This window comes from Ornithodoros turicata, chromosome 6, assembly GCF_037126465.1.
Source record: "Ornithodoros turicata isolate Travis chromosome 6, ASM3712646v1, whole genome shotgun sequence".
Taxonomy (NCBI): domain Eukaryota; kingdom Metazoa; phylum Arthropoda; class Arachnida; order Ixodida; family Argasidae; genus Ornithodoros; species Ornithodoros turicata.
In genome coordinates, this window is record NC_088206.1 from 50,367,287 (window position 1) to 50,511,465 (window position 144,179).

At 45.1% G+C, this 144,179-nt stretch overlaps 3 protein-coding genes and 2 long non-coding RNA genes across 8 annotated transcripts; 3 read left to right on the forward strand and 2 right to left on the reverse strand.

Annotated features, from left to right (window-relative positions):
• Positions 1-1,446: 1,446 nt before the first annotated feature.
• LOC135398615 (uncharacterized) lies at positions 1,447-6,699 on the forward strand. Its single transcript, XM_064630001.1, has one exon. The coding sequence runs from the start codon at positions 1,447-1,449 to the stop codon at positions 6,697-6,699; it is 5,253 nt and encodes a 1,750-aa protein (XP_064486071.1).
• Positions 6,700-34,306: 27,607 nt separating this feature from the next.
• On the reverse strand, positions 34,307-66,653 carry LOC135396662 (uridine diphosphate glucose pyrophosphatase NUDT14-like). 2 transcript variants are annotated; one of them, XM_064627751.1, is made up of 5 exons: positions 66,318-66,651; positions 62,355-62,398; positions 61,697-61,761; positions 61,414-61,630; positions 34,307-35,957 (listed from the first exon to the last, which is right to left on the reverse strand). In XM_064627751.1, exons 1-5 carry the CDS (start codon positions 66,396-66,398, stop codon positions 35,711-35,713), a joined length of 654 nt encoding a protein of 217 aa, XP_064483821.1. In that variant the 5' UTR covers positions 66,399-66,651; the 3' UTR covers positions 34,307-35,710. The 2 variants fall into 2 exon arrangements, with proteins under 2 accessions (XP_064483821.1, XP_064483822.1); XM_064627752.1 differs by lacking the exon at positions 62,355-62,398 and having other exon boundaries at positions 66,318-66,653.
• Positions 66,654-68,421: 1,768 nt separating this feature from the next.
• LOC135396663 (uncharacterized) lies at positions 68,422-82,123 on the forward strand. Of its 3 annotated transcripts, none has more exons than XR_010423492.1 (4): positions 68,422-68,516; positions 68,616-68,683; positions 79,661-80,583; positions 81,730-82,123. It is a non-coding gene; the product is annotated as an uncharacterized LOC135396663 (long non-coding RNA). The 3 variants fall into 3 exon arrangements; XR_010423493.1 differs by lacking the exon at positions 68,422-68,516 and adding an exon at positions 68,539-68,553; XR_010423491.1 differs by lacking the exons at positions 68,422-68,516; positions 68,616-68,683 and having other exon boundaries at positions 79,033-80,583.
• LOC135396664 (uncharacterized) lies at positions 77,140-80,053 on the reverse strand. Its single transcript, XR_010423494.1, has 3 exons — positions 79,723-80,053; positions 79,506-79,621; positions 77,140-79,078 (listed from the first exon to the last, which is right to left on the reverse strand). It is a non-coding gene; the product is annotated as an uncharacterized LOC135396664 (long non-coding RNA).
• Positions 82,124-99,174: 17,051 nt separating the features above from the next.
• LOC135396665 (uncharacterized) lies at positions 99,175-111,819 on the forward strand. Its single transcript, XM_064627754.1, has 7 exons — positions 99,175-99,453; positions 99,561-99,720; positions 99,852-100,178; positions 100,292-100,684; positions 105,681-105,994; positions 107,393-108,091; positions 109,775-111,819. Exons 2-7 carry the CDS (start codon positions 99,576-99,578, stop codon positions 110,153-110,155), a joined length of 2,259 nt encoding a protein of 752 aa, XP_064483824.1. The 5' UTR covers positions 99,175-99,453; positions 99,561-99,575; the 3' UTR covers positions 110,156-111,819.
• Positions 111,820-144,179: the final 32,360 nt, after the last annotated feature.

The following is a 144,179-nucleotide window of genomic DNA, read 5'->3' on the forward strand; positions in this document are numbered from 1 at the left end:
AGAAACCGCACATCCTTTGTCAATCTATGGGGTGGGGAAACCCTCTCTCTTTTTCACATTCTTTCCTCCAAAGGGAAATATTCTTAGGACCGGTGTACAGAGGTGAAATTTTTTATTGATCAACTATCGCAAATAGGCATTGGAATTATTCCATTCTCAAGAACACAATAAGAATTCTATCAACAAACAACAGCACGCAAAAAATCTAAGAATAGACTTTTATGTCAGTGCAAACTGGTTTTAGAGAAACATTATCTAAGCAAACGAGAAATATTATCGGTGCAAACAATACTCAATCAAAACGAGAAACGTTGCACTTAATGTATTTCAGATCTGACACAACTATTATGCATATATTATTGTCAACTTACAAAATATCAATCGAGTGAATATCTGAAGCAAAGAGAGAAAGTCAAATTTATTCAATACTCATTCAAAAATGATAATCAAATTTAATTACATCATTTTATGATAACTTTGCAACAGTAATTTCTACACGCAGAAGCCACAAACAAACAACTCATCTGAAATGCAAATTAATGGAAAAGTTTGCTACAGCAAAAATCAACGCACACAACTTAAAAATACTTTCCCAACTAGTAGAATATTTTTTTAAATATCAATCGAGCGATCATCTGAAGTAAACTGAAAGGCGTAATTACTTTAGGCAAACACTTTCTGAACAAGCAGGGCGATACATCACAGGAACACGTCTTTTTCATTAAGAACTCACTAGGAAAAAAAGAAAAAAGAAAAGAAGAGTGAGAGAGGGAAGCTGAGCTCCCATACACCTTTATCAAGGTTACGCCCGCAGGGAGTAGGGGGATCCTACAATTGTCGTGGTGAAAGTCATAAACTGACTCCAACAACTCACGCTGGGAATTGAGGGCACGCATTTTTCTTACTCGTCACATCATTTTGTAAAGGGGCTTTCATAATTCTCACGACAGGTGGATATTAATAATATTCTAAACACGATAACATAATAAATTTTCAATAAATAAAATGAGCACCGATATGATTTAATTAAGTGTCGAGGCGCATTACAAAACAGAACAGAAATTTGCTATACATTGAAGAGATGGACGGATTTTGTACTCGTTACCATAGGTCATGGGAGGACTTGATAAAAAGCTGCTTCAAAAAAGAAGAGTTGCAAAATGATTCTATTATCACTGTTAGAAATGTTTTGTTCTCTTTTTGGTGACTGCCTGGGGGATGACAAAGAAGTGGAGGTTGAGAGAGAAAAAGGACGAAGTTGTGTGTGAGATATTTTTTATTATGTTTTTGTTTTGTTTGGAATAAACAGCTATGAACGTGTCGTTCCATCTGCGCATCGAGTCTCTCCTTTTCGACTCTGCTATATAAATTTGGTGCCGAAACCCGGGAAGGGTTAACGTCAACGACCGATCAACGAGAAAGGGAGTGAAAGAGAGATATCCAGAGATGGACCGACTGAAACGGAAACGCGGAACGATTCGAACGGCAGCTACGAAGCTCATGGATGAGATACAGCAACTGCTGCAAAGGCCCGTTTCATCGGACTGCAGAGGTGAGCTTCAAGAGAAACTTGACCTGCTAGCAGTTAAGGAAGATGCACTAGAGCAGCTAAATAGCTCGATTGAAGAATTGACTTTGGATGACGCTGCGTTTGATGACGAGCTGGCAGGTTCGCAGACCTATCAGGATCGGATATGCATCACAAGATCACGAGCTACACAAAGACTAAACGCAGGAGGTAACGAAGGGTCGCCTCGCACGACTGCAGTAAGACAAGGCGGAAGGGGCAATGGAGGTGCAGAAGACTTAACGGAGAGTAGACGAGGAACCTCAGTGAAGCTCCCGAAACTGGAGATTCCAAAGTTCAGTGGTGATCTCAGGGAATGGGGAAGCTTTTGGGATCAATTCGATTCCACTATTAACAGCAATCCCTCGATTTCGAAGGTTGATAAATTCAAGCATTTGAAGAGCTACCTTATAGAGAAGGCAGCCACAGCTGTGAGTGGACTATCACTAACCGCAGAAAACTACGATGTCGCTTTGACGCTTCTGAAGGAGAGATTCAATCGAAGAAACCTCATAATCGATGAGCATATGTCACGACTACTGAATTTACCTAAAGTTGGTGACTCCGGACAAGCAAGAAAGCTTCGCGAACTGTATGACGAGGTTACGACAGGAGTCAGGTCACTGGAGGCTTTAAATGTCCCACAAACCTCTTACGGTGTGTTACTTCTGTCTGCACTGCGAAAAGCGATTCCGAACGATCTCAACCTCGAGTATGACAGGAAGCACATTGACGGCGATGAAGACATCAAATCATACTTAGAAATCCTGAGAATCGAAGTGGCGAGCCGCGAGAGGCTGCAGCATGTTGGACCGTCAGGCTTTGAAGGTCGCAGGCCTCCCCTAGATAAGCAACGACATCCGAAGAATACTCCTTCAGGACTCGCTCTTATGGTCAGTGCAGAACTACCGACTTGTGTTTTCTGCGGATCGAACCACCACAACCTGGAACTCTGTACAAAACCTCTGTCTATTCAAGAAAAGAAAGAAAAGCTGAAATTAGAAAGACGATGCTTCCGCTGCGGCAAAAAGTACCACCGATCCAGAGAATGTAGGAATGCTTCGCGACTCAGGTGCGTGAGATGTGGAGGGAGACATCTCACAGTCATGTGTGATCCAGTGGGCATCCAAGAGCAAGTATCTCCGGTGGCCAGTACGACACTGGCTTCATCTACAGGTTCGCGCTGCTCTGGTTTAGCCAACGGTACCGTCCTCCTTCAGACAGCACGGGTTTGGGTTGAAAGCGAGACCAGGCGTCAACTTGTTCGTGTGCTTCTAGATAGTGGAAGTCAGCGGTCATTTATTAGGAGGTCACTTTCGGAGAAGCTCAAGTGTCAGTTACTAGGGGAGGAACAGCTTACACTTCATACGTTCGGGACTGACTTAGCATCGCAAATGAAATGTCGCCGTGTTCAAGTCTGGCTTCGTAGCCAGTACAACAGAAATGAAGTTCCCATCGAGGCCTTAGAGATGCCAGACATTTGCAACGACGTCATGGAAGGCCCGAATAGCGACTTAGTCTCCGGTCTTCGACTGAACGGAATGCTTGTTGCTGACGTTTCCCCTTTCGACTACAATTGCGAAGATGGCATTGGAATGCTCATAGGAGGGGACTTCTTTTGGAAGGTCGTTACAGGAGAGACGAAGCACATCAGCGAGAGCCTTGTAGCAGTCAACACAAGATTCGGTTGGACGTTCCTAGGACCTTCTCATACGAGCCCAGCAACGATATGCTCAAACGTTGGAGTTATGCGGGTAACAGTAGAAATGCATGACCCCGATCTGTCAAAGGAGGTGAAGAAGTTTTGGGAGCTAGAACATCTCGGCATTCAACATAGCGACATCACAGTCGACGATGACGCAGTTCTCCAGGAGTTCAGATCAACTGTGAAAGAGGTGAATGGGAGGTATCAAGTCAGGCTACCGTGGAAGGCCTCCAGATCAAGCTTACCTTCCAACGAGAGCGTTGCAAAGGACAGACTCCGTTCGTTAACGAAGAAGCTGCTAAAGAATGATCAGATCATGTTCGAGTATGACAAAGCGATCCGACAGTACATGAGAGAGGGGCACGCGGAGCAAGTCGACCTATCAAGGCCAAGTGACGGCGTCACTTATTATATGCCGCACCGTGCAGTCTTGAAGCAAGAGAGACAGAGCACGAAGATAAGGATCGTCTTTGATGCGTCTTCAAGCGCAAGCGGGTTCCCTTCACTTAACGACGTACTCGACAAGGGGCCAAATTTGAACCCTGAGTTGCTGGCTATGCTTATCAGATTCCGGAAGAGCAGTATAGGACTCGCTGCTGACATCGAGAAAGCATTTCTTCAAATTTGTTTGGACGAAACTGATCGTGATGCTTTCAGATTCCTGTGGTATGATACACGGCCCAAACGCAACGAACCTCTGCCAGGAATCGAAGTTTGGAGGATGACCAGAGTCCCTTTCGGAGCAGCATCGAGCCCCTTTCTTATGGCAGCGACACTTCGTCTCCATTTTGAAAGGATGTCCGCATATTACCCTTCTCTAACACAGGTACTCGGTGAAAGCTTCTATGTGGACGACCTTGTGACGAGTGTGGCTACACCACCTGAAGCCGAACGTCTCTTCAGCGAGGCAAACGAAATACTAACGTCGGCTGGGATGAACTTAAGGAAGTGGACAACGAATTCATCATCTCTGCAGGAAGTATTCAAAGATAGCAAGGAAGACCCGCTTCGTGCGGCCAACCAGCAACGAACGGTTAAAGTTCTTGGACTCTGTTGGGACACGAAGGAAGATACTCTTCAGGTTTCTACGGAGTCCCTTCAGCCATTTTTACTATTGACGAGAGATACAAAACGGTCATTGCTGCAAGCAACTGCGAGGATATTTGATCCATTCGGCTTTCTTGCTCCGTTCACTATCAAGGCAAAGATCATCTTCCAGCAGGCGTGGGAGCAAGGCGTCAGGTGGGATGATCCATTGCCGGATGAAATTTCTGTTGAATGGTCACGGTGGATCAATGCGGTGCCTGACATACCCAAAATAAGCGTACCGAGAGCTCTGATGCCCGAAGAATCGACATCAGTGTTGTCCGTACACTGCTTCTCTGATGCAAGCATTCGTGCTTACGGAGCCGTCGTATACCTTCGTACCGAAAGCAACGACGGCGACATTGTCGTGAAGATGGTAGCGGCCAAATCGAGAGTCGCCCCTTTGAAGCGCGTTACACTACCGCGATTAGAGCTCCTAGGTGCGCTATTGGGGGCACGATTGACAACGTACGTGGTTCGGGCGCTTCACCTGGAAGAGGAGGTCACGTGTTTCTGGAGCGATTCCAGTATCGTTCTCCATTGGATAAAAGGAAGTGCCAGTCGTTGGAAACCTTTTGTAGCGAACCGAGTGACAGAAATTCAGACTCTTTGTGACCCTTCAAGATGGCGCTTCTGCCCTGGACATGAGAACCCCGCAGATCTTACAACGCGTGGAGTGCAACCGGAACGACTGATCATCGACGAATTCTGGTGGCGAGGGCCCAAATGGTTATCTTCTAGCGATGAAACGTGGCCAGTACTCGAACAGAGAGCTCCGGAACCTTCCACAGATGCAGTCGAGGGAGAGATGAAAGGAGTATTACACTGTCTCGCGGCAGCTGAGGCAGTTGCACCGCCGTTGTTCCACATCAGGGACTTCAACACTCTGGTAAGAGTACTTCGGCTAACAGCATGGATCAAGCGATTTGCAGTGAACTGCAGAAGTACGGAAGCAAAGCGACGGGGACACCTCACTACAACAGAACTGAATGAGGCGGAGAATTACTGGATTCGACAAGTTCAGCGTGAAAGCTTCCCAAAAGAGGTTGACATCATCTCAAGACATGCCGGAAAAATTAGCGAGGCATCGCCCCTATATAATTTAGCTCCCTACTTGGACAGCAACGGCATCCTACGCCTACGTGGAAGACTGCAAGAGAGCGACGGAAGTACAGCACAAAAACACCCAATTATATTGCCAAAAATACATGACTTCACGAAGAAACTAATCGTACAGGAACATAAACGTCTCCTTCATTCAGGTGTGCGCGACACACTGGTCCAGCTGCGGGAACATTATTGGATTATTAAAGGGAGACAAGTTGTAAAGAACGTGCTTCATCAGTGTATGACATGTCGAAGATGGCGAGCGAAGCCAGCAGAGGAACCCACTGCGCCACTTCCGAAGGACAGGGTGACAAAGGACCATCCTTTTGCTGTGGTGGGCATAGACTTCGCAGGACCTCTGTACTACAAAGGCATACCAAGCGACAGCAAGGCCTACATAGTGTTGTTCACTTGTGCGGTAACGAGGGCAGTTCATCTGGAAATCATCACCGACTTAACTACTCCCACTTTTCTATTAGCGTTTCGGAGATTTACAGCAAGAAGGGGAGTGTGCCATACGATATACTCAGACAACGCCCTCACATTTAAACGAGCGTCAAAAGACCTCAAGAGGTTATGGACTTCACTGCGGAGTGAAGAGGCAGTAAACTACTTCTCCCAGATCCACCTACACTGGAAGTTCATAGTAGAAAGATTATGGTGGGGCGGTTTCTGGGAGGGGATGGTGCGATCTGTGAAGACTGCTCTGCGGAAGGCTCTCGGAAGAAGCACTCTGACCCTAGACGAACTTACCACTCTTTTAACTGAGGTTGAAGCGACAATTAATTCCAGACCTATCACTTACACTTACTCGGAGTTAAACGAGCCAGAGCCCCTTACACCTTCCCATTTTCTGGTCGGGAAAAGGCTCACAAGGTTGCCACCCAATTCTCCTGCAACTGACTTCCCTTCCTCAGAACGACGTCAGTTACAAAGGATATTGCGGTATCGTGAAATTCTGTTGGACCGGTTCTGGCGGAGATGGCAACACGAATACCTACATGAAGTGAGGACTGCGCACTGGCAACGCTCTTCAACATCTAGTGCTCTTCAAGTCGACGATCTGGTCCTACTAAAAGAAGATAAAGCACCACGAAGTCTATGGAAAATATGTCGTGTGGTGAAGACGTTTCCCGGAAGGGACGGACGTGTGCGATCGTGCTTGATTCAGCGCCCTCAAGGGGGAACAGTTAGGCGTGCAGTTCAGAACCTATTTCCTTTAGAAGTCAGTTAAAACAATGGGAGCACCCATTGCGGGGGAGGATGTTAGAAATGTTTTGTTCTCTTTTTGGTGACTGCCTGGGGGATGACAAAGAAGTGGAGGTTGAGAGAGAAAAAGGACGAAGTTGTGTGTGAGATATTTTTTATTATGTTTTTGTTTTGTTTGGAATAAACAGCTATGAACGTGTCGTTCCATCTGCGCATCGAGTCTCTCCTTTTCGACTCTGCTATAATCACAGCATTTCAATACGTCCTAGACATGGTCGTATTTGGAGATTTGGTGCAAATTATGGAATTCAAGCTGCAAGAACTTGTATGCCGAATCTACAATAGTTATAAAAATATTTGCACGTCAACATCTGAAGGACCACTGGGATTGATGGTGGAGTTTTTGAGGATTGCTAACGAAGAATTGAAATACACTAGACCAAATGTAATTGTAGTCATCGCAATGGGCGTTGCATTAATCAAGAAAGCAATCAGATCAAATTATCATATACAAGCAGTCTATATCGCCCGATTCATTACGGATTTGTTGAAATTACACCTAATGGTTGAAATGGAAAGTACGTAAAAAAACTTATCACTGGATATATTCAACTAGAGCCTCTACACATTTATTTTCTTCTATCAGTTCTTGCAATGATGTCGAATGAACAGAAGTTCAATATTGTCGTGCAAGGTCTGATGTATCATCACTTATTGAGACTCAACAAACATATCAATTGCGATGGACCATCGGACGATTTTCATCTAATACTCTCTTGTACGCCATTCAAGAATCTTCGTACAAAGAAAGGAAACATCAATAAGAGACTGTGCAAGTTCGTCGCGACAAAGTGCAAGTTGTTGAAGCAATACAAACACGGCGACAACATATCGCCCGCGTTAATCAACGCTGGATTCAAGCGCCCAATAATCAGAATTAACTATTTGATGGCTTCGGAATTTATCAATCAAGACAACAAACAAAAGCTTTAGTGTTTAGAATGGAATTGTAATTTATGGAAATAAACAAGTGTATAATTGAAATAATAATTGTAATATTCGTCATCAATGTAATGTATTCTACACATCTCAACAAAAACAGTTTATGATTACATTGAAGATTGCTAAGGAGACGTTTATTCCACACTACGAGGGTGGTTCCATAAGTTTCCGGCCCGACCAACTTTTAATAGTCATAGAGACGAAACAAGCGTATCACTTTTCGACATAGTCACCCTTAACTTCGATGCACTTTTGACACCTTTCAGAATTAACTATTTGATGGCTTCGGAATTTATCAATCAAGACAACAAACAAAAACTTTAGTGTTTAGAATAGAATTGTAAGTTATGGAAATAAACAAGTGTATAATTGGAATAATAATTGTAATATTCGTCATCAATGTAATGTATTTACTATCCGCGACATGGAGAATTCACATTACGTTATAGAGTATATAGAAAATACCAATACATTCAATTAAATTCTCTTTCATCGTGAAAGAGTTCTTAAAACTTTCGCGTATCAAAGTGAGCCAGCTAAAGGTGTGAAATTGCACTTTCTACAACTCAGTTCGTACATTGCGGCACCAGTTCAAATTTTAATTAAACACTTACTGATGTGTGATAATCTCCACTGCTCCGGAATGTGATCTGATAAATTTTAGCAATTAATGTACAAACAAATATCTTGTATGCAATGTGTGACTATATAGACAGCTTTTTAATCTATATCTTTAAAAAATTGTAAGCAAGAGAGAGAGAGTATACCCTTTCCATTTGTAGTGCCTCATATGCCACAACATAATGAATAGACTCATAGTTTTTCAGTATGGCTAATGAAAACCTCGGGTACAACTCTGTGAATTGGATCTACGTTTATGTGTGCGGCTTTGGTTAAGTTTGCAAAAGGAATATTTAAGTTATTATTATTACATATCTTCCATTGTGTTTATGCATAGTGCTCATCTTCATTGTATAGTGGTTAAACATTTCTGATGACAGTTGTGTGATTCGATTCTCCCAAAAAGTTACTGGAACTGTGTGCCATATGTTATGATGATTAGAATTGTAGACTCCGCCTGCGCATCATGCTTGTCCATCACTTGCATCGCGTCATTTGATAATAGATTCCTTTCAATAGATATTGGCAACTGTCCAACCGTTTGAGAAATGTATACACTGTGCAATTTAATTCATAAAATATGCCTTCGCAAAATATTAGTGATCCTCTTTTGTAAACAAAGATTGATGTAACGTGCCTCTAAATTTCAGTTAGCGATTCTTCTACAATTCTATCCTTCGGATGTCGGTGTTGTATAGAGTGTGGTCGTTTAAAATCTATTTGATTGCCAGCGCTGATTCCACACGAGGATCCTTGTACATACTAGGGTTGTTCCATAAGTTTCCGGTCCGAGGTAGAAAATGCGCGCGAATTTGAAAATGCGATTAAGGACGCGTGGCACCATCTGTTGGAGGGCCGGAGCACCACGCTCAACCCTCTCCATGCTTTTGTCAGTTGGAGAGCGGCATTTCAAACAGCCAGGGTGCACTCTTCAGTTAAAATGGAAAAAATCGAGTACCGCGCTGTGATAAAATTCTTGACAAAAGAGGAACTTTCGCCTAAAGAAACTAGAGCGCGACTGGACAACGTGTACAGGGAAGCCTCTCCGTCGTACACAACGGTAAAAGACTGGGCTAAGCAGTTTCGACTGGGGCGAGAGTCCATTGAAGATGATCCACGCGATGGTCGTCCAGTGGAAGTGGTGACACAAGAAAATTTGTCTCTTGTCGAGGAGGAAGTGCTGAGCGACAGGCGTCTGAAGGTGAACGAAATCTCAGAAAGGCTAGGTCTTTCCAAAACAACCGTTTTTCGCATCATCGGCGAGGGCCATCACATGAAAAAGGTCAGTGCGAGATGGGTGCCACGACTTCTCTCGTCAGTCCAAAAGTAACGATGCGTCGTCTGTGCCAAAGAGCTTTTGGAGCTCTGTCAAGAGAACGATGAAGAAAAATTGAAGTCAATTGTCACAGGGGATGAGACTATGGTGCTCTACTATGATCCCCTTTCAAAAAAGGAGTCGATGGAATGGCGCAAACCAGGAGAAGCACACCCAAGAAAAACCAAAGTCACACAATCCACAAAGAAAATCATGGCAACAATATTTTGGGATTGTCATGGGATCCTCCTCATCGACTTCAAAGAGAGGAACACCACAGTGAATGTGACTTATTATGCTTCACTCCTGCACCGACTGCGAGACGCCACCAAGGAAAAGAGGCGCGGCAGGTTGAGTCGAGGTGTCCAGTTGCTCCAGGACAATGTCCCTGTCCACACGGCTTCTGTTGCCAAGGCTGCACTGAAAGAGTGCGGCTTCGAAGAAATCCACCACCCACCCTACAGTCCAGACTTGGCACCGAGTGACTACTTCCTGTTCTCAAACTTAAAGAGGGATCTCAGAGGACGGAGATTTCAAAACGACAGTGAGGTGCACGAGGCAGTTTCCAGCATTTTGCGGACAAAACTTCGGACTATTTTTTCTAGGGTATAAGAATGCTGGTTGAAAGGTGTCAAAAGTGCATCGAAGTTAAGGGTGACTATGTCGAAAAGTGATACACTTGTTTCGTCTCTATGACTATTAAAAGTTGGTCAGGCCGGAAACTTATGGAACCACCCTCGTAGTGTGGAATAAACGTCTCCTTAGCAATCTTCAATGTAATCATAAACTGTTTTCGTTGCGATGTGTAGAATACATTACATTGATGACGAATATTACAATTATTATTTCAATTATACACTTGTTTATTTCCATAATTACAATTCTATTCTAAACACTAAAGTTTTTGTTTGTTGTCTTGATTGATAAATTCCGAAGCCATCAAATAGTTAATTCTGATTATTGGGCGCTTGAATCCAGCATTGATTAACGCGGGCGATATGTTGTCGCAGTGTTTGTATTGCTTCAACAACTTGCACTTTGTCGCGACGAACTTGCACGACCTCTTATTGATGTTTCCTTCCTTTGTACGAAGATTCTTGAATGGCGTACAAGAGAGTATTAGATGAAAATCGTCCGATGGTCCATCGCAATTGATATGTTTGTTGTGATGATACATCAGACCTTGCACGACAATATTGAACTTCTGTTCATTCGACATCATTGCAAGAACTGATAGAAGCAAATAAATGTGTAGATGCTCTAGTGGAATATATCCCGTGATAAGTTTTTTTACGTACTTTCCATTTCAACCATTAGGTGTAATTTCAACAAATCCGTAATGAATCGGGCGATATAGACTGCTTGTATATGATAATTTGATCTGATTGCTTTCTTGATTAATGCAACGCCCATTGCGATGATTACAATTACATTTGGTCTAGTGTATTTCAATTCTTCGTTAGCAATCCTCAAAAACTCCACCATCAATCCCAGTGGTCCTTCAGATGTTGACGTGCAAATATTTTTATAACCATTGTAGATTCGGCATACAAGATCTTGCACCTTGAATTCCATAATTTGCACCAAATCTCCAAATACGACCATGTCTAGGACGTATTGAAATGCTGTGATAATAGAATCATTTTGCAACTCTTCTTTTTCGAAGCAGCTTTTTATCACGCCCTTCCATGACCTATGGTAACGAGTACAAAATCCGTCCACCTCTTCAACGTATAACAAATGTTTGCTCTGTTTTGTAATGTGCCTCGACACTTAATTAAATCATATCGGTCTCATTTTATTTATTGAAAATTTATTATGTTATCGTGTTTAGAATATTATTAATATCCACTTGTCACGAGAATTATGAAAGCCCATTTACAAAATGATGTGGCGAGTAAGAAAAATGCGTGCCCTCAATTCCCAGCTTGAGTTGTTGGAGTCAGTTTATGACTTTCACCACGACAATTGTAGGATCCCCCTACTTCTTGCGGGCGTAACCTTGATAAAGGTGTATGGGAGCTCAGCTTCCCTCTCTCACTCTTCTTTTCTTTTTTTTTGCTAGTGGGTTCTGAATGAAAACGACGTGTTCCTGTGATGTATCGCCCCGCTTGTTCAGAAAGTGTTTGCCTAAAGTAATTACTCCTTTGAGTTTGCTTCAGATGATCGCTCGATTGATATTTAAAAAAATATTCTACTAGTTGGGAAAGTATTTTTAAGTTGTGTGCATTGATTTTTGCTGTAGCAAACTTTTCCATTAATTTGCATTTCAGATGAGTTGTTTGTTTGTGGCTTCTGCGTGTAGAAATTACTATTGCAAAGTTATCATAAAATGATGTAATTAAATTTGATTCTCATTTTTGAATGAGTATTGAATAAATTTGACTTTCTCTCTTTGCTTCAGATATTCACTCGATTGATATTTTGTAAGTTGACAATAATATATGCATAATAGTTGTGTCAGATCTGAAATACATTAAGTGCAACGTTTCTCGTTTTGATTGAGTATTGTTTGCACCGATAATATTTCTCGTTTGCTTAGATAATGTTTCTCTAAAACCAGTTTGCACTGACATAAAAGTCTATTCTTAGATTTTTTTGCGTGCTGTTGTTTGTTGATAGAATTCTTATTGTGTTCTTGAGAATCCAATAATTCCAATGCCTATTTGCGATAGTTGATCAATAAAAAATTTCGCCTCTGTACACCGGTCCTAAGAATATTTCCCTTTGGAGGAAAGAATGTGAAAAAGTGAGAGGGTTTCCCCACCCCATAGATTGACAAAGGATGTGCGGTTTCTTTGCTTTTGGGCTGTATAGAGGGAGGGAGAGAGAGTGACCCCCACCGGGCTCAAGTAGCAAAGATTGGCTGTATGGATACCTCTGTCATGGTAATGTTTATAGTGCCTGAGTAGGACGAAAATTGTATATTGTTCGACTAGATTAGGTCGCAAGGATGATTTCATCATAGTTCAAAAGATAGATTACTTCCATTTCAATTTATTAAATTTGTAATGTTTGATTGATTGTTTCAATACTATTTTCCTGTGTTGTTTACACATTGGCAGATGCGCCGTTCAGAGTGTTTCTCTGCTATTCAGTGTTAAGTGCGTGCATGTTCCTCGTTTTAGATTGTTTTTCAATTATTTATCCTTTGTGTACCTCTTGTTTGGATTGTGCATTGTTTTGGCTCTCTATTAGCTGTTGATCGTGTTTCTCATTATTTCCTTGCATGTGTGCTATTCACGTCATAATAAATTGCATAATTGTGTCATGTTGGAATATTCAACTTAGCTTTCCATATTCTGTATTGCGTTCCTTCTGTTTTTTTTATGAATTTTTCTCTCAAGTTAGCTTTCCCAAAGATAGATTATTTCCATTTCAATTTATTAAATTTGTAATGTTTGATTGTCTGTTTCAATATTATTTTCCTGTGTTGTTTACACGTTGGCAGATGCGCCGTTCAGAGTGTTTCTCTGCTATTCAGTGTTAAGTGCGTGCGTGTTCCTCGTTTTAGATTGTTTTTCAATTATTTATCCTTTGTGTACCTCTTGTTTGGATTGTGCATTGTTTTGGCTCTCTATTAGCTGTTGATCGTGTTTCTCATTATTTCCTTGCATGTGTGCTATTCACGTCATAATAAATTGCATAATTGTGTCATGTTGGAATATTCAACTTAGCTTTCCATATTCTGTATTGCTTTCCTTCTGTTTTTTTTTATGAATTTTTCTCTCAACTTAGCTTTCCCAAAGATAGATTATTTCCATTTCAATTTATTAAATTCGTAATGTTTCTTGTTTGATAGCTTGTTTCGATATTATTTTCCTGCATGTGTCTGTTCTTTACACATTGGCAGATGCGCCGTTTAGAGTGTTTCTCTGCTATTCAGTGTTAAGTGTGTGCATGTTTCTCGTTTTGATAGATTGTTTTTCAATTATTTATCCTTTGTGTACCTCTTGTTTACGTGTTGAATGGTGCATTGTTTTGGTTCTCTATTAGCTGTTGATCGTGTTTCTCATTATTTCCTTGCATGTGTGCTACTCACGTCATAATAAATTGCATAATTGTGTCGTGTTGGAATATTCAACTTAGCTTCCCATATTCTTTATTATGTATATTGTGTTCCTTCTGCATCCTTTTTTTGGATGAATTTTTCTCTCAACTTAGCTTCCCATATTCTTTATTATGTGTATTGTGTTTCTTCTGTTTCATGTTTTTTGGCTGGGTTTTTCGCCTTCACACACAGCTACAAGATAATTCCTGCCACTATTTGGCTTTACTAGCATGTAAACCATCCACCACACAGCTGTTGTAACTGGAAAAAATTATGAAAGAAGTCGGCCCAGGGCAAAAATCGCGAATGAAGTCGGCCCAGGTGTGACGGTATCATCGCCTGGCTGGGATGACAGTGTGCATGTCCCTACTTTCATGTAAACCACTCACGCGCCACCTGAAAAAGAATGCGAACGAAGTCGGCCCAGGCTGAAAAATAGCCAAAGAAGTCAGCCCAGGGTGTACAACCATAAGTGTACGCTCAGCTCTTCAGCCCGCTAGTAACCACACGGACAGCCCCTCACCTGCGCGCCACCCACCGCGCGCTGAAAAAAGTAAAAAATCGCTAGAGAAGTCGGCCCAGGCGGAAAAATCGCCAGAGAAGTCGGCCCAGGGCGCACCGAGCCCGTCGGCCTGCTGGTAAGCACCCGGACAGCCCCTCACCTGCGCGCCACCCACCGCGCGCTGGAAAAAAAATCCCTAGAGAAGTCAGCCCAGCCATTGTTCTTGAAGTTACATACATCTATCAGAACTTTGTAATTAAAACTCCACTATGGTGCTCACGTATAATAATGTAGGACTTTTTATAATAAAACTTGTAATTTTGATTGTAATCATATTGATCAAAAATATCTTCTTTGATTAAATGTGCTATCCCTTCTGGTTAATCGAAAACGCGTGATTACCACTAATAAAAAATATTGTGTATGATGTGTTATACTCCTTCAATGCTATTGCATCATGCCTGTAATAAGTATAATCGTTGTTACGTGTATTGTGTTTCTTCTGCATCAGGTTTTTTGGCTGTGTTTTTCTCCTTCACACAGAGTCATAACATAATTCCTGACACTAATGACTTTAATAAATATATTTTCACTTGTACTTTTTGTGTATGACCCTTCTTTGCATCTTATAAGCGCGCGGACAACCCTCACGCGCCGATCGCGGGAAAAAATACGCGCAGGACTCAGGGCAGGGCCCAGGGGGGGTGCCGTAGTTTCTCATCCCCACTTACGCCCACCCTATACATACTACTGGCGTGGCCCCGCTGGTCGCTGACGGCCGGTGATGACAAAGTGGCGGTCCAGATTACGTCCCCACGTGGCCAGGACAGATGTTCATGAATAAAGGTATACGGATCAGCAGGCGTGTTACCAAAGACAAGATATAGATGATTATTAAGGTTTTAGGTTGGTAAAGGGCCGAATTAAAGAGTTCATAGATGTTAATACGTCGACGCTGGCCGATGAACTCCCGTGGCCTCTCTCGCGCCCATCGCTTTTGTGGATAGACGATGCCACGATGAAGACGACGATTGGTCGGTGGCAGTGATGATGATGATGATGATGATGCTCACACGACCTCCACGTTGAAGAATGAACTGTCCTCAGAAGCAGGGCTGGGCAAGATACTTCAAAAAATACTTCATATCTTCGATGCCGATACTCGATACCCTCAAAAATTGTATTTCCGATACCGATACAAGATACAGAACCGAAATTGACTTTCGATAGATACTCGGTACTGTATTGTCGATACTTCGATACTGAAATCCCGAATATAATACAGCTGGTGTTATGATTAGCGAAGTATATATTACTGAAATCACAATATAATAAAGCTGGTGTTATGATTCGCGAAGTTTACATCACTGAAATAACAATATAATAAAGCTGGTAATATGATTAGGGAAGTAAAAACATTTATTCGTTATTTCTAGAGCCTTTAGTGTATTTTTATAGCGCACTTTTTCTGACAGGGCTTGAACGTATCTGACCGCACGGATTTAATGAAGCTGCACTATCTAAGCAGCTAGTCTTGTTACAACTTCAGACTGAAGCCATGGGTACGTTGAAACGATCGCATCAATAAGCAGCCTAGCAAAAAACAATTCTTTAAGACAATGTTCTTCGTGCGTACCGGTCTGTGAGCACTTGACTATACATACGAATAATCCTGAAACTTTTTTTCTGCTGCTTTTATCGTTTGGTACTGCAGTACTTACCCGGTAGCCTCTGACTTTGCCTCTGACTTGATTTTCTTAGTTGGCCGTTGTGAATTGTGAGCTGTAGAACGGGTTACAGTGCTCAAGCTAAGCCGGCGGTTATTCTTTCCGCATGGCAGACGCGGAATCCATACTTCAAGTCAAGTGGACGTGCTCTTGCGCACTGAGGAGGGTGACATCGGGCAGCGCAGTTCCAGAAGCCGTGAGGTTGGTCCTGTGTAAGGCGTTTTCGGCGCGCCCGCCGTAGAAAGAGATGGAAGGGATTCTTCTGGAACCAACTAGAAGCCGCGCGCCCACGAGCGCGTCCCAGGGCAGGGCCGAGGGCCTCCTCTCAGGGCGACCTTGACGATGGAGCGCGCGCGCGGACGTAAGCTTCGAACGAATTTATGGTCGACATGTCTACGCCGCTGCGGCCTGGCTTGTACTACCGCCTGAGCGAGCGCCGCCGACCCTAAGTCTCACAACAGCCTCAATATTTGCGTCTTTTTTTAGTATCGAGTATCGTTAAAACACACGATACACTAAAAATGTATTTTCGATACCGATACTCCGATACTCTTATTTTTGGCACGCGACACCTAATACCGATACACAAAATGTATCGAAAGATTGTATCGAAGATACATGTATCTGCGATACTGCCCACCACTGATGATTGGACAATGGAAATTTGAATTCTGAACGCGCAGAAGCGGACGTACGACTACAGACGACAGCAACAGCTCCTATGAAAACGCGTAGAATGATGATGATAATCAACTTTAGAAAGAAGCATCTCCTGTGGGACATTCACTGCTTGTACAAAAATGCTAAGGTAAGGTGAAGTACAAAGTACAGCAGAAATTGAGGAAGCAATAACCGGCCCGGTGAGTAGCGCCACCGCAGAATTGCACGGCATCCTAAAAGCTCTGCGGCACATTGGCAGCTCTCCCGCGAACAAATGTGTCGTCTGTACAGACTCCAAGGTAGCCGTGGAAACCATCAGAAAACAGAACCCCGACGACCTGCTCGTGTACAATATTGCAAAAGCCTTCACCTCTACTGCAAGAAACGGACACACAGTCTCTCTGCAGTGGGTTCCTTCACACTGCGGAATGCCAGGAAATGAAAACCAAGCAGTCTACCAGCAAAACCAAGTTGTCTAAAATCCCTTTTTCCGAGTCAGATGCGAAGAGGCCACTCAGAAAATCCACAAGTAGAAGATCAAACAGGTCATGGAAACATGTCCAGCGGGAGTCCGATTACATGACCCACATCACCACGACTCACAAACAGTCATCCCACACGACAAGGGCCGAAGCCTCGAGATAGCTATTCACCGGATCCGTCTTGGTGCTTTATAGTAGAGCACTGCACGGGCACGGGCTTACCCGAAAGCCCGGCCTGGCCCGGGCTTTGCGTTTTTTATGCGGGCTTGGGCCGGGCTCGGGTTTCAGCCACCGGGCCCGGGCCGGGTACGGGCTCGACAACGGCGACCATGGTCGGGCATGTACGCGAACATATCTGGCGAGACTGGACAGCTGAATTTTAATGTCTTTTTTTTTTTTTTCATTGGGTGTGGTGTATCATGGTATTCTCATATGAGAACTATACTTTATTATATGTGATCATGCTTATTTCGTGTAATGGGTCTGGATTTCACACGTGCACTCACTCATATTTGGGGACGTTTGGTGTGGTGGGCGCGCTGAGCAAGCCCGGCACGAGGGCCAGTTAGGTTAGGTGCTGGGACATATTTCGTTCCCGTGAGAGTCCTGTACGAGGGTCAGTTAGGTTAGGCGTTCTCACAGATTTCATTCGCGTGAGAGTCCGGCGCGAGGGTCAGTTAGGTTAGGTGTTCTGGCATATTTCGTTCGCGTAGGAGTTCGAGACGGGGGAATAACACCGGTGCATGCGCAATAGAGCGGAAATGAGTCTCTCTTGATCCGCAAGGTACATGGATATCGCCCACGCGCCACTGCGGGCTGCCTCCAAGCAAGCAAGCAAGCAAGCAAGCAAGCACCAAGCACAAAGCGGCTTGCCCGCAGAGAAGCACAGCCTGTAAAACACAGAGCGTACATCCTCACTCTCCACCAATTAGCTGCGTCCTTTTCCTCGCTGCTCTTTCAATACATGGATTTGAAGGGAGACCAGAGCAGAGACCAGAGCATAGCGCACGTCAAAAGAACCCCAGGTGGTCCAAATTATCCGCATTCCTACCCTGCGGCATGTGCAACATGTGACCACACTGCGCAGACAAACTTTACGTGTAACATCACAGTACCACAGTACAATTTGTGCTTTTTAGTAAATCTAAATACGCCTCCGAGCCTCGAGAACACATAGAGCTGAGGCGGGCTGGGACCGGACCCGAGCATGGGAACAGTCGGGTACGGGCTGGGCCCGGGCCGGCGGAGTCGGGCTCGGACCGGGCTGGAAATCTATAGAAGACGTCGGGCCCGGGGCGGGCCGTAGCAGCCGGGCCTGGGCCGGGCACGGGCCTGAAAATTAGGCCCGTGCAGTGCTCTACTTTATATACACCGCGACGACGAAGCACAGATTAGGCATTGTGGCCTCGAACCTCTGGAGCAGATGCAAGGTGCCAGAGGACATACTTAACGTTGTAATGGAGTGCCCAGGCTACGAGCCAGCAAGAGCAAGACTGAAGCAATCCCTTCAAGCCCTCGATCAAAGGCCTTTCTCCTTTTGTAAAGTAGTGGGGAGATGGCCTACACATCCCAGTAAACCAGAAATATCCTAGGTACGTCCCACAAAGGTCGCACACGTCGCACATATCCACCACGTCTATGCGATGTTACTTGTACGTCCACAATGTGACTTCGAAAAGTGTCTTACTTTGTATATCCCTGGGACATCTGGTAGATGTAAAAAGAATAGAGCAATCGCGCGTTATTTTTCGGAGACATCTACGACACGTGACCGTTAGTGGCATGACGTAAGCAAACGGGGAAAATTTTGGGGTTTATTACGTTATTTACCAAGTAATCACACTATAGGCGGTAGCTTGAGTTAAAAACACGATAGCTGCTAGGATGGGGTGTCAGGAACGTTCGCAGGTATAAGCTGACATGGTTTGCAGACTCACAAATTAACTGTAAAGACGTTGTCACCGTTGCAAATGTGATACGCCACGCTACACTTGACGGACGTACTCCAAGAGTTTGTATTTCAGTATATGCTCGCTCTGGTATCTCTTGAAATCCGCGTACGCGGTGGAGGGGCCAAAAAGGGAGCACATTTGTTAACCTGTGGTCTGCATTGATCTTGGATTGTGGCCGAAAGGTCACAGTGCACCCCTCCACAAGCGGGGTGTGCTACCAAAGGTAGATGCCTTTTTGTTTAATTACTGTGTGCAGCATCTATTTGCTACAGCAATCAATCAATCAACTATCAATTTGAAATTGATTCAACGCAAAAATAGCATAAATTTTAAAATATCCCCTGAACATCCAAATATCCAAAATAGATGTCTATGCGACGGTTCTGGGATGTGAAAACAGTAGGAATTTGGCAGTCGCATGGATGTACTTTCTACGTAAACGGGCTCTCTGTGAAGCTCCCATGGATATCCTAACATCCAATTTGCGATATCGCCAGGATGTACCTGGGATATATATGGTTTACTGGGATGACTAAGAAGTTAAAGCTCTAGTAGTAGTAGTAGTAGAAGTAGCTGCGTTTTGGAGCTTGGTGACGCCCGAGTTTGGGGTCTGCTGCTCCATTTCTTTTAGTTGAGGAGTATGTTCCTCTTCTTCGCTTGTATGTCGGCTGGGGGGAGGGGGTTAGCTGGATTAGGTAGCTTGTTGATTATTACATTTATAGATCGCAGGAGGATCGTCCTTTGCACTTTGGATCTATCTGCTGATTGTCAACATGCGGAGTTTCTTCTTCAGTGGACCTGTCCTAATATTTCTGCACGATTTGCGTTTCTTTGAGGAAGTCACACAGCACAGTGAGTGCAATTTTTCGGTCTGAGCTTGTATTCCAATTGCCCATTATCTTGGCAAAGGTGAGAGGCGTGTGACTAAGCTTTCTTAGTTCCTTGTCTAATTGTTCACGTTCTTTGGAGAACTTCTTGCACTGAGTGATGACATGGTGGGTGGTATCGGGAAGCATACACGTTGAGCAGTCAGGAGTCTGCGTTGCCCTGCTTGAAGAGGACTGAGTTGGTTGGCACGACTCCGAGACGTATGCGGTGAATCAATGTGGTGTATTCCCGTTTTATGTTGACAGGTATGGAATACTTGAGCTCTGGATCAATGTGTTTGATGTAATCTTCTGATCGCAGTGTTTTCAGCCAGAGTTTCTTCGTGTATACTTTAGTTTTGCTGTTGAGCAGGTTTACTGCATCTCCTTTAGTGAACGGGATAGGTGATCGTTTCTGGTGAGACAGGGCCTCTTTTGCCAACTTGTCAGCTAGTTCATTTCCGTCGATACCACAGTGAGCTGGTACCCATTGTAGTTTGACATGGTGTCCTCTTTCGATTACATCTGAGTGATCAGTGTGAATCTTGTAGTGGAGCAAATTTGTCATGTCCGGTAGACATAGTCCCTGTAGAGCAGCTTTGGAGTCACTACAAATAATCCAGGAGCCGATTTCGCATGTCTTGATATAGGCGAGAGCTTTCAATATTCCATGCAGTTCTGCTGCTGTCGATGATGTCGTATGTGACAGCTTGTAGCTTTTTGAAATGTCTTCTCCATAAACTGCGCTGGTTGAGCCGAGTGCCGTAGTAGAACCATCCGTAAAAACCTTCTTTGCTGACGGGTGGGCTTCTTCCAGATAGCTCAGTGCAAGTTGCTTTAGCGCCACGGGTGGGAGGTCAGCTTTCCTTTTAATACCTGGGATTTCAGTCCTGATGGCCATGGTCGGCAGAAGCCACGGTGCCTTTTCACGAGTATAAGGGTACGTTTTCTGCATTTTTGAAGAAACTTGTGTATAACTCCAAGGTGCCGATGCAATGCAGATTTTTTGCGATCCTGTATTTTTTTAACCAAGTGGTGCTGAGTGTGCCTGGTGATGATTCGGATCAGATGGCGTCGGGTTTCTCTTTGCCGATGTGCTTCGAGTGGAGGTTCTTTTGCCTCGACAAGTACCAACTGTGACCGCACTGTTTTCGGAACTCCGAGGACTATTCTTGCACTGCGAGCGTAGATAGCTTCTAGGGTGTGTTCCTGCTTCGCGGAGAGGTTCTGTGTGACGGGGAGGCTGTAGTGTATACTTTGCCTGATCAAAGAATTATGCAAAGCTGCCGATGTTTGCGTGTTTCCCCAACGGTAGCCTCCGAGATATTTCATTAAGTTCATGTAAGCGTTGCATTTGTTGTTCAGGCGCTTAACCTCGTTTGTCCAGGACATCATTCTGTTAATGTGAACACCGAGGAATCTGTGTGTAGTGACTCGCTTGATGGGTTCTCCTTGCAAGGTAAGCTTGATGTTGCCGCGACGCTTGCGGGTGAAAGGGAGATATACAGTTTTTTTCAGTAGACACGTCCATGCCTCGTTCTTCAAAGAAATGTGAGACCGCTTCTATGGCGTACTGTAACCGGCGTCTAAGGGGCTCTGACTGCCTACCACATGCCCAGAGGCAGATGTCATCAGCATAGACAGTACAGTGAACCTTAGGCGGTAGTAACGCTATGACAGATGCCATTAGGATATTGAAAAGTGTGGGGCTAAGAACGCCCCCTTGTGGGACCCCTTGTCCAATAGTGTGGTAGGGCGACTCACCGTCTGCTGTTTTCATGAAGATGCTGCGATTGCATAGTAGATCTCTGATCCAGATGTATAGTCTTCCGCTTATTCCGAAGTATCTGAGGGTGTCTAATATGAGAGTATGTGAGGCAGTGTCAAAGGCACTATTAATATCAAAGAAGACTGCAACTGTGATATTGCTGTTCGCCTTGTTATGCTCCACTGCACTCACTAAGTCCATGATACAATCCATTGTGCACCTGCCTCGCCGGAATCCCGCAAATTCTTCAGGTAGAATTTTTTCCTTCTCTATGAACCATTGTAAACGGGCAAGTACCATTCTCTCCATAACTTTAAGCAGGCAACTAGTAAGGCTTATTGCTCTGTATGAGTTTAAGGCTGCTGGATTTTTTCCGGGCTTAAGAATAGGTATCACTATTGCTGTCTTCCATATCGGAGGTATCTGACCAGTGGCCCAGCTTTCGTTGTACAGCTTGATCAGAGCTTGAGTTCCGCTCGGGCCAAGATTGGCAATACAGTCGTAGGTGATGCCATCAGGCCCAGGTGATGATTTCTTTGAATTGGCTAATTTAATGGCTTGTAAGAGTTCTGTGCGGGTGAAGTCCGAGTCAAGATCTCTGTTCCCGTGATTGGAGGCCAGGTTCAGCCTGACTGTAGCTTCCCTCTTTGACTGCTGGTGTATCAGCCCCCTGGAGGACTCAGAAGGTGCAGTATTACTCTTAGAAAGTCACTAGCGATTTCCTTTTCCGTCCGGCTTTCCTTTAGGCTGATTGCTCTGAAAGGGGATATTTGCCTGGGCAAGGATTTCAGACTTTTCACTATTTGCCAGAGCCGGGTAGTTGTGTTCGATGGCGTCATAGCTGAGCACGTAGATCTCCACTTTAGTATGGAAAGGTGTTTCAAGTGCTTCTGTATGCGGGCTTTAAGAGCTACGGCTTCTCTCCAATGACTTACATCCCCTGATCTCCTATACCCAGGGATTTCCCTACACCCCCCCCCCAGGGGGGGGGTGTACACGCTCCCTGGATTTTTGCAACACCCCCCCCCCCCTGAAATTGCTCAGGTGACCCAACCCAGCTCGACCATGTAGTGAGTCCGGCGCAGCGAATTACATCCTGTACTGTCAAGCTTGGGCTGTATGACCACAGTCATGCAGATGATCGTACCATGCATTTGTCCAAAATCATTTGAAAGTAACTGTCAAATACATATATTGCGCACATATACGAGCAAAAATGCGTGCGGGCACGCACACTCAATGTGGATCATCAAGAACCATTTGCGCCCAACTCAGTCAAGCGAGCTGTTCTGCTTTTTTTCGTCTAAGGTTTCCTCCGTTGGTTGCTAGGTTCTCATTGAGTTCGTGAGACAGGGTGCTAGTCTTTTTCCTTTGTCGGTCATGCAATTATGCATTATGTTAAAATGCCCTTCATAATGAATCTGTATTCTAATGTACCGTGTTCTAACGTAATAACATGTACAAATAAAACGGGAAAGTTGTGCAGATGTCACCATTGTGCCACAATTCCTTCTGTGTCTAAGAAAACTTCTGTAAGTGGAATTTTCACCAAGCATACCCCCCCCCCCTTGAAAGGTCGGCACCCCCCCAGCAGTGAATTTCTGGGGAAATCACTGCCTATACCTGCGTTCAGCACGGCGCCTTTCTGCCCGTAGCTGTTCAAATTTGGCGTCAATACTTGTATAACTTGTTGGGATGTTTACCCTCTTCGTGGTCGCTTTGATGTTGTTTTGGATTGTTGTAGTAAACTCCTCTGCTGTTTGAGTCCCAGGCAGTGAGGATGTGTTCTGCTGCCGGAACACTTTCCAGTTGGTGAGTGAAACAGTTCTCCTTGTCTTCACTATGTCCTTCACGTCGCTATGTACAATGAACAATGGTATGTGATCACTGCCTCTTGTGTCGCAGTATCAGTACACCAGGTGAGGTGTTGCACAATATCCAGACTGCACAGTGTTAAATCCAGCACACTTCCATATGAGGGACCACGGATATATGTTGCTGATCCATCATTGAGTATACAAAGGTTGTGCTTACGGATTAGGAGTTCCACCTCTCGGCCCCGCTTGGTTAGCTTGGCACCTCCCCAGAGGGGCGAGTGAGCATTAAAGTCGCCACACACTATAAACGGCTTCTGAAGACTGGCCAATAGGCTGTCGAGGGAGTTGACTTGGAACGTGGAAGATGGCGGGATGTACACATTTGCTACAGTGTAGCTAACCTTCCTGATCTTGATCTTGCATATAATATATTCTATGTCCTTTTGGCAGTAACCTTGTATTTTGCTGCTCGATAATGTCCGATGTACTGCCAGTGCTGCCCGGGATACTCTCGCAGAAGAGTGATACAGTTCATATTGCGAGATGCGAAATGTTGTGTCTATGAGTGGTTCTGATAGGGCAAGTACTGGGACAGGGTAGCGGTATAAAAAATTCCTTATGTCTCCAATCTTTTGTTTGAGTCCACGAGAGTTCCACTGCATGATAAAGGCACTGTTATATATCCTATTCATGACTGGTGTGAACGAGTGTCTTGTACAGGATTGGCTCAAATGCTAGAACGCGCTGGACTTCGGGGAGGTCCTTGGCATTGGGAAGAGCAGCCATTACGGCCTTCAGAGCAGCAAACAGGAACGGCACTATGTAGACAACAAAGTCCGTGTACTGGGACTTCTTCGGATCGAGCGGGACATTGCTCGCAGTTGGTGGCGGGGGAGGAGGAATTTTGGGGCACGGTTTTTGGACTTTCGATGTGACCGTGGCCCTGTCCTTCTTCCAGGCGTTAACTTGGGGCTGCTGTTTTGGCTGTTGAGGTTTAGGTTTCCGATCGCGTGGTGGCAATGGGGGCCTTCCCAACTCATTGGCTTCGGGAAGACGTGGAAAGTCACTTGAGCAACACGCTTGTTGGTTTGGCTGTTGAGTACTCTCTGGTTGGCGAACCATCTTGCGATTCAATGATCCACTATTTGCTGCCCCTGAGACTCCATCATACGCTAGCTGTTTGAGGGCTTCGACGGCTGCGCGTCGACACGGACATCCTCCGTATGTTGCTGCATGTGGACTGTTACAATTCGCGCAGCGGCGTTCCCGCCTACATGTGCAGTCCTTGTGACTGTGCGGTCCAGCGCAGGATTTACATTTCTGCGTTCCTCTGCAGTTTTTGGCTATATGTCCAAAGCGGAGACATTTATAGCATTGTGTTGGGGATAGAAATTCCCGAACCTTGAAAGTGTTGAATCCTAGGGTAACCTCTTCAGGCATGGACATGTCTGATCTGAATGTGATAATCACACTGTCGTATTGCCTGACTCTTGTGACACCAGTTTCGTCGGTGTTAAAGCCTCGCTGCCGGTGGACTTCGATAGCCCCGACTGGCTTTAGAAAGTCCAGTAATTGCTCATCCGTATAGGGAATGCGGAGACCAGTGATCTTTCCAACATTTCTTGCATAAGACTCTGGTATTCGGGTAGTTACAGCCACATTCGCAATGCTTGTAAGTGCCAGGAGCGCTTTCGTAGCTGTGGGCGACGCCACCGTAATAATGAGGCTACCATCTCGGGAGATGCGATTGCTTTTAATTCGCTCTTGGGTCGCCTTCATAACATCGCTGGCTATTGTGTTGGGGTTCACTTGTAGGAACGAGACATCTGCTTTTACTGGTCGCAGTATGACAGGAATACCAGACTTTCTGTTCTTCTTTGCAACAACAGTTACAAATCCTTCATCGTCTTCCATTTGGTTGTTGCCTTCAAGGTTTTCTTCACGTGATAATAACGGACTTTGACAACGTGAATTCGTTTCAGATGGAGACTGGCTCTCATCTGTTCTGAAGCGCTTGCACGCAGCAGATGACCTACCGCTATTAGCAGCTCGCAGCGAGGATTCCATGAGGGTCGGTACGGCTAATCCTTCCGAGGTGTCCTGCATGCTTCGGCTAAAAGCCCACAGGTCGTTGCAAACGACCTGACTGAAAACTGCTGTTCAAACTGAAACTAGGCCTAACGTAGGAGCTCGAACAAATGTCGTCTTCACTCGCCAGTATCTTCTTCTTCTGTTAAAGCTCTAAAGGCACTTTGCGCCTTCCTAACAGATAGCAGCATACGCCACGTCTTTAGGACAGAGTCCAACCGATTTTTTTTTTCCTTTTTCAGATAATACTTACTTACTTTAAATGGACTATCGCATCCCGAAACGTGTGTACGATATCGATACAGTAAATTCCGTCACCGCTTCACAGTCAACTTGGTCAAATTTCTCTCCCGAAAACAGCTTACATATTAAATAAACGAGTTTTGAAGATTCGCGCTCCCTCTGCAGAGGAAGCCCCAGCGATAGTAACACCATGATGATGTCAACCAAGCACACGAATGGAAGCGTAGCGCAGGCGATTGTCTTCGAGGTCGTCTGCTTCGTGTTCGCACCGCAATGTACTAAGGGAAAAGCCCTTGGTAAATAGCTGATTTTCGCATATCAGTGCGAGTTCTGACTCCATCATATGTTTCGTGGAACACGGTGTTAAGTCTCACCCGCATGAAGCGATTTTGCTCGCGACTCGCGCGCGTTGGCGTCGGCGGGCAGATTTTGGCATAGGAAAGAGAAGAAAAAGCAAACGCTCAGCGTCGCGACGCTGCCGGAAGTTGGGAGGGACTTTCGCCAATGAGAACTGGTGGAGCGATCACGTGACTGCAAGGGCTTCCGCTTTGTCTGGTAGGGTAGCCCTACGTGCACGCCTGCGGTTGCTGATGGATGGATAGATAAAGAAAAACATTTTATTCTATGTTCCTGCTTTATTCTCCATCGTAACAAAACCAATGCTTTCGGACGTCCATTCCGTCGAGCACAAAAATGCTACCCGGAGACTTGATGTGGCATAGTTGAGTTCAGCACGCCGTTTCGCATGCAAGAACATTTGTGTAGCTTATCGAGACCTAATAGTCATCCCCAAAATAACTGACACGTTGCATATCAACTACAAGGCCACTTTAAAGAGGTATTTATTACTTTAGCGATCATCTTGTTATATTTTCAGGCACAGTATCGCCGCACACTGATGTCCCTGTGTTCGTGCAACACTGGGAACACGCCGTGCACGACGATCTCTTGTTCCATGCCGGAGTATCTTCCCTCGCGTCAGCGACAGAGTTTGTCGCGCGTCGCGTTTTCGAGTGCAAAAATCGCTCAATGCGGGTCAGCCTTTACGCTCCAGGCTCAGTACGAACACGTCTGACGCTAACCAGAAACAACATTCCAGAAGCCGATCACAGACTCTCCGCGACGAGCAGACGCCTTCCCTCCCGCCTCCGGTCGGTCGCCAAGGGCCCTCCAGCCGCTGCCTGATTGAACCTGTCCGCTCCAAAGGGCGCTCGCTGATTGGTCCGAATGACGTTATCTTCGATTTCCAGAGAGGGAATTCCGGAATACTCTCAACATCCGTCGTCTGCTCTTGCCATGCGTTACATCAAACCGAACGGGAACAACTAATTCGCGTCGGAATTTCGGCGGTCAGTGACGAACGCGAAATAAAACGGCACTGTAGAATCGGAATCGACCGCGACGGACGCGACAGTCCCTACAGTTCCCTGGTACGTTCGATGACTCGTGTGACGTATCTACTGGCTTTGCATGAGCCATGGCCAGAACACTCGACAGAGCCTTTTTTGCAAGTGCAGCAATAATGACACCCCTTGCAGAAGAAACCATTGCGCTTTTGATGAGAACAAAAACAAATAAAAAACGAAACACGCCACCGCCCGCTTACTTGTATAGATATGGCTTATCGCACTTAATGAAACCATCAACAAACATTTCAGTTTGTGCTTCTCTGACGCCAATTTATTTTTCGCCTCAAGGTAATCAAGAACACAAGATGGCCTTCTCCGTCTGCGTTGGGCCATTCCAGCCGAAACCAGCCAGAGGTGTAGCTCGACCCTCTTAAACTTCGCTGAAAAAAAAAAAAAAGTATGTATGTATTCCCTTATGGGTGTGTATGTAGGACATAAACTTTTTTTCTCAAGATTTTGTTTTCTTGAGCATTGGGGGCGCCTCGAACTTGGCCCAAAAATGAAAAAATTGCTGTCCGTTCCGCGCGTCCTTCTGGGACATACAGACGGCATTTCTACGCTTTCTTTCTCTACAGTGTTAGAGGGGAAGGGTCATCTAGCTCCCCGAAGAGCATATGGAACAAGAACAAATCCGGTGACGTGTAAGAGCTAAAGAACGGAACGTGTTTGAGGCCACGTTTACGATAAATCTTTGGCAAGTTAGCATACTCCCAGGAGCCCGAGATTATTTATGCTCATAAACTACTGTATGGAGATTTGCTTCACGTAAAAGTATGAAGCTGATCTATATTCATTATTTAACTAAGCGACCGAGAATATCGACCATTCGCAAAAAAAGACACTTATGAGATAGTATTTTCACGTACCTGTCGAGGTCGTCTATACGAAGTGAAAGAAGTCGTGCCATTTGTAGAACAGATCCTCTCCTATAACATATTGAAAATCTACAGGTGTTTTTTCCCTTGAACGAGAAAAAAAAAAAATTCGCCCCCATACTTCGCTGCCGGTTATTCGTTAGTTGAGGAAGTAAACTAAATGTGCCTTTGTGGAAGACACCCTCTCTCATAACATTTTGGAAGTCTACATGTGTATTTCTTCTTAAGCGAGAAAAAAAAATCGTCAGCACATTTCATATCCCGTCTGTAAGGTATCATAATCACCTTTTGAAGGAAGTTCGCCTTCTACTGTTAGTTCTACAGTTCTACCTCGAGTACTCACTGCAGTCTCTTCGTAGCAGCTTCGTCGTCGTTTCTGGTTGCCTGACTCAGGAGTCATGACAATGTTACGGTACACACCATTCGCCACTTGTTTATTCAACAATGTCCGAGAAATGTACTACTTCTCTGATGGCGCGTCGCAAAAGAAAAACAGAAATTACAATTCCTAACCTTTGTCTCCACAAGCATGGCATTGGCATGCTACGTAGCACTTGTTTGCCTAGTCCCGTGGTAAAGGGCAATGTGAATGCATTGAATTGAATGCAGATATTCTGGTACCTGCACAGCTGTTCCCCTGGGTGAAAGAAAGCTTGAAGAGATCGAGTGCATGCGTTATGGCTCACAGCCGAGGACATACGGTTGGAGGAGAAACTACTGAACGTGAAGCACAATGAGGCATGCATTTTTTTCACTTCCCAGACGACTTCAGGTATGTAAAAACAATCATAAATGACGACGAATCTGTTCCGAAGCAGTGCCTGCGAGTGTTAAGTTGGTGGGACTAGAGTCACTAAATAGGTGGGACTTGGCAGAACAGCAGTGAGGCGAAATTCGTCCAAAGGGTGATAATGGTATTACCTTACAGGCGGGATATAAGTGAGCTGACGATTTTTTTTTTCTCGCGTGAGAACAAATACATCTGTAGATTTTCAAAATGGTTATGGAGAGAGTCACAAAGGCATCACTTTTTACTTCGTAGATGACCTCAACTAACGAATGACCTGCAGCGGTATATGGCGACGAATTTTTTATTTTTTTCCTCGTTTAAGGAAACAAAAAAACACCTGTAGATTTTCAATGATCTGTTCTACAAATGGCACGACTTCCTTCACTTCCTCGACGACCTCAGGTATGTGAAAATACTATATGAAAAGCGTCATTTTTTACGAATGGTCTATATTCTCGGTCGCTTACTTCAACAACGAATATAGATCAGCTTCATATCTTTACGTGCAGCGAATCTACATACAGTAGTTTATGAGCATATATAATCTCGGGCAGAGAATGCTAACTTGCCAAAAATTTATCGTTAAAACTTTACCCCAAACGCGCTCCGTTCTTGAGCTCTCACGACGTCACCGGATTTGTTCTCGTTCCATATGCTCTTCGGGAAGCTAGATGACCCTTCCCCTCTAACACTATAGACAAAGAAAGCGTAGAAATGCCGTCTGTATGTGCCAGAAGGACGTGCGGAACGGACAACACTTTTTCATGTTTGGGCCAAGTTCGAGGCACCCCCAATGCTCAAGAAAACTAAATCTTGAGAAAAAAAAAGTTTATATCCTACATAACCGGTAAGTCGGGTAAATCATATACGGTAAACCGGGTGTTTCCCTCTGGCTCCTCCATGACTATGATTCCCAGTTGTGATGTATCTTGGGTGGAATAAAACAAAATAAATGAAATGAAATACACACAGCGAAATCTAAGAGGGTCGAGCTACACCTCTGGCTGGTTTCGGCTGGAACGGCCCCGTCACAACCTACGCCGTCATCGGATTGCATGAACGAGTCATTTCTAATAAGCGCATTACAGGAGCATAAAAGGACCCGAGAACACGAGAACAAAGATGTCGGGATAGCTAGGATTAGAAGCCCTGGAAACCACATTCGTACAAAAACTACGAGTGCAGCGCGTAATCCTGGAGCGCAAGAGAGCTTTCAATCTCGCGGATCAGAAAACCTGCTCCCCTCGGCTGCAACGTCATGTGCCTCGCCAAGACTGAGGCGAGCGGGTTCTTTTTCCTTTCTTTCTTTTTGTAGTCGTATTTCGCGCCGCCCCTCCCACGTCTCGACTGGTTGTTCTCGCTAGCAGATGGTTCTCATTGGCCAATGAAAAGCGCTTTGCCACCTGACGTCGCGAGACGTGAGGAGTCGCTGGGCGAGGTCGCTGCGCGATGTCTTGCAAAGCAATTTTCTCAGTAAATTCGTACTTCCCAAAGGAAATGTTTTGTGTGACGGTTCCTGAAGGCAGTGACGCGGTAAAAAAATTTATGTTCCAAGTGCCTTCCACGCTCCTTTAATGCCTCCCATTTTTGTATTTGCCGCACTTCTCAACACAGAACCGTGTACCATATTGCTCGCCTCTAGGTGAGGTTAGGTTGGGTTGGGTTATTAGGTTAGGTTGGGCACCACTGGCCGCCACAAGCATGTAACTTCTACGCCGAATCCTTGTTTATTAGTAGTACTGTGCAATCTGACAGTGACTCTGAAATCATTCCTGGTCATACGCTGCCCCAAGCAGAAGTTGACCACAGGACGACTCTTGATGAAGCATAACAGGGAGTTTCACAGCTTGGAGTGGTGTAGCAAGGGGGGAGGGGGGTGTTCAAACCCCCAAAATCGTACGTTTGGTAGTGCATTTGGGAGAAAAAGACAGAGGTGGAACCCTCTCCCCTATGTAAAGTTCCCGTAGAACTCCCGAAATATCTTTCTGGTTACGCTACGACAGCACCCCCACCCCACCTTAAAGGAGTACAGAGGGCAATCCAAAAAAAAATTCAAATTAAGACGTCCGATGAAAGTGTGTGTGTCATTTTACCGAATAGCGCGAAAGGGTTTGATGTGTGCAATTTGTTTCCCAGAAAAAAATGCATATAAATATGGCTCCGCGCGTTCACCCTTAACTCGCCGTTCCGGGTATAACCTGTATAACGAGGAGGAGAAGTATGATGCCACGCCACCGTGACGTTACAGGGGTGGGCAACCCGTTCTGGTTCGCTGGTCAGTCGGGGTCAGCGCCCTGTCCCTTCGCCCCCGTACAGTGGCTGTAGCCGCCGTAAACCAGTTTCGCCAGTTTCCCAGGAGAAAAAGCGCACCGAATCATGCCCGAGCCAGGAGCAATGCTTTTTTAGAACCACGAACAGCCGAGTAGCAGACGACAGTGGAGTAGCAGACATTTCTCTGGACCAATCAGCGAGCGTGGCCCCTGTAGCGTCGGCGCGAGGTCCCAGGCATATCACAGGCTGGTACTGCTCTCCACTGCCGCTGCGCACGGTCGCTTTTTGCGGCGTACTTTAAATTCAATTTCTGCGATAATTATGACTCTATGAGGTGAATTAATTCTTCTGGTGCATCCCTCTGGCCTGCTTAGCAGTTTTATACAAAGAAAATAGGGTGTTAAAAATGACTTAACTGTGCTACTTTAATACATTCCAAATATCTTACAGTAGCCCCGATAATACCGAGAAATACAAAAAAAGCCAGTAGGTATGGGTGGCTCCCCCCCCCCCCCCCCGGGCTGGGGTGCTACTATTAATGGTATTTTTAGCAGTCTCCTGTTACACCAAGCGCTGCCTGGGGTTATGTATTGCTACAGCTGACCATTAACAACTAGTCAGACACGGCAGATAGCAGAGCCAGTCTAACACCATCTTCAGCAACGAAACTGTCAGTTAACTTTGCTAGAAACAACTCTATGCTACAACAACTTGTGCTCTATGTTGTGTCGTCTGTATTTGTCTCTTCTAGCGCTTTATCGTCAAGGAATTGTACCAACAGGCCCAAATGGATGTTTTAGAAACAACACTCCCCCATCTGCACCTATAAACTGCATATCTGACAGGCAAAACTTGTTATAGAAATCGTGGGGCCACATGCACCTTTACCTCACAGGGCCCTCTTGTCAGACCCTTCCCCTTCAGTTCCCAATCATTGAAGTGATGGTGTGTAACTTCTGGCTCTGCCCTGCATCACCGATGCTGAACGCACTGACTTAGTCTGTAAACATCACTACAACAAGCAAACTTTGCAAAAAAAGGCACTTTAATTTCAAATGCAATTTCAGTCTAGGCATGGGTTTCAAATAATACTGCACTGTACCATTTCAAAACATCGCCTGAAGTACAGAATGCACACATTCTGCAGTACAGCCTGTACACATTTTTCTCAAAATAATTAAAAAAAAGCAGCCCCTGGGGGATAGCTCCGTCTCTCACTTCTAGCACCACTGTCAAAATTGTTGCATATAGAATATGTTTCTCAATTGGTTTGGCAATTAAATTTGGCAATGTGCGTTCAGACCAGGCACGATCCATGCACGAGTTTCCTTGTGGAGATGCAGCAATTATGCATAGTTGCAAGTTCAGTGGCACTTGAGTTTTGCCCATGCTTCTCATCTTGCACCATTCTGCTTCGACAATGCATGAACCATGTGTGGCCACATGGAGGAGTGAGCCCACATTCAGTCTCTTTCAGAGGTGCAAGCTTGTACTTCACTGCAGGTATGGTAAGCCGTCTGATATCGAAACCACAAACACTGGTCAAGCCCCACTGGCTGCAGTGAAAAGATTTTTCGCGGAAACGAAGCAAGGTCACGTGAGGGCTTTTGTTAAAGTCAAGCTAACCCAAATCTAGTCCAAAGCCCCCGTGTCATTAAAAAAACGTATTCTATATTAGGATTCCAACCTGTTTGGCACTTACTTTATATTTCATTCATCAGTTCTGACTAGCCTGAGAGGTTTGGAAAGAAAGTGACTGAAACCACATTAGGCCAGAAGGGAACACCTGGCCCTTTCCCTGATGGTGCACATGGCATCTTCCACGTGTCAAAATGATGACATCTCGCATGTTGAAAAAGTAAGTAGGTAATCCATGTAAAGGTACAACAAATGTGGCTTTTCTTGAGATGCTAAGAGTCTGCAAGGCATGGAATGGTTACGTATTCAAATTATGTACATGGCTTTTTTATGGAGAGACTGAGACACCCAAGACATCACACAGACATCCTGCTGGCCACAGGATATAGAAGCTCTACCTATCGCTTTAAAAGCACTACCATTTTGTTTCATTAAAGGCTAAGATCCCTGCTAACATCTTGGTCGACGCCTCTCTTGTGGACGCAACATTAGCTGGTGTTCCGCTCGTTGGCAGCATTAAATAGTATGTTTCCTATCAATGTAAATGTTGTATGGTACTCAGCTCCGAAGGACTCTAAGAATATTATGCAACTAAAAACCACAAAATATCCGAGAATATCAGCAACAGGAATGCACTCTGTAAGGGGAGCAATAGAGGGATCACTCACATGACACCCTCGTTGTTCCGTAGTGGTTACCACGTTACTCAACATTCCACAACGTATCGCATCTACCGTCACTCAACCAGAAAGCAGTTGAAGAGGTACACCATAGGTCATACAGACTGAAGGTAGACCAGTCCATCCTGGCTTCTTAGTCCACAATGTGAATTGCAAGCCTTGCAACGTGCCGGAACAGCAAACAAAACGGCGGACAATAGTTCAGTCCTAGATACGAAAGGCGAACAAAATTTAGCTGCAAAAAATAAACCCTATCAGGAAAAGGGAGATTTCCACCAAACATACAATTCAAGTCCCACAACTGTAGCACAGATCTGTATACTATCCTGTCGCAGGTGAAACCAGCAATTTGCTGTATCCTCACTCTTCAAGTGGACTGGACGGGGGAGAGAAGGAATTTTAATGTCAAGCAATGGGCATGCATCATGTAGCAGTGCAGGTGCTGTCACCATGATACATGCCACAATGTCCATCTGGAAACCTCAAATAAACGTTGTGATTGGCCTTTGCGTGGGAGCTTGTGGCGAATCACGGGCGAAGTGGTGCATTTAACGCGCGTTACAGGACAACGATAAGTTGAAGATCATGCCCCATGTCCTTCGACTAGCAGTGTCAGGTAGGACCATGGACATTAGTGATGCCCTGACTTTCCCGATGTTCGTATCCTTTGACATTTTTACCTTCTACAGGTCCATTCACTGGATGAGAACAGCAATGAATCCCACGTGTGCAGTCCTGCTCTAGTGCCACTCTGTGCCTGGAGTAGACAAATTTTAGTCCACATGATTCGCACTTCAAAGCTTAATTTCAGCAGAAGTCGAGCAACTGATCATTGATGGATCAATGGAGTCAGTTGCTGGATTCAAGAACACATCCTGTTTTAACACCCTGGTTATTTATTTCTTGCTGGAAAATGACTCAAAACACAAGTACACTGCGAAAGGCACAGACATGAAAGAGAGTGCTGTACGTCTTCTTCTTTGGAAGAGACAGCAAACACCCACATCCAACGAGCTGTCCAGTGCTGATAACCTGGTACTGATCAGCATGAACAATATTTTTAAAATATCTTGCCCCACAGCCAAACAAAAAGCTACTTTATGGACGTGACAAGCTTCATGCACATGTGAAGTTCAGCTCCCAGGTGGTCTATTCAGCAATGACCAGTTCTTTTTCAATGACCAGCTTGAAATTGAGTAGGCCAGCAACAGATGGCATCAGTGATACCATTCAACAGTGGGCCAGAGTGTGTTGAGACACTGACCATGGTCCACGCTCTGCACGCATCATCATTGGAGTTTGCATTTTTTCCTCAGCCATTAAATAATCTGTACCTACCACTTGGTCGCCTGTCATTTTCTTGTACTCACCTGAAGAAAACAGGTAGTTTTAGTGAATCAGAAGTATGAAATGAGAATGATACGACAAAGGCTGCTCTCAAGTCAAAGCTGAGGAATGTGATGTCAGCCGCTGCAAAGGAATACGTAGGTACTGTAGTGTGATAGGTTTACTACATTTTCAGAAATGCTATCGTGAACCTTCTCCAGTCTACTAAAACCCACTTTCCTCTTTCAATACATTTTTCCTTCAATACCCTCATGACAAGGGCCAACTAAATGGGTAGTGAAAATACTGTTTGGCACTCCTTTTAATATACATGTGTTGTAGCTAGTGAAGTCAAGTAAATGATATTGGCTTCTTTGATAAACTATAACAATTCGTGAAAGATGAGCTCAAATTAGAAGAAATGAAAGGTCTGAAGGGTGCAATCAGAGTGTCTCTGTCTCGGAGGGGTGGTAATGAACATGTATAATAGAAACTGACCATCATGATTTAAATCCCCTTTAAATTATCTGGATGACATGAATAGTGACATGTAGAAAATGTCTCAGCTTACTCTACGACCTGTCTATTGACACTTTGGCTCTCAAGTCACTAATCAAAAGGTTAGTTAAGTAATTTAAATTAATTAGGTAATTAATGGGAATAATAAATTTATAAATAAATGGGAAAATGTTGACTATCAGCTTATGTGACCCAAACAACATGCAGTTGGCTTCATCCACAAATATAGCTTTGTTTTGTTTGTTTTTTTAAGGCTTGGCGACCGTTGTGTGGGGTGCCCTGTATACTTTAGCCAGTGTGTAATACAGTACCATGTAAACCTCAGTGACGATGGTTCACTGCTCACCTATTGAATTCTACATTTCCGTAACGGTACATCCACTCTAAAGATACGTTAAAGTTCAGGAGTGCACTAAAGAAAGCTGCATGATATCTCATGCAGTACCAGGCTTTGCGTCCTTGTACTTGCACGTTAGGAACCACAAAGTTCCAAAGAGACACGCAGGGGGACGCATGACGCTTTCATCTGTTATCATTTTCCAAGCTTCTGGTATGCTGATTTCAACTACTTCAACCATCTCGTTTTCCGTGACATTCCCACCACCTGATGTCTGCTTCATGTCATCCGTCACTTCCGCGTAGAAAAGCTCTCGCTTCGATCCCGAAATTCCAACAGATGACCTGAAACAGTGATGAAATATCCCGAGTTAAGTCCAGTTAAGAGGGAACATGAAGGTACGGTGGCCCAGCAAAGATTTAATAATCAAAAATTGGTTTTGCTGGAACTTCTGGTTTGAGGCAAGTAAGTAAAAAAGAAAAAGAAAAAGACTGAAAATAAAGAATTCCTAAATGGTAAGAAAGATGGTATAGCCATGTTCAACCTAACAGTACCATGCATGCTGTACAACGCAGTCTCCAAAACCTGTTTCACTAATGCATGCTCGGCACATGTGTGGTGGGAACAAATTCTATTGTAAAGCCTTGCATGTAATAAATACAGGAGACAGAAGGCAAGAACACTCCTGCCCCTGCCTTCACGGCACTGGTGCCGTTCTTCAATTGAACGTGGCTATAACTGTACATTCCAAATTTCAAACCTTTGTCAAATGGTTTCAGCATCACAGCTTAAGCTGTACAATATTATTAAAGTCTATACTGTACTTCCCTTTGCATAAATTATAACTAGAGGTGACCGCGGGTAAGTAAATTCGCACCTGCACCGCGCCCGCAGACGTGCCACCCACAACCTGCAACATTGTGATGCTGATGTACCCGCACAACTTGCAGACGCAATGTGGGCACACCTGCATTTTACCTGCAACCTGCCACGTCACTGGATTTCTACTTGCAAAGAGTGAGCAAGCGAGCTGGTGAACTGTGGATGAAGGCAACACCTATTCCTCAAACTCAAGGAAATGGTGCTTTCATCCAGAATAATATCATTCTGAATGATTTAGTTCTGTCGTCTGAGTGTATCATGCGGTTAAGCTCTCTGGCGAAGTCTGCGTGGAAAAACGACTGACATGGTAACAGTGCAAACTGACTATAATATTGTGAAATGATAGTGCGTTGCCATATAGAACAAAGTTGAAGGGAAACCAGATAAATTTCCATGAGCACGTGCTGTTTCGCATAATGTTCGACGTCGAATTTGTTAGCTATTTAAGTGAAGGCCACAGATGCTCTTGTGAAAGGTGACCAAACGACCATGAGGTATGTGAAACAAGATAATTTTCTCAGGTATATTTCTCAATGGAAAACAGTGGGAAATACAAAAATTAATGAGTACCGTATTTTCACGCGTATTAGCCGCGGCTTATGCGCAATTTATTTTTTTCGCGGACGCTCTGCGGCTTATCCGTGGGTGCGGCTTATCCGTGGGTGCGGCTTATCTGGTGACTACTTTTCCCTGGTACTTTCCCCATACCCCGGGTTAAACGAAAGGGCCGACAGTGCCTCATGTTTTTCGGAACAGGACCGCCCTGCCAGTGCACGAACAATACCGAACAGGGGCGGGTCCACTCCACATTCGAGTGGACGAACACGTCAATCCAAGAAAAACACGCAACAAGGGCACAATCCGATCTTAGTAGAACACTAGAACTGACCTCCTTTGTTATACATCATGCCGACACCGGAATGTGGACAGGGTTTATAGCCTTCCCTACGGTCTCCTTTGTCGGCAGACCCACAGGAAGGGTTCAATACACCTGACATCGGGATAAAACGTGGTCAGCTAAGCGTCAGTTCTCATTTGACGAGAGCAGCAGCATTCGTGGACACGGGCACAGCAGTTTGAGGTGAGGCATGGCTCCAACGCTGAGGCACAGCCACGACAGCGGCTTCAAAGTAAAAGTCGTCGACTTCGCGGACAAGTACGGGAACAGGGCAGCTGGCAGGGAGTACGGCGCTGACAAGCGTTGAGCGTCTCTGTTGATTTTGTATGTGCATCACTGGTTTAGCGCACAAAGCAGTCGCGTCGTATTACCCGCGGCTTATCTGCGAGTGCGGCTTATCTGCAAAAACATTTTCAAAATTTATCTAAAAACAAGTCCTGCGGCTTATCTGCGGTGCGGCTAATACAGTCAAACTCCTTTATAGCGAACACCTTTTTAACGAAAATACCACTACAGCAAATTTTTTTGCGGTCCCGCTGGAGCCCTATAGGTCCAACAATGGACATCCTTTTTAACGAAAATACCTTTACTGCGAATTTTTTTTGCTGTCCCCTGAGTTTCGTTGTAAAGGAGTTTGACTGTACGCGTGAAAATACGGTAAGTTAGTGTGGGAAATGATAGTTTATTGGGTATGGGTACTGCAGGGTTTACCCACACTATCCACAGATGTGTTGTGGACGTGTCTGCATTTCACCTGCAACAACACTGAATCAAATCGCAAAACTGTGAGGTAATGCTTCTGGTGATGCACAGTAGTTTATAAAGAACCGCAAGCTCGGGGTGGGGGAGGTTGCATAAAAATTAAAAATTGGGAGGTGCTGTTACATTGTAACAGTAGTACACAGGAAAAAAGTTGGGTGTGGGGCTGCGAAACATTTGGAGGGTGTTGCGGGGGGCTCTGATAGACCACTCTGGAATCCACTGCAAGCTTCTTTCATGCAAGGCAGGCCCAAGGCTTGATGTCATCCTTCCTATGTTGCAGCTATATGGCAGTGCTAGCTTGACCCAGGCAGTGATTTTTACATACACTTTAGAGTTTACGTACACTTTAGAGTTCATCTTTGTGCTGTACTTAGTGCTCTCAAAAAACAACACTGAAGCATTCTAAGTTTCATTTTAAGTTTAATTTCTAAGTATTTATTAAACTTAGAATGCTTCAATCTTGTTTCTTTAGTGCTCTACAGTTCAACTCGGACTTCACTCCCCTTGTTCACTGTAGCTGGTTCTGTACCTTTTGCGACTTGGAGACGCAAAGGAGGCACAGACCAACATGGACAGCATTCACTAACAACTGGCTTATTGGGACTGACAGAAAATAACTAACCTGGCATGTCTAACTACACGAACTAACCAAGGCAAGCCCTGCTTGGGAAAGGTTAAGTGAACTTTCGTTGAACTATTCACTGAACCGCTATTGTGGGACAGGACAATGAGTGTGGCTTCGACTACGCTGGGTGGACACATCCTCCCCAGCTAGGAATGATGTCTCCACCTGACCACTGCACTTTCAAAATCAAGTTGACAATTAGGGCAAGCACTCAAGCGCACTTTCAGGAACTGCGGGGTATCATCCGAGAGAGATTCAACTCTACTTTTTCAGCTCGCAAAGGTGAATGCTGAGGCACACTGATGTTTGACCTACACAATACGACTGCTTTGTCCAACCGTTTTTTGTAAATTCGACTGCACAGCACTGCAGAGGGAAAATATTTTGCGTGGTGACTCCTGGTGGACAGTTTGACAGATGAGGCAGAGTCTCGAGCGATGTTAAATGTCACCTCATTGCTCCTGTAAAGTACTTTCAAATTAACTTGTGATGGGTCTTCTTCAGCTCCTTTAATAGTGGCTCCACACTCCTCGGATGCTTCTAACTTGTGAGGTCTATGCTCGTGCATTTGTGTGCAGCCTTATGGGGATTTCGGGTGATGCATCTGGTAATCCGAGTGAGAGTGGCCAAGTCCACGCTCTACATGGGAGTAGCTCTGGGCAATCCTCACCTGAATTTGCTGGACGCTCTACCGTTCTTCCACCAGGGGCACTGCGCACTACGCTTTCACCTGTTGTCGTCTGTTTCCTGCATCATGGCGAGCACAAAAAGGTGGAGCAGCATCTTGTTGTGACGCCTAAAGTGTACAATGCTTAAATGTCACTCACCCAGAGTACTACAGGTGCGTCTTCCTTCGCGATGTAATATTCTTTGTGATGTGTGTTTTGACTTCGGGGAGTCCAAATATGCTGAGCACAGCTTGAGAGGAGCAGCTCACGCCTTCCTCTTCGTCATTCGCAATGTCGGAGTCAATTGAACTTTCATTGCTGCTTTTGTGAAGATCCATGCCGTCAATGGTGAACGCAACAATGAACCAGATGACAGGTACACAGTCGCAGGCGCAAGCAGACGACATTCGTGAGGCGCACACGCACGTGCTCGCTGTCGAGATCAGAAGGAACGAGTGCCAGGGCAGTTCTGGCTCGGCCTCTCGTGGCAGGAGCGAAAAAACTGCTCCGTACCGCATCACCCGAGCATGCGGCTCTTGCTCTGACCGCACCACCCGAATTTACTGCTCAGGTCCAGGGCAGAAAAAAATGCCCCAAAGCATCACCCGAAACTGCCATTAGAATTAGATGGCCTGAACCTGCCTTTACGGGATGTAGAAGGCGAAATGGGCAGGATACTGATGTCGAGCACCTCCACCATCACCCTGCATGGTAACAGCAGCCACCGGAAGCGCAGAGAAACAAGCAGAGATATCACAGATATTGTTTACATGGCAACATGACAGCACGGGAAAATGGAGACATGGCAATGCATGTGCCACCTCACATGCATTTCCAGAAATGGAGGAAAGAGCTGGTTTTGTTGCACATGTTGCAATCTTTGGTCGAGACCTTGATACCCCTTTCCCAGTTTCATAGCATGCTCAACAATAGATGCTGGAATAGATGGACGCACTGGTATAAGGGCCGGTCCTCACATACAGCGCTTTGCTCCACAGTGTTTGAAAACAGCGCCATTTTTTCCTCCTATTTCGCTATGAGCCGCTGGAAAACAGTGCTTGTCTGAGTTGAGCTCCCATCAACTTTTTCAGTGCTCATTTCCAGCGCTGCACCATGACAGCCAATCAATAGGCTGTTTTACCCGTGACGTCGCGGATTGCGGTGTTCATTTCTCGTCTGGACACGAGCACGACATCAGTGGATATTATCACAGTCCTGGATACTATACTTCCAAAAGATTCTGTTATTTGAACTCAACTGTCAACGAAGCATTCAAGTATTTCATCGTTTCATGTTTCATCCATCCTCAAGCCATAATTTAATTACCGTAATTTCACATGTATTAGCCGCAGCTTATACGCAATTTTTTTTCTCACGGGCGCTCTGCGGCTTATCTGATGACAATTTTTCCCTGGTATTTTGCCCATGCGCCGGCTTTAAGGAAAGGTGTCTCTGGAACAGCACCGCCCTGCCAATGCACGAACAATGCATAACAGGGGTGCGTTCATCATCTGAGTAAAGGAAATAAACACTTCCTTAAAACCACAACACTGAAACAAACAAGTAATGCCAAAGTGCAAAATTTGCACACACAAACAAAAAAAGTGCAAAAGGTTTGTGATGGTTGTTCAGAGTCTGGAACACATAAGGGGGGTGGAGGGCAAACAGTACACACAAAATCCCACTCCCAGTTTCCTGTTTTTCTCTCAAGAAACATATCCCCCACCACCACCACCACACACACACACACACATTCTCCATACGTTTATGTTTACTTGCTTGAGAAGTGGAATGTTTATTCTGCTGTAGGCCTATTTACACAGAAATGCGATTCATCACAGGTGCTTTCACGGCGCCGGCCGTGTACAATATTCGCTGTTACAGGCTCTTGCATTGAGATATTCTACATTTACAACAAGGAAAGATAATCGAAAGAATAGAAATGAGGCGCAATCCAGATTTTAATGCGTAATGGATGCAAACAATTTACACAGAACGGAACATCGCGAATTTAATTGAACAAGCCATTGCGTGGATGCTGTACTCCAGCAGCATGCGCATGCTTTGAGCAGCTTTAACGAAAGTGGTGACAGCAATTCATGTCTTCTGGAAGGTCACTGACCAGTCGATCCATGAAAACCACACAACAAGGGCACAATGCGATCACGGTAGAATACTAGAACTGACCTCATTTGTTGTACACCATGCCGACCCGGAGTACGGACCGCAGGCTTTTGACCTTCTCTATGGTCTCCTTTGTCGCAAAAATCAGTAGGGTGGTATTGCCCGCGGCTCATCTGCGAGTGCGGCTTATCTGCCCGAAAGTTTTCGAACGGCTCCTAAAAACGATTCCTGTGGCTTATCTACAGTGCGGCTTATACGAGTGAAATTACAGTACATGCACGATACAAATGTATGGCCAGAAGGATGCCTCTTTGGTCCCTTCCATCGTGTACTGAAAACAGGGTGTGACGTGCTACAAATACGTGTTGCGTGTCCAGATCTAACGTGACATGTTACAGTGTGTATTATCAAAATGCCTGTGGGCTTCGCACAAGAGCTTCAGAGTTTACATCTAACAGTTCTATCACTGACTATGACATAATATGCTTAACTGAAACCTGGCTAAACCGACACTACAATTCTGGTGAATATTTTCCAGCTACTTATAACTAGGGAGTGACTTTTTCGGGTTATATTTTTCAGCAACATTGGGGGGTTGCACTGAACCTTATTTATTCATTTACAACACAGTTTCCAAAGCTCTGTGTTAGTTGTAATGGCTTTGAATCCCCCTGGTTCAGTTTTCGGGGAAATATCGGGTTCTTTTTGCCAATTTGAATCGGGAGGGTTAGAGCGTAGGTGAAGGCTCTGTATCGACGTGATAAGTCACAGTAAATCGCATAAATCTACTGCCGTACCTCCTACGGATGTTAAGGACCGGCATGGGCAGAGAATAAGTGAACCGCATTATATCGTCAAATCTCTTGCAGAGTATCTCTGCTATTTATTCACTTCAAAGAATTCAGACTGACAGTAGTATGGCTCCCCACTTCTGAAGCACTCACTTGACACTATATATTCTATTGATTCTTCTGAAGTGTTAGCTGCCATCAGACAACTAAGGCCTAAATCGTCTTTGGCATTTGATAACATTCCCCACCTTTGTTGTGAAGGGGTGCGGGGCCCTGCTCATTAATCCTCTAACTCATATCTTTAATCTGTCTTTATGTAGTTGTCAATTCCCTGCATTGTGGAAAAATAGCATTGTCATTCCGATCCACAAATCTAGAGACAGTGCTGACGTTTGAAACTATAGGCCGGTGTCCTTTTATCGCCTTTTGACAAACTGTTTGAAATAGTGCTATGTAAGCAACCCTCATGGTATTTTAAGAGTAAAATCAATGTGACGCAACATGGATTTGTGAGTGGACAGTCAACTGAGTCCAATTTAGTTTCCTTTCTGAATATTGTTGCTCCTATTGTTGAAAACAGGGTGTCCAACCGCAAAAATACGGGTTCAGTTCAGGTTCGCGTTGCTGGGATTTCGTTCCAGTTCGGTCATGCCAGTAATCGAACCGGTTCGCAAACCGGTTCGCGGTCCTGAACCGGTTCGGGAACCGGTTCAAAGCTTCCATTTTATATATATCCATAAAACTGCTTTTATCATGAAATGCATGACTAATAGCTTACTGCTGTTGTCTGCATTGACGTTTTTAGCTGCCAGGTTCTCCCTTGAGCGAAAGGAAGGAGAAATGGATGAACACTTGCAAATAGCATCCACGCTGATGAAGCAGTGTAGTTCTGCTACTTTCTATTCCAAAAATCTTTTTCACGCGCACAGTGCCAGCAAGATACACTTAAAGGAAGCCTAATAAGATGGACAGCATTTTACATAGACGACGGTAATTGACAGCACACTGCGTTCGCAGAGTGAATCGATCTAAAACCGTACTGAAATAACTCTGCCAGCCTTGCTCTGTCCGAGCTCACAGCAGTGTACCAGTTAATCCACAACACAAAGTAATGTATCACGGCACAACTGTACTATGTACAAGTGAGCAGGACTACATTTACCTTTCAAACCACCACCAATGATGCAAGCACCATTCGGCGTACGCTCCCTCTCCACTTCTCATGTTTCTGAGTTGTTTAATTTTTGCTGCTCACGTGTAAAGGGAAATGTTGGGCGCTTGCTTGATCGCATATTCGTCCTATAGAGCTACACAACTGGCCTACTCTATCCCTGTTTCATTCGTCCGCGTGGCAGCGCGTGCGTGGGGCGCTTGCCACGGCGCTCACAAGCACAACTGCGCTTCAACGTGTTAAAAAATGCTGAAAGCTTACCTACTGTATGTCCTCGGTTGATTGCTAGGTGACAATTTGCAAAATATATGATATGGAGTCCAATGTGTCCTCGCTCGGGGGCATTTGAACTCTTATGCTGACTTCTTTTATGTCCGAACCGTTTTGTTGCGAACCCGTTACCGCTATTATTTTTTCCGTTTCTGCTCCGGTTCGGGTTCAACAGTGTCATGAAAATTTTGGTTCGGGTTCGGGTTCTATTTCGGCAAAAATTACGGTTCGGGTATGGTTTTCTGTTCGGGTTCGGTTCGACACCCTGGTTGAAAGTGGTGGTCAAGTTGATTGCACTTACTTTGATTGTTCTAAGGCTTTTGATTAGGTCTCATAGTGCTTTGGTGTTGAAGATGAGTTGGTACGATGTGAGTAGACCTCTTTGCTCATTATTCGCTGATCATTTAAAGCAACGCAAAAATTTTGCACAAGTCCTAGTTGCTCTATCGAGGCCCTATATTGCTTTACATGGAGTCCCTCAAGGTGCGACCCTTGGGCCATTCTCTTCGTAAATGACATTTGTCTTGCCATTGAAAATGCACGAATGCTGATGTTTTTGCCAATCGCCACCCCCAAATGACTGTTTGCGACTGCAAAACGACATCAACATGATTCATGATTGGTGCATCGTTAATGGCATTATTTTGAATGCACAGAAAACTTATGTAAAATCCCTCACAGGAAAACGTCATCTTCATTTTGACTACTTTTTTGGGAAATGTCACTCTGAACAAGTGTTTTGTTGCACATGATCTAGGTTGTAGCAGCGTCAGAAGGAAGAGAGGCAGATGTCACCCAACCATTCCAGGTTTATTTGAAAAAGTAAGAGAGATCAAAACACGAGAGCAACTTAGTCTTCGTTGGTCTCGTGCAAACATCCTTTTCTTAAAATTGGTGAAAACGGAAAATAATCGTAAACTTTACATCCTCCCCCGCAATGTGAATGCTCATTGTATCACGCAATTTCCAAAGGAAACAAATGTTGCACTGCACGTTTAAAGGAGGAGTCTAGAGGACCACAACTTCGTTTCTGTTTTTGATCGGTTCTCCAAATCTCCCGTGCGCGATACTTCGTCCTTCGCCTTCACAATAGACATGCGATGAGCGCCGCCACGAACAGCTGCATGCAAAGAGGCGTCAAAAACTATGCGCATCTTGGTGCTCTCTCTGTCCAGATTGATGACAGCGTGGTGTGGCATGTAGTAAATGGAACCTTCAGTGGTTGCTGCTTTGCTTGATTTGCTTGCTGCTTGGTTGCTGCTTTGCTGGTTGCTTTGGTTGATCCTCCCTGCATGACATTCCTTCAGGTACTGTCTGATCGCCCTGTCGTACTCAGCAAGGAGATTTTCGTTCTTGAAAATTTCTTCGTCAAGCAATGCAGCCTGTCCTTGGCAACCTTCTCGTTCGATGGCAGACCCGGTCTTGTGGCTTTCCACGGCAGCGACACTTGATATCTGCCGTTCACGTCCTTAATTGTTCACCAGAATTCTTGAAGAGCCGTGTCGCCATCTACGATGTCGTTGCCACACTGAATTCCGAGATATTCCAGATCCCAAAATTTTTTCACTTCCTTGAAGAGCTCAGCTTCTTCAGTTTCTACGGTGACCCGCATGGTCCCTACATTTGAACATATCGTTGCTGTGCTTGACTGAGATGGCCCAAGGAGGGCCCATCCGAAGGCTGTGCTTGTAGCTACTTGACCCTCGTTGACGTGCTTCACTTCGCCAGTGACTACCCTCTAGTAGAAGTCAGCTCCAATGAGTAGCGCGATGCCCTGCTCACAGATGGCACTCATAGCGGAAGCATCACCGATGTGCATTCCATCCAGTTGAACCCTGGAAATTAAGCTGTTGTTCAGGACCTCCATGACGTCATTGAAAATGTTGGGCATCTCCAAAGCTTTGATGCAAACTTCTGACCTGTCATACTGACTACGGAGCCAAACTTCAACTCATTGGCATCTGCTTTCCGTTGTTGATTCCGTTCCAAACGTATGAAGAGTGAGCGTCTCCTCTCATACTGGCTGGCACTTCAGCTTTTCCGAAAGCAACCTTTTGGTGAGTGATAGTTGACTGCCACTATCTAGTAGTACATGAACAAGCTGGTGTTTGATGCAGCTCTCTGCCCATTCTTGGCAGGAAATGCACAAAGAGGTTGCACACAATACAGAGTTTGATACGCTTTAACGAGTGTCAGTTTCAATTTTTTCGTTCGTTTTCATTTTAAAGCGTATCAGCATTACAGAGTCATTATTGTTTTATCTTGGTGGCTCAGGAGGATTTGGCTGGCGTGCCAGCATGGATACCTGTGCCTCGGCATGGACGACGAGGACTTCTCTGGTGGAAATCTCCGGCTCCCAGTACAAGGCGACAGGTGTCGATTCCATTTTGGGCCTCCTTGGCTGTAGTAACTTTGGTGCCACGTCCTGTACTTTGGAAAACCTGCTTGCATTCCAAATTTTGTTATCGTCCAACAGGAAGGAGTTCGGTCCTCTCTTCTCGATGACCTTCTTGGGCACAGAAAACCTAACTCTACCTTTCCGTTGAAGACGAGGTAATTTCACACGTGCGAAATCTCCTGGTTTGAAATCCCTTGGCTGCGCCCCTCTTTTACATTTTTCCTGTTTTTCCTCAACCTTCCGACGTAGCTCTTCCATCTCGTGGGCTGGATCTTCGAAAACCGTTGTTGGGAAACCAACTATGTCAAGTTTCATCCGAATGTTCCTTCGATGAAGCAAGTAAGCTGGTGCTCGCACGGTGGATCCATGAGGTGTGGCTTGGTACACCAGTAAGTACTCTAAAACAGCTTCCTTGACTGGACGTTGTCCCAAGTGTGATATTTGTATGAAGTTCTTCAACACTTGGTTGAACCGTTCGACCATCCCATTGCCTTGTGGGTGGTACACAGAGGAACAAGTGTGCCAAATTTCACATCCTTGAAGGAAGCTTTCGAATTCTTGTGACACAAACTGACGTCCGTTGTCTGTAATGTTTTGGGAAGGGTAGCCTTCCCGGCTGAAAACCTGTTGAAGAAACTTTATGACAGTCGTGCTGGTGACCGCACTTGAAAAGCAAACTTCAGGCCACCGACTGTAGTAATCTATCAGTGTAATCATGTACAGACAGTCGTGTGGTGCTTCCTCATAAGGACCCGTTATGTCCATTCCAAGCTTTTCCCACGGGCCTTTGGAAGTGGTACTGGAGTAAGTGGGGCTGAGAATGCTTTTGCCGACTTGTCAGCCGTTTGACACACGGCACATTCGCGAATGGCAGCCTCGACGCTGCTGTCGATTGAAGGCCACCAGTACAGCTGACGAAGACGTTGCTTGGTACGCACTATGCCAGCATGCGCCTCGTGTGCCAGGGCAATTACCTTCCTTCGGGATCAGTGCGGAAGGGACAACAATCCTTTCTCCACGTAGCAAAAGTTCATCGATTTGCAACAGTTCCGCTCGAAGGTTGGAAAACGGTGCTACTTTGTCTGAGAGGGTCCGTTTCGTTGGCCACTGTGTTCTTACGCAACACATTACATCCTGCAATACCGGGACAGCAGCAGTGGCTCTCTGTAATTCGTCTTTCGAGTTGCATTCTGTGATTAGGCACACAGTGTCATCTTCAGAAGTTCCCTCCTCAGTACTGGGAATGGATAGTCGTGACAATACATCTGCAATCTGATTCTCTGTTCCTTTCTTGTACACAACAGTGAAATTGTAATTAAGTGGTTGCGTTAAGCACCGAGAAACTCTAAGTGGTCGATGTCAGGCTCTCTGGGTGCCCAACAGAGTTTGCAACGCCTGATGATCTGTTTCCAGATTAAAGGGGCGACCCCAGAGGTACATGTGCCAGTGCTCTATTGCCCATACACATGCCAAAGCCTCCCGTTCTCCAGAGGAGTACTTTCTTTCTTGGGCTGATGGAGTTCTGGATGCAAAAGACACGGTTCGAAAACAGTTACCGTCCGTAGCCTAACGCTTCAGTCGTTACATTAACTGGTAGTGTCGGATGGAACATGCTCAACGCTGAGCATGTGGACATGAGTCTGTTGAGCCTCTCAAAGCATGCCTGAGCATTTGTGCTACACTGAAAGTCTTTTTCGCCTCGGAGCAAGTCACGTAGCGGTTCCACTTCGTCCACATAATTCTTTATAAATTTCGCGTGATGTCCAGTCATGCCCAGGAATGACCTCAATGTGCAAAAGTCAGTGGGTGCTGGAGCTTCCAGAATGGCCTTTACGTTTGCTTCTAGTTGCATGACTTTTCCTTTCCCGACCTGTACGACCCACAAAGGTGAGATCCCCGACACCGAACATTTCTCGTTTATCCGTGCACCTGCGTCCGAAAGATGACCCAAATCTTGCCATAAATTCCTGGCGTGCTCCCCTTCACTTTTCCCATGAATGATGATGTCATCAAGGTAGTGTAGTACTTCACTACAGTCTTTCAGCACATTAGCGAGGAGCTTCTAGAAGGCGGAGGGTGCTGACGCCAGGCCAAAACATACCAGTTTGTAACGGAACAATCCATCGTGCGTGATAAAAGCAGTGAGATCACGGCTTTCTTCTGCCTGCAGTAGCTGGCGGTATGCCGCAGTTAGATCTAGTTTGGAGAAGCCTTTCGCACCGGCGAGTCTGTTAACAAGTTCCTCTATGTGGGGTAGAGGATAGCTATCCGGTATGGCAGCTCTGTTTCGTGCTCGTAGGTCCACACAAAGTCGAACACGACCGTCCTTTTTCTTAGCGACGACAATGGGCGATACCCGTGGGGATGCATCAATGGGTTCTATTATATCCATGTCCAGGAGTTTCTTCAGTTCCTTGGAGACATCACCCCTTACTTCTAACGGTAGTCTTCGAAGTTTAGCTATGGTAGGCTCCACTTTTGGTCTCAGTTTCACTTTGTGTGCGTAACCTTTAGCAACACCGAGTCCTGGAGCAAACAGTTGTGGAAATTCACACTTCGCAATGCACTCGCAATCACACGTCGTAACCATTGTTTCTAGGCATAGCATTTGTGCTCCGTCAACGTGCAAATCCAGTGCTGCAACTGCATCAAGTCCTAACAGTGTAGTACCTTGCTGCACTATGTAAAATAGAAGTGAAGCGCTCTGCGTATTGTACTTGACAGGGATGACAACGCACCCTTGCACTGCTATCTGCTTTCTTGAATAGTCACGAAGTTGAATCGAAGCTGGTCGGAGTTAAAAATCTCTGGAGAGGGTAGACTCATAGACTTCCCAGGGCAGTATGGAAACATACGATCTTGTATCGATTAAGAACCTGACGTTCTTGCCTGCACCTTCCACTAGTAGTAAACGTAGATGGCCTTTTCCTTGATTGTATGCACCTCGAGAAGCATAGCCAGAGCGTCGAACCGAACCGGAACCGAACCGTAATTACTAGAGCCATCTTGGAGCTGACCCGGAACCGAACCGATTTAAAAACTTCGGTTACCGGTTCGGGATACTGGTTCGGGATACTGGTTCGGTACGGGATGGTGTTTGCCGCCTGTTATCTATCCCATCGTCTTGTGGCGACACCCTTTTATGTGACTGCTCAAGATTTGTCGGTCCGTTCGGTAGCGCAGGACATACAAGGCTAAGGTTGAAGGAAGTTGTCCTCTTGCCGCCACTTATAGAAGAAACATGTTTTGTCATTCCTACCTTCGATAGTTTGCAGCAGCAGTGCACTGTAACAACATCATGCGGAACATTAAAAACGTAGCCAAAGACCCACTATGTTCAATAAGGCTGCACTGCACTGCTGCTGCAAGTGTGCCGCGACTCACCTGTCACAGCAGTTCAGTCTTTCCATTAGCAAGTTGGAAGTGCCCCGGCACCGACAGCGGCGGCTGCGGCAAGGCGCACTTCTATAGTTTCGATTTCAGAGGTGTAGACGCTGGCCGAAGTTGTGCCAGTCTGTCAGAACGCAGGCGCAAAGAAGGCGAAAGGAAGCACACGGAGGTGCTCATGAAGATGCTACGTAAAAAATATGTTCCACTTCCAGATGATGTGTTACCGTTATAACCTAGGCATATCGTTTTATTTTTTGTGTTTCGCATTTAAATCGTATCTTGGGGGTGGGGTGGGGGGGTGACGTGGGGATTTGAGCAGTCTGCCTGCCTAGATTGGCAGCACGTTGCTCAAGGAAGGGATGAAAGGAGGTCCTGTTGGTAAAAAAATAGAAATAAATGCATAAAGAGTGTAACTAGGAGATCTTGTATCATTTTAGTGGCTACCTATAATTTTGTAGCACATTAGCACCTCGAACCGGTTCCGAACCGATTTATAGCCTCTCAACTGGTTAATCAAACTGATATGGGTGGGTGTTATAAAAGGTGAGTCACATTTTCGTGCGTGACGCTATATCTACTTGAGAGACAAGCTTCTGCTACCATACAGTAAATAATCTGTACCAGAGAAAAGTACAAAAAAATCGTGGTTGCCATGCACTGCGTAAAAACATAAATACGACCACACAAACTTTTGTCTTCGTGCATTTCCTATGCGCTATACTGATGGATTGAGACGAAAGTTGCATGGTCGTATTTAGTTTGTTACACAATGCTTGGTAACCAATTTTTTTGTAGGTTTCTCTGGCATAAATTCTTTACTCTGAGGCAGCGGAAGTCTGTGCGCCAATGAGGTATCAGTCAAGGAAGTATCACGTCATGCTTGAAAATGTGACTGACCTTCTAGAGCACCCACTCTGTATGTGATCTCCGGAGCTGAACCGGAACCGAACCTTGATGGCAGAACCCGAAACAAACCGAAAAACGTTTCAGTTCAACGCTCTGAGCATAGCACTTGCAGTATTTGGAGAACTGACTTCGTCCTTTGAGGTATCTGTTACTACTTCACGAGTAGTACCGTGGTGCTGCTTGCTTGAACCCTTGCACATGGCTCCAAAGCGACCTACCTTCTTGCATTTAAAGCATTCCTTATCCCGTGCTATACAATTTGGCGAGTTAGCCAAATGGCGCATTGAGTCACAGCGATAGCAAAGAGCTGATTTCTTTGCTTTCAGCTTGTCCAACTGTTGCGGTTTCCTCATGAAGCTGCTGTTGAGCTGCTCTCCGGCTCTGTTCTACATAATTTGCTAACAGAACTGCTCTGTCCAGAGCAAGTGCTGAGCCCTCTAGTACTACTAAGTGTTCCCGTACCTGCAGCAAAGCAGCTTTATCGACAAGTTGGTCACACAGAGTTTCGTCAAGCATCAGCCGGTAATTACAAGTAATGATATGTCCTTGCAGAGCTGTAACGTAGTCCTCAACGGTTTCATCGGGGAGCTGTGCCCGTTGTCGGGACTTACGACGTTCTACTATCACGTTCGGCATACTTCTTTTCAAGCGTAGCTAAAGCTTGCACATAGACACTGGTTACGCCTGTGGACGATGCTCCTTCGATCGTTCGTGTGGTAGGTACATCAGCAGCTGACAGCGTATAGAATATCCGTTGACCTTCTGTTCCCAAAGCGTGAAGTAGTACAGTTGTTCTGGGGTATAGGATACGGCATTGATGGAAAGTATGTAATTTTCGAAGATAGATTTGTCAGGCAAGCCCACCAAATTTAGTGGCCTTCCTAAAATAATTGCAAACCCTAGTTCTATTTTATTTTTACTTTATTTTGTTTATTTATCTATACACTGTGAAGAAGAAAGTCCATTGAGTCCATGGTATGGGTGGCTTGCCAGATCGATCAAGAAACGGTGGTACCACAGCAGGAGTGCCAAAATTCATGATAACTATAATCTGAATAGCTGAATGCACACCCCTTTTCGGTCGCCGCGTAGGTACGTCCGACGTTGCCAAAATGTTGTGTCTTGCTCGGACCACAGCCAATTTCAGAACACTTCACTAATGATGATGGCACTCATGCTTTACACATGCGCCTTAGTGGCGACACCACACTTGGATCATAAGAAGATTGTAGGGATCAGCACGACTGCCATGCTGGCAATGCTGACAATGCATAGCATGACGGACAGGCCACAACTTGCGTTTAGCAATGAAAGCAGCAGTCTGCGCACATTTTTTGCCTGCCTGCTACTATATGTAGTTTACAGCTCAGCATCCCTCAGCATCCCTCTGCAAGAGCCAATAGACCAACCCGAAAAACGTCATCATGACGTTGGTAGACAGACTGAAACTGAAACAAATCGGAAGGGGAGGAGTAGGCTGGGTTCCACGAATGGGCACTTGTTCGCTGCCTCCTACTGAAAGAAAAGTAGGACCGAAGGTCGGGTCCTTTTCGGGGACCATCGTCATCCCCTCAAGACCGTGGCTCTTGCACGTGTCCTTGTTCACCCCTAGCTTCGAGCGTAGCTATGACGTCATTTGTTTACGAACAGGGAGAGGACTATTGCATAACATTTTATTGTGACTATTGCATTAGCATATATGGATTCTTGAGAAATGCCCCCAGAAATGAATATTTTCTATGCTTGTAACATATATCTTTAGGGTCCGACTTTTTCTGGTTAGACGCCTTTCCCGGATTCGGATGGGAAAAATTAGGTGCTATTTTTAAGTCTGCACTTTGGTGTGGAAAAAGGTGCTACTAATACATTTTGGTGTCATTGTTTTTTTTTTTTTCTTTTCTTCTTCTTTCAAAGTTACCAACGAGCGGCCTGCAGTTATCTCACGATTTATGGTGACGAGCACCACATGTTCTAACAGCACATGTGCTTCACATAGTTTCTTGCTGCATTCAGATCATATTTACGTCAGACATACATGCAGGTTGAATGGTGTTCGCGTACATGTTACAGCATGATATGCGGTTGGCATTCGGGGAGAAATCAGGCTTAAGGGGGTGTTGGGGAAACGAACGTATGTTTATATGTATGTGCTGCCTTCTCCGCTAACGTAAAGACAGACCGTTTCATATGTGCTTTCAGTGTCTGGGGTTCGATCTGTGAATCACTTGGGGGCGAGCATCCAATTACATAAACTTCCTTTGGCTTCCCATCCTCGTATCGTTCCCACGGAGAGTGTCCGTTTACTTCCCTTCTGTGGTCTCCATCTCTCTCTCTCTGTGTTTAGTTGTAGTTGCAATAAAGAAGTCAACCTGTGCGGACGTGTGTGAGCGTGTAGTCCGTCTCCAAACGACGTATCTGCGGATGGCACCCTTACTGCTTGCCTCTTCCCGGCGCATTTAGCCCTTTAGAGCTACATTTTTCTGGTGCCGAAACCCGGGAAAGAAGGCCCTTTATCGACAAGGTACCACCTTGGAGTAATCGATGATGGACCAACTCAAACGAAAACGTTCCACCATTCGTGCAGCAGTGACAAAGATAACGGAAGACATCGTGCAACTTGCTCAGCAGCCAAGCACAATGAATGTTAAAGGTGAGCTGCAACAGAAACTCGACCTCCTCACTGTTAAAGAGAGTGCCTTAGAACAGCTAAACGTCGCAATAGAAGAATTAACGACCGATGAGGCCTATGACGAGGAACTGACTGGATCGCAGGCTTATGAAGACAAAATTTACACCACAAGGTCGATTGCCAAGCATGCCCTAGATAGTCCCCCCACTGACCCAAGGAGCTCCAGTAATTCGAGAAGTCAAAATTCCACAAATGTGAAACTTCCGAAACTGGAAATCTCAAAATTTGACGGGGATCTCAGAAACTGGGAAAGCTTTTGGGACCAGTTCGACTCTACCATCCACTCTAACGAATCACTCTCCAAGGTGGACAAATTCAAATATCTGAAAAGCTACTTGACAGGAAAGGCAATGACAGTTATCAAAGGAGTTTCGCTTTCCGAAGGAAACTACTCGACCGCCATTGAACTTCTGAAGGACCCATTCGGGAAGAAAAGTCTAATTATCGACGAACACATGTCAAGATTGTTAAACTTGCCAAAAGTAAATGATTCAAGCCAAGTCGCTAAGCTACGCGAACTTTACGACGAAGTGCGAACTGGGGTCAGGTGCCTGGAAGCCTTGGGTGTGGCTCATTCTTCATATGGTGTGCTGTTGCTATCCGTTTTACGCAAGGCAGTCCCTGTGGATATCAACTTGGAATATGATCGAAAGCATGCGGGCAAGGATGATTTTGACTCCTACTTGACATTTTTTAACTTAGAAGTTGCCGGACGCGAGAGAGGTCAACGCGGGGGAGCAAGCAAGCCTCACATAACGAAACAACTTGGAGACGGTACCCGAAGTCGCCAACACAACAATCTCCCATCAAGAGTTGCCTTAACGGTTGGTGCAGAACAAACAAAATGCGTATTTTGTGAGTCTACTGATCATTCCCTGCAGAGCTGCGCGGCTCCTCTTTCTTTGGAACAAAAGAAGGAGAAGCTCAAAGCAGAGAGACGATGTTTTCGATGTGGCAAACAATATCATCGGGCACGGGAATGCAGAAGTGGGTCCCGACTGTGCTGCGCATTTTGTAATGGGAAACACTTGACAGTGATGTGCGACCCAACATGGAAACGTGGCGCCGGATCCGAAGTTGCCACAACAGCTACTGAAACTCAGATAATGAAGCCAACGGTAGTTGCCACGTTGAGAGATTCCAGCCCGACGTACGCTGCAAACAGCACAGTGCTCCTTAAGACTCTTCGTGCATATGCAGAAAGTGAAAGTGATCGAAGGCTCACACGCATTCTGATGGATGGAGGTAGCCAACGCACATTTATTAAGAAGTCATTGTCGGAGATGCTTAAATGCCAAGCCTTAGGAGAAGAAGAGCTGACAGTCCACACATTTGGCTCTACATCAACTATCCAGAGAAAATGCCGCAGGGTGCAAGTATGGTTGCATAGCCAGTTTGACCGTAACGAAATCGCAATCGAGGCGCTCGAGATGCCAGAAATTTGCACTGATGTCATGCGAGTGCCGAACAACGACCTCATAGCCAAAATGGAACTGGACGGCCTCTGCGTAGGTGACGTTCCGATGACTAACACCGACTGTGACCATGGAATCTGAATCCTTATCGGAGCAGACTGCTATTGGAGGGTCGTCACCGGAGAGACAAAGTATTTGAGCGAATCATTGGTGGCTATCAATACAATCTTTGGTTGGACTCTTCAAGGACCGGTACCAACAAGTACAGTTACAACTTGCACTAATGTCTGCGTCATGAGAACGGTAGTTGACCAAAACGAGGCAGATAGTATATCGAACGAACTGAGGCAATTTTGGGAACTAGAGCATATGGGTATACAAATAGAGCATACGGTTTGCGACAAGGTAAACGACACTATCGTGCGAGAGTTCGAAGCAAAGGTAAAGCACAATGAAGACGGAAGGTACGAGGTACTACATACCGTGGAAAACCAGTGATCCCTGTTTGCCAACAAACAAGCGAACTGCAGAGGAGAGACTGAACTCGTTAACGAAAAGGCTTTTGAAGAACCAGCACGTCATGATGGAGTACGACACCACCATTCGGCAATATTTGAATGACGGACACGCTGAGAAAGTTGATATCAAAGCAAACCCCGACGGACCAGTCTTCTACCTGCCTCATCGAGCTGTATTGAGACCTGACAAAGCAAGTACTAAAGTGCGCATCGTGTTTGACGCTTCGTCCAGTGCTTCGGACTGCCCTTCGTTGAATGACTGCCTGGAAGTTGGACCAAACCTGAATCCTGATCTCCTGGCGACAATTCTAAGATTCCGTAAGCACAGCGTTGCTGTTAGAGCCGACATTAAGAAAGCATTCTTGCAAATCTCTCTTAATCCGAACGACAGAGACGCTTTCAGATTCATGTGGTACACTTCTATGCCGGAGAGCGGAAGACCACTCTCCGAGATTGAGGTGTGGAGAATGACGAGGGTGCCCTTTGGTGCCGCGTCCAGCCCATTCCTTCTTGCAGCAACACTTCGTTATCATTTCAACTTAATGTCTAGCACTTACTCTGAAACCTGCAGAAAACTAACGGATGGCTTCTATGTGGATGACTTTGTGACTAGCGTCAGGTCAAGAGAAGAGGCTGAAATTCTGCACGATGAGGCAAATAAAGTTCTTTCGGCTGCTGGCATGCATCTAAGAAAGTGGGCGACGAACGACAGTGAGCTACAGGTATCGTTCAGGACTAAAAACAAAGACAACAGTCAGATGAAAAAGGTCTTGGGCATTGTTTGGAACACGACAAATGACGTCCTGTCACCTCCAATAGGGCTGTTGCGCTAAAGTTTGAGGAGGGCGACTGGAGCGCCACTCTGACCCCTACCGTCGGAATGCTACGACACGCGGCCGCTCTCGCCCCGTATGAATAGGTGACCGTGGTGATAGTGACGGGCAGGACGCGTCAAAGAGTGCGCCGTTTTTCTTTTTTTTTTTCCGAAATCGAACTCTACTAAACATCGCAAACTGCTGTTGTATCGTACGCATAGCAGTAAGAAGATGGCTACGGCAAAAACTTGCCCGCCCAAGAGAAGTCCCCAGAAAAAATGTCCCCAAACGAAATGTCCCCGACTGGCAGCGCTATTCCGGCTGCCAGCGATATGCAGGCGGCTGTATTATCTTTTGTACTCCAGAGTTAGCTAATTCTTAAAATATGAAGCCCTGAAATAATTATTCCTGATTGTTGCTGCCGTTTACCGTTTTCAGTCATAGACTTTCATTGCGGCTATGTAAGATCCAGGTATACTTATTGCAGTAGACAAATATCGTCATCCATTCTAATGAAATAGAACACAAACACTTTGACCAGATATACTTTTCGTTTTCCTGTATTTGCTTTGCAGTTTTCTGCTTTTAAGTTGACTGCGCAGCCGATGCTTCGGATAATTGTCGCTGTGTGACAGTAAGATCTCGAGTCTAGGGACGACGAAAACAGACGCAGGCAGACAGAGTTTGGAGACATCTGTATGTGTCTGTTTTCGTCGTCCCTAGTCTCCGGGTCTTAGTGTCATGAATTACACTCACCAGCTCACTTGTTTTTATCAATTCTTTCACTGGGTCGTCGTCACCAGAAGCTCCATATATACATATATAAGGAAAAAATATAGCTGGAGCTCTTTGGAGTTCTTACAAGCATATACATATACAATATATAGCCTCGTGTATATGTGCACAACCTTTGTTTCCGTACGCATATTTAAGAAAAAGTTAGACGTCTGTTTGAACGAGGCGGACATATGATAGCTGATTCCAAATCTAAATTGTCGAGAAGTTTGTTGACGCTGCATGGCTGTGCCCGAAAACGCTTCGAAATCATCGGTACTGCGTTGCCCAATGGCTGTTTGTTCTGTGTTCATGGTAGCGTCGTAAACATTCCGCACGCGGAGAACATAACCAGAGGTCCCAGGAAAGAGCAACTATTTAGGTGTTGAACCACAAAACAGTTTATGTTTCTTTTAGATGTCCCGTTAATGTTGTTCAACTATCTTCAATTATAACGGTGAGCGTTTTGTTAAGTCCCCATTGAATTCGATGAGCACCCTGCGAATTAATCTTTGCCACGTTCTTGTTGAGCCTGATTTTTCTCAGAATGAAATTTATACTTTTACTGGTGCCCCCCAGTGCACCAGAGAAGCACACTAAACACTCTAACAAACAGCATCATTCGCGACATACACGCGTTCAGCATATGTACACCGTGCCGCGCATTGTACACATGTTTCAGCGACTTTTTTAGAAAGAATTTGTCGATCTTTTGACTTTTTTTTTATGCGGAAAACAGATGATAAACGATAACGCCACACCAAATTAGCCAGCGTAGACTGAGTGTCGTCTGCTAGGGAGTGGCCGTGTGTTGAAAAGGTCGCCACTAGCGGCGCTGACACACAAGTTTGCTGCGCCCCCTGGCCCAGCGCAACAGGCCTATGGACTCATTGGACCAGTTCCTGACAAAGAAAAGAGACACGACGAGATGTTTACTTCAAGTTAGTGCACGAATATACGACCCTCTCGGCATTCTCTCGCCCTACACAGTCAAGGCAAAAATACTAAGTCATAAAGCGTGGGAATTGGGCATCGGATGGGACGACGAGCTACCCGAACACATCAGTAAAGAGTGGCAACAGTGGTGCAAGGGAATTCCATTTCTACCAAAGATCACTGTGCCAAGGGCAATCACAGACTATGACTCAGTTGTGTCCCGAAGTATTCATTGCTTCTGCGATGCGAGCCAGCAAGCATACGGTGCAGTGCTGCATCTGCGCACAGTCTACGAAGATGGAAGCATAAATGTCGGTATCGTAGCTGCGAAATCGAGAGTAGCCCCACTAAAGCGAGTTTCACTCCCAAGACTTGAACTTTTGGGTGCTCTTGTGGGTGCTAGGCTTACTCACTACGTGACAGCAACTTTGAACTACGAAGGCCTCACCGTACGGTATTGGACCGATTCGACCGTGGTTCTTCACTGGGTAAAAGGAAGCGCTAGTAGATGGAAACCCTTTGTTGCCAACCGCGTCACCGAGATTCAAAGTATGTGCAACCCTTCAGACTGGCATCACTGTCCAGGTGAATCTAATCCAGCTGATCTGCTAACAAGAGGAGTGCTGCCCGACATGCTCATGAAAGACGACTTCTGGTGGAAGGGACCTGAGTGGCTCAACAATGAAGAGGCCCTCTGGCCGAAATTCGAAGTTGACACCTTGGAGCTTCCTGAAACAACATCGCGAGAGGAAAAAAAAAAACGCAACAGCGATGATGGCGACGGATGCCGATGTTAGCACGCCACTCCTCACTCTTGAGAACCACAGTTCTCTTCTGACTGTGCTTCGAATCACCGCGTGGATCAAGCGTTTTATTCACAACTGTCGACAGAAAGATGCTAGGATTTCTGGCCCGCTAAATGCGGCAAAAATCCAAAGTTCGCTGAGACAATGGATCCGCCAGGTGCAGAGGGAAAGCTTTCCAAGAGAACTGGAGATACTATCATCGGGCATAAACACTGTCGGCGAAACGTCTCCACGACGAACCCTGTCACCCTACGTGGACAAGGATCAAATAATGCGCTTGCGAAGAAGGCTGCAACAGCGCGATGCCGAGACAGCAGTTAAGCATCCCATAATTCTTCCCAAGGATCACGACTTCACTTCGAAACTCATCACGCAAGAGCATTTGCGACTTCTGCATGGAGGTGTTAGAGACACCTTAGTGCAGCTCCGTGAGTTCTATTGGATACTGAGAGGAAGGCAAGCAGTCAAACGAGCTATTCATCAATGTTTGACCTGTCGGAAATAGCGATCCAAGCCAGCGGATGAGGCAATGGCACCACTACCACGCGACCGTGTGACAGAGGCAGAACCATTTGTTGTATCTGGGATTGACTTCGCCGGACCTTTGTTCTATAAAACTGAGACCGGAAGCAGCAAGGCATACATAGTTCTGTTCACGTGTGCCGTAACTAGAGCCGTGCACCTCGAATTGGTAACCGATCTAACAGCAGCCACTTTTCTATTGGCTTTCCGTAGATTTATTTCGAGGAGAGGGATATGCCACACTGTATACACAGATAATGCCCTCACTTTCAAACGCGCATCGAAAGACCTTAAACAGCTCTGGACCGAAATGCGAGGCGGCGAAGTACAGGACTATTTCTCTGGGACGCACATAACTTGGAAATTTATCGTTGAGAGAGCAGCGTGGTGGGGCGGATTCTGGGAACGGATGGTGCGCACCGTCGAAACGACTCTCCGGAAGGTCCTGGGCAAAAGTAGCTTGACGCTTGACCAACTAAGAACGCTACTCACAGAGGTAGAAGCCATGGTGAACTCTAGGCCCATCTCCTTCGTCTACTCGGACAGCAACGAACCCGATCCCTTGTCACCGGCACACTTCCTAGTTGGTAAGCGTATAACCCGACTGCCTGACCAGCCTACTGTTTCCTCGGGGCCCGGCCAGCCGCAGCTATCGAAGATGCTGCGTTACCGAGAGGCTCTCCTGCGGCGCCTGTGGAAGCGGTGGGTACACGAGTACCTCCTGGAACTGCGTACGGCACATGAGCTGCGCACTGCGACCTCGACGGCACCGCAAGTAAACGATTTAGTGTTGCTAAAGGAGGACCGTCTTCCAAGACAAATGTGGAGGATGTGTCGTGTGATGAAAGTGTTCCCTGGCAGAGATGGACGTGTACGATCCTGTGAGGTCCGACTTCCCGGAGGTGGAACACTTAAATGTGCCATCCAACATCTCTTCCCGCTAGAGATTGTATAACAGAATGAGCTAGTGCTCACTGCGGGGGAGTGTGTTCAGGAAACGAACCTATGTTTATATGTATGTGCTGCCTTCTCCGCTAACGTAAAGACAGACCGTTTCATATGTGCTTTCAGTGTCTGGGGTTCGATCTGTGAATCACTTGGGGGCGAGCATCCAATTACATAAACTTCCTTTGGCTTCCCATCCTCGTATCGTTCCCACGGAGAGTGTCCGTTTACTTCCCTTCTGTGGTCTCCATCTCTCTCTCTGTGTTTAGTTGTAGTTGCAATAAAGAAGTCAACCTGTGCGGACGTGTGTGAGCGTGTAGTCCGTCTCCAAACGACGTATCCGCGGATGGCACCCTTACTGCTTGCCTCTTCCCGGCGCATTTAGCCCTTTAGAGCTACAGGGGGAATCACGTCTTCAGAAATCTAAGGGTGATTTTCGTTCGCACAAGACACGTGAACGCTCTAAACTATCATTAAGGCCCTTATTTTTCTGCTGCGGCAAATCCAGAATTCCGCAGCAGGGAACTATAAATTCTGCGTTTTTCCGCGGTAAAAGGCAAATTGCCCTAGTTCAGGCAGAAAATACTCTCTGTTAGCTCTTAGTGTGGAGGAACACGGTTACAACTTGAAAAACTTTTGTACATTGTACTTTCCTCTGAGAGGGAGTGACGTTTGTCACTGACTATGTACAGAGTATACTGTCACACAGAGGTACTTGACAGCTATGGACACCAAAGCAGGGGTCAGCGTTTGCATTCTGCTCCAGAGTCCCAGAGAGTTGAAGGTTAGAGAGAGGAGGGTTGTTCCAGCACACAGATGGGGCCTTATCCGGTTGGCACGTGTACGCTGTAACGCAAGCCGACCCGGTGAGAGCAAAGCTTGTTCATCTTGCGCATAAACTGAGTTAAGCATGCTGTTTCTGCAAAATTCTGCGCAAAACCTCATATTCCGCGGCAGAGTCACAATTCCGCGAATTTTTGCAGAATCGCGGAATTGCAGAAAAAGAAGGGCCTTGACTATCATCATAAGATTGGTACTGGCGTGTTCTCTTAGCTTTTCTCTAGTCAATGACGTATTTTTTAGAGGACAAGGTTGAGCCATTGATTTTTAATAAATTAAAGTTTGGTGCGTCTCAAACATGTGCTGCCATCTCGATAGAGTGTCGCACACTAAAATATTTGCGAATTTGGGCTCAATACAAATCAATGGATAGTCCTGGAAATTCTACAAAATATGTCATTGACAAGGGCAAAGCAAGGAGAACACGTCAGTACTTCTGTTTTGACGATATATTACGCAGTTTCTGAGCGCCGTGCAAACAAAAACGTTCTCTATTGTCTTGCGCAGAAGTGATTCCCCGTTAACCCGAATCGGTCCTCAACTGATTCAGGAGGGAATAATCAGGAGCAACCGGGCATGGCCCAAAAAAGTCACGCCCTACATATATTCCTTCTACCATTATCCAGCAGTAGCTAGGCATAAACTTGTGACATACCTGTAACCAGTGACCTTCTCTATGCTGCTGAGAGGCACCTTATAGCCACACTCTTCCAAGATTTCTTCCTGCATCACCTGAATGGAGGGTGTCCCTGGCTTGTCCATGATCCCAGCACATAGCTCACGAGTCATACCAAGGCTTACTGGGTACTTCTTCATATCTATGGCATGCCCACTGGTGGTATCCTCTCGTGCTATCGCGCCAAAGAACACAGCTGCGTGTTTGAACCAAAATTTAGTCAGACGAAAAGGAACATAGTACATATTTCATTTCCAAATACCTGGCCGAAATTGCCGAACATAGATGAGGACGTCCCGGGTCTTGTTGTACAGGACTGCTGCCACACTGTAAGCAAGGTGTACCTGTTATGCTGTGCGACAGCACCTCAATGATCAGGATGACAAACTATAGAAACTTTTGGCAAGTAGGTCTTGAGCACTCTGTACAACCATTCCGACATCATGTGTAAGAGTTCACTATGCTTTCTGTCAGCTAGTTGCATTGGAAGAAGCATTGCATATCAGAGCAATGCCTTCTACTCGCACCTATTAGTGAATTTTCCCTCGAGATACCGCAACTGTTACAAGCACCAACGTCCCACGAAAGGAGGTTTGTGACAAGAACAGAAGAGCGATTTCATTTTCCTTGCACATCACAGGTCGTTTGAGATGCCCACCCGAGCTCTGGCAATGAGGGAAGCGAACATCACAGCTGCTGTACAGTATATCAGGTTTATCGCATGGATGAAACAAGTGCCTCTTTCAAGTAGCCAGACCAAACCTCTTTTTCACTTCCTTTCTGTTGCACCTCGGTTCAAGGTCCGTGAGCAAAGTCACCCCAACGGTCTTTGAGAATGCCAATGTGCTCTTATTTGCTCAAAAATCAATAATAACGCTTATCTACTGATGCTGCAAAGTGTATATATCAGCATTCCTCACCTGTCATGAACCCTCATGAGATCCCATATTTTATCCTTTCCATCCTGGAACAATCAAGAAAGAAAAAGAGTAGGGTTTCTAAAGACACGCAATAAAGCCTTCTTTTTTCTTCTACTCATTTTCAGGAGCTCAGCAGTCAATTACAAGGGTCGTTCAAGGTTGACCAAAACTTTTGCTAGAGAAAAATCAGCGAGTAAATGTAATTGAACAAAAGTGTCGGAGGACAAAGTGCAATCCTTCTCGGGTCAATGGCACGTGCAGCAGCAGCTATCATGGCGGTGAGCAGTACACAATTTAGCAAAGGATGGGATATGGTGACGAATGAACCACATGGACACGTTCATCCGACTGCAGTCACACCAGTGAACATCGCAGGCGTTGAGCGAGCCATCCTCAAGAACCGGCAACTAACAGTTCAGAACATTGCAGCGCAGCGTAATATTGCTGTCAGCTGAGTGGAGACAATCATTCGTGAGCACTCCGTAAAGTCTGCGCAAGATGAATTGCCCCGACACCTCACTTGTGACCAGAAGGGAGGGTGCATTGGAGTCTCTGAGCAGATGCTAAACCGGTTTCAATCCGAGGGGGACAAATTTTTGCTATCAATCATCACTTGTGATGAAACCTGGATGCATCATTCCACCCCAAAGACAAAAAGCAGCAGCATGGAATGGCAGCATAAGGCTTCCCTGCCACCAAAGAAAAGCAAGATGCAGCTGTCTACTGGCAAGCCTGTGGGAACTGTATTCTGGGACATGTGGGGTGTCCTCCATGTGGACTTCTTGGAGTAAGAGGTCACGATTAATGCCCAGTACTACTCCACGTTGATAAAGGGTGCTTGGCAAAACGCAATTTGCAAGAAAAGGCCTGGGATGTTGCCCGGAAGGGTCAATCTTCTTCGTGACAATGCCCAGCCTCACACAGTGAATTTTTACAGCAGCAACCCTGGCCGAAATGTGTGGGGACGTTTTTCTCCATGCTCCTTACAGCCAGGATTTAGCCCCAACTGAATACCACTTGGGCCCTTTGTTTGGGCCCTTTAAAGAGCACATTGGAGGAAAGAAGTTCCACACCAATGAAGCACCCCAGAAAGATGTCCTGTAGTGGCAGCCCACTTCTTTCTATGCCGGAGGCATCAAAGAGTTCCCACTGCAATGGCAGCGGTGTCTACATGCGCACAGTGAATATTTGAAAAAACTAACGTAGTTTGGTGTTTCCCAAATGTTCCATTGTGTTTGAAGAAATAAAAGACTCGGTCAACATTGAACAGCACTTGTATAACTCATAATTCTTGGTTTTACATCATGAGACGACAGCAGCCAATCAATGTCCAGGACTGGACAGTTGAGGCTTACTCTGGAGGAAAGTTCCCCAATCACACGGAGAACGCACCATGTTACTGTGTGACCTAACATGGCTTGCTGCTGCTGCTTATAAGCAAAAAAATGGCAGTGCAGGGTGGCACAAGGATAGTTGCAGGCCTAATTTTGTTAGTCACACCACTTAACTTAAAAAAAAAAGAGAGAGAGAGAATGACAAAGGTACTGCTTTTTAAGTCACATCCCTGTATAGGAAAGGTTGCCCTGTGAGGCAATGCAGCTGCTCAACATTTTAAAGCAACTGTCCTGCAGGGAGACTGTATGTGCAGGCAGCACAACTATCTGCCACTTGTCTGTAGCCCAGTATATTATTTTGACACTTCTGAGAACTTAATAAAACTATTTCTTAGTTTGTCTCAAATAATTTCACTTTAGTTTAATTGCCCCTAGGTTTGGCTTTAGGACAAACCCTCTGTGTGCTTCTAGACAGTAATGACAAACCTCCAGACTGCTTTCTCCTTACTTCTCTTTATAAATTCTGCATGTCTGCCGAGAGGTTAAGAAAATCTGTTGATGTTTCAAATATTCTAGTGCTTTGAAATATTCTAGTGCAAAAGCAAAGCAGAGCACCATGCCTCATGCAGGCAGTCCCCGAATTCCTTGCTATAGAAATAACTTCATTCAGAGATATTCCCTGCCCACATCCCTAACACCCCAGCCCCAAGAAAAATAGACCTCTACCCAAGAAACGTCATCGTGACGTAGGTAGACAGACTGAATCCGAAACAAATCAGAAGGGAAGGGCTGGGTTCCACGAATGGCCACTTGTTTGCTGCCTCCTATTGAAAGAATAGTAGGACTGAAGGTCGTGTCTGTTTCAGGGACCATCGTAATCTCCTCAAGGTCGTGGCTTTGTTCGCCCTTAGCTTCGAGCGTAGTTCAATTCTACCAAATCGGTGGCGCTGTCGAACACTATGACGTCACTTGTTTACAAACAGGGAGAGGTCTATAGAAGATGAAAATCCTCAGGATGTAAAAATCAAGCTGCAAAACATCTGGCCTTTTGCTAAGATCTATCATTCACAGGATTGTCTTCACTGCTTTGTCAAGGTTTTCCAGTCTTACTTTTTCATTTGCACTAAAGTTGAACCTGCAGCAGAACACAATGGTGGCCACTTCATTTTTCTGTCATCAACGAGAGTACTACTGTTGAAGCTTATTCTATAACTGTTGCAGAGGTGTCACCAAGTGCTTTAGATCCTGTGAGGTTCAGCTGCTGTCCATGACAGTGGTACGCCGTGCCCCCTGACCTATTGTGCTGCAGTGTGCAACAATGGCCCATTACTCTGCTAAAGGGCTGCATACCTATTAGATCTTTGGCAGCATAGAGGAACCAGTGATGGTGAAACACGTAAAATATGTGTATCCAGCCGTTTCTAATGTGTATGTTACATTTTGATCTACACACTGCAAAAATCTGCATAGCCTCAACCTGTAAATGCTGTGCGTACTTCGTAAAAGTGTGACATCCACTGCTCCCTGGGGACCAATTGCTTTTCTCACTCGTAAACTGACGTCTCGTGACTCCATGTGAAGTGCACCAGGCACTCACTTCGCCAACTTGTAACATCTAGTGAGGGATCACACTAGAAATGACAAGCAGCAATCTTTATTTCACCCGTCATATTCACAATTCCGGGTTCATACGTCAAACATGCTAAGGAGCATTCCGAAACATCAGCATATCTGCTGACGACACAGCACATTGTAAATTCCAAAGAGCTTATAAAATACTTTTGCTTTGTCATTGCAAAGATGGTGCTGAAAAGTATATGTGTACATGTGTCACGCTTGTGAATGTTCGCACCGCACAATATATAGGGTAGAGTAGACAACATTGTCTGCAAAGATTAGGTAGTACATACATACTACAAAGTCCATTCGATTCAAAGGGGACAGCCTCCAGGATTTTGTCATCATCATCTGAGAAAGGATTTACACAGTATCCCATGGGGCAGTGTGATGCCCACATCTGCTGGCTTTTCGGGCTCTTTCTTTTTTTTTTTTTTTCCTTTTTGCCAGGTTCGGGGAATGCTAGGAAAATCTCCGCAGTCGAGTATCCTTGTGAAGCTATTCAGTCGTCCAAAATGTTGGTCAGTGATGGGACTCAAACCCACACTTCTTGATTACCAGTAAAGAGTAAAGTGCAGTGACCAACAATTGTCTTATTTCCTTGCTCTTAGGATATGAAGGTTTTAATGTTGTGTTTGTCCATGCACGGGCTAGCCTTACATAAGTTGATTTCTGTTAAATATTAGTACAACATATATCAGGCGCTTAAGCTGCTGTGTGTTCTTCAAGCAAAGTATCTATCAATCTATCTACACGTCTCTTGCATGTACTAGTTTCGTAGTTATGAGACCCTTGCTTATGCATAAATTACGCAAGTCGAAGAATACGAAACATCCTTCCCGGGGTGTTGGTGAATGACATCATTGCTGAAGAGCACTTGTGGCCCTCACAGGAATTCCGACAACGATGCATCAAAAGCGCGGACACCATACCCAGAGTCTCCACTGTCAAGCCTTCAATTTTCAATTCAGAGCTGTATATCCGCTTCAAGTGAAATCCAGTGGCATCTCACCTGCTTGTAGTGCATTCGTGCTGGATGAACATACTTTGAGTCTACGCATTCTGTGAACCGAACATCTTCGATCTTTTCCATGGCTGGATAAACCTTAAAGTGCCGCCGACTTCCGCAAAAGCGTGTTCGACAGACAAAAACTCTGGGTAATGCCAGGTTCTATCTCTCATGGCGAATTCGGGTGGTCATTTCGGAGCAACTTTTTTTGCCAGATCTCGAGCAGTCATGTTCGCTTGGTCAAAATGAAGCAAATCTCGCATGTTCGCGTGGCGCTTTCTGAGCGCTCGGAACATGGCTCGGAATTTGCTAGCTAGCACTTTTTTTGCCCGGTCTCAAAACGCTCGAGCAGCAGATTGCTCAACTGTATCCGGTGTCGTCACATCCGCACTGCAACGGTGGCGAGTGCCCTCATTGGCCCGCATGTTGAAATCACGTGGTTTAGCAGACGACAGAACTCGAAGACTTGCGACCGCGACGCCCCTAGCGTGATCCAAGTACCTAAAACTGCTAGATTCCTAGCAATCATGTTCGGGTGTTCGGGTGGCAACGGTCACGTGATCCAGCTCGGTCGCCGACCTAGCAATTTCTGAGCGCTCGGCCGTTTTGCTACGAAATGACCACCCGAATTCGCTACTCTGTGCTTGTCAGTGCACTCCTCGAAGTTGCTATCATCTTTGCTGGCGGCCAGTGCCATTGCTGTTCATTGCTGCTGAGAGCTGAAACGCCAGTTCGTCATAGAAAAACTGGACGGGCCATGGGACGTTCGCAGTATTATTCCTATTATTTTAAGGCGCTCATGTTTTCACCCTGTAGACTTGTAAAATCCTCAGGAAAAAATTAAGATTCGTTCACCAGCAGCGGCGCGCCAGTTAGCCGAACCGGCGGCGGCGCGCCGATTTGGGGAACTCGGCGGCGGCGGCAGACAAGTACTATTACACTGGTTACGCCCCATTTCGTCCAATGTTTATTTCGTCCAAGTGCTCACAACGTCCAAATATTTAATTCGTCCGAAAAAAATCGGACGTACTGAACACTTGGACGAAATGAACAGGCGAGGAGAAACTTGCCCAGCGCGTCCAATACCCGTACCGTCCAATAGCCCGTTTCGTCCAAATGGGGTAATTCGCAAAGGCTCTGCTCCTTTCTGCTCCATCATGATAATTAATAGAATATAGCATATATACTTCCTCGCTTGCTCTCTTTGTATTCATGCCTCTTACCGGCATTTGCACGTACGCATTCGGCTGCTGTTGAACGGGGCTTCGCAAAGCAGGAGACGATACAAGAGGCTCGCTCTTCCTTCTCATGGGCGTACGGAAAATACAGCTCAGGGGAAATGATGCTGGGAAACGAAGCACCCTTCACAGACGTAACAGAGCAGTTTGCTCATGTCATCAAGGCATACCTGCAACGCATGTCCCACTTGCTGGGCCATGCTAACAAATAAGTCAGTTGTTCAAATGAAAAAAAAAAAGAAAAAAAGAACAACTAAACAGAGCAGGCTGACCATTTGTTTCTCGTTTTACTCGGCGTATAACATCTTTCAGTGGGAATGTTTAAATCTTACCTTCAACTAATAAGTCAGTTATTGGAATGAAAAAAAAAGAAAGAAAAATAAATAAACAGAGCAGGCTGAGCATTTGTTTTTCGTTTTACTTGGTGTATGGCATGGCATCTTTCGGTGTGAATGTTTAAATCCTACCTTCAATCGTAAACGAAGCAATCGTTCACTCGCATTCGGAGATTCCCCTCCCTTTTCGGACGAAACAAGCGTTTGGACGGTACGGTTATTTGGACGGGTTGGGCAAGTTTCCCCCCGTTTGGTTCAGTTCGTCCAATGCCCACTATGTCCAATTTTTTTCGGACGTGCTGGGTACTTGGACGTTGTGAATACTTGGACGAAATAAACATTGGGACGAATCGGGGTGCTACCATTACACTTGGCCTTCGGGAGAGAAAAATCAGTTGCGCTGCGCATGCGCTAGTTGCGCTGCGCATGCGCTAGAAGTGATGTCACGTGTCTCTCTTTGCCGCCGCCGTGCCGTCTGCTCGCTTCGCGTGCGCATGCGCTAGCAGACAGCGGTTTGTTTGCCTGAGGATGGGATTTGTGGTTTTTTGTGGTAGCGGTGAAGCAACTTTGCCAAGTATTCCGTTCAAGTTCCTCGCTGGATGTCCCGCTCGTCCGTCGATGTTCAACAGGTGAGGGGACGTTTCAGCAACGCCTGCGAGTTTCATGGTCGGTTGAAAAGGTAAGGGCGTCTGTACAAAATTGTTCAATGGGCCGCTCTGTTACTACAGATGCAACAAGTGCCAGTCCACTTTTTCTCAGCTGCACCCTATCAGTCCAGGCAGCAGCAGCACCATGTGTATGTACATAACTTCCAAGTGAATTAAGACGCACGAGTGCAATTCTGAAGCTGGTAAGTACGTCTCATGCTACACACCATTCGCGTTCAACGCTCTTATTTTGCATGTGTTGTAGCGAATGATTCAGTGGCATAAACCGGCAGACTGGTGCGTAATGTACACCCATAGTGCCAAGTTGGACTAATTCTCGTGACGTGTTCGTAAAATCTGTGTAATCGGACTATCTAATTGTCACCTGTTCTATCTTAACACCGAAGTCGGTATATGAGTAAGAAATATCGTGGTTTCGGCAATTATCAGTAATCCGTCGTTGTGCTTAATGATTCCTATTATTTTGTATTTGTGCTTTTACTCAGAATTATCATACTGTATTCTTAACTGGAGCAACAAAATTACGAAACACATGAGGATTGTAAGATGAAAGTCACTGAAAAGGTTAGCTAGCTGTAGGGATCGAACCCACATCGAACCCAAACTGATACAGTTCCCGTAGCGATCGGCGTACTGGCAGACATAAACCAGAAGCTGTCTGAACTGCTTCCGATAAAGAGACAACTATCAGATGTTGAACAGAACGTCACCGCTCTTGAAATAAAGAAAAAGGTCGACGATCTTCTAAGCATCAAAAATACTGTTCACGAAATTCAGAACACTGTGGAATTCCTATCGTCACAGTATGACGACGTGCTTCTCGATGTAAAAAAACATGAGCGAAAGCTTTCAGAGATTGAGAAGGACTCGAAGAAATTCGAAGCGAAAATCACCGACTACGGAAAAGAGATCGTTCAACTGAAAGCCTCACTGAATAACGAAGAACAATACAATAGGTTGATGAACCTCGAGATACACGGAGTGCCCTTAAAGGAAAATGAGGACCTAATGGACACAATATGCGAACTTGCCCGCCACCTGAATATCCCCATTCCCAGTAGAGACGATGTACAGGCCATACACCGCCTGCTTGCCCGTAGGGAAGCGTTGCCTGTAATAATTGTGCGTTTTATAAACCGGAGGACAAAGGAAATATGGCTGTCCAATAAAAGTGCTCTAAACGTAGCTAAGACCGAAGGCAGAATCCCGCGAACTGTTTTTCTTAACGAGAACTTAACAGCGGCAAATAGGCAGTTGTTTTGGAGAGCACGAACGCTTGCAAGAGAACATAACTACAAATACGTTTGGGTTAAGAATGGTAAAGTGTTTGCGAAAAAAGAAGATGGACAGCCAGTGCTTCGTTTGTCTTCCGAAACTGACTTGGCACAAATATGCTAGGCTCCACATGTTGCTGTTCTGGACTTGCAATGCTCTACACACCAGAAGAGTTTTGTAACAACATCGTAAAACACGACAAGATGCCGATTCTTCATCTGAATACGCAAAGTGCCAGGTCTAAAATTGACGACTTACATACTTTGTTTAATAACCTTCAACATGCTTTTGATATTGTTATGTTAACTGAGACGTGGTACACAGATAACGATGACATTAATATGTTTATTCCTGTTGGTTATAAACACTTCTTTAAAAATCGCACTAACAGGAGAGGTGGTGGTGTGGCATTATTGGTCAGAGATACGCTGACGTGTGAAACGCTTTGTGAGCTCAGCTCTTGTAATGACATTGAAATGCTCGCAGTCAAATGCCAAAATGATATTTTTGTAGTGGTTTACCGACCCCCGACTACCGGTATTACGTTGCTATTCACTGCCATGGAAAAAATTTTAAGGACGTGTACCGAAAATATGTACAATATCTATGTATGTGGTGACTTCAACCTTGATATGCTTAACAATAACAATCAAGCATGCGATTTCACGAATTTACTGCAATCGTATGGATGTTACAATGTTATCACACATCCTACATGCGTCACTGATACTTCGTCAACGCTCCTTGATTTGATGATAACAAATCGACCCTGTGAGGCAATCACTGCCGGTGTTATCTCTAGTGATGCAAGTGATCACATGCCGACATTCATGTTAGTCAAGCAAAGTGTACACCTACAAAGGAAATTGCGGTATCATACAGTCCAAAAGATGGGCGATGAGGAAATAAACGAGTTCAGGTCGCAACTGAGTAATACTGACTGGCACGCCGTACTCACCTCAACATCTGCAAACGAGGCGTATAACAACTTTATGGCTCTTCTTCATCCTATCTATGTTAGTAGCTTCCCGATGCACCGTGTCAAACATCCGTCACGTGCACGTAAACCTTGGATTACGCCTGCACTACTACGTATGTTGCGAAAGAAAAACAGACTCTACAAAAAATTTATCGAAACAAAAGACTCTGAAGTCTTTGATATCTATAAAAGGTTCCGCAATAGTGTCAACCGTGCCACTAAACAAGCAAAGGCAAGCTACTATCGGGACCTTTTCTCGGGGAGTTGCGACGCGGCCACTGTATGGAAAAAGTTACGGCGCATTTTAAATCCGACTGTTGTGACGGATAATGTTAGTGTCAGTGGCATCTCAGACGATGACCTTCCAAATCAGTTCAATAACTTTTTCTGCAATCTTGCATCGTCTGATGCTACTGACCTACCACCTCCATATTACCTCTCTCGTGACAATGTCACGGAATCGATATTCCTCACACCCGCAGTCGACAAGGAGATAGCCACGATCGTCTTAAACTTGAGGAATAGCAAATCTCTCGATTGCGATGGTTTACAGGTTAAACCGATAAAATGTGTTATTGATATTATCGCTCCATTGCTAGCGCATATATATAATTTGGCTTTAACCACTGGGACATTTCCCGAGCGCATGAAAATCGCTAAGGTCACTGTAATCTACAAGAAGGGTGACAGTAATCAATTATCCAACTATAGGCCAGTATCCATACTACCAGTTTTTTCTAAGCCGCTTGAACATATCATGCGCAAAAGAATCACATCACAAAACGAATCACATACGAAACTTCGAAATGAGGTTATACTCATTGGGAATATTCGTAGATTATTCTAAAGCCTTTGACCTCGTCAATCACTTAATACTTCTTAGCAAATTGGAACACTATGGCATTAGAGGGCAAGCTAACCTCCTATTAGAATCATACTTAACCAACCGTAAGCAATTTGTTGTTATTAACAATTGTCCATCAGAGATGTGCGGACTGAAAGTGGGAGTTCCACAGGGAAGCATCTTGGGGCCTATGCTTTTCTGCACATATATCAACAACATTGTTGACATAAGTCCACATATTCAATACATAATATACGCAGACGATGTCAGTCTTTTGCTCACACACCAAGACATTGCCCAACTCAACACTCTAGCAAATAATGTTCTCTCTGCACTTGCACTATGGTCCAAGAATAACGGCATGATTATAAACACAAATAAGACAAAGGCGGTTTTGTTTCGACCCAAAAATAAGGTTCCCAGCTGCAGTGTAGCGCTGGACTTACGAATAAATAATGACATTATAGGTTTGTCAAAATCCACAAAAATTCTAGGAGTAACATTTTGTGACACATTAACGTGGAACGAACATATTACACACATCCAGAATAAAATGTCGAGAGGTATAGGTATTTTAACAAAATATCGCTACCTACTTCCAACATCCGCAAAGATTTACATTTATAACTCCATTGTCATGTCTCATGTCACCTATTGCCATTTAGTTTGGGGTAACACCACAGAAACAAACATCCACTCCTTATCCAGGCTGCAGAAAAAAGCAGTTCGAATGATCGCAAACGTTAGCTTTGATGCTCATACTAGAGAACTTTTCAGGCGGTATGCCATGATCCCAATGAAAGAGTTACATTTGTTCCTACTTAGTAAATCTTTTTTAAAAGCTGTTAAGTACAATAATACATACTTCCTGGGTCTCGCAAATTTGAATGAAAGGAGGCACGCCTACCCTTTCCGTGACCCAAACAAATGGATGGTACCTTTTTCTCGCACATCATATGGCCTACAGTCGCTCACAGTGACGCTCCCGCGTTTGTTAAACGACTTCTTGGATGCTGGCATGGATCTGTTTACACAACACATAACTCGTAAGCAACTAATAAACCATTTTCTCTGGAAGGATACCCCTGAACCCAATGTATAAATCAATGGCACGCTCAAGTCGATCGTTACTGGTTGTTACTTGTTGCCCTTCATGACCTGTTTCGTTTAGTCTCTGTTTTTGAAGTTGTTGACGCCAATGTATTATGGATGACCTGATGTGTACAACATTCTGTTCGTTATATGTTTTTCTTTCTTAGTTTATTGCAACTGCTGCACTGCAACCGGGTGCCCGGCCTTAGTCAAGTAGCTAGGCTGCTTTTTGCCGGACACACGGCGTTCATGTTACGTATGAACGAAATAAATAAACTAAATGAAATGAAATGAAATCTTCTGGATTACCGGTCCAGGGCTCTACCAATTGAGCGAAGCTAACACGCCATTTGTGTTAGCGCCTAAGCTAACATGCTAACATTGTGTTGAAACTGAGGACATTGCTTATTTTTACTGATTTCAGATTTTCAGGCATGGAGAGAAGAAATGCACAGGACGCAGCCAAGGGTCATTTTACTAAAGGCACAGGGGTAAAAAGATCGAAAGATGGAAGTTTAAAGTGTTATTATATTTGTAACTGATCAGGCGCTTTTATAGAGAGGACACATCAAAGGAAATAATGTCCATCAAATCACAAGGTTCCGTCAGGCGTGGGGACACCTGCCTTGCTGATATGTCTGCAATGTTCCAAACTGGCAAGGTCTCGTTTGTCTTCCAATCTTCCTATTATGCACATGATTTTGGGGCTGTCCCACACCCCACTGACAAAAACAGAGGAAGATGCAATAGAGGCGCCCCGTAGCAGGCATATGCAGGCACTTGTAAAACACTATGTTGTACTGGAATGTCCTTTTTTTTACCTTCAAGAAACTATTTGTTTATGTTAGGGAAACTATGTGATGGCATTGCACTCGGCGTACTATGCAGCTCAGTATTCGGGGTGTGCTGGATGGCACGTTTCAAAGGATCCAATTCACCTCACTACAAGGCAGTACTTGTACACCACCATGAGGGACTATAATATATGTTACGGTGAGAGGAAACACGACGACAATCAAAACAGTGTTGCCCTGTTCAGTTCTATCAGAGCCCAAACAAACAGTCCAGTGCTTTTCTTCAAGCAGCAAGGCGAGAAGGATGACCCTACTGTCTTTCAACGAGGAAACACTGACTTGTTGCAAGATGAGGATTTCTTGTTAGTGCTCATGACAGGTGTGCAAAAACAAATGTCAAGGCATTTGGGCACTGAGAAAGTGTGCGTAGATTCTACACACGGCACCACAGGTGGGTCATTCTATGTATACTGCCACTTCATGCATTTTGGTTAAAGGTTCAGGTGAAAAGGTTTACAGTAATGCATGCTCTCCTGCACTATGACTTTTAAAGTAGCACAGAAGCCATTTTTAACATCCTGTTTTCTTCCTATAAAACTGTTAAGTAGGCCAGTAAGATGCACCATGCGAAGTAATTCACACCACAGAGTCATAATTATCCCAGAAATTTAATGTAAAATGCGCCGCAAATAGCGGCCGTGCGCAACCAGAGAAGAGCAGTACCAGCCTGTGATCAGCCTGGAACCTCGCGCGGGCGGTATAAGGAGGACGCTCGCTGATTGGTCTAGAGAAATGTTGTCTGCTACTCCGCTGTCGTCTGCTATTCGGCTGTTCCGGGTTCTGAAAAAGCCTTTTTCCTGGCTCGGTAATGATTCATCCGCTCCTTCTATTCCAAATTCTCCAGGAGAACTGGCAAAACTGGTTTACGGTGGCAAAGGGACAAGGCGCTGACCGCCACTGACCGGCGAACCACAACGAGTTCTCCTTATAACGTCATCGGTGATGTGGCATCATACCTTCTCATCCTCATTATACCTGGAGTGGTGAGCTATGGGTGAACGCGCAGGGCCATGTTTATGTGAGTTTTTTTCTGGGAAACAAATTGCACACATCAAAACCCTTTGCGCTATTCGGTGAAATGACACACACGCTTTCATCAGACGCCTTAATCTGAAATTTTTTTCGATGGCCCTCTGTACTCCTTTAAAGTGAAGACCATATCCTACATTTTGAGCTTTGTTTGGAAGCTGTTACAGCATGTAAATATATTTAAGTGTGGGTATGTACCTGGACACATAGGTGGCACTTTGTATGACTCCTATAAAGAGCTCTGATTTGAGAAATTCATGTCTTATAGAAAAAAGAATGCGGTTAACATGCTGCCAACATTACAAGTACAACTTGTCACTCGCTGCAGTCTGCATTTTATGTTCCGCTTTTATTCTATATGCTTTATTCCTGTCCTGTACTGAGTACTCTCCTGCAATATGACAAAACATTCACAAAACTTCCAGTTGATTGCTGCCTACTTTCAGAATTTGTTATTACATATTTCTCTGTGTTCCATCAACTGATGGTGCATGGGAACCTTAGGTTTCTTTAAGCATCGGAAAAAGACTGCCCTGTCTGTGTGCATTGTCTCGTTGTGACAGTTTATTATTATTACATGTTGTAACAGCTTTATGTATCCCTTTTAAAGAAAGCTTTCGATCTTGCAGGAAGGTACTCATGATTTCTTCTTCTGCTCTTGTTCAAGGAAGGGTAACAGTAATGGTAACGGAAACAGAAATGGTATATTACCGAAATTGGAGATGGTAACGATAATGGAAACGCATATCACTGTGCTCCATTACCGGAAATAGAAACGGAAACGAAAAATTATCATCCGGTATTGAATTCGGGTAATGGCTATTACTGTTGTGCAATGACATTTCAGTGGCTTTTAATTTTATTTTTGTATTTTGATGACATTCCCTATAATACTCTAAATACTACACGACAGCATGGAAACAAAGCGCAATGTTGGATATCGACTGTGCATTACTCGCTTACTGACTCGTGACATTACCTGTATGGCATCGAGACATTAGACTTAAACAACATAGATTCCACGCACTCTACTCCACCATAGCACGAGGATGACAGCATATGATTATTATTATTTTTATTTTTTACTTTCTTCTTTTCACCGTGGCAATGGCAGTATTGTTTACGACTGAGAGTGTCCGCCTATGAATGCGACATTGGCTGAAGGTTACGCCCATCCTGGGTTGCTGGACTCAGAGTGACTGGAGACAGAGCTTGGCAGACTTTTGAGCTTGGTCTGGGGTATATTACAACAGGTAAATACATTTAAGTGTGGTGACATACATACACATAACACATATAATTGGCAATTTGTATATCCTATAAAGTGCTCTGACCTGAGAAATCTTGTAGAAAAAATTGTGTTAATATTCTGCCAATAAGAAGTGGAATAAACTTTCCACTCACTGCACTAGGCAGTTTGTTTTATTCTGTGTGTTTATATCTCTCCAGTACTGAGTACTCTCTTGCAATATAACGAGGCAGCTGCCCCCTGACTGATGGTATTGTTTTCTTCAGCTGCAACAGATGCTTTTTACCATGAAAATACTAACATCAGTTGGCATTGCACGCATAAAGCCTTGGTGAGCTCAAAGCCGCTGTGTGTATTCTTGTGAGTGATTTATCTAAGGAAATGTACACCCTTCCAACAACCACGAGCAAACTCTTCATGACTATATAACGCATAATTATTTAATTAGATTAAAGGACTAATATATTGCCATCACACCAGCTCAATTGCAGTCTTTCGTTATCATCAAAAGTATGATGACTAATAAGTATGATGAAGTATGATGCTGAGGTACATGACTCTCATCAACATTCTGATAATGTAATCCACATACAATGCTCAGTCATTTTTAAATTTTTCATGCACATCAGTACGCCTTGTATATTCAAGTTTGCTCCTATCTTGTCTCACGCTAGCGTTTGCTATCCGTGCGGTAGCCAGAAAATATTATGGGAGGTTCTATGGGGACCTCCCAGATGCACTACCAAAGGTACGATCTTGGGGGTTTGAACCCGCCTGGCTATGCCCCTGTTGGCTATGCTATGCCAAACCTGCTGTGACACTACTGAACAAAAATTGCCAAACAACTCCGCTTTGTCTCAACAAAGATGCAAGGAGTTAAAACGGGTGCAGCTATGTGAAAGCCAACCACTGCAGAAATGCAAATAAGAACAACAGTTCTGGAACCTGATGTTCGAACGGCTACTGGGAATTCAGAAGTTCATACTATATGCGTGAAAATAACTAGCACAATCACATATGTTTGTATGTTCATGCATTTTGCCTCAGCAACTGAGTTCCAATGTATGCTTGATTGCATTTATTTAGCATTTTTTTCAAGAGAGGCAAAAGTCCTCAAGATATTGCAAATCTATATTGTAAATCTACTCAGTATTGGCCAGTTAGATCACACAACTTGGTTGATTCATTTTATCAAGCTTTGTTTCACACCTCAAGGAAACGCTCTTCGGTAACCTCAGTGAGCCAAACACGCAGTCCAGGTCCAGTTTTGGATATTTTTACTGGTCTCGTTAGCAATACATTGTTCCAAAATACCACAAATTCCAGCTGGACACCATATCAATGAGCCTGCTGCCTTGCACTTCATCGGAGCGGCCCCCTGCTGGCTAGCAGGAAGGTATCGAATAAGAAACACGTGACTGGCTGTTCTGTGCACCTCTCAGTGTGTGTGGCCGCTTCTGTTTGCTGCTAGGGTGTCACTCCCATAAAGAAATGCAACACCCCGATGCTCCATAAACTTTTGTCCCAATCTGTTCGAATATTGATGCACAGATGGTGTGAAGAAAGCCATAGCAGCAGGGCAGTTTTCAGAAGCAGCTTTTCAACCAGATTCCAAGGGTGTGCCAAGCAGCAGGAAATACACCCAGCCAGAGGATTTCTGTTGAATTCATGCTTAAGGACCTTCACATCTACATCATTTACTCATGAATGCAGCACTGTCATGTGACAACGCATGACAGTCCATTAATGCTTTGAACATGAATTGAGCTTTACCCTCTGGTTGGGCGTGAAACAATGAATCTTTCAACAGCTCATGACCCATTTGGGGGTCATAACCCACAGTTTGAGAAACACTGCTCTACGCATTCGTTCCAACAATAATCTGGCATCCTTCAAAAACACCATCAAACAGGACTTTTCTGCTGATACGTAGGGTGACATGCAATTACTTTTTGACTGTGTGCATTTCTCTGCTGTGCAATATCTTTGCTATTTGTTTCTTATACTTGTCATGTGTTCTTGGTATTTCTGTTCCCCTCAAATTGTGTAGACATTTGCATTGACTGTGTCTTGGACTGTTCAACAGGGCTTGCCCAGTATCAGTATCAGAGTATACTGTCATGAAATAACAATAAAAACCTGAAAACTGAAAAAAAAAAAAAATCATCTGAAACACATCTGTCTGACTGATTCCTCTAACAATTTCCTCACAAATGCTCGATGAATGATAGTTCATGTAACCACTCCTCTGGTTGCATGGCACAGAATATGCACCTTGAAGATGTTGTGGACAGAAACAAGCTGTAACAGGGCGAGGAAGTTTAGATGATGTGGTGAACCTATGAGTTTGTTGTTGCCTTGAATGGGCCATCATCGCTCAGAGGTAAAACTTATTTATGTTGACTACTGCCTTCAAAGTCTAACTATACTAAGGCATACTATAAATTACTATATAGTCTAACTATACTACTACAAATTTTTTGTTCTGCACTTTTCTTGGTACACCGGAGTTCACCCAAATGACTTTCTTAAGCATTTTTGCAAGAGCAGCCTTTTGGGAAGAAATAGGCAGCAAAATCTCAAATTGGGACACTGACCTGACCGAGCAGTGTTTGTTAGTTGTCGAGGTTGTACAATGTACAGCTTGGTACAAATGTTTACAGACCACCATGGTGTCACATTTCTCCATTGGAGTGACACCCTACCATCAAACAAGAGCGGACGCACATACTGAGAGATAGACCCGTTTCTTATTCGATCTTTTGCTGGTAGCTGGCAGGGGACCGCTCCGATGAAGAAAAGCGCAGTGCCGTGAACTTTTGTCTCGGGCTGTACACGCTGTTGTGTTGTACTCATACAAATTCTGAACTGCAATCTTTGGAAATTTGAAACCATTATGCCTTAACTGTCGGCTCTGATCATGAGCGAGATGGGGCCCCGGAGCATACGTCCCGTTATGTCCTGGAACTTTGCCAGTCTGGAACGTTGCAGACGAATCATCAATGCAGGTTACCCCACGCCTAACGGAACCTTATGATTTTATGGACCTTTTTTCTTTGATGTTCTTCTCTGTAAAAGCACCCGATCAGTTACAAATATAATAACACTTTAAACTTCCATCTTTCAATCTTTTTACTCCTGTGCCTTTAGTAAAATGACTCTTGGCTGCATCCTGCATTTCTTCTCCCCATGCCTGAAAATCTGAAATCAGTAAAAATAAGCAATGTCCTCAGTTTCAACACAATCCTCATGTGTTTCGTAATTTTGTTGCTCCAGTTAAGAATACAGTATTAGAATTCTGAGTAAAAACACAAGTATAAAATAATAGGAATCATTAAGCACAACGAAAGATTACTGATAATTGTCGAAACCACGATATTTCTTACTCATATACCGACTTCGGTGTTAAGATAGAACAGGTAGTAATTCCGAACAGGTAGACAGTCCGATTGCACAGACTGTACGAACACGCGACCCGAATTAGTCCAACTCGACACTATGGGCTTACATTACGCACCAGCCTGCCGGTTTATGCCACTGAATCATTTGCTACAACACATGCAAAATAAGGGCGTTGAATGCGAATGGTATGTGTGTACTGGTGTAACAGAGCATGAGACGTACTTACCAGAATTGCACTCGTGCGTCTTAATTTACTGGGAAGTTGTGTGCCTACATTCACCTGGTGCTGCTGCTGGACTGAGAAGGTGCAGCTGAGAAAAAGTGGACTGGCACTTGTTGCATCTGTAGTAACAGAGTGGCCCATTTTACATTTTTTTACAGACGCCTTCACCTTTTGAACCGCGATCACGAAACTCGCAGGCGTTGTTGAAACGTTCCCTCACCTGTTGAACATCGACGGACGAGCCGGACATCCAGCGAGGAACTTGAACGGAATATTTGGCAAAGCTGCTTCAGCACTACCACAAATCTCATCCGCAAGCATGCTCACAAACTCAAGCAAACAAACCGCTGTCTGCTAGCGCATGCGCACGCGAAGCGAGCAGACGGCACGGCGGCGGCAAAGAGAGACACGTGACATCACTTCTAGCGCATGCGCAGCGCAACTGATTTTCCTCTCCCGAAGGCCAAGTCAGAGACAGAGAACCATGCAGAAAACCAACCATGCTATTATCCATCCCGATATCCCAATCCATCCGTGCCCCTCAGGTCTCAGGATCTAGCGTCTAGCACGGGTTGACAAACTGGACTCTCCTTCGGCTAGCACGAGACAAAACATTTGAACGCCAATGAAAAAGCTGAGAGCCATCAACATTAGACACGAGAGAGGAGTGCAGATTCAACCTGATGATGTTCACCAAGCAGATATTGGTCAATGGAAGGTGAAATCTCAGTCTTTTCCTGACACAGAATATGTGGTGACGAAAATGACGGCTGACATCTGTAGCATAAGCTGCAGAATTATCTGTCGACCCTGCAATGCTTGTACACATGCCTACAGATGTTCATGCCCTGACAACCACGAGAACATGTACATGTGCAAGCACATTCATTCAGTTCATAGCCTCCTACATAGGAGGATACGTTCAGTTCCACTATGGCACACCGGCACAACACCATCAAGTGCAAGTCCTGATGCTGATGATGATACCTATGATACTGATAATGATACCTATGATGACAGCTACGATGACACCTATGATACAGAGGCTGATGATGATGATACTCAGTGGGAGGACACTGAGGTAAGATTTTGTCATAACATTTCATAGGCCCAATTATCTGTGTATGTTATCTGAGAATCAGAGATTGTTCACAGAATAGGACAATGCTGCCACACTAGTTTAGAAATGTCTGGACAATTAATTTAGCATTGCCAGAAACTGACATCACCTGAATGAATTCTTGATGACTATGCATATTGCATACAGTCAAACTTCCTGCATATATAGGAAACCTATATGCTCATTCAGTATGACATATGGATCAGACGAAAAGAAGAAGAAAAAAACTGATATGAGCTAGTTGGATATATAGTTTTCCCAAGACTAGGGTGAAAGTGCACACAGGCGCAAGGTGGACAGTACGAGGCTCAGTACAGTACGAGACTACAGCCCATCAGCAATTAAAATTAGCAGTTGTCTTCACTGACTTGTGCTACTCCTGTCTTGTTTACTTTCAAGTGCCTGTTTCACCCATACTTTGGAAAATGAAACGTTCCCAAGCCCATTCTGGCACAATAAATGAGTGGTCACTTGGAATCAGTCAGTGGATAAAATAGGAATCTTTTTTAATGTAATATATGCCCTGATGAATGTATAACAGCATAACCAAAGGATGACCGCGTACAACCAGCCAGAGGAAGGTAGACAGGGGGCCACATGGGCTGATAGCTTAGTGGCACATTTTTCTTTTCACCAAAACTTCAAAAGGCCACAAAATTTTTCCGTCTGCTTTGATGCAGGTTTCTTATGTGGGTTTTCTGACGTTTCATTGCAAACCAATCGCCCAAGGCCCCAATTTTCCAGTAGATTGGAGGGCATGTCCGTACAATCGTGAGACTGAACTAAATTCGGGAGTCTCCCGGACAAGCCGGGAGAGTTGGCAGGTATGTCACTGTAATACAGACTCAGCACCTGCCTGATTATAGAACCTCTTCGTATACAAAAGATACGGTTCCCTGGAATAATTTAATTGCATTTGAACACACTTTATTCTTCCAGTTATGGCTTGCCCCCTCAGTGGTAGGGGTGCCTTACACATATAAAGAAAGAGGACAAATGGATTTGAACTGGCTTTGGCTACAATACCCAAAGCAAAAAGAAGCACAAAACCTGTTGGTTATCTGTATATAACTTTATTGTGTATTTTGTTTGTGTTCTTTGTCTTAGGTTTGCAGCCCATCAGCACTGATGAGACTTCAAGGACAAGCAGGAGGATCTGCCACATTAGATGAGTGCAAGGCCCTCGCTGAAGCTTTATTCGGCCGCCTAAGCAGCACATTATCTGCGAAGACAAGGCGGAAAGTTGCAAGAATGCTGAGGAAGGCTCTCTCTGTGATAGCTGGAGATGAAAATGATGCTAAACCTGCTGCGGCATCTCCGAACAATGAAGTGTCACAACATGTGCAAACAGTGCCAACGGTAATGGGACAAGCCACATCAAAGCCAATCACTGCAGAAATGCAAATGATTACAGGAATATTTCTAGAACCTGATGTTCCAACTACTTCCGAGATTTCAGAAGATCACACATATGCGCAAAAATAAACAAACCATAGAGGACGGTCACAAAGGTTTAGATGTTCATGTGCTTCGCCTCGGCAACTGTGTTCTAACGTACGCTTGGTTGCATTGCTTTTAATTGTATAGCATTTGTGACAAGAGAGGCAAGAGTCTTCAAGAAAGTTGGAATTAGAAATCATGCACACTGAGTTCCACAATTTATTTTTATCAAGGACGTTTTTCACAGTTTTTTTTTAAAACTAGCTTTTTACAGCGCCTGTTTGTTTTGTTCCATAGAGGACGGTCAGTACACTTGCTATTATTGTAGACCTCTACCCAATATAGGCCAGTTAGATCACACAGCTCGGTTGATTCATTGTATGATGCACGGAAATTCATCTCTTCAGTGACCTCAGTGAGCAAATTACACGGTTGGTAAAGTTTTGAGAATTTTTGCTAGTCTCGTTGATCCTTACCAATATGAGTCTGTAATACTAACCCGTAATAATGAGCCTGTTGGCTTGCACTTTAGCCATTGCATCTGGATCCTTGGCAGTTATTTTCAGCGTACTCTGACCAAGCCATCATCAGCTTCCAATCTGCCCAACAATTGTGCACCAACTATTCTTTTCGATACTAGAATGGGTTGCTGTTCTAAGTAGTTGTCGGAAACTCATTTGGTGTAGTCATTGTATTGATACATGGATGGTGTGAAGAATTGTCTGAAGAAATTAAGAAGGCAATAGCAGCAGGGCAGGTTTCAGAATCAAATTTGCAACCAGATTCCGAGCATGTGCCAGGCAGCTGGGAATACACCCACCCAGAGGATTTTTTAAAAATTCATGCTTAAAAGGACCTTTGCATCATCCACTCATGGATGCAGCATTGTAAATTTGTAATGTAACAGCACATGACGATCATTAATAATCATGCCGTTAGCATCCATGAAATCCGTGAACACTTTGAACCAGCATTGAGCTTTATGCCGCTGGTTGGGCGTGAAACCATCAATCTTTAAACTTTCATACCATTTTCCAAATTGCCAAACACTGGCACCAGTTGAGCAACATGGCTCATGTATTGTGTCATCTCAAACGAATTGGATAGTACTTTGAGGCTTTTATCAGTAAAATGGTCTTCCTATTAACTTTCCAGCTCATTCCTGCAACAATCTGATGGTTGATGAAAGACGCACAAATGGTTGATGAAAGACAGTTCATGTGACCACTCCTCTGTTCGCTTGGTTCAGGGTATGCCCCTTGAAGAAATCGTTGTTCACAGAAACAAGCTGTAACTGTCCAGGAAAGTTTAGATTATGTGGTGGACCTATGAATTTGTTATTGCCTTGAACAGCCAATCCTCACTCGGAGGTAAAACTTGCCATGTTGACTATACTAGCCATTAGCACCGAACTCCAGTATTTTTTCATGCCCTGCACTTTGACACACACGACTGACCTTTTCTGACTTTTTGCAAGAGCAGTTTTTGGGAAGAAATGGGCCGCAAAAGCTCAGGTTAAAACTCTGACCACCACTGAGGCCTGCCTAAAATATGTGATGTAAGTTTGCTGCAATCCTCTGCAGCAGAAATGTAGCATTGAAGTTCAAATTCAGACATTCTGCTGCATGCACTACACATGATGTGTCTTGATGCATTTCTATTGCTTACAGCATGCAGCACTGACTCATAATTTTGCTGCTATATCATAATTAAGTATTTTTCGTGTTTTTCTACATTAGTGCTTCGAATGCGCCTTGATGTGGCTTTCACAGCGCAGTGGTGTTACGGCTTGAGACAAGTTGACTCTCCCCAATGCTGTCACATTCTTCTCCATTGCCCACATTACCAACCTTCCCGAACCGTTCTCGCCAGATCTGTTAACGTGGGTCAGGTGACGATGGTGCTACACTCTCTTCACCTTTCTGGATACCATAGGAGTTCGATCCTTATTGTAAAGGGGCTCATTATTTCATTCCCCTCATCACCACCAGCAATGGGGTAGAGTATCGTCCTTGGCGATGAAGCTCCCCATCCATCATCTCACAAGAAAGTTGTTGTTGTATGTCAGGGATGCAGCATTAAGCTGTAATTCTGTTACTACAGCATGTGTACAGCACTTCTACTGCGATTTTGCAGTACGCAGCCAAGCTGCAGTTTTGTGCTCTAATCCTGGTGCAACAGCAGTTGTGTACAATTTTGCTGTGCGCAGCAGGGCACTCAGTTGTATTTCTACAATATCAAATGTGGAGCATCTTTGCTGTGATTTTGCAGTACATAGCAGAGCTGCAGCTTTCTGCTGTAGTTCTGCTGCAATAGGAGGTATGTAGCATTTGTGCTCTTTGCAATAATTTTGCTGCACGCAGCAGGGACGCAACATTCAGTTGAATTCACACGATAACAGCAAATTTGCAGCACTTTTGGTGTCATTTAGCTGTAGGGGATTGTGAGGCACTCTGAGACGAAAAAGTTTCAGTGATAGCTGTTTAGTGATGGCATAAAGGTGGATGGGGGGAGGAGATTCTGGGGTCAGCAGAAGAGTGTCTGAAGCACAGTGGCGAATCCGGGGGGGGGGGGGGCAATCGCCCCCTTCCCAAAACATCGGTGCATTGATTTTCCTCTCACCCCTCCCTAACTATACGCGCTCCGACAAAGAAACTCCCCCAAACCGAATGTCTAGATCCGCCTCTGCTGAAGCATCCAGTAAAGCGCTTCTGGTTCAGCATTCAGCACCATGAGGGGCCGGGAGTGCTTCTCGCCTCTCGCCCTTCTCGCCTCGAACCCGGGCAAGGCCACAAGTCAAGAGGAGCCGACTGCCATGTCAAGGAGGTCCCCCTCCCGCCTGCCCCCCTAAGGGGCTCACTTTTTGCACTCCGTTAGCGGAGCCCCACGTGACTCGACTCTATCACGTGACATAGAGCTGACGGTGCGCTGCCGCACGCCGGCGGCTGTCCGGCTGTCTGCGAGCACCAGCAGAAACCACCAGGCTGGTTTGCAACTGGGTTTCGCTTCCGCTATTCGTATAGGTTTCATGCTACGTGGGGGAAACCTTACTGCTTTGTCTTGCGCAAAATAACGTTTGCCAAAAGAGATTCGAACGAGATTATAGCGTTGCAACGCATACACTTATTTAAAATTATCTGCAACAAACATGCATGATAGTGCCTACGATGGGGCTCCTCAGACTTTTTTAAAAATTTACGCGTTACCCATGCAACCCAAGGGACGTTTACCTACAGTAACGTTTCGTGCCTCCTAGTATTACATGTGTCTCGCTCCGCAAGGTACATGCTCGAGGAAGGTGGTCAATATGAAGGCAGCATCTAATTTCTCAGCATCAGAACTGCTCCTGATGTTTTAGATGCTGATGAAATGTTGATGGACTTGTTTGCCTGTTTATTGGAGACATTTCTTCGGCCAGAGACAAACAAAAATTTCCACACATGAAACGTTGGCATCGAAATAGCTTGTGTGATGATGAATAAGTGGGTGTTGACAAGACTACAGGTTTACTTGCACGACTGTCTACAGCGATTGCCGTTAAGCGTACAGCCGTACAGCGATTGCCGTTGAGACGCTGGCTGAATGCGGACTGCCTGGGACAACGACAGGGTCACTCCCAAATTGTTCTTCGAAGGAGTTCGTTCCTTAATTTATTGGAACCGACGGGCCCTTCGTGTGACACAGCTGTGGGATGGTTATTATGTAGATGGATATGTTACGCTTTGTTGCGCATATGCTTAGGGGTTTCATCTCCCCCAACGCCCCGAAATGCAGTGCTATGTCTTCGCGGTAGGCTCATGGGAATAGACCTCAACCCGAGAAACGTCATCACGACGTTGGTAGACAGGCTGGAACCGAAACAAATCTGAAGTGGGGTGGGGCTGGATTCCACGAGTGGGCACTTGTTCGCTGCTTCCTATTGAGAGACAAGTAGGACCGAAGGCAGGAGCGGATTGAAGGGGGGGGGCGACCCCCCCCCCCCCCCCCACGAAACCAAAGCCGCCATCGCCACAGCAAAATACAAGGTTTTTCACGACCCATATGTCGTCTGGACTTTGTACACATTTGGTTCAGCGGAAAAATAGAGGTTAAATTACTTTTGAGCAACAGTGAAATTTGTCATCTTCAGTAGTCATTTTTCTTTAAAATAACTTCAATTCCTTGAATTGAGCTTCAAAATTTGGCAAGTCAACCCCACATCTTCTCGACAGAAATGAAAAGTCGATGTCAAACTTCGTCAAACTGGCCATGGACATCGCTCGTAATGAAGTCGTTTTTGTATGAAGTCCAAATGACATGATGCGTGAAACACACTGTAGTGCGACTATTTGGGGAACTTAGCGTTCTACCAGTCGATGTGCTCGGCGACTCACACAGACTTCTCCTTACGTTGCTAGCACTAACCGAGCAGTGAGTGCTGTCGAGGCTGCTTCTTCACGTTATGAAAACGGTTTGTGCATATGCACGTAAATCGAATCTCTGCTGGCCTATGTTTTTGTGGGTTTCACACATTTCTTGAACCATTGTGAATGCGACGCACCGAACTATCCGCACTAGACCTCATAGACGTAATTTCTACATTTTCTCTTGTCTGGTAAGAGTTACGAAATGCAAATAAAAATGTTCGCGCGGAAGGGCGTTTGCAAGCAGTCTTGTTGCATAGTATACCCTTTTGCCTGTGGCTGCTTGTCCCACCTGATACGATTTGTGCGTATATACAGGGTGTCTCACCGAAAAAGGGCTAGGGGCTAAAGAAAAAACGGAGTGCTCTACACAAATGGAACCAACTGTACGTTCTTGGCAGTTGTGTGGTCTATCCAAAAATATTTTTTCATCGCCCCTTGTAAATTAGCGGTAATCAATTTTCAAACTTTTTAATTATCGGTTTTAGCTCTCAGATGTCAATGAGGAAGTTGTAGTACATGTCGAAAAAGACACAACTGAAGTGGTTCGAGGCCGCTATGGCTTGTGGTTTCGTTTTTTCCCCGGTTTAAAAGTTGGTTTCAGATGCCGTGCGGACCGCAGATTGCTGCCCACAATCCGGCACCCGCGCGCGACGATTCCAGCGCCCTCCGGCGTACATTGACCTTGAGATTAGCGCTTGGAGACCATCCTTGGGCCATGTCACACAAGAGGAAGATATTTCACCTGTTTCACGGCACACCTATCAGAGTGCACTGCAATCGTCGCGCGCGCGCGCCGACTTATGGGGAGCGGTCTGTGATGCGCGCGGCTCCTGAAACCAGTCTTTAAACCCGGGAAAAAACGAAACCACAAGCCATAACAACCTCGAACCACTTCAGTTCTGTCTTTTTCGACATGTACTACAACTTCCTCATTGACATCTGAGAGCTCCGTCTCGCAGCCTCAGCCTTCTTGCGCTGCTGCTCCTCCGCACAGCTTTCAAAACCCACGTCGCGCCACGTAGACGCTTGTGAACCACAAGCACTTGGCGACAGAAACGGCTGGATGTACCATGTGACTGGAAATGTCATTTTGACGTATGCCGTGCGTGTCGACCGGCTCGACCAAGTCGCCAAATGCCAAATCTCGCTGGTTTTCCTGGTTTTTGATTGGCGCTGAGCAGGCGAGATGAGCAGCGTTGTTCGGACTCGCTTTATGGTGCTTCAGTTTCAGTCAAAAGATGAGTATTTGAGGCACTGCCGTGGATTTCATGTGACTCCTTTCGGTATCTCCAGAGTATTGGAGAGTTCCCAACACACTTTATGTATGAAATATCAGTCTTCTCTATCCTGCGTGTTTCATTGTTGTGATATTGCATGAGAAGTAGTCACGAAGCCTCTGTAAATCACAAATAATTTTATACTTGCACATCGATGTAGCTCAGTGCATGTTCCTGTCGTCTCATTGTGCTGCAAAGTGCATCAAGAAGACTTAGACGTACTTCTAAATAGCCCAGCTTTTCAGAAACACTACCGCTAATGCTTCGAGCGAGAGTCGAACTGATTGTGTTACCGGTTCGGGCTCGAGCACAAGGGTTCAGCCAGAAGGCAAGCAACTATTTGTATTTATTTCACTTCCGTGAGAAATGGTGGTCATGCACAAAAGGCAGCTAGGGATTCATGAACAGTTCAAACCAGTTAATTCGAAATGGTTCGTTTCAAGAACAGGTTCGACACTACGAACTGTCCAGCGAAACACGATCGACTCGCGCCCAAGCACAGCCGGCTAGGGTGCCTGCATGCGCGTTCCCCTCCTCCGTCGTCGTTGACAGCCCCACTTGGCCTATTCCCGTTTCGCCTAATGCTTCCTACCAGATTATCCCCTAATCCCTCGCCATGTTCCCTCCCCCAGAACTGCACGGGATCCCAGTTCACCTACTGAAGCGCATCACGTGAAGAAAGAAGGCGGTGCGCGTTTTTCGTTGCACCATGTGCTTGATCATCACTAATTTTCATCACACATGCTTACTTTTTCTGCACTCCGTGCCTACCTCACGTATACACACGAAAACACATTCGCCGTGTTGAACGAGGGGGTTGCAATTTACATTCAAAGTTTTCACTCGCGAGGCACGATGCCAGAAGAAGCTCAGCATGTTTTTAAAGCGTAACGAGCATAGTTCAACGCCAATGTTCAATTAGAGTGCTGTCTACACAGTTCCCTCTGAAGTCGGTCCAGGACGCGTACTACCCCACTGTACCGGACTGCTTCCTCTGCTGCCTCTCCATCTGTTGACGTCTGTACGGCGCTCATAGCCACAGTTGCTTCGCTGTGCTAACACGAGATTAAAAAAAGTTATGGTACATCCGATGTCCGACAGCATACATATGAGATCAGCCTTCGTTCGCCGACTTCAAGTTGATTGCCTCCTCGTCGCGTTGTCAAAAACGACACTTCTTGATCACTCGTCTACTATCTACTAGCAAATGCAACTGAAGATGAACAGCTTGGTAACATCGATAGTCACAGCTTGGTCACTCAGCTTGCCGGTCGAAGGGAAGAGTCCAAGCTGCGAGTTGAAGTATCTAGAAGGAGCGGTCACAACTTCCAGACTAATGCATCGTTATTCTCCCGCTGGTCTCAGAGAAACCTTCGGCGAATTGCACGAAGAGGTTGACGACACTACTGGGAAGACAAGTGACATTTGCACATTTTCATTTCGCTGTGTCGGGTCGGAAAATACTGAAAAGTATTATATTGCTTGCAATGGCATTCACGCAAGGCTTGGTGAAAAGGACAATAAGTCCAGATGTGTCGTTCGAAGAAGAGTTCCTAGACTGTCGAGCCACAGGCGCCGCGAGCCTGGCTCTGATGCAGAACCGCATCACTCTGTCCTTCTGGTCACACTGCTTTTTTCGCGACGCTTAATTAGAACTTTGTAGTGCAGAGTGCACACAGGGGCGGAGCCATCCCCTGCTGACGTCAATCACTGACAGTAACGCCCACTTGTTGGCAGTCCCATTTCGCCTAATGGCAGGCACCCCCTCGCCCTCTTCATCCTAAAAGTCGCATTAGGCGAAATGAGAATAGGCGAAATGGGACGTAAGCGATTATCTCACGCACTGTTTTCTACGCTCTAAACGGGCACTAAAATGCAAAAACGACTTGCTCTCAAATGAAAGTCCGTGTTTTTAATTAGCACCAATCCAATAAGACAGCAGGAGAAGCGCGCGCATACCTATCGTGGGCGTGTGGATTTGGGACGGGTCCGATCGTAGTGTTCCGTATATGCGCGGCATGATGCGCACTGCTGCATTTTTCAATACCGATTCACTGAAGTAGCCTACAGCAGTTCGCGCGAATGTTCCGCTGACAACATTTACCTTCACGTGCTTCGGACAGCGACGCCCGTCCGCTTCGCAACGTGCGCTACGTGCGCTATGTTTTTCACCGGGACTGCTCCATGGCACGGTACGCGCAGCATGGACTCATAACACCGATGCACAAGCTGAAGCGTCGTTCGCTGATTAGTGCCGAAGCATGAAAGAGTCCGGTATAATTTTGATTGTAGCTTCGTAACGGAATCAAAGTTTTGAATTATGATAACAAGTACGAAATTAACATAGCGTGTAACGTAATCTGAAGTGAACTTGATTTTGCATTTTAGTGCCGCTTTAATAACACAGAAGTATGTACAAAACCTAGGTGTGCATGAGCACTGGCTACAGTGGACTGTCAGATGACCAGATGGAGTTCTGGCCAGGGTGGAAGCATGCTACATCAATCGAACATTCGGGTAACGGCCTGGCTGCACGACATAGACTTTGCCGCAGCTCAACGGGATGGAATAAACCACGCCGAAGTCGCACTGAACGGAAGCGTTGCGATGGCGCACATCACAGGTTGTAGGTTGTTTGGGCTGGTTTACGTTTGGACATAGAGCTTGCAACATGTGCGGTGCCGAAAATACAATATTGGTGGCATATCTTCAGGCAACGGCAGTCAGGCCGTTGCCTGAATGTTCGATTGATGCAGCCCGCTTCAACCCTAGGCAGAACTCCATCTGGTCATCTGGCAGTCCACTGTAGCCAGTGCTCATGCACACCTAGGTTTGAACATACATAAAACAGTACGTGTGTGAGATAATCGGGGCTGTTCCCCATCCCTATCTCGACCAACCTTGAAAGGTAATACTTGAACACAGGGCAGGCTTTGATCAACTTTTGTTTGCCACTCATGTTCAGGTGTTTGATGATATCTTGTTTTTACTTCTGGGACCCCCTTTGGGGGAATTTTGTTGATGTAATCTTGTGCGCGTGACCGCTTGAATTGTTGCTATTGATAAGTAATTTGTTTTTGCGATGTTTGTGATCACGTGTTTTTTCTGTACAAATACCCCTTCCGAATAAAATTTTCGCTTAGTTGAGAGTATGCAGGTCTAAGTCTCGTTTATGTTCCTAACCGACTTTGTCCGTGTCTTCTATGCTGTATATTAGCAAATTATGAACGTTTACCAACTACCCCGCTTTGTCTCTCTAGTCAATAATCTGTAACATGTTTACTATAAAAGGAAAGTGTCTGGCGGGTGAATGCCAGTGAATGACCCACTGAAAGAATTGTAGAGGAGATGGTGCTTCTTATGCCTTTGGTGACTCGAACGTGATTGCCACCATGTACAAAAAACGCGTACAATAACACAGCGGTTCATAATCTCATAGCGTACGAGATGAGGTATCGATGAGGTCAAGCGGTTCATAGCTTGTATGTCTCTTTCTCATTTTTGTTTTTCCCCTAAGTGATCGAAAGTACGTTATTAACGCGAAGTTCGGTGAAATGATTTATTTGATGTATTCATTCCAAACAAGTCTATCCTACTTAATTTGTAGAGCAATTTTTTTTTATCGCAGTTGGAATAACATTTTTCTTATCTTGGGTTCCTCATTTTTCGGCCTTTCGATAATTCAGTTTTCTGACTTTTCAGCCTTTTGAGTTTCGGCTTCTGATAATTCGGCCTTATGATTGCCACCCGCAGGACACGAACCAACATCTTCTGGATTACCGGTTCAGGGCTCTACCTATTGAGCTAAGCTAATACGCCTCCCCAATGACTTCCAATGGTGCGTCATCTGAAGGGACAAGCCACATCCGCTCACTCACTCATTCAACTTTCACTCTTACATGTTTTCTCACTCAAACACACACATTCATATGTCGAGGCGACGCAAGCAGCATCTGTTGAACACGATGGAAATTGATGTTCTGAGGCTGGAACATAGAAGAAAGGATAACACACAGAGCCTCAAGTGCCTAAGAACAATGAACGAAGGAAGTCACTGATAAGGTTAGCGAGCTGTAGGACCTCTTCGTAACGGCAGGTCGAGCCTCTTTTTTAGGCTCCTCCTAATGGCCAGACTCCCTTATAATTTGATGTTAACATTGCCTTGAGTTTGAGGGAAAACACAGGACGAGAAGAACACACGACAGACTCACGAACCAGCAATGAAGCTTTAATACACAATGTGCAAGGGAGACAGGGTAAAAAGAAAGTGTACATTTCGGCATCTCGGCGTAAGTGAATGTGGTGCACTATTCCCCCGTTTTAAACTTCCCCATCCCGATTCCCCGGGCACGAACCAACCGGCTCATCTCCACCGTCCCCAATGCACCCGTCGCATTTCCCACGCCTTATGACCCGCAAGTTGGCAGCGCTGTTGTACCATCTGGCGTCATTTGTTTGTAAACATGGAGAGGTCTATTAGCCAAGATTAGAGAAGTTATCCGGGGGTAACGGGGTTAAGGAGGGAGAGTGACCAAACCTTCTGGGAAAGGACAATGCTAAGTTGGCTCACACATCCTTTGTGGTTGCTATGGGCTTTTTTTCACAGCGCTTTATGCGCATGCGCATGACCTTGAGGCGCCGAAGAGGGGTTATCTCCGTCTTGGCGCAGTATGGGGACGGCAGAAGTAGGGACCAGTGGGGATACCGCACGAACGGCGCGAGCTCGTCGGTCCCACACCGGACCGGTTTTGGTCCTTTGTGATACCTGATTGTGATTCGCTAGAGAGCCGCTATACGATACGACGCGTATGTGAAAAAGGTTCATTAGGGAGGATTCTAGTAGGGTGCGGGATAGGGTGCGGGTGTGTCTTGGCAGGAGATTATACAGAGTGTCCTTTTTAAAACAGATTTTTCATAAAAAAAACTACAGGGACTATAGTCCAGTCCAGTATAGTATAGTCCAGTCCACTATATGCCCAGAAGAAGAACAGTCTCTGTTCGAAATATCGGCGGCTTCTGTCCTGAGGCAACTCCCTTCCTACAGGGACTATAGACATCCTGTTTTCACTTCTATCATCTCTGGGCCGGCGGACGTTCTTGGCCATCTGTTGCTCAACCGTCGAATGACTAAGTACCTAAAAATCGTTAATTAACTTTTTAATTATAAAAGCTACAAGGTCGTCCCAATGGGAACATATGGTCCCTTCTGTCACCTGATACCGTTGCCCAAAAATCCGTTCGATAGATCGTCCGCAAAAAAAATCCATGAAGGAACACCATTTTTTTCTTCTCGTTATATTGTTCATTACGCATCTTCGGAGACGCGTCTTTCCTTCAGTGCATCGCCCACCTCAGTAATGCTGGAGTGCAGGTAGACGCAATCACATGCGACAACTCGACATCAAACCGTTCTGCACTGAACGCTTTAGGTATGTTGACACACATACAATGATCTGCAACATGTTTCTCATGGCTGTCATCAATGTCTACTTGCAGGGATCAGTGGCGGAAGTGTTCCCAGTGGGCGAGGCACAAAGGCTCTCAACACATCGTTCCAGCACCCCTGCTATGAAGATAAAAGGGTGTTCTGCACCTATGACCCACCACACTGTTCAAGTGCATTAGGAACAACCTCGTCAAAGTGGGAAAGTTCATGGTGAGAGCAGCCAGTAATAAATGGCCAAGTGCTGACTGTATCCTGACAAAATTCTTTTGAAGCTTCCAAATGGGGAAGTGTGGCATAAACACTACTCAGCACTTCTCGATTACGATCTGCAGCAAGGCGGGCTACGTGCGGCACCAAAATTGACAAGGGCTCACATATTCCCGAACACATTTCAGAAAATGAGTGTTAATTAAGCTAGCAGTCCAGGTCTGTAGATGTGCAGTGGAAGTGTACGTTGGCGATTTCTGCTTCTAAAAAATCATCAATCTTTTGCGCGATGTGTTGCGCCACCTTTTCACTCCCCTCCTGCGAAAAGTGGATATCCACTATTCCTGACGATTCTGTTCTCCTCAGGATATTGCCACGTATCGTCTTTGGGGCGACCACACGCAACAACAACAACAGGCAACGAGGCGTCGAACGACGGGCTGGGGCTCGCGACACGTCGCGCTACATGGCAGGCGATCCTTCTTGAAGCATCTGCTCCTTCGCTCACATCAATCTCAAGGACGGACCGACGACCTTGGAGAGGCTTCTGTATTTCTCCCTCTCCACCGACGCGTGCTTTCTACAATGTTCGCCGCTGAGCATAAAAGCTTGTGAGCTCCCAGTCGGATCATTATTCTTTAAGAGCTATTCCTCTGATATTAATCAGCTAAGTCGCTTAATAAAGCGTTCGCCGATTATTCGCCGCCTCGCTCGTCTGTTTTCATCCGTGACAATATGGTAATTATTCAAGAAGAGCATGCGGGGCGCTGAGTGGCACACTGTTTGCATGTTTTTGCATGTTTGCTGTCGAATTTTGGCTTGCACTTCCTGTCCTCTTTCTTTCGTAAATGGAATGAAACAAATTCCTATGGTCCCGTTTGGGTGTTCTTCCAGCCACTGGTTCCCCTTATCTGTCAACGCTGATGTTATTTGCTCTGGTTCCTGGCCACTCAGTACGTCATTTGGTCTTGCCATGATGATTACAAAGTTCTCTTCACCTTCGTTCTGCGGCACCTTGGACATTTCGTCGAGGATTTCGCTAGTTTTCGCTCCTGGTATTCGAATTATGCTCACACGTCTGTCCCTACCTATCTCTCTGAGTAGTGGCCTCTTAACTCTCATCGCAGGGGTAGTACGCATGATGGCATGATCTCGAGCGTATTATTGTTCCGCTAAGCATAGGCGCCGACTGCGGGGGGGCGCGGGGGCCCTTGCCCCCCCCGGAACATGAACTAGGGGGGGCGCCGCCTCCCCCGGGAAGTCCCGCTAAGAGACTGACACCAAACTTTGGGGCTCGGCGCGCCCGGGTCAAAAGAGCGAAGAGGTACCAACCCAAAAATGCATCTTGCAATTTGTATAATATGTATCCGCCCACCATACTCATTATCACAGTAGGTGAGGCGAAGAAACACAGAGGATGACACAACACATAGCCTGAATTTCGCCCAAAGCAATCAGATCAATGAAACGAAGCAGTCAAAAAGTACCAGCAGCTGCCAGTGAGGTGTAACGGTAACGCATATTCGTTGGGAGCGGGTTCAACTCCCGCTGCTCCATTTCATTGACCATATTGCGCGCATTTCGGGTCAAACACGGAGGATTCAATACGTTTTGTTCTTTTTGCACTCAGTTTTCAAAGGCCTTCAGTTGTTCACATGTTCACTGTTTACGTTCTCTCTGTTTTTTCGTTTGTTTTGCTTTTTCTGTTCTTCCTTCCTATTATTTCTATACCAGTTCTGCATATACATCATAGGATCCCGCAAGGGTGTGTGATTCTTGAGCCTTAGTTTTGTGTTCTTCATTTCTCTTTCCGTTTCTTTCATTCTTTTTGTTTTCTTATTGTCTTTGCCTTTTTTGACTTCCTCCTTTCACTTTTTTTTGGAATAACAAGCCGACATCCATCTGGCTTACCTTTCCATTCTTTTCTTAATAAACATAACCCCCCCCCGCCAGAGTACTTATTTCGCGGTGCGCCCTTGTCCCCTCCGGGAAAATGAGAACTCTCCGCCTCTGCCGCTAAGTCTGTAGCTATTAGAGGGCTTGTACTGCCGTTCCCAATTCATGCTGTCGTTCTAGCAGCCCGTCTGAGAAAGATCACGTAAGGGGAAGTGTTTCTGCCAACCCCCAGACCAGTCAGGCTCGTTTGAGATGTCAAGGAGTGAGGACGCGGCCCTGGATCTAAAGCCAAAATCGCTCTTCGCCATCAGGAGTTTTGCCGTGTCAGGTGTGTAATCAATATAACTGTGAAATAATATGTTCGACTGTGCCATGCATTGTCATTGTAGATTTCACTCCATTTGCGGGAAATCTGAACAACGACAGGGAGATGGAACGCAAGATGAAACCGTGAGCGACTGTATGGTTTGTGTAGCCGGTGTGTATATGTATGTCTTGAAACCTACTGCACATGGTTATGCTGTCAACGTATTTTCTGAAAAGATATTTCTTGCAGATTAGGCGTGTATGGCGCAACAGGCACCAGGAAGAAAGACGCAAGCATTCTGTTCAATGTGGTGGAGACTCATGCACGTCATTACAAGATTTGCAAATGCTTTGAGAAAGACAAGTTGGATCGGAAGTGAGAATCCATGTGCTTTTTTTTTTCATTGTTGTTCACTGTCCGATCATTGCGAATTTTGTACCCGCGTACGTGAGACGAGCGCTCAGGTGTGTTGATGATGAATGGGGATGCTTTCAGAGGTACGTACTCGTGAGTGGTGAGTAAAGTGATTTCTTGCTGCTATCTACTGTTCCGCGTGGGTTTTTGCGGGTTCTCATCTTCCTCTGACATGAACGGCTTACTTAGCAGAACATTTCAGAAAACATGTAGACAGCGAGGAGGAGGGGCGATGAATAGCTTGCCGTTGCTGGCCACACAGCAGCATTTTCAAGATATTGCCATAACGATCATCAATGCAACTATTGTGTCACATCATCATCAAGGCAGCCCTCATATCTTAGCATCAGCATCAGAGCGGCTCTAGTGTTAACGTCAGCCTGGACAGCTCTGTTAACATTAGTATCAGAGCAGCTCCATGTGTTAACATGAGCATCAAGTAGGGTTGCCACCAGGCCGGTATTATACCGGCACGGCCGGTTACTTGCTCGCTCTGCCGGTTGCCGGTAGGAAGGTGATACCGGCAGCCTTTTGCCGGTATTTGTGGCTCAAGACATTTCCCAGGGGCTTTTGCGAGGTTTTCGCTTCAACATTTCACTACAGCTTGAATAAATCTGGAGCACAGACCCAACTCCGCAATCACCAGGCGTTTTCTTAGTTATTCATTATTATTATTATTACTATTCATTTGTTCGGAGGTTACAAGATCAGTGGTTGTGAAATGCTATTGGTGGTTGTGTCGAGCCAGGTAGAACTTAGGCCGTATACAGCCATGATGGGATCTCCTCCTGCAAAGAAGGGTTTGCGTGCATCGATGCGTTTTTCAAAGTAAATGGCAGTCCAATCCGGTTGCTCCAGTACAATCCAGTGTACCCTCATCCACTTTACCTTTCCCGCGAACCTTTCCCCTTTCCCTCTATATCACCTCCTCTCCCTCAGCCGGTATTTTTCACTACGAAAGGTGGCAACCCTAGCATCAAGACAGTGTCCCCCAATCACATAAAACCTGATATCACTCGTCAATAGGGCACACACCCATAAACGTGTGTTTCCACGGCAGTGCCCCTGCTAGTACAATGTGGCTTAACCTTGTTCTCTACACAACATGTATATTTTTGTCTCCATTCTGCTAAAAATGCTTATAAACGGAGCATACGTATAAGCTCCTAGCTGCTTTGGTACTATTGTAGTTTCCTATCTTACTTTTAATTCATTCTAGTCGAGAGTATTTTTATGAAAAGTTGTTTCACGGTACACAGTCAGTACACCAATAAATTTTGAAGCTGAACCAGATATTTGCATCATGATATTGCTCAAAGTATATACACCTAGCATAATATAAAAAACGCCCCAACAAGGTACCAGATCATGTCTCTGGAAGACATCCCAGTGACATGATATGAATGCTTGTTTTAATATCCATGGGATGTCCACTCTGACATTATGGAGAGGATTGTGGACGTCCACAGGTAGTCCACATATCCTGGTAAGGATGTCTTGCAGTCATCCTAGGGACATTTATGGTTAACTGGGCTGTTACATTCGAGTCCTCTATTATGGTGACACACTTTTGGGTTGCCCCTGGGCGTCGATCTCTTTCCGCAGTGTTCTTTTCTCTCGCTTGACTGTTTGAGGCGACGTCATTTGCCATGGATGGTTTCTGGGGGCATAGGCGCCGGCTGCGGGGGGGGGGGGGGGGGGGGGCGCGGGGGCCCTTGCCCCCCCGGAACATGAACTAGGGGGGGCGCCGCCTCCCCCGGGAAGTCCCGCTAAGGGGCTGACACCAACCTTTGGGGCTCGGCGCGCCCGGGTCAAAAGAGCGCAGAGGCACCAACCCAAAAATGCATCTTGCAATTTATAAAATATGTATCCGCCCACCATACTCATTATCACAGTATAAGGTGAAGCGAAGAAACACAGAGGATGAAACAACACATAGCCTGAATTTCGCCCAAAGCAATCAGATCAATGAAACGAAGCAGTCGAAAAGGTACCAGCAGCTGCCAGTGAGGTGTAACGGCAGGATCTTCGGAACGCATATTCGTTGGGAGCGGGTTCAACTCCCGCTGCTCAGTTTCATTGACCATATTCATTATATTGCGCGCATTTCGGGTCAAACATCGAGGATTCAATACAGTTTGTTCCTTTTGCACTCAGTTTTCAAAGGCGTAATGCCTTCAGATGTGCACATGTTCACTGTTTACGTTCTCTCCGTTTTTTATTTTGTTTTGCTTTTTTCTGTTCTTCCTTCCTCTTCTATACCAGTTCTGCATACATCATAGGATCCCGCTAGAGTGTGTGATTCTTCAGCTTTAGTTTTGTGTTCTTCATTTTTCTTTTCCTTTTCATTCCTGTTTTTCGTTTTCTTATTTTCTTTGCCTCTTTTGACTTCCCCCTTTCACTTTTTTTTAATAACAAGCCGGCATCCATCTGGTTTACCTTTCCCTTCTTTTTTTCTTACTAAACATATCCCCCCCGTCAGAGTACTTACTTCGCGGTGCGCCCTTGCCCCCTCCGGGAAAATGAAAACTCTCCGCCTCTGTCTGGGGGTGTTCACGTGGGGGGTTCACTCGATCCTTGGTCGCCGTGTTAGCTCTGCCTTCCGCCATTTGTTTTGCTGCTTGAAGCTCCCCGTTTTCTTTTTCGAGCGTCTCCACTCTATTGATTAAGGATTCGATTATCTCCGTTTTTGTCTCGCATTTTGCAGATTTTACGGTTTGCCTCTTGGGTTGCGCTCGAAGTTCGTCGTTTTGCAGCGTGGTGAGCTTTTCCGAAAGGGTCCCGAGTTGTGCTGTTAGGCTTTCTACTATTTTGCCGAGGGTCTGGTTTCTCTCTTCCATACTCGTGAGGGTCTCGCGTTGGTCGCTCAATTTCTGGTCGTACCTCTGGAACTTCTTGCATATCTTGCATTCGAATCTGTCCGTTGACTCTTCAGCTTGTTTATAACTCTCGAAGTCTGTCTCCTCTATATACATCCAGCGCCTACACTCATCGCACTGTAGCATTCGCTGGTCCGCTTTTTCCCCCGGCATTTTCGGTGCGGTAAGAGTGAAATTTCACTAACCTTTTGAAAGTCGCGCCGCGATGCCGCGATCCTCCGTCCGCACCGTGGCACCGTGTTCCGCACCGTGCGTCTTTGCCGCTGGGGGGCTTGCCGACTTGGCTTGCTTGGCTCTTCGCTAGCTATAGAAGTGGGGAAGTGGTCTGCTCACGCTGCTCACGCCTCGCCTCGCGAACCATGCCGCGAACAGACTTGCGGACACGCTTGCGGATGGCGATTTAGCTAAATATTCCAGCGACACGTCGGATCATCCGTGATGCACTGCTAACGTACCATGAAGACCTCGCATAGAACACCCAACATCACACCACCACCATAGCTAAATATTCTCTTCAAGAAAGCTGTGTATCTTGTTGGACGTCCGTCGATGGGCACCGGTGAGGGAACGTTTTAGTAACACCTGCGAATGATGTCATGTGCATGTTCGGTGCAAAAAGTGGGGGCGTCTGTACAATATTGTTCCATGCTCCGCTCTGTTACTCAGGTTCCCAATTAACAAATGGCAACAAATTCGGCTCACATAGCGTACAGGTGCAACAAGTGCCAGTCAACATTTTCTCAGCTGCACCCTCTCAGGCAGCATCATGTGGATGTACATAACTTCCAAGTGAACTATGAAACTCACGAGTTCAATTCTGAAGCTGGTAAGTATATACGTCTCATGCTCTGTTGCACACACCTACCATTTGCACGTATCTTGTCGCACATGGTTTAGTATTATGAATGGCATAATTGTGTTGAAATTGAGTACATTGCTTAATTTTACTGCTTTCAGATTTTCATGCCTGGAAAGAAGAAATGCAAAAGGCAACCAGGAGCCACTTTATTAAACGCACAGGAAAAAAAAGATTGAAAGATGGAGGTTCAAAGTGTTACTATATTTGTAACCGATCAGGAGCCTTTATAGAGAAGACACAGCACCGGAAAAGATCCATAAAATCACAAGGGTCAGTCAAGTGTGGGTCAACCTGCCTTGCAGATATGTCTGCAATATTCCAAAATGGCAAGGTCTCAGTTGTCTTTCAAGCTTCCCATTATGGACATGACTTTGAGCTGTGTCATACCCTACTGACAAAAACAGGGAAAGATGCAATAATAGCTGGTAAGTAACAGGTTATTACTTTGGAATGAAGTCACTGCAGATCCCTGTAAAACACTATGTTATACTGGAAGGTCTTTCTTTTTTACCTTAAACAAACTATTTTCTTATATCAGGAAAACTACATGACGATGTTGCACCCAGTGTTGCGTTTGACGGTATCCGGGGCATGCTGGACGACACATTTCAAACGATTCACCTCACCGCAAGGCAGGCCCTGCACAACATCATGACGGACTACAATATATGTTATGATGAGAGGAAGCACGAAGACGATCACCATAGTGTTGCCCTGTGGGTCAGTTCTATGAGATCGCAAACAAACAATCCAGTGCTTTTCTTCAAGCAGCAAGGCGAGAAGGATGACCCTACTGTCTTTCAACGAGGAAACACCGACTTGTTGCAAGATGAGGATTTCTTGTTAGTGCTCATGACAGGTGTGCAAAAACAAATGTCAAGGCATTTGGGCACTGAGAAAGTGTGCGTAGATTCTACACACGGCACCACAGGTGGGTCATTCTATGTATACTGCCACTTCATGCATTTTGCTTAAAGGTTCAGGTGAAAAGGTTTACAGTAATGCATGCTCTCCTGCACTATGACTTTTAAAGTAGCACAGAAGCCATTTTTAACATCCTGTTTTCTTCCTATAAAACTGTTAAGTAGGCCAGTAAGATGCACCATGCGAAGTAATTCACACCACAGAGTCATAATTATCCCAGAAATTTAATGTAAAATGCGCCGCAAATAGCGGCCGTGCGCAACCAGAGAAGAGCAGTACCAGCCTGTGATCAGCCTGGAACCTCGCGCGGGCGGTATAAGGAGGACGCTCGCTGATTGGTCTAGAGAAATGTTGTCTGCTACTCCGCTGTCGTCTGCTATTCGGCTGTTCCGGGTTCTGAAAAAGCCTTTTTCCTGGCTCGGTAATGATTCATCCGCTCCTTCTATTCCAAATTCTCCGGGAGAACTGGCAAAACTGGTTTACGGTGGCAAAGGGACAAGGCGCTGACCTCCACTGACCGGCGAACCAGAACGAGTTCTCCTTATAATGTCATCGGTGATGTGGCATCATACCTTCTCATCCTCATTATACCTGGAGTGGTGAGCTATGGGTGAACGCGCAGGGCCATGTTTATGTGAGTTTTTTTCTGGGAAACAAATTGCACACATCAAAACCCTTTGCGCTATTCGGTGAAATGACACACACGCTTTCATCAGACGCCTTAATCTGAAATTTTTTTCGATGGCACTCTGTACTCCTTTAAAGTGAAGACCATATCCTACATTTTGAGCTTTGTTTGGAAGCTGTTACAGCATGTAAATATATTTAAGTGTGGGTATGTACCTGGACACATAGGTGGCACTTTGTATGACTCCTATAAAGAGCTCCGATTTGAGAAATTCATGTCTTATAGAAAAAAGAATGCGGTTAACATGCTGCCAACATTACAAGTACAACTTGTCACTCGCTGCAGTCTGCATTTTATGTTCCGCTTTTATTCTATATGCTTTATTCCTGTCCTGTACTGAGTACTCTCCTGCAATATGACAAAACATTCACAAAACTTCCAGTTGATTGCTGCCTACTTTCAGAATTTGTTATTACATATTTCTCTGTGTTCCATCAACTGATGGTGCATGGGAACCTTAGGTTTCTTTAAGCATCGGAAAAAGACTGCCCTGTCTGTGTGCATTGTCTCGTTGTGACAGTTTATTATTATTACATGTTGTAACAGCTTTATGTATCCCTTTTAAAGAAAGCTTTCGATCTTGCAGGAAGGTACTCATGATTTCTTCTTCTGCTCTTGTTCAAGGAAGGGTAACAGTAATGGTAACGGAAACAGAAACGGTATATTACCGAAATTGGAGATGGTAACGATAATGGAAACGCATATCACTGTGCTCCATTACCGGAAATAGAAACGGAAACGAAAAATTATCATCCGGTATTGAATTCGGGTAATGGCTATTACTGTTGTGCAATGACATTTCAGTGGCTTTTAATTTTATTTTTGTATTTTGATGACATTCCCTATAATACTCTAAATACTACACGACAGCATGGAAACAAAGCGCAATGTTGGATATCGACTGTGCATTACTCGCTTACCGACTCGTGACATTACCTGTATGGCATCGAGACATTAGACTTAAACAACATAGATTCCACGCACTCTACTCCACCATAGCACGAGGATGACAGCATATGATTTTTATTATTTTTATTTTTTACTTTCTTCTTTTCACCGTGGCAATGGCAGTATTGTTTACGACTGAGAGTGTCCGCCTATGAATGCGACATTGGATGAAGGTTACGCCCATCCTGGGTTGCTGGACTCAGAGTGACTGGAGACAGAAGACTAACTGAAGACATGTTCCTACACTTCTTTAGAAATTCTTTGTAAAAAGTTCTTTGCAAGATGTGCGCATCCCAATGACGTAAATTTACTTGTGTAGTGTCTACGTGTGACACCGAAGCAAAACATGGTGCTGACAGAGCCGGACAGGCTGCCCTCCCGCAGTTTTGCGTCGGCTGTTCCATTACCAGAAACAGTAACGGAACGGAACGGAAACGAAATTGAATGCTGGTATCAGAAACAGATAACGGAATCGAAAATCTAGCAGTAACGAAAATGGAAACGGTAACGAAATTACGTCCGTTATCCTTCCCTCCTCTTGTTCGGTTATTCGTTTCGAGTGTTTTTTTTTTTTTTTTCGTTTTTTGTTTGTTAAGCTATTGTATGTTGGGTCCCTACATGGCAGTTTGGCAGTGGAATTTGTAATGCTTTACTGCAAATCCTTGACAGTATGACAAGGGTAAATTTTGTCTCTAGTTTGTGATTCGTCTTCGTTGATCTTCGTAGAAACCAACATTGCACTGCAGCAACTCGTATGCCAGCACGCGGCGACAACTGGCATGTGCGTTTGACCAAAAACGATAAGAAAAACCTAGGGCTTTGTCGAACATGCAGAGACTTGCCGTTGTCGGTGCTCAGTCGCTTTCATGGCGAACGGGCAACTGAAATGCGCGGGTTATTTCTACTCAGTACTGTCCAAATAGGTGAGAGACTGCACTGTCACCAAATAAACCCAGTAGCAAGGTGCACACTTTTTATTTTTGTTTTTACTGGTGACAGGTCAACAGGTGGTATTGTTCTCCCAAACTGCAGCGGATGTCTTTTCTAACATCAGTTGGCAATGCATGTATAAAGCCTCAGAGAGCTCAAAGCCACTGTGTGTATTCTAGTGAATGATTTATCCTGGGAACGGTACACCCTTCTGTGTGGTAAAAAAAAGAAGAAAAACCAATGTTTACGTTTACATGCACTAACAATTTCTAAGGCGATGATGAGCTCTGCATGAATGAAAGATCTTTCTTTTTTCAGTATTATGTGCTCTGGTCACCCATATTTTTCATTTCATTCCACTCAATTAGCTAATTAGGCACGTAGCTATAACTGCCACTAAAAACAAACAACAAAAAACATGAAGGACAACACACATGGATGGCACACTAATAACATTTTGTTGACAGTACAATGCTTTTACACTTTGAAACCCTACAAAAATACACTTTCCTGCATTGACAGGCCAATCGATGTGTTGCTGATGCTCAGTTCCCCTCCTTCCAAAATAAGATGAGCCTCCCATAATTGGCTATAATTTGTAATATACATAGTCCTAACATGTCTGCATAATTGACTAGTGAACAGTCTAATTATTTATACTAGGGTTGAGGTCTAGATTAGTAAGCTGTAGGGTGTTTTGAGAAACACCCAGCCTAAGTCTTTCCAGCAATCATATCACATGGACTTTTTCTGAAAGAAAAAAAAAAAACTGAGATGTACAAAACACAAAGTGGTACTGGTTGACACCACAGAACTTGGACAGAACAGTTGCTTCAGGGCGCTAACACAGAGTTTAAAAAATAACTCTGCTGAACAGTGTTGTAATACCGTAATAATTGGACAGTTAGCAAACTCTTTATACAGTCGAGCCACGTTTATCGGGACGGCTCCGTTTCCTGTGGAAATGTCCGGATAGCGGGGGAACTGGATAAGTGAAACACGAAAATCCAGAGTGATCCTAAAAGGACATCTTTATTGACCATTACGCAGAAAACTATCCATTGTCATCTGTTTCATTCTAATACACGCATCCAGTTCTTGCTAATGGCATTTACTTGCGAAATATTGTTCTGTTGCTCGAAAAATAATAGCACTGTTCTCAGTGCCGCCAGCGCATTTTCTACCGTCACAGCCGGTGCATCCACACTTTCATCGTCAGATTCTTCTTGAACACTATCGGAAGCAACGACACTGACGATATCGTCATCTGTGATTGCAGCGCAGGTCTGCTCGTTGCGGACCTTCTCAGTTTAAAATGACAAGACTGCTCAGTGGTTTACTTTTGTGTAACGTGCAAAGTCGGAAAGGGAGAAAATTCTTCCTAGCAACACCGTCTTTGTGTCAGTAAAAAGGAGGCCACGACCAGGGTTCTCGACCTTGCTTGACTAGGTGTGGGCCAAATGTCATTCCTGGACAATGACCGGATAACTGAAGCCGATTGTTGGGTATTAGTCACTTCTGTTCCCTGGAATTCTCGTCCGAGTCCGGAAGATGCAGTCCGGATAAACAAGGGCGAAACACATGCGGAGAAATCCGTCCCCATGCTTTTTTGTCAGGATAGCGCAGGATCCAGATAAATGAAGTCCGGATAAACGCGGGTCGACTGTAGCTATATGTAACATATAATTATTTAATTAAATAAAACAAAAATATATTTCACCGTCACGCCAGCTCGCTTGCCTTCTTTTGTTATGTTCATAAAAAAATATCTGTGGCTGGGGCACAGAACTGTTATCAACGTTCAACTACTGTATTTTCCGGTGTATAACGGGCGTTATACACGTAAATATTTTCCTGCTGAGTTCTTTCTCAGGTCGGTGATGTACAAATTCTAGCCGCTTCCAGGGTGTGCTGTGACTTTCTCCCAGATCTCTTAGGGTCAGTTGACAAAACCGGCAAAATGGCACCGGACTTCATAAAAAGATATCTGATCTCTGATATCTTTTCAGATGGCTGGCATGATTGAGAAAGGACGCGAAACCGAAAGCGGAGAGGTGACTGAAGTATACTGTATGACACCGATTCTGTTGCATTGGAGTTTACGGCTTTGACTAAATGTGCTTCAAATAATGCATATGCAGATATGATACACCACCTTGGTTTATCGTGTACACTGGTGGCAGCGCAGAAGCTTGTAGCAACATTGCGGTGCGCGTTATACATGGAACTTTTTTAAAATTCGGCCCGCTTTTAGGAGTGTGCATTATACACCGGAAAATACAGTACTGTAATTGATGTACAATACTCGGTCATTATTAAATTATTTGTGCACATCGGTACACCTTTTATGTTCAACTTGGCTTCTATTATGCCTCATGCTATTGTTGGCTATGGTTTCCATGCCTATGAGTTCTCATGAAATTCTGATTTCTTACAGGCTTCAACTTTCAACTGGTTGCACTACTATGTGTTGATGAATTTGGAGCAGGTGTGCCACTTGCTTACTGCATATCTAATAGGACAGACTGTGTTGCCCTCAAGTTGTTTTACAAATGCATCAAAGAAGAAACTGGACCACTTCACACAAAGGTCTTCATGAGTGACAGTGTCCCTGCCTTCTATAAAGCCTGGGAGGAGACCATGGGCCCCGTCCAGAAAAGGCTGCTGTGTGAATGGCACATAGACAGGTGCTGGAGGAAGAATATCGCCAAGTACATTTCTTGTAAAGAACATCAAGCACATGTGTATAAGGTACGTACCAGTGGCACAGTAAAAAGTGAGGGAATATTAGATAAGCTTGGACAGGACAACAAACAATTAAGCCTATTCTTGCGTTTGTTGACCAGACTTGTCTGCCCCTTTGTGTCCCCTAGTCTCGGGGGGGTTTACATTATGCATGTTTCACAGCTTGCTGTGCGTTTGTCCAAAAGTTGGTTCAGATTCAAAATTCAGATGGTAAAGAGTCGACACTGAGATACTCAAATAAGAGACACCTCACTGTATGCAGAATGACACAGAAGGTATTTTCTTCTTTGTCTAGTAAGATAATGAATGGGTGGTGACATTCTGACCAAAATTACATTGGGCAAGACAGTTATACACGATGCATTACCGAGAACTTTCAACCCAAGCTTTACTGCAAGGAGGGTAACAGACACGGAAAAAATCAGTATCAGTGGATTCCGAGACTCATTCTGCTGTGACGTCGGAGCGTGCATCCCTTCCACAATGGGATTCAGTTGCAACAATGTCACAAGTTCCTTAGAATTAGGCGAAATGGCGCATAGACGCTCCGTTCTCCGATGTCATAGCCTCACTCAAAGGTGTCTTCAAGGGATGCTATCTTCACAATTACAATGCATATAAGTAATTATTTTTTTCCCACAATATTATGGTACAACGCATGACCACAATCATCAAAGTGCCACAACCAATTTCATATATGTTATATCTAGTGTGCGTGTTTATAGTATTATGAATAAAGCCAAACATGTTCACAATGAACATTATCAACTCTCTACCTACTTCTACACTTTTTCCTTTGGCTTTCAAAACTAAGTCTGATCACACACACTACAGAAGTGCCTAAATACTGATCTCAGTCATTTCTTGCTTGGGGGTTTGGTAGCATGCACAGTATAGAGCCTGAAGTCCTAGAATTTAACCCGGATTCTTCCCAGAATTTGCACCCCGAATTGAAGTTGCCTGTGTAGGGTGTAACCCGAATTTTACGCAGCAAAATGCCCTCACTGAAATATCTGTAGGAATGCACACCAACTTGTTTGGCAGCAAATGCAGTTCACCATTTGTACCAAACCAGTACAGTTAGTTTGAGCGACTGAGCCCAATTTCTCCACCGGATTTAGCATACTGGAAGTTTTTCCACGGTAATTCACAGGCCTTAAGCACATGTTCATTTGCCCGATTTTTACCATCCGAATTTAGAAAAAAAAATGTTTCCCGAAAATTTCAGGCTCAAAGTATAAAAAGTGTGTATGTTTGACACAAAGAAGCACAAAACCCTCAAGAACGATTTTCCTCTTCACGTTCTACACGACTGCTCCAAATGAACTTCCCTCTATCTCATTTTCTTCAGGCCTATAACTCTGTGTACAAATGAGACTAAAATTATTTCCTTACCTTTGGTAGGTACTACGCACTCTTCTCTCAGAGACGGATGTAGATGTTTTCAAAAAGCTGCACGACGCCTTCCTCAATGATTGCAAAGGAGAACACGTGCAGGACTTCAGGAAATATTTTGAAAAAATGTATGCTGGGCGACCAGAGATATGGGCATACTGTTATAGAACTGGTACCGGGCTAAACGAAAATATGCATCTCGAGGTATTCCACCGGGTTCTTAAGTGCTGCTACCTTGATGGCAAGAAGAACAAAAGAGTTGACAAACTGATCTCCACTCTCCTTCGGTTAACACGAGACAAAACATTTGAACACGTTGTTCAGCTGGCAATGGAAAAGCCCTGCTCGTACCTGGCAGCTATCAACAGCAGACACAAGAGAGGAGAGCAGATAAAGCCAGATGATGTTCACCAAGCAGACATTGGTCAATGGAAAGTGAAATCTCAGTCTTTTCCTGACACACACTATGTGGTGACGAAAATGACAGCTGACATCTGTAACACAAGCTGCAGAATTATATGTCGACCATGCAGTGCTTGTATACATGCCTACAGATGTTCATGCCCTGACAACCTTGTGCACATGAACATGTGCAAGCACATTCATTCAGTTGCATTATGGGACACCGCCACACCACCATCAAGTGCAAGACCAGATGATGATGATGATGATACTGATATTCAGTGGCATCCACAGGAGGACACTGAGGTAAGATTTTGTCATTACATTTCATAGGACCAACTATCTGTGTATACTATCTGAGGATCAGCGATAGTTCACAGTAGAGCCCTGCACAGGCATGGGGCACCGGCCTGCGGGCGGGGCTGGGCTTGTTATTGGCTATATGTTCCGGGCCGGGTCCAGGCCGACAAACATGTTTTCGAGAGTCAGGCTTGTCCCGGTCTCGCAGCTAATTCCACACAATGGACTGTTAGTTCATGTCATAATGTGCTTGTGTCATCCCTGGGCAGATGCAAAGTTGCAGATGTTTACAAAGACAAGCAATGAACATTGCATAATGCATATGATTCAACCCTTTCGTGGTCGTTCTCAAAGCCATTTCACATTTCTCCTGACTCCTCACATATTTCACAATCACATGTGCTAAGCTTGGTTAGAGGGATAGGGATTTGGAGAAGTAATTTGTCGACAGCATCCTCTAGCTAACCTCCACAAAAGCTTCATAGTGTAACGATGACGCCCTTGACCGCGTGTGTTTTGGATTGAATTTGGGCTCGTGCTGTTGCGGTGTTAAACCGCCAGTACTTATATGTTTGTGGCCTTGTCTTCTGTTCTTATAAATTTACTTATAAATTTATTTGATAAGCGCTAGAAACGCGTATGTCACGGCTGGAAATACTTGGGCAGGATCTACTCGCCGAGTCACCGGGCTGGACTATACTCACTGAACCACCGGGCCGCATAAAAACAGGTCCGGGCTGGGGCATTTTTCGATGCGCCCGGGCTGGGTCGTGACCGGAAAAGTCGGCCCGTGCAGGACTTTAGTTCACAGCACAGGACAATGACGCCGCACTCTTTAGAAATATCCAGTTAATTAATTTAGCATAGTCAGTAACTGACTTCACCTGAATGAATTCTTGGTGAATATGCATATTGCATATAGTCAAACTTCCAGCATATATAGGAAACATGATTTGTGCTAGAATATGCTTATTCAGTATGACATATGGATCAGACGAGGGGAAAAAAAAACTGGTATGAGCTAGTTGGATATACTATTTCCGTCTAGGGTGAAACTGCACACAGGGCAAGGTTCTGACTGCCTTGTGCTACTCCCATCTCTACTTGCATGTGCCTGTTTCACACCATACTGTGAAACTGAAACATTCCACAAGCCCATTCTGGCTATTGGCACAATGATCTGTGATCACTTGGAATCAGTCGTTAAAACAGGAATCTTTTTTAATGTAACATATGCCCTGATCAGTGCTGTAACAGCATAATCAAAGGATGACCACGTACAACCAGACAGAGGAAGGTAGACAGGGGGTCTCACGGGCTGATAGCTTAATGGCACATTTTTGTTGTCACCAAACCTTCAAAATGCCACAAAATTTTTTCATCTAGTTTGTTGAATGGATTTCCTTAGACTTCTTAGGTTTTATTGCAATACAGACACTCAGCACCTGCCTGATTATAATAACGTTTTCTTTGTACAAAAAATACAGTTCCATGGTAGAATTTAATTATGTTTAAACATACTTTCTTCTGCAGTTACGGTGTGCCCCTCAGAAGCAATCGTGACTTAGACACATGTAGAAAGAGGAAAAATAGATTTGGCTACGAGGCCCAAAGCAAAAATAAACACATAACGTGTTGACTATCTGTACATAACTTTATTGTGTATTTTGTTTGTGTTCTTTGTCTTAGGTCTGCAGCCCATCAGCACTGATGAGATGTCAAGGACAAGCAGAAGAATCTGCCACATTAGATGAGTGCAAGATCCTTGTTGAAGCTGTATCAAACCGCCTCAGCAGCCCATTATGTGTGAAGACAAGGCAGGATGTTGCGAGAATGCTGAGGGAGGTTCTCTCTGTGATGTCAGCAGATGAAAATGATGCTGAACCCGCTGCGACACCACCAATCAAAACAATGTCAAAACATGTGCAAACAGTGCCAATAGTTAAAATCTGTGCAGCCACGTCAAAGCCAACCTTTGCAGAAATGCAAATGATTACAAGAACATTTCTAGAACCTGATGTTCCAACTACTTCTGAGGATTCAGAAGATCATACATATGTGCAAAAATAACTACTATATATAGGATGCTCGCAAAGTTTTAGATGTTCATGTGCCTTGCCTCAGCAACTGAGTTCCAACGTACACTTGCTTGCACTGCTTTGGTTCATTTAATTGTTAGCATTTGTGACAAGAGAGGCAAAAGTCTTGAAGAAAGTTGGAATTAGAAATCATGCCTACTGAGTTCTGCAATTAATTCTTATCAAGGGAGTTAAATTTGTTTTTGGTTTTAACTAGGTTCTTACGGCACTTTTCTGCTTTTGTTCCACAGAAGGCTGTCACTCCACTCGGTATTATTGTAAACCTCTACCCAATATAGGCCAGTCAGATCACACAGCTAGGCTGATTCATTTTATGATGCTTTGTTTCACAATTCAAGGAAATGTATCTCTACGGTGACCTCAGTGAGCAAATAACGCTGTTGGCCGAGTTTTGAGCATTTTTGCTAGTCTCGTTGATCCTTTCCAGTATGAGCTTGTAATAATAACCTGTAAGAATGAGCCTGTTGGCTTGCACCTTTTCAGCCATTGCATCTGGGTCCTTGACAATTATTTTCAGCACATTTAGAGAACAGCGTACTCTGACCAAGCCATCATCAGCTTCCAATCTGCCCGACAATTGTGCACCAACTATTCTTTTTGATGCTACAGGTTTTCCCGCTCATTTTAAAGGGACTATGAAACGATTTTTTTCTTCGTTTCGTTCGAAAGAAGGCATTTTTCTGAGTCTAGAACCGAAATTCTGCTTTCATCGCGCGAGCGGATTTCTCGGGATCGAATTTAAACGGAGCGGCGAAGGGAGGACAGCTGGCGCCGCACCGTGGCGAGATGCCGAGCGGAGACACAACGGGTAACATGACGCGACCACGGCCGGCAGGAGCATGCGCCGTAGGATCCCGCGTATGCGTTCATCGGGAGTGGACATTTCCATGACAGCAGCTTTCGCGCGATCGGCAGATTTCGGCAGTGGCGGCAGCCACAGCGCGAGCTCGCGGCATTACTTGCCATTGTGCAACACCGGTGACGTAACGGGGAACCGAAGTGCGGTCCGTACAGTTACACCATCGACAGGGAAATATGCGCGGGAGAGGAGGAACGCGGAAGAGACATTTCCAGCGCGCGCTCCTCGCAGAGTGGAGCGATTTCGTCCGGAAAAATTTGTGGCATATTAGTTTCTCTGCGGGAAGAACAGTTTCCATCGAAAAAAAGTATGGGGGTTCGGGAAATTTCATAGTCCCTTTAATCCATTGGTTACTCAATTTAATCCCAGTTCTACCCAAACCCAATTTAATTCAATGGTCAACCAAATTAATCCAACACCAACCAACTTAATCCAAGCAACAATATATTCATAATGCAGTGTGTCAAACTGAAATTTCCATTAAAATTTGTGGCATTCTTATCATGACTACAAATTCTATTACTACAGTGATTTTACTCTCTGCAATATTCTACTCAAGAATCCATGACTACTGCTTGTCTTTATGATATTTCATGACGATTTCTGACGAGGGGTCATAACTTGTACGACTACAACTAGTTGAAACTGTCTTGTGAGATTCATGACTGCTGCTTGCCATTATGACATTTCATGACTATTTTGGACACAGAGGTCATAACTAGACTGCATGACTACAGCTGGTTCAATCAGTGTCGAGCAATAAATTTATGACTATACTGCTTGTCATTATGACATTCCATGACTATGTCATGATACATACCATGAATCGATTTTATGGGACTACCGCTCGTTCAAACAGTGTCTATAGTGTTTTGTGACTATCAGCAGTCATTATGACATTCCATTACTATTTTCATGATGTAACATGAATCGATTTTATGGGACTACCGCTGCTTCAAACACTGTCATATAGTGTTTTGTGACTGCCAATGGTCATTATGACATTCCATGACTTATTAATTATATGTGCCATGTGTGTGATTTTATGGGTCTACCGCTACATTATATGACTACCGATTAGAGCCCTGCATGGGCCCCCGACCCGGGACGGGCTTCTTGCTGGCTGTGTGCTCCGGGCCGTCAAACATGCATGTTTCCGAGAGTCTGGTTCCGCCGGGTCACGCTAGAGTTACTAAATACTAGGTCACACAGCTAATTCCACACAATGGGGGACTATTAGTTCACGTCATCACGTGCTGTCGTCATCCTGTGCATATATTTGCAAAAACAACCGAAGGATGCTGCGTTATGCATATGATGCGACCCTGTAGAACAGCGCCCGATCGACAAATCCATCAGAGCCAATCCTAATATCCTAATGGAACCATTAGGCCTATCGTAATTTGGGATATCTCCAATAGGACTAACGGTTTAGTGGTTTGATAGGACCTATGGGTCTAATGGCCTGGAGGGAGCTCCACAAAAGTAAAAATACAATTTGTTTGTTTCTGTCTTTTCCGACTCCTGTCATAACAAAATCTAATTTCTCTTGCTTCAATTCTTACCTTTGTTTCCAAGACTTCGAAATATACAATGCGCGCTACATTTCAAGCAGTGAACAGAAAAAGTAAAAAATTAAATAAACGCTCTCCAGAACTGAACGACCTCACTCAAGATGGCAGTGTCCATTTCCTTCGATGCATTGGCATCAAGCTGGAAGATCAGGAAAAGATCTTCCCGGAACAGCACCGCAAGCGGTACTGCCCCGACGACCTTGTTATCGGCCGCGCGTTCAAAGACACGGCCCACCCAGGGGCGGACCGCGTTATCAAGGGGCCCTTCTCCAAAAATGAAGGACCGGCTCCCTTTCGCCTCCCTCCACCGCGAAAGATCCTGGCCCAAAGGCGAAAGATCAATACGCGGATTTGAAGGGAGACCAGAGCATAGCAAGCTGGAAGTGGATGCAAACAGCACATATACTATACTTATAGCTTGTCTTCCGTGATTTGGCGAATCCGATAGCCCAGTTCGCTGCCGTAGTTAAACAGAAGGGGTGAGGTGTCTAAATTTATTTCATTTACTCACACACGCAACATTGACGCGAGGAATGGCTTGGGATATGAACTCAAGACTACCGCAACGTCGTGTTTCTTACTCATTCTGGTTTAGACATTCTGTAGATCCATCGAGAATCATTCTTCTGCAGTGCAATCGTGCGTTTTTTTTCTCTCTTGCAACACTTCATTCCATCAGGGAATTCCGTCAAGACCATAGAAATCTTACGGAGGACTAGGAAAATTTTTGAAACTGCCGACACGCCACACCTGGGGGATATACGGAAAGCGACGTCCACCTGTGAAGCTCCCAGTCGTTTTATGAATGCTTATGGTACTCTCGCATGGCACGTGGCTTTTATAGAAAATGGTTAAAAATTGGGCTGTTCGGTATTTCATACTTTAAAAACGATAAAAGCCCCCGTGCCGGGCGACAAACAAGGACCCTTTTACTCCCTCAAACCTCCCTAGTGCTTTTATCTTTTCGAAAATACAGGACTTAGGAGTTGCTAATAGGGGTGTGCGAATCCGAATATCTTAAGTCGAATCGAATATCGAATCGCATGAAGGAAAAAATTCCGAATACCGAATCGAATATCGAATATTCGTGCAAAATTTACTATATGTGACTTTCGCACTAAAAGTTTTCATTTTGTAGCCCATGGCTTTAGTGCAATTTTTCTGGCATTAACTGTCACAAGAGAGACATGCAATTCTTCTGCTAAAAGCCCCTACTCTTTAATTTTACATGAGAGTGCTTCCTGCTTTTCAGGTGAGCCTACACTTACTGGTGTACTGGAGTGGTTACCTTCATTTCAAAATTTTATGTCAGGCAGTAGCATGTTATACGGATGATGTTGTAATGGTTTCAGACAACGACAGGCCGTTTGTGAAACAAACGAATTGGCATCCTGCCTAAGCTTTGCCATGAACACCCTTCAGTTTCTTTGCACTCGCCCTAGGAAGTTGCACTACTGAAATTTTAGGCGTAAATGACATCTTTAAGACACCCTTGTTCGTGAGATGTAGTCATTATTCAAGAGTCCTAACTTTTTAAAGGCAACCTCACAGACATTAAATAAAAGTCCCTCGTCGGCACCGCTAAACTGCATGTGGGAGGGGCGCCACCCCTCCCACAGACTATGTCTACAAAACTAACTTTGGATAATCCCGCCTGTGTTGGTCCTGCAGCAAGGGCAATTTCGTAAAGGAGGCTTCACCTCATGCATGGAAGCATCAGGTGAAGCCCACTTTCGGGTTGCGTCGTTCATATTCGTGGAATAGTCGAATATTCGAAAAATCGAATATTGGATATTCGATTCGCGAATCGAATAGTTCGAGCGTTTGATATTCGATTCGAATTCGAGAACTCGAATATTCGCACACCCCTAGTTGCTAACATAGGAGGGACTCATTTATAAGTATTGTGCCTTCGAAAAGTTACTAGGCAGGCTTGAGGGTGTAGAACGGTAACCTTGCCCAAACACCCAAACAGCTAAGTGTTTTCTGTGAGTGTACCTCATTACTTAGTCTAATCAGCTTAATTGAGCTCAAGAATCTGCCCCGATAAAGTAACGTGTTTTGCGTTAATTAGAAAGCAGGTGCCACAACACCATTTCTGTCACAAATACAGGATCTTTCACAATATGTTTCCACAAAAATTTGACAAAAACAACCACACACACACAAAAAGAAAGGAAACGTCGCTCATCAAGGCGCGCTCGTCCAAGTTGTCCCGCCTAAGGTATGGGGTGAAGGAAGGACAACAGAGCAGTATACAAATGAACAGACAGACAAACATCCGATGTCACACTCTTAAAAATGAACTTCACCGCATAGCACGCTCCTAGCCAACCATCTACTCGAATGATATCGCTATGCGCCCTGATTTGTTCAAACGGTAGGGGTACGCCTTTTTTGTGACACTTATGTTGTTCATAATTGTCACAAGAAATGGCGTACGCCTCCCGTTTTCAGCAAATCAGGGCAGATAACGATATCATTCGAGATGATGGTTGGCTAGGAGCGTGCTGTGCGGTGAAGTTCATTTCTAAGAGTGCATGATTATCAGATGCCTGCGAACAGATAACCTTGCGAAGACAAAATACGTGATTGGGTCGGTCCCGCTCCCGCCCCTTTTTCTCTTTTCTTCCTTTTTTTCGTTCCGTTTTAATGAGCGGTGGGATCTTGGGGGCGCTGCCGATCCCAAATATGAAAGCGCGCTTACAGATGTAAGTCATTACAGACATGGCAATTTACGGGTGTCAAATAATTGGGGAATATGCAGGGTGTTTGCTACACCTAACGTGATAAAAAATTCTAACTGGCGACGTACTCGCCGGAGGATTGTGGGACTTTAGGCAATTACCTTCTAGAACCTTTTGCCGCCGTTTAGGGAGTCTTTGGACAATTTTTAATTGGGGAAATTTATTGTTGTCAATTCAATTAACTTTCAAAATTGTCAATTGAAACTCACTTTTCTTTACAGGAATATGAAGCCCTCCAGGGATAACCAAAGCCCCAACAAAACTATGCACAGTATCGCAGCAGAAATAGTCGAAAAAATTGGGAAAATTTTCGCATTAGCCCAGCCTGCTCGATTGTCGCAAAAGGGAGCGCACGGGAAGTGCGGGTTGAGGAGGATGTGTTTCCACCTCTTGGTTTTACCTTTTGCTTCCCTGCTTTGACCTTGATGCTGGTGAGAATTCCATCTTATCACAAAGAAGGCAAAAGGCAGGGACATTTTCTCCTGTAGACGCACATTTGGCGCGCGCTCCTTTGTGATCAATCAAGCAGGCGGGGGTAAAGCAGAATTTTTACTAATTTTCTTACTATTTCTGTTCCATAGTTTTTGTTGGGTCTGCTTGTTTTCTGTTGGGGCAATTGTTTGGGTGGCAAAAACCTCCAGGAATGTCATTGCAAACTCACAAATTTTTATCAAGTGTAGTTTTTATGGAAATTTAATGACACACTGGACACCGGCGCGCTAAAAAAAAATTGTTCGTGCACGATATGCAAATGGAGTATATGGGGTCTCAAGCGTATAATTGGGCCTAATTATATTAGCATATAATCAGCATACACCCTGGTTCATATCCACCAAGTCAGTCTGATAATATAGTCACACAATCTGTATGGGGTTATTGGATAATTCTGACGGAATACTGAGCGGCTATATGTGCTGCCAGGCTTCCTAACGGCTCCTAGTGGACCGTTGGATGCCCGTAAGTGACCGTTAGGTTGTCCTGGTGAAGAGCCGGTTCCCACCAGGGCCATCCACACAGTCAGAAGGCTATCTGTCGGTCCGCTATAGGAGCCCTGTCGGGCTGTTAGGTGCCTCTAATGGTCCCTCAAGCTACCTTGGTGAGGAGCCGTCAATAATTCCTGGCGGACACTTAAAAACCCGTAGAAATTCCTGATGGAGCTCTGTCGGATTTTTCAAGTTTCTGTCGGTTCTCAACTTATGTTATTTGAGGGAACCTGTGATCGTGCCAGCACAACCTCAAGGAACCAGTTATACTGCGGCAACTGTGTAGAAGTGGGTGAGCGAACTGGTTCAAATTTAATTAAATATTTAGTTACTTAATTATTTAAAACTTATTCTATATTTAATACTTATCATTTAAAAAAACTCGAATTGTTTAGTTACAATTTATTAATTCTTTATTGCTTGGTTGCAAGATATCGCTTGAGGTTTGCGGGATTCATTCGACTGTTTCACAACGCCCAGCAGATAACGCATTGTGGGCTGTCACTGATCTTCTACATCCTAAGCACACGTATGCAGGAGAGTAGCTCCTAAGTTTCTTTGAAGCAGCTATGACTTTCCCAGTGTTTGTAATGCTTTCGAAACACAAGAGGAAAGCAAAAGCGCTAAGAAATTGTCGGGTTGAGCAGCTTATTTGTAGCGAGCCGTGGACAACGACGGAGATGGCCACGCGCCTGGAGCACCAGCCTCCGTTCCACCGGCGCGGCGATGCGGCGATGGAGATAGGCCACCGTCATCGCCTCTCCGTGGCCATCATCGCCGGTCGGGGCTCATGTAGAGGAACAACACACCCTCTACGGGATCCGGACAGTTCGGTGCACGGACGAAATGTCCGTGCACCGAAATAACGGGAAGTGCGGGAGTCTGAACCCCCTACACCCCCCCCTTTGCTACGCCACTGGTAGAGGATGTTGTCGACAAACTCCTTCTCCCAATCTCTACCCCTCGCCACTAAGTTTTGCGAACGTGATTGTGGAATATGTGAGGAGTCAGGAGCAATGTGAAGTGGCTTTGAGAAGGTTCTAGAGCAGTGTTTCTCAACCGGGGCTCCGCGGAACCCAGGGGTTCCGCCTGTGTGCCTAATTTATTATCTGTGTGCATAAATGGAACATTGCGCATCCCGTGCACCGAAACGTCCGTGCACCGAAATGTCCGTACACCGACATGTTCTGCACCGAAATGTCCTAGACCCCTCCTCTACATCTGGAGACCCGAACAACGAACACCATGTTCGGCGTAATTCGGCCCTTTTACCATCCCAAATTTGACAACCTACTTGCATGACCATATTCTAAGCCATCGCTGTAGGTCCGGCGTACCGTTCTACCGAGGAACCGCTAGGCGACAACGTCAATTCACCGTGGCTCGTTCAACGTACTTCTGACCGCACCATCGACGAGCACTACCACGGCACGCTACCCCTGGAAGTCATCGCCATTACTCGACTCATCACGACTATATCACGAACGACCTTCGCCTCTCGATCGATCGGCGACCGCTCCTTTCCCGCTTCCGTCCACGCTCCCGACCCGATCGCCCACTGATCATCCCATCCGCCCACCGACCATCGCTTCACGGCTTCCAGGGACCGACCTGCGCTGTCCACGGCATCCGGCACACTCACGACCCACCGCTTCATTTCACGCGTCTCGACGCTCATCCGCTGCTGACCGCGACACCAAAGCAACGTGCTCGCCTGCCGGTTTCGGTAGTGTCGGCAGTCGACGCCACGGCACGTCTTCAGCCGGCGTCTCGGTAGCCAACACGGCTAGCGCAGCCTCGCCCTACGATCGACCCTACACTCTAAATAATTTTACACCTTAAAGGGTGTAAAAGAACATGTGCATGGCGCGCACCTTTTAAGGTGTAACGGAACACCCTCAAGACATCAAGGGTGTAATTGTGGCGAAGGGTGTAATGGGGGGGGGGGGGGTAACCTGCAAACCACAGAAGAGGCAGCTGGAAATTACCACAGGGGGGAATATGTTTATTAAGAAAAAAAGAAAGGAAAGTTGAAATTACAGCTTCATTGCGAAAGTATACTGTTTCTAGTTTTTACAAAAGGCGCATACTTTGGAGTGTCATTGTGGCTATCTTGGCATCACTCTTCGATCACAGCCATGCAAAATATTCTTTAAAACGCCAAGAATATACTTTTCTCACACTGAACTTGTAAGACTTCCCAGGTATACTACTCAGCTGTACCCTGTGTGAAGTAAAAAATAGGACATTGCAGACATATGTTGCACAGCACACACATGTTATAGGTGATTGATGTGGGTATATGCGGGCATCATACATATCAGACACAATCACAAGAACTGAATAGTTATGCTTTTATTAGGTTGACATTATGCCATGCAGCATACATATCCTACATTACGTAGGCATGAAGGTATTCAAACGTATCACTTAATACAGCTTTATCACATAGTAGTAATTTTATATTTTCCAGTCATCTAACCTTGAGGGGTTAGATGACAGTGTACCAAATGTTGAGTAACTGTGCATTTGGTCTTTATATCACAACTTGTATCACAAGCTTAAGTTCTGAGTACCACAAGCACTCCAACACTGCACAGGAACAGGAATACATTTAGCCTGTGTAATGGAGCCTGTCCCACCTCCAAATACACCCTCTGTTGCACCCTCATCACACCCTCCTGACAATGTCTCATAAAAGGGTGTAATTCACCATAGTTACACCCTCGAAAATTTTCAAGCCAAGGTTCTAGGGTGTAAAATAGGTGTAATACATGAGAATACACCAATTTTACACCTTTAAAGGTGTGAAAATATTTAGAGTGTACGGCTCTCGCTCCCGTGCCGTTTGCGGCACCCCAGGCCACGAATCTGACGCCCGACGACTTCACCGATCATCTCCGGCTCTGCAGCTTCCTCCCCGCTCACCGACCGTTTCGCGCAACGTGTGATGTGCCGGGCCGTGTGCATGCCCAGTAGTGCGCGTCATCCACGGTCACTCTTGCTCCCTCCCTCCGGTGTAGACGTGGTTCTTCGTTCTTCTTTCTCGCCGCTCCGCGTCTGTGGGGGAACACTGTAGTGGGCCGTCGACAACGACAGAGATGGCCGCGTGCCTGGAGCACGGGCCTCAATTCCACCGGCACGGCATGGAGATATCGCTTCTGCCTGGCATACCATCATCGTCGGTCGGGGCTCATGTAGAGGAACAACACCTCCTCTTCATATTGAGCCAATGTTCGTCTTTGCAATGACCGCCAGCCGCTGCAACCTGGTCCTGCGATCTCTATGTGAATCCCAATGCTAAAGATCAAATGTCGAGCACGGTCCCACAACAAGGCTGTCTGAAGCGAGCTTTGGTAGGCGGTCAAGTTACATTCGTATGCCAAACAGTACGTGGAAACTCAGGACAAGGCTCGCGGAACCCCTGGGTTCCGCGGAGCCCCGGTTGAGAAACACTACTCTAGAACCTTCTCAAAGCCAGTTCACATTGCTCCTGACTCCTCACATATTTCACAATCACGCCCGCAAAGCTTAGTGGCGAGGGGTAGAGATTGGAAGAAGGAGTTTGTCGACAACATCCTCTACCAGTTGCGTAGCAAAGGGGGGGGGGGGGCTGGTGGATAAGAGAGGGAGACTTTTATACATGTTCATACAACTAAGTTGCAGTGCTTAAATAGGGCCGCTAGGTATCCCTGTAATATCAACACGTTGCGTTGTTTACGTGTCTTGCCCCTCGCTCAGGCCTGCCACTCATGTAGTCCTACAACATCGACTTATAGCACATATCATGAAAATTGTCAGTGATGGGCAAAGTACTACAAAAAGTACTTGAAGTACTCGTCAAGTACCTACCATGTACCTAAAGGGTTTAAAAGGTTAAGCACTGGAGTCGACAGCGGACGCGCGGCATTGTGGGTGAAGACCCTGACATTTAAATCTTCATGCCATTTAAATCCATCACTCGCGTTTGTGGTGTTTCTGGGTTATAGCTCAGCTTCATGTGAGATTAACCAGGTAATTTTTACGTTTTGCGTGTTAAGCATTGTTCTGATAGGGATACGGCTGCAACCATAAACAAAAGCCCAACTCTACGGGTCTCGTCGATCTGTTCTACAGGTGCTCACCAACCCATGAATTGGGCATGGCAGCATCTTTGCATTGCACGCATGGTTATTCCATAGGCTTGCTTCGCACCCTGTAGCCTGTGCTAGTGGGTGTCCGGAGTGCAGTGATGGGCAGTACTTGAAGTACTCGGTACCTAAGTACTACTTGAAGTACTTTTGCGAGCATTTTTACTTCAAGTAATTTTCTTGCTGTACTTTGTACTTGACTGCAAGTACATTCAGTGGTAGTTTCCGTGAAAGTACTTCAAATACATTGTACATTTTGCTGTATACACCAACATTCCTTTTTCGTTCCTTCACCTCCCTGGCGGGGTAGAAACCCCTTGCCAGTGGCTGCCGTTGACGCGCTCCTTCGCCGCTGCCGCGGCATTCAGGGTAGTGCTCTCAACCGGGGGTGGATCCAGGATTTTTCTGAGGAGGGAGTCCACCCATGGAGAGCATGCTAGATACGCGATCTAGGGTCAATAGACCTCTATCCGAGAAACGTCATCATGACGTTGGTAGACAGACTGAAACCGAAATAAATCGGAAAGGGAGGGCTGGGTTCCACGAATGGGCACTAGTTCGATGCCTCCTATTGAGAGAAAAGTAGGACCAAAGGTCCCTTTCAGGAACCATCGTAATCCCCTCAAGAGCGTGTCTTTCGGGCGCGACATTGTTCGCCCCTAGCTTCGGGCGTAGTTCAACTCTACCAAATTGGTGGCGCTGTCGAACACTATGACGTCATTTGTTTACAAACAGGGAGAGGTCTATTAAACACTATGGCACGACAGAAGTTGAGGAGGGGGCCAGGACATCCGGACCCCCCCCCCCCCCCCTCTAGATCAGCCCCTGCTCTCAACACTGGTTCGCCTATCTACAATCCGGTCAAAGCCAGTGCGAGCCGGAGTTGATCGTATGCCAGAGAGCATTGCTAGTGGCGCGTGGAGTGTTTCACCGCAGCGATGCGCGGTACCCTACCCCATTGCCTGGGAAGCATACGATGGAAATTATGATGAGATAGAGTGAAAAAAAGAAACATGATAAGAAATCATATCGATATGTGACCAATGTGCGTGCAAGCGAGAGGTAGCAGAAGAGAAAAAAACTGTCTAGTGAAGGACACGAGAGTCACTCCGTACACCCAGTAGCACAGGCTACAGGGTGCGAAGCAAGCCTGTGGAATAACCATGCGTGCAACGCAAAGATGCTGCCGTGCCCATTTCATGGGTTCGTAAGCACCCGTAGAACAGACCGGTGAGACCGGGGGTTGGGCTTTTGCTTATGGTTGCAGCCGTATCTCTATCGGAACAATGCTTAACAGACAAAACACGAAAATTACCTGGTTAGTCTCACATGAAGCTGGGCTATAGCATTATTAATCACGAACTGAGCGATGGATTTAAATGGCATGAAGATTCAAATGACAAGGACTTGACCTTCAATGCGGCGCGTCTGCTGTCGACTCCAGTGCTCAACCTATTAAACCCCATAGGTACTTGGTAGGTACTTGACGAGTACTTCAAGTACATTCCTTAATACTTTGTATTTTACTTGAAGCACTCAGCTCCAACAGTACCTAATACTGTACTTGAAGTACATATTTTTGCAGGCACTTAGTACTTTATTTGAAGTACTTTTTGTGGTACTTTGCCCATCACTGCTTCACTGGACCGTTTTTCTTCTGCTACCTCTCACGTGCACGCACGTTGTTCACATATCGCCATGATTTTATGTCACTTTTTTCACTGTATCTCATAATTTCTATCGTACAGCTTGGGACAAAAGTTTACGGAAAACCGGGGTGCCGCATTTTTCCATTGGAGAGTACACACATACTGAGGATAGCTGGTGACCCGTTTCCTATTCGATCTCTTCCTGGTAGATAGCAGGAGGCCGCTCCGACGAAGAAATACGCAAGTACCGTGTTCCGTAAGCTTTTGTCCCAAGGTGTACGTCTCCGACGCCGCGGGATAGGGTACCGCACCGCTGCGGTGAAACACTCCCTGCGCCATTGCCAATGCAATCTGGCCAATCTGGCATACAATCAACTCCGGCTTGTACTGGCTTTGACCGGATTGTGGACAGGCGAACCAGTGTTGAGAGCACTACCCTGAATGCCGCGGCGAAAGAGCGCGTCAACGATTGCCACCGGCAGGGGATTTCTACCGCCTTTCTTTCCGCCAGGGAGATGAAGGAACGAAAAAGGAATGTTGGTGTACAGCAAAATGTACAATGTACTTGGAGTACTTTCACGGGAAGTGCCACAGAATGTGTACTTTGTTAAGTACAAAGTACAGCGCAACAAAATTACTTGAAGTAAAGTAAAAGTACTCGCAAAAGTACTTCAAGTAGCACTTAAGTACCGAGTACTTTAAGTACTGCCCATCACTGAGTCAGGGAATGTCATAATCGTCGTCGGCAGCCGTAAAACACTGTACGACACTGTTTGAAGCAGCGGTAGTCCCATAAAATCGATTCATGTCATATATCATGAACATAGTCAATGAATGTCATAATGACCATCGGTAGTCATAAAACACTATGACACTGTTTGAAGCAGTGGTAGTCCCATAAAATCGTTCCTGTCACATATAAAAACAGTAAATGAATGTCATAATGACCATCGGTAGTCATAAAACACTGACCCTGTTTGAAGCGGGGGTAGTCTCATAAAATCGATGCACGTCACATATCATGAAAATAGTTAAATGAATGTCATAATGATCATCGGTTGTCATAAAACAGGATAACGCTGTTTGAAGCAATGGTAGTCCCATAAAATCGATTCATGTCATATCATGACAATATCCAAAGAATGTCATAATGACCATCGGTAGTCATAAAACACTGTATGACACTGTTTGAAGCAGCGGTAGTTCCATAAAATCGATTCATGTCACATATCATGCAAATGGTCAATGAATGTCATAATGACCATCGGTAGTCAGAAAACACTATGACACTGTTTGAAGCAGTAGTAGTCCCATCAAATCGATTCATGCCACATATCATGAAAATAGTCAATGAATGTCATAATGACCATCGGTAGTCATAAAACACAATATGACTGTTTGACGCACCGTATGTCCACTAAAATCTGACCGTGGCACATATGAAAATAATTGTGGATTGTCATAATGACCATCGGTAGTCATAAGACACCATGACTGTTTGAAACAGTGGTAGTCCCACAAAATCGATTCATGTCATATGAAATAGTCATGGAACGTCAACGATAGTCAGTAGCCAGAATACACTGTATAACACTATTTGAAGTAGCGGTAGTCCCATGAAATCGATTATGTCACATATGAAAATAGTCATGTTATGTCATAATGACCATCAGTAGTCATAAAACACTGACACTGTGGAATAGTGGTAGTCCCATAAAATCGATTCGTGGCACTCATGAAAATAGGTATTGAATGTCATAATGACCGGGGCAGTGATAATATACTCTATGGCATTATTTGAAGCAGCGGTAGTCTCATAAAGTCGATTCATGTTACGTCATGTAAATAGTCACGGAATGGTATAATGACATCGGTAGTCATAAAACAGTGACACTATTTGAAGTAGCGGTAGTCTCAAAATCGATTTATGTCACATATCATGTAAATAGTCATGGAATGGCACAATGACATTGGTCATAGAACACTATGACACTGTTTGACGTACCGTAGGTCCCCTAAAATCTGACCATGGCACATATCATTAAAATAGTCATGGAATGTGATAGTGGCCGTTGGTAGTCATAATACACTGTATGACACTATTTGAACCAGCGGTAGTCCCATAAAATCGATTCATGCCACATATGAAAATAGTCATGCAATGTCATAATGACCCCGGTAGTTATAATACACTGACACTATTTGAAGCAGCGTAGTCCCATGAAATCTATTCATGTCAGATACGAAAATAGTCATGTAATGTCATAATGACCATCGGTAGTCATAACACATTATGGCACTGTGAATAGTGGTAGTCCCATAAAATCGCTTCATGGCACATACAGGGTGTCCCAGAAAACGTGTCATTGAATTATAATAAAAAAACTGCACCACCTAGGGTCATGCGGTCAATGGCATTTGTTCTTAGTGGGTTTTTGCCACCTCCTCATGTGAATGCCGTGTAACGCAAGTTTAATTATGTAAATTTTTGCGACCTTAAGTCGGAAATTTGCCTAGTAAAGGTCACTTTTTTACCCCACCAATGTGAAGAGCGTGTCTAATTTAGTCAAATTAATGATAATTGACAGGGATATTCAGGAGCTATCCCATCGGAAAAAATAGCCGAACATCATGCTCTACGGAGGTCGCACAGAATAGCGCACGATGAATTTTTCAGCGCAATCTTTGTCAGTCCGACGAAAGGAGGTTGGAAACCCAGCCCTCCCCGACATCGCAGAAAGAGATAAAACAGGCACGGCTTATCACGTCCGACTTTCGCTGGGATAATGCTTTCCCTCTCCCAGTTTTAGGAACTGTTACTTTTTCTACTATCACTCTGTGGGCTGGCTTCGGAACCTCCTTTCGTCGCACTGATAGCGATTACGCTCAAAAAGTCATCGCGCGTTATGGTCCAGTGCCCCGAAAAGCATGATATTCGGTTATTTTTTCCGATGGGATAGCTCGTGAATATCACTGTCAAGTATCATGAATTTGAGTGAATTCGGCACGCTCTTCATATTGGTGGGGTAAAAAAGTGACCTTGGCAAATTTCCGAGTTCAGTTCGCAAATATTTACATAACTAAACTTGGAGTACATGACATTCACATTAGGGGGTGGCAAAAACCTAATAAGAACAAATGCTGTTGACCGCATGATTCTAGGTGGCGTAGTTTTTTTTATTATAATTAAATGACACGTTTTCTGGGACATCTTGTATAAAAATAGTTATGGAATGTCATAATGGCAGCGGCACTCATAATACACCGAATGACACTATTTGAAGACGCGGTAGTCTCATAAAATAGATTCATGTCACGTATCATTACATAGTCATGGAATAGCACAATGACATCAGTAGTCATAAGACACTATGACACTGTTTGACGTACCGTTGGTCCCCTAAAATCTGACCATGGCACATAAGAAAATGGTCATGGAATGTCGTAATGGCCATCCGCACTCATAAGACACTGTATGGCACTGTTCGAAACAGTGGTAGTCTCACAAAAAGATTCATGTATATAATATAAAAATAGTCATGGAAAGTTAATGACCGTCGGTAGTCATTAACACACTGTATGATACTATTTGAAGCAGCGGTAGTCCCATAAAATGGATTCATATCACATATCATGAAAGTAGTCATAAAATGTCAAAATGACCGTCAGTAGTCATAAAACACTTACAGATGGAAGGAGCGGCAGTCCCCTAATATTGATCCATGGCAGATATCATTAAAATAGTCATTGAATGTCATAATGACCGTCGGTAGTCATAAAACATTGTATGAGACTGTTTCAAGCAGCGGTAGCCCCATAAAATCGATTCATGTCATATATGAAAATAGTCACGGAATGTCATAATGACCGTCGGTAGTTATCAAGATGACAGTTTGAAGCAGCGGTAGTCTCCTAAAATTGATTCATGGTACATATCATGAAAATAGTCATGCAATGTCATAATGACAATCGGTAGCCATAAACCCCTCTATGGCACTGTTTGAAACAGCGGTAGTCCCACAAAGTCGATTCTTGGCACATAATATGAAAATATTATGGAATGTCATGATGACCGCGGTAGTCATAATACAGTTGATGACACTATTTTAAGGAGCGGTAGTTCTATAAAATCGATTCATGTCACATGAAAATAGTCACGGAATGTGTTAGTCAATCGGTAGTCAAAACACTGTATGGCACTGTTTGAAACAGTGGTAGTTCACACAATCAATTATTTCTGCCATAATAGTCATGGAAAATAGTAATGGAAAATTGATGACCGCGGTTCATAATACACTGTATGACCGTATTTGGAGTAGCGGTAGTCCCGTAAATCGATTCATGTCAGATATCATGGAAATAGTCATGGATGTCATCATGATCATCGGTAATCATAAAACAGTATGACACGGCTTGAAGCAGTGGTAGTCCCATAAAATCGATTCATGTCACATAAGATGAAAAGACTCACGGAATGTCGTAATGACCATCGGTAGTCATAAAACACAATATAGAATACACAATATAGAAACAAGAATATAATAGAAATAGAAAGAAAAAAAATGGAAACGTAGGTCGCGCTGGTGCGACCATCTGTTCCAGATCAGGACGCTTGACGTGTGGAAGCACTGAATGAATTAAAAGATTATATCAGCACGTATGTCCTTGAGGTAGGTCGTCAGTGCACACAGCGCAGGTTGCTGGTGCCTTAGCCAGCTCCCCAGTACCTTCTCAACACTAAATGGTCGGTTGTCAAGTTTCGCGAGGGCGTTCTTCAGTGTTCGCCGACTAGAGTCGAAGCGTCGGCAGGTGACCAGCACGTGCTCCGTGTTCTCCACAGTTCCGCAAGTTGAACAGTTCGGCGATCCAGCGACACCTATTTTATGAAGGAATGCTGCTGCGAACGGGACGTTGAGTCGCAGGTGATGGATGAGGGACTCTAACAGCCTTGGCATCTTCAATTGGAGGCAGTAGGTGCAGTTGGGGTCAATTCGCGCGAGGAACGAGTGATTCATGACGTCGCCTGTCAACATGGTTTTAGAGAGGCGATTACGTAAGGAGGCCAGTAAGTAGTACTTCGCATCGGATTGCGTGAAGTAGATTTTATGAGTAGTTCTTTTACGGTGAGCAATTCGAGCAGCCTGGTCCGCCTTCTCATTTCCACTGATACCGCAGTGCCCTGGGATCCACTGGATGATGATGCTGTCCCAAGGGGAAAAACAACGTCGGCCAAATGCCGGGCTGACGTGTGCTTCCGACCTAAAAGTCGTTGGGCCGTCCTTGTGGAAAAAGGTTGGGCCAAGCTTCGGGATTGACATTTGCCTTACTCGGCCCGACTTAATACTGCCAACGTTGGGCCAATGTAGCAGACCGACCTATAAGACATGGGGTCAACACAGGGCCAGTGTAGAACCAAGTCTGGGCAATAGCCGCCCCTTTGTCGGCTAGATGGCGGCCGACCGATTAACAGCAACGATGGGCCAACTATGCCCAAGCAACAAAGGTTGGGCCAAGCTTGGCAATAGTTTAGGCTGGCCTACCCGGCCTTGGGTGGTGTATTATGGGCCAACAAGCTTGTTTCTTGATACAGATCTATACTCTGGCCAATGACTTGCCAAGCATTGGCCAGCCTGCATTGTGCCAAGTTAGACCAAAGCAGTCCTCTGGCATCGCTCGTGTTCATACTCAATTGTCTCGCGGCGTAGGGTAACGGCGTAGGGGAGAGTCACAAAAGGCAATATGCACGACATCACTAGAATCAAACAGCTCTTTCTTTCCTGAGGAAGAACAGATACTATACATAGGTTGTCTCGCGAGCTTCCACAAATTCGAGAGTCCTGTTCACGTATGAGTCAAAATGAAGGGTGAGGTGTCTAAGTTTAATTCTACGCGCACACAAACAACACTGAAATGAGGAATTGCTTGTCATATTAGCTCACCATGAAGATGACGTCTCTGTTTCTTACTGCTTTTGGTTTGAGACAATCACTTGGCCAATCGAAAGTCGAACTTATGCAGTGCTACACAATTCCGCATTTTCCCTCTCCTCAAGGCAACATACCGAGATTGGACCAATTTCCACTTGGACCAATTCCACTCGGATTGGACCAATTTGGCAATTTCCACTTGGGGCTGTACTTAGGGTTGCCACCAGGCCGGTATTATACCGGCAAGGCCGGTTATTTGCTTGCTCTGCCGGTTGCCGGTAGGAAGGTGATACCGGCAGCCTTTTGCCGGTATTTGTGGCTCAACACCTTTCATAGGGGTTTTCCTTTCAACATTCCACTACAGCTTGAATAAATCTGGAGCACAGACCCAACTCCGTAGTCTCCAGTCGTTTTCTTAGTTATTCATTATTATTATCATCATTGTTGTCTTGCTGTTCTGTTGTCTGTCACGCTCGTTCTTTCTCTTTCTCTCTGTATACTCTCCACCCCTCACCCACTTTCCCTTTCCCGCGAACATTTCCTCCTTTCCCTCTATTCCACCTCCTTTTCCTCAACCGGTATTTTGCACTCCGAAAGGTGGCAACCCTAGCTGTACTTCGTTATTTGTACATTAAATATACATGTCATATGGCATGTTGTGGCGTTCAGCTGATGCTGAATAAAGCCCCAATCCATTTTTGCAAGGGAAGTATTGTTTTATAACGTATAGATACCATTTTCGCAACTGTTGTCTGGCTTTCGTACCGCAATAAAGACAAAGGCGAGGATTTTTTACGCAAAATGCCGTTTATAAAACCAGTCTAACGTGTCTAAAAGCTAACAGTTGTCGCGTGTTGCGTTTCAACAATTTTAGGCGACATCAGAATTACAGAATTCGAAACCGATACCAATTTCTGACTTGTATACGTACCGTGAGTTAGAGGACACTTTCTCTTTTTTCATATGGCGTATATGGCTCTTCCATGACAGTTTCAACGACTACAACAGAGTCTACGTGACTGTCTCAATCTTAGGTAATATGCGCACCCCCGAGAACTGATTGAAATCGTCATAAAGAGACATCATTGGCCACTTACCTTGGTACTACGTGAGTAGATGAGTTCGGTAACCGACTGACGGCAAGCTACGGTGGCGTCCCGTCGGCACGGGCGGTTGGCCCTACGTCATTGGCCAGGCCCTCGCCGAAGTAGTTGGCAGTTAACGTTGGCCAGCCGTTAGAACATGACTGGCTGGCCGACTTTGTTGGCTGCCAACTGGTCCCCGACTTTCTGCTGACAGTCGGCCAATTTGAATTGGGAACAGGCCCTGGAGTATCCTTCTTTGACTTGAGGCCTGGCACCTTTGGTGACACTGGAGGGAGTTTCAGCGTCCAGGAGGGAATGGGAGCTGCAGGCAGAGGCTTGAACCGAGCTATTTCTTGGAAGTAGGGCGCCAGAGCATGGTGAATGCTCGACTTTGTTCGCGTACGAATCCAGCGGGCCAACGGGTGCTTGACGTGTCGAGACGCCAAACGGGTATAATGCCTGAGCGATTCGGTTACTCGCAAAACAGATATAGGTGGCTCTCTAGCTTCAGCAATAGCTGCGCGGTTGGAGGTTGCCCGCGCGACGCCTAGACAGAGCTTAGCACTTTTTGCTAGTGCACGTTGCAGGGAAATCTCCGATGTGGGACATACGCCATGAAGGACGGGCACGTGATATGCAAGCATTTGCCTCACCAGAGAGGAATGAAGCCCAAACATGGAGTGGCATGTCGTTGCCCATCGGCACCCCGAAAGATACCTTAAAACGTGAGTCTACCTGTTGTTTCAGCTGTTTCACTTCCGCGTTCCGGGACAGAGAACGGTCGAGCACAACCCTCAGAACCCGGTGGTGGGAAACTCTGGCTAAGGCTTCTCCGTTCAGGCTCAGAGTGAAGCGGGACAGAAGTTTGCGGGTGAAGGGTAGGAAGACAGTCTTTTCTCTAGAGATGTCCATACTCCCTTGCGTTAGGTATCTGTAAAGCTTATCGATAGCATCCTGAAGTCTTCGTTGGAGTACAGGCCACTGCTTACCGGATGACCAAATGCAGATATTGTCGGCGTATGTGCTGGATCGTACTCCCCCCGGCAAAATGGCAGGGATACCAGCCATTACAGCGTTGAAAAGGAGAGTACTCAGAACTCCTTCCTGGGGGACCCCGGCTGTTCAACCATGACAGTCTGTATTGCCACTAGATGTTTGTGTTTTGCAGAGTACAAGGACTGGGAAGTTATGACAGTGAATAAAGTTGCGAAATTCTCCTAATTTGGCATTGAGGCCATTGCAGTTCCACTGGAATATGGTGGTGAACTAGTCATTCTGAGTTACATTAAAGAGGTGCTCCACCGCAAGAAGGGCTTGGACTTCCGCGATGCGGGCTGAATTCGGAAGATCTCGGAGCCCGTAGAGCGGCAAATAGTAGATGGATAACACAGGTCAACGACGTCGTTGCATGGTCACTAATGGCAGATGCTCGGACACGAGAATCTTTTCGCTTAAGTTGCGATTCAGCTCCTAGTTTAGGGTTCCGCTTGGCCTTCCCAGAGTTGTCGGCCTCACTAATCTAGCGACTAGAAAGTGCATTTGCATATGAGTTCCCTGGGCAGGGAGCATTGGTTCGCTGGAAGCTCTTATGCTCTCGCACTGGGCGATATGGCAATGGTAAATGAGGGTACTCTGGAGTAGCTGCCTTCTCGAATTCAGGATTCAGAGGAGCTTCGCTATGTATACGCGGTCTGCCGTGACGTACTCTCTAGGCATGGGCGGCGTGGGCGGCTCCAGCAACAGCGCAGGCCCCGTACGTGGAAGTGTGACGACCATCGCAGTTCACACATCTCGGCTCGCGATGTGCAGTACAGGCCTTGAAATCATGCTCCCCTGCATAAATTTTGCAACATTGACGGCCACGACAAGCCTTAGCAATGTGACCAAATCTCTGGCATTTGAAGCACTGAATTGCAGGTGCTACATAGTCACTTACAGGGTGTCGAGTACAGCCCAAGGCTACTTCATGAGGAAACTGTTGTCCCGGCTTAAATGTAAGGATAACACTTGATTTGACTATAGGTCTCGATGACCCATCTTCTTCTCTGGCAAACTCCACAACTCTTTTGACATCCGTCACCCCCTCCGACCACAATATGACACTGTTTGACGCACCGTTTGTCCACTAAATCTGACCATGGCACATATCATAAAAACAGTCAGAGAATGTCATAATGACTATCGGTAGTAAAAAACACTATGACTCTGAAGCAGCGGTAGTCTCCTAAAATGGACCCATGGCACATATCAACATAGTCATGGAATATCATAATGACAGTCGGTAGTCATAATGCACTATATGGCACTGTTTGAAACGGTGGTAGTCCCACAACGTCGATTCATTTCACATATGAAAATAGTCATGGAATGTCATAATGACCGTCGGTAGTCACAGTACACTAGTAGTAATCATTCAACCCAAGTTTTACACAGAAAATCCACGGCAAGTATTGCACTTTTTACTTTAAATTATTTTAAAATTGCTTTAAAATTTCTTTAAAAATTTAAAGTTTTAAACTTTTTAAATTGGGCAAAATCTAACTCAGTGCAATACTTGTCGTGGGTTTTCTATGTAAAACTCGGGTTGTAGAAAAAAAAACTAGATAGAAAGGAAGTAGAGAGTGGGAAACAATTTATTTGAAAATCAACGACGCCATCTTGAAGAAATCACGCCGGTGCGGGCGACTGGGGCACGACGGTTGCAGAGGCAGGTGGCCACCTAGTTCCAAGGCATCACACCAGATGGCGCCAGCATAGTAGCTCTATGCGAGAAAGATAGGGAACAACAAAGTACTAGCGGCACGTAAAAATGGCAGCACTGCTCAACAAGTCCAGGCATGCGAGAGAAAAGGCCTAACCACAGCGTCACAACACTACGCGGCTAACACAAGGCGGGAACCACCTGCCACACGACGGTAAACGTGCGTCAACAGGCTTGGTATGGGACACCGCTGAACAAGTCTAAACATGCGCACACAGCGAGAAAAGGTTTAACACGAGCACGGTAAAACAACGTGCAAACACCGGTAAATCACTCACCTTTTTCCCCTGCGACTGCTCATCAGCCAGGCAGAAACTGAGCGGGCGCGGGCACTGTGGAGCAACCGAGCGCACGTCTGCTCTCTGCGAGAGCCAGCGAGCAACTGACTGGGACGCCGCTCCGCGGCCGCTACGCATGCGCGCGCGCTCTTAGCGCCCTCTACGGCGACGACCTGCGAGGAGGAGGAGGAGGAGGAGTGTCGTTGGGAGGAACCCGAGAGGTCTGCCTGCCTGATTAGGCGGCATGTTTCTCGGGAAGGGAAAGGTGGTGGAGAGGAGGAGAGGAAGGGGTGAAGTGGAAGACCGAGCGGAATCCGCTCGGGGGGAGGATAGCTGCGTCCATGGGCCGACTTCAGGGGAACTGTGCCGGCATACGCCTATTACACATCTGAGGGAAACCCAGGAAAAACCCCAGACGGCACAGCCGGCCCGCGGATTCGAACCGCGGACCTCCCAGTCTCCAAGCGCACGCGTTACCGCTGCGCCACCGGAGCTGGTACGACCTGCGAGAGGCTAAAGAGAAGAGCATTCCCGCGCCCCCTGCAGGCCGTTCTCATTGGTCGTGACGTCATCCTATTGTTCCAGGGCTACCCTGTTTTTTTTCCACTAATGCTCCTTTGGACAAGGTCCACTTGAAACAATAGTGCCACGGTATGACGTCATCACGTACCTGCGTGGCTGAAGGACGCGTGCGCTCTAGACAGGGGACCTATTATTTCTTGAATCACTATCCTAAGATTATTTCCTTTATTCTTCTATAACGATTGCATAGGAAGCTATTGCAGAAGAGCACCATGTATGAAAGCTGATCGTAGGAATTCCAAAGTCTTACTAAATGAGACTTGCAAAAGAACAAAATATTCTAACACGTAACTCCATGAACGGCTAATAAGAGGACACTGGCACTCAACAAATCAACACAGAGTACGGGTAACAAGGAGCGCAGAACGATGCGTCTACTCCATCCGACAGCCAGGCACGGAACTGAGTCGTAATGCTTTTTCTCCTCTATAAAGTCCTGCATCTGTCCCTCTTGCGGTTGATTTCAGAACTAATTGAATTGCGAAATTATTAAGAATAGCACTATTCTCATTCAGGGCAGGACTATCGACATCATCAAGACAAGAATGTTCCTTGTCAAAAAAGAAAAAAATACCTCACCTAAAAAAACCCCACCTAAGCTACGCTCTTCCACTGACGATCAACGCAATTGCTAGGAGCAGAATTAACGTGTCTACACAAGCCAGTGTCCAAGAGAGAAGTGAATCCTTGCGCCCCCTGCAGGCCATTCTCATTGGTTGTGACGTTATCCTATTGTCTCAGGGCTACACTGCTTTTTTCCACTAATGCACCTCTAGACAAGGTCTACCTGAAACAATAGTATCGCGGTATGACGTCATCATGCAGGTGCATGGCTCAAGGATGCTTACGCTCTAGACAGGGGACCTGTTACTTATTGAATCACTATCCCAAGATTATTTCCTTTATTCTACTATAATGATTGCATAGGGAACTATTGCAGAAGAGCACCATACATGAGAGGAGATTGTAGGAATTAAGCATTTCATTCCCAAAGTCTTACTAAATTGGACTTTCAAAAGAACAAAATATCCTAACACCTTGAATGCCTACATTCAACGAGGTAATCGAGACATGTCCATCTCTTCCGAGAGCCAGGCAGCTAACTGAATAATGTCGCTTTGTTCCTCGACTGGATAAAGCCATGCACCTGTCCCCCTTGCAGTTACTCTCTGAACTGAATGAATCGCAAAATTATTAAGAATAGCACTACTCCCATTCAAGGCAGCACTATCGTCAAGAATGTTCCTTGTCAAAAAGAAAAAAAACTACACGTAGAAGGAAAACATGACAGAACGGGGGGGGGGGGGCAGGGCATGTCAGCGCATGTTTGTCAGACAACAAGGGGGAAAAAAGCAAAGAGAAACACTTGAACAAAGCAAAAAACCAATATCAAACTATTTCTAAGCACACGCACTCCTCTTATTCAAAAACAGTGCTCATCATAAATCCGTCCAGGACAATACATACCATTTTTCTATTGCTACACTTTTTTCCAGTAACTGTCAATGCATTGCTCCAGACTGCGTGACGTCATCACATCCTGCCTGAAGAAGACAGCGGCAAAGACAAAGACTCCTATTATTTGTTGAATCGCAAGATTATTTCCTTTGTCCTACTCTTAATGATATTCATTCTTACATTAAAATTCAACAAAAAGCACACTAGTAAACTACCACTGCTCTTTTAAAATAATAAGTGAGTCCACTCAACATCATCACCAGGCTTATGTGATACACAACCCTTTCTATGCTCGTATACTCATTGTCTGAGGCTACACCTGCGAGCACAAAGGCGCGAAAGCCGGGGGGCAAAGTTCCATTCGCGCTCGACGGAGGACTAGACAGAACGCGTTTACGGGAACATGATGGCATTCCCACCATATTAATGATTATTGCATTACAGTTTAGAAAAACTACTACAAAACTATAATTTTAGGAGCCTATTAAAATTCTACCTTCTATGGAAACTATAATTGCCCTATTACTTGGATCGCTGTTAATGAAGCGCTCCAATTTTTTCTCTCTTCCCATTTCAGCCTTGTCATGCAGTTAAGCAGACTCACATCCAAAATAATTAATTTACACTGAGGGTGCCGTGCCTCAGGAATTCCTATCCTGCTCTCAGATGCAAGCATTTCTGCACGAATACCTATAACAGCTTACTTCTTCAACATACCGAGCTCCTAACAACATCTAACAAACAAGCAGAGAAACCCACTTCTCAGCTTTACCATGCGACTTTCTTCTGCACAAAAGCAGTGATTTGAGGAAACAGCACCAAAAATTGTGTGCACTTGTGCTTGACTTAAAAAAACTGAAGCATATGCTAATAAACTAAGAAAAAGACACTCATGTCTGGTATCAGATAATGCTACATACACAGCCGCATTGTCCCTTCGTAAAGAAAGCACAGGGCGAGGGCACACAAATTCCTTTAAGCGAGCAGGGAAAAGGCTTAAAGGAGCTATGAACTATACCAAGCAAGCCCGCCGACTGTGTCGGCTCCAAACGGCGATTTCAACGTGTTGTCTGTGACACCATCTTCCCGAATGACAACGTTCTCGCCCATGATTTGTTGATAACGAGAGGCGAAGCCTATTATGTATCTATATTATGCGCGGCTACAAATGGGCTACGCCTCCCGTTTTCAACAAATCAGAGACGAAAACGTTGTCATTTGGGATGATGGTTGGCTAGGAGCGTGCCATGTAGTGAAGTTCATCTTGAAGAGGGTAAAGCAGAACGTTATGTGTACCTCCGCTGTGGCGTCTGATTGGGTGCTACAATTCTCCAGATGACGTAACGATGGATAGAGGTATCTGGACGGCGGTGCGTGTACTCGCCCGAATACGAAAGAGAGTGCGTTTTTGTATTAACGCTGCACAAGTTATGAAGGAGAAGAATTGAACAATAGATTGTAAATAGAATTACGAAGCGTAGAAGAACAATATTACATCCATTAAACCCGTAACTAAATACATGCAGATAGGAGTTCTTACCTCCTTTAAAGCTCAGCTACGCCGATTTTCGAGTGTTACAGAATGGAATGGTACTCACACGATGTGTTCATAAGGGAACACTGATTATGTATGCAAAATAGTTATCCCAAACTCCTCGCGGTTCTCCGAAAAAGTGAATTTTAGTTTCACTGACATCCCATCTTGTGGCCCGCAAACCCTGTGTCGACGACACATTCGTGGTCTGCACCGCGCTACGGCTTGGCATGACTTTTGGCTTGGTTTCTTCCGCAAAGCCGGCCAATTTCTTCTGCCGAGCAGTCTGCTGCGCAGATTCACATTGGGGAAGTGATAAACAGTTCGCTATTAGGGAGCCAATATATTTCTGAACTTCACTAAACCCACGAGGAACGCGAGTTTTGCTTCCTTCGACTGCAAAGCATTTGCTAGGCCAGTACAGACTTCCTGGTATGATTCGTGTTCTGTGCTGCGTGCCGAGAATGCGTGAGCGTTTTGCTCCCGTCTGCAAGAACACTTCAGCATGCAGTTCCAATGTTTCAAACCACAATTTTCCGAAAGGCGAAAGAGAAATCTATTGATGGCAACAGTCGGTTACAACTCCGACTGGGTGTCACCTTCAAAAGCAGTGATTTGATCTGTTCATCTGGCTCATACGAATGTTACCCAGGCAGAAATCTGGAATGGGACCATTTCAAAATGGTTTAACGAACTGGTCCCACTCTGGTAATGGTCCCACTCTGGTCCCACCCTAGTAATGGTCCCACTTGCCAAGTGGTCCCATGGGGGACCAGTTCGTTAAACCACTTCAGAATGGGACCACTCTGGAGTGGGACCACTTCAAAGTGGTTTATTGGACAGGTCCCACTTTCAGTGTGTCCCACTTAGTGACTGGGACCAGTTGAAAGTGGAACCAGCTTCACGATGGTCCCACTTGAACTGGAACCAGTGGAATTGATCCAGTGGTCCGGGATCCGGCCACTTAGCAGCTGGGGCCACTGAATGCATGACTGAAAATAATGCGTAGAAATGCAGATATTGCTCAAGTAAATACCGTTTATTCTGCTAAAAGCATACACTGAGCAGAAAGAAATAATCAATACATCTCTACATGTTCATACTACGTATAAGTCTGATCACTCACTGTGTCTTGACAAAGCATATGCCTGACTGTGCGATGCACTCACGGAATACAGGGAGCTTTCGTTCGTTGGCCACCTCACATCTTGTATTTTCTTAGAGAAGATGACACATGACACTCCTGTTTTCCATGCGGGTCGCGACACCCCCTTCCTCTTCACCGTACGTTCGGAATCTTCTTATCCTGTTTCTCTTCAAGTTCCTCCTAAGTTTCTAAAATGAAACATCTATGTAATAGTAATCAACACATCACGGTAATCACTCATACCTGCAAACATTCGCGACGTGCAGTCCGATTGGCGTTTCACAGTGCGTTTTGCCCCTACGCCGTTTACGTCTTCTTGGCGTCAAAACTCTTCCGGGAAATCGACAGTGTGTTGCATAGGAACCATTGTCATCGCATTGTCTTACAAAGCCCACTAAAACACACGTAAATACTGCACAGGAGATACACCATCCTTGCGACGGCAACTGAAGACCAAACCAACTTGTTGCGACGCGTTCAAGCACCAACTGCCATGCCGCCATGCGGCCATGCCACCTGCCACTCTCGCCTCTCTCGCCCTCTCCTCTCCCTCTCGGCTCTCGCCGTTTGAAGTTTGAAGTTGTAGCCGCCGTAGCGTCTTTACATTGCATCAGCCTCTGCAGTTACCTTTTCTTTTTTTCGTTGTCTTTCTTCTAGTTATTTAGCTTAATTTTTGTTGTTGTTGAGATGTATTTTTTTACCTTTCTCTGGTACTTTATATGTTATGATATGCACCTTCAGATGAGAATATGTGCTCGAATTGGAGTTACGGGGATACAGCATATATTTGATCGCAGACGCACGCACCCGGATAAACATCAATAAAAAGAGATCATGCATGTGCTAAAATAGATCAGAGTAATAGATCTAACAAAACCAGAAGGATATATGGCAAGTGTGAACAAGATGAAATCTCAAAGGGGAAAGCTGGGAAGCTGCCCAACTTGGAGTCTCAAGTGACCATTCTGGGAACAAAATGGTACCTGTGAGGCTCCAGCTGGAAGTGTTGGAACCATCTGAGCCCAAAATGGAACCCGCTTAAAGCCAGAGTGGGAACCACACACCACTTTGCACCCTTCTGGGCCCAGAATGGAACCCACTTAAAGCCAGAGTGGGAACCACACACCACTTTGGCACCCATCTGGGCCCAGAATGGAACCCGCTTAAAGCCAGAGTGGGAACACTGCACCACTTTGGGACCCATCTGGGCCCAGAATGGAACCCGGTTAAAGCCAGAATGGGACCACTAACGCCACTTGGGGACCCATCTGGGACCAGAATGGAACCCGCTTAAAGCCAGAGTGGGACCATTAATACCACTTGGGGACCCATCTGGGACCATTCAACTGCAAATGGAACCACTTGGGGACCATTCGGGAACCAGTCCTGATTTCTGCCTGGGTACGGAAGCAATGCGCAACTTGTTTCACAAGAAGCCGAAGATGTCTCGTCCGCCGGGATGCTGTGCCAACCTTATCTGCAGTAGGAGATTGCAGGGGCAGGACTAGGCAGCAGATAAAGGTAAGACGCGTAATGCTAGACAAGTCAGTCATGCGGTGCAAATTGCATCGCGTAGAAGAGAAAAATACGCTATCTGTCAGTTACTGCTTCATCCTTTAGAGATTACGCTCCCAGCGGGTGTATTCTCAGTACAGATTTGGAATTGCCTTATTTGTTAAATTATTTCGCAGGCATTCTGGGACCACCGAAAAGCTTGCACTCCACGTCTCAACTATCACCGTCTGGGTTTCAAGCTGAAGGCTGTCACCAGTGCCAACCAGACGCCCCTTCAAAGTTCATCTGTTTTTGTTGACGGAACAGTGACACCTGGTACTGAGACATTTCATTTTCTGATTAAGTGCATTCCATCACTTGTGCTCGACTTCTTGTGTTCGTATACCCTTGCTGTTGGTCGCTAGCTTAGAGTAACCATGCCTGAGGTGCCGGTGCTTTCAGAGTACATTTAAGCAGTATCATCGTATCATATGCACGGCAGCACATCTTGTGTATTTTGAGTAAGGTATAAATTCAGTGTTGGCTCAGCTGTTGTATTTTGGTCACAAATAAGGTGTTCTTCCAGAGCGCTCAAGGGCAGTTCAAGCAGTTTCATGCGTGCAACAGCACATACTTTTTCTCAGTTTTGACTAAGGTAAATCGAAATCTTCCAGTTCATGTCTTTCGGTCATAAATTATGTTTTTCGAGACATTCAAACAGCATCATGTGTGCAACAGTACATACTTTTTCTCAGGTGAAGTAAGGTAAATCTGTCCGCCGTGGTGTTCTGGCAGTGCAGCAGAAGCTTGTGTTGCACTCAGGTGGTATCATGTATACAAAAACTTGTTTTATGCCTTTCTGTAGCTGCTGTACTAATATTGTGAGTACAGAGACATTCCTGCATAACATATCGGAGCATCTTGTGTGCTATTGTTGGTATCATCTACAGCATTATATTGATAATGTTAATTATTCAATGATTTCAGCTAACATTTACATCCTTACTTCCAGGTAAACCTGTCACGCAGATGCCCTACCCCTTGGTATGCATAGTTCAAGATTGTACCGAAACAATCCACCTGGAGCATTATTCTTCAATTGGCAGTGGCATTACTATCACAACACACCACATACTGCATGTCTATGGTGCGTGTACAATGCATCAAACCTATTCTCAGGTACAGGCCAGCTGGTACGCAATTTCAACATGAAACAACTGACACAGAAACCGTAAAGTCATGCCTTTTCCTCCGCGCCTCGCTGTTCATGTTATTATCCTCACATGCAGTTCAATTCGCCTGTGCTGTACAGCATGAGCAAAAGCATATATTGTTTGTGGTCACGTGACACGGAACATAAATACAGTGAAACTTCCTATGTTGGACACCCGCGGTGCAGCCGAAGCGTCTCCTACTTATAGAGGTGTCCGAGTTACAGAATATGACGGCAACAAAAAATGGAAGAGATCACAGCTGTGAGAAATGTCCCCCTTCTTCAATTTAAGGTCCTTACTGGTACCTGGTGGTGGTGCCTGGTAGTGGTACCTCTACCCACTCTTCACTGATAATTATTACTGATTTTAGTATATTCAATTCCGTTCAGATTCTACTCAATGGCATTACCTCTGGAGCTTTTCGAGCAGCATGTACTTGCCTCTGAAGCGTCAGCCTACTTCTCATAGCTTTGGTGCAGTGCTCGTTCAAAGGCTCTAGACAAACTGAAGACAAGTGCACACATAAAGAATTACAATGGTGACTGACAGCACTTGTTTTTGGACTCTAAAAACTAAAGCAACAAAATGCTGAGATCAGTATAGGGGAAAAAAGGGGGCAAAAGTCAAGGCCACTGGCTCATTTTGGATCTTTTTTGTGCAAAGATGGGCCGATATTGAGGTAATTTGGCCAGGGTTTTGTCCGACTTTGCAGGGAAAACCCTATCCTACTTCCAAGATAGGGAGGTGTCTGACATAGAGAATTTCGTCCCCATGTAGTTTCAATGGGAGCCTGCCCGTGCAATGAAACCATGGGGAGTTGTCCGAGGTAGGGAGGTGTCCGACTTTGGAGGTTTTACTGTACTATAGAGCATTCTACATCATGTAATCTAACAGTTGTTCACGTTTGGATATTTTAACCATGGAATTTAGCCAGCATGCACCATACCATGTCCAAACACTAACAACTGCTAGAGAGCAGCGTGTACTGTTTCCGCATAGTACTTATGGCTTGCGTCCTGTGATTGGAAACAGTGGTGTCTTTTTTCTGCTACAACCAGTAAACTACAGTAAAGATTTAGAAATACTGTGTCATACCATAAAGCACTATGGGAAATGGCAGTTTGAAAAACTGGAGAAGACTGTCATTAGAATGGGGGACATGTTCTGCGTTGAAATTTTTTACAGTGTGTGCTGTACCACGTAATGCACTGCAGGCCTACCACAGTATGGTAACGCAATGAATACTGATTTGCTCAAAAAAGGAATGTGTACGTTTCTTGTACTAACTTCCCCTTATGCAAAGTAGTAGAAAAATGTTTTCAGCCAACGGGGAGGGAGAGGACATCATTCTGGGGTCTCGTTGACCTACAATGTGTCGTGTGTGAAGGTCATTTTGAAGAGTGTAGGTGGTACAAGACTGTGTTCCCACATTCTTTGCAGTGTTGACTAATAACCATAATAAAGTACCAGTAACCAGTAGAGGGTACATTTGTTGCTTCATATATTTGTGTCGTGGAAAAGTATGTAGAGATACATCTGTCTCAACGTGCAGGTGACAAAACTGCTTTTTATGCCTAAACTATGACAAATAGTTGTCTGTTCAGCACCACTAATCATGTGCCGGCCTCCATGACATGTCTGTGACATTCCAAAGTGATTAACATGTCCCATAGATGTGTGCAATGCTGAAGATGACTGTGTATCTTCTATGGATTCTTGATTCAAGAAAACTACGGTGTGATTTGCTAACAGCGCCTGGCTGTACCTTCACAATTCTACATAAAAATATGTAAAGTTTGCCGAAGGAAACATCATGAAGGTCCATAGCGAAAAACCCTGAGACGAGGGATAGGAAGGGACATACACAATGTCTCAACATAGCGTGTTTATGTCCCTTCTTGTATCTCCTCTTCAGGTCTCGCCATCATGGACACTATCACCAGCTCGCTTGCTGTTGAACCGTTCTTTCAACGATAAGGGTCACTTTCATTGACTGGATGGCAGCCAACATGCTGTCAATAAAAAGAATAATGGAAGGAGCTCAATATGATCCTTAGGCTGTGCGTGGTCATTGCTTTCTGACAAATGGTGACTTAGAATTTCAGGACGGTGCCTGCAGTGGTAGTATTCTTGTGTTCTCACCCTTGACGCCCATTGTATGTCATTGGTCACCTGTAATTTGCTAATATGCGCATAGCTAAAACAAAGTATATTTGTATTTCTTTGAATACAGTTGGTACAGCACATAGTTTTTTTACATGTTCTTTGGAAAATATAAATAAAAAATTCTCTACTCTGCAAGTCTCCTGTCAGCTCTACAGAGCAGCTTCGAATTTCACTAGAAGCCACGTGTGAAACCTAGACCAAACTAGTGGTGAAGGTCCATATAGGTCATAGATAGATACTATTATTATTATTAGATCATAGGTCAGGCTTAGGTCCTGGTTGGTAGCAACGCATTTGAACCTTATTAAAAATTGGTGCAGGAGGTGACCAACATAACTAAATACACCAACTGACTCTCACAAATTTTGTGGTGTTATACTTTTGAAACAACATTAATATGCCGCAGTGGTCTTTTCTCCTTTGTTTCTTTTAACCTAGAAATATTAGGTCTTCGGCATCACCAGCCTTAGTTGCTGAGCATGCAGTTATTTACGTTGAGCACTGCAGTTTCATATTTGTTTCTCTGGACAAGCAAGCCCACTTCCCCATTTGGATATGAGTCTTTCAGCTTTGACAGGGCGTTTGTGGACAAGGAAAACATTTGGACTGTTGTGTATTTTGCTATAAAGTGCACCGTACAAGGCAGAGGACACCATCAACCATTTCCACTAAGGTTATTAAATTTGTGATAAAGTACATATACCTTTTGTCACTGACTAATTTGGTGGCAAAGTTACAAAGCACATGTTTAAAAAAAATAGGATATGGGAAGTGCTGACTGGTTGAACATGTGGAGTACCCAATATAATAATTGGGGGTTTACGTCGCGAGACAACTGAGTGTGGAATACACAGCACAGTGTAATGTTCCTTATTCTGGCAATGTTAGCATGGTTCAAGAAGTGGGAAATGTTGCACTACCCTTAATAACATCTGTTGGGCCCAGCACACGGGGTACACATACCCTGATCTGAAGACACTATGCCTAACTCAAAAGCAATATGAGATCGACCCGTACGTGTTTATTTGCGAAACTATTATGAATGAAATATGGCCTGTGTGGTATAGAACAATGCGCACACTCAAGTAAACATGCAAAATATACGTATAAGGGCTCTCGACCTACATGCCGCGATGCGCTCTACGACATAAACAACACACTACAAAGCTACATCCAACACTTTTTGTGCGGGGCAACTCTAATGAGCACTTTCATATAACCGACGAATGGTTCAACGAATGCAGTTCGAGTGGTCACGATACATTCCTACGTCGTTCATTGCAGTCGCGCTATGATGCTGCACAATATATGTATCTCGTGTAACAAGCCTGGCGATAGCACGATGTGCATGGGCAGAAATACGGCCTTCTTTCTTTGAAGACCAGTCCTCTGCAGGTATATGCTCAAACGATCACAAGGTCTCACGTTGTTGCTCAATCGCTCCCATTCCTGCACTTGTAGTAAAAGCAGCAAACGGGTTGACGTGAATGGCAGCTGAACGGTTGAACTGCGAAGTTCTCGAGCACATAATCACAATTTCACGCCGAAAATGATGTTGAGGTGAGTTCGCGGTTGTTGTTTCCATCGTTCAATAGTTCTCGGGATCCTCGGACGAAACGCTCATCGCAGCCGGCGGCCATAACTGGATTTCCTCGCAAACGGGAGAAGACGCCAGGGAAGTCAGAGAAAGCCTCAGCTTTCATCCAATCAGACGCACGATTCTCTATCTACGTAGATGGAGCAGGTTTATCCCATCTACGTCACAAAAATGGCTGCGCCCATGGCTTGTTTTGGTTTCTTTGATGAATTAATTTTCGTAATAGGAAGACAAAATTGAGAAACGAAGGTGCGTTTCGGGGGCAGTTGGATGTGCTCGTTCTGAATATCACAACCGTTTCAACACATCGGGAAATCGGCGTAGCTGACCTTTAAGACCTCAGGAATAATAGCACAGTCACCGGACATCGCCACGCGACTAACACAAGACAACGACAAGGTACTAGCGGTAGGTAAAATTGCAACACTGCTAAAGAAGTTCAGACATGCCATGATGACGTCACAAATCAAGAAAACAAGCACGCACACTCAGACAGCAGCTCAGGAATGCACAAGGAGACGTGCTTTATAGGAATTTCTACTCCACACTCAGATACCAGCATTTCTGCACAAATACCTATAAATGCAAACAGCTTACTCCATCAACATATCGAGCAAAGTGAATACTGGCACTCAACATCATATAACAAAAAACAAACAAATTCAATTCTTATGAACTCTCCTTTGCCAAGCAGCATTCTTCTGCTCTACTTGGATGCTGACTTTTTCCCCTCACCTACATTCTGAGTAAAAGCAGTGAAAGGAAAAAAAGAACCGCGCAAAATTATACGCATTTGTGCTCCAATAGCTG

What these genes read in the sequence shown, in the direction of transcription:
- LOC135398615 (XM_064630001.1), top strand. Translation starts at nt 1,447, where the DNA reads ATGGACCGACTGAAACGGAAACGCGGAACGATTCGAACGGCAGCTACG.
- LOC135396665 (XM_064627754.1), top strand. Translation starts at nt 99,576, where the DNA reads ATGGCAACAAATTCGGCTCACATAGCGTACAGGTGCAACAAGTGCCAG. An exon ending in CGAGTTCAATTCTGAAGCTG is followed by an intron (nt 99,721 to 99,851) that starts GTAAGTATATAC and finishes TACTGCTTTCAG; the next exon opens with ATTTTCATGCCTGGAAAGAA. An exon ending in GAAAGATGCAATAATAGCTG is followed by an intron (nt 100,179 to 100,291) that starts GTAAGTAACAGG and finishes TTCTTATATCAG; the next exon opens with GAAAACTACATGACGATGTT.
- LOC135396662 (XM_064627751.1), bottom strand. Translation starts at nt 66,398, where the DNA reads ATGGAAAAGATCGAAGATGTTCGGTTCACAGAATGCGTAGACTCAAAG. An exon ending in CTCATGAGGGTTCATGACAG is followed by an intron (nt 61,762 to 62,354) that starts GTGAGGAATGCT and finishes CCTTGCTTACAG; the next exon opens with TGTGGCAGCAGTCCTGTACA. An exon ending in TGTTCGGCAATTTCGGCCAG is followed by an intron (nt 61,631 to 61,696) that starts GTATTTGGAAAT and finishes TCAAACACGCAG; the next exon opens with CTGTGTTCTTTGGCGCGATA.